Raw genomic sequence first — 141,746 nt, 5'->3', positions numbered from 1 at the left:
TTGTTCTCTTTATCGGTTTTTTTCTCTCATTTTTCTTCTCTTCCGGTTTACCTCTTTTTATGTTAGTCGTTTTTCTATTTTTCTCCTGTTTCTTTCTTTTCCACTTTCTTATTTCTTTTTACGTCCCGTTTTCTCTTCCATTATGTCACCCTTCGTGATTTTTTCGTCTTTCTTTTTTTTCAAGCCAGATTTTCCTCTTTTTTCTCTTGCGTTTTTCCTCAACTGGACATGAAATCGGACTTAAAATTGCGCGTGTACTTAAAATCAAAGTTAACATAGATCTGGTAATGGGCATGAAATTAGACATGAAATTGAACTAAAAGTAGGAATTGAAATTGGGTTTGAAATTGAACTCAAAACTAGACTTGAAATCAGTCCGCTAGGGTTCAAAGGTTCACCAACAGGACATGAAGAAAAAGTTGGGTTCGAATCCGGTTATAAAGAATTTCTATTATATAGCTTGAGTCGATTCGCGGATTCCCCAGCTTGGGTAAATAGGAACGATACACATACTTAACAACCGTTGCTTCAATAGCCCTCCCTTACTTTCCGGTAATTTTCCGCTCTTTTCCCTTCACATCTTCTTCACACTCTGTTTGGATACTATAAACACCTTTATTTCATTATTTTCTACTACCGACTCCTTCGATGCTTATCTGCGGTTAAAAAAATTACTTGAAATCAGTATTGAAATTTGGTATGAAATTAAAATGGAGGTTAGACTAGAAATTGAGCTTAAACTAGGCTTGAAACTAAATTTGAAATTCAATTTATAACTGGACTTGAAACAGGAACTATTCCTACTTTAAATTAATTACTTATCATATAAATAACGACAAATGAAATTGAAAAATTCTGGGTCAAATTTTTTTTTATAATAACTTTTAAAGAGAAGGTGGGGCACGTGCCCCATTGTACCTAGCGTGGGCACGCCAGTACTATTCTACAAAACCAAAATACAATTTAATAATTTTGCAGAAAGACATGCTGCCTAAAGCGGTGGACAATTCCTACGATTTTGGCCACGTTCACGAGTCCCTTTTCGGAAGTGCTATTAAAATCGGTGCATCGGTAATAAACTTTGATATAAATTTCGGAATGTTCCTTTCCAATAAAATTAACAGATTTCAGATCAATCCGCTTCACTATGGGGAAACTGTTGCTTCGAGAAGGGAGAGGTAAAAATAACGCTCGGCACGGGATCATTCCTGAACGTCAATACCGGCTCGACGTGCCTGGCGTCGGTACACGGACTGTATCCGCTCGTGGGATACAAACTGACACCGGCTGACAATGGTACCGAATTGGTGTACCTCATGGAGGGCGCATCGAACGACAACGGTTCCATCATCGAGTGGGCAATGAACATTGGCTTGTTCGCGGATCCCAGCGAGAGCTCCGGCATGGCACTGGCCGTTCCGGACTCCGACGGAGTTTCGTTCATACCAGCTTTCAGTGGTTTAGGGGTAAGTAAAAAAACCCTTAAATCTTTTTAAACTATGACAACAAACACAAAAACCATTTTCTTACACAGGCTTCTTTGATTGGACGAAAGAAACCTTATAAATGTTGCAAATCAAAATTTCATTGAAAAGTTTATTGTATTATGACAAAGTTTGCCAAATATCTAAAATCCAATTCACACCTTTTGCCACTACCTATTATATTTTTATTATTCTCTAGAATAGTTTGCGATGCTCTTTGAATAAATTTGGAAGGTTGATGATTCATGCATTTTCAATCGCACTTCATTCTAGTCACGAACTAACCTCGGTTCGTAACTAGAGCACTTAATTTTAAAACTACCAAATGCGTGCACGAACCAAAAACCAATTACGGCACACATCCTTTCACCCATATACCTACTGCCGTCTAAACTGGGTCTGCCTTCTAAACAATTCACTTTCGATTTATTTCAAAACAATCACTAACAAGCACCTCCATCCCGCTTGCAGCCACCGATCCGTGACGATACCGCCGGCACCGGGTTCATCGGCATCAAACCGTCCACCCGGAAGGAGCACCTGGTGCGGGCGATTCTCGAAAGTCTCACCTATCGGATTGCGCTGCTGTACACCTGCGCTCTCGGCGAAACGCACTTCACGTTCACCAGGATCAAGGTCGACGGCGGAGTCTCGCGGAACGATTTCATCTGCCAAACGCTGGCCGACCTGACGGGTCTGCCGGTCGAGCGCGGTGAGGTGACCGATTCGACCGCACTGGGAGCGATGTTTTTGGCCGGTTTGAACGTCGGCATCTGGCACAGCAAGCAAGAACTGATCAACATTCGCAGGATCGATAGGATATTCCAGCCAAACGGCGCCAACCGAAGCCAGTGCATGAGAAGCATGCGATCGTGGGAACGCGCCGTGCAGCGCTTCAAACGGTGGTACATCGCCGAAGAACTGAACAATCTAAACTAAGGTTTGTGATATTAATGGGTTCAATCAGTGGTTGTTATTGCAATAAAGGAAAAGGTTGTTTTAAAATCAAGTTCGCATTCATTCACAGTTATAGTGTTCGCTCTTCACCTTTCTATTGCTGTAACGAAGTCATCTTTTCGGAAGATGGTCGGCTGAGCTTTTCCTGTATCTTCGCTTTTTTTATTATCGTCATTTGGAATCAATTTGCCAATTACTTAATTAATAATGCATTAACTAATAGAGGTTTTTTGTTTTGAAATGATGGTTGGCTGAACAATTTTACGTGAGCATTCGTCAGTCAATAGTTTGAACGCGCCGAAGGCGGTTGTCGCGTAGCATTTTCTCGGCAGCTCGGTAACCGTGGTAAACCGTGGAAACCGTTAGGGGGCACTCTGCCACCGCACCGGAGCAAAGAGCAATGGAAACCGCGGTCAAGTATGTCGCCGCCTTGAATGTCGACCAGCGGCAGGTGAAATGCTTTGTTTACGCACTATTTCGTGAAACAACCCACATCGAGGTCGTAGGGTCATCGGTCGAACAGGTGGGTGCGAGTGGTTATGAGTGGTCTATGTGAATTTCGAAATGTGATTCTTTGGAAATTATTTCACAAACGAAGTTAATAATTAGAATAGCAGAAAACTGTTGTGTTTGTGAACGTTTTATGTCCATATGACTAGTGTGGTGCTGATCCTGTGATTACTTTTGAAATTACTATCAAACTTATATAATTTATTTGTGAATATAGTTGTAGTTTTTGGGAATTTTCTACTTTTGAGAGTGCTATTTCTTTAATAATACCAACATCATACACGATGGCTTGAAGGTTATTATTTATTAAGGAAAAAAATGCTTTTTATAATTTTATTTATGCAGTTCAGTAACTCATATATTCCACTAAATAATCATCTGGCCAAACATTTTCAGTTGGTTTTTGAATTCAAGAAATATAAAAACTATTCTACTATTTTGACAGACGTTTCGTTTCATAGGGAAAGGGGGCTAAAAACGGACACCTTAAGGTGTCATTGCAAATTGACTAGTTCTTTTCATCTTTGCAAGCAGCAAATGCTTGAACAGTGCTCGTGTTTGCTTTTATTCTTTGAAAATTGGAAACGTTTCGATCAACATGGCAAGTAAGAAGAAGGAAACGGATATTGCTACAGGAACATTAATACTATGTGTGTGTTCATTAAAATTCGTGGGTTAGCATCTTGGCACTGCAGAGGATCTGAGTGGAAGCTCTGTATCGGCGAGGCCCAATTTTAGCAGAATCGTGGAGCCTCCATCAAACTGGGAACAGGCTTTGCAGTGATGTTGGCCATGGAACATCAAGATAACCGGAGATATGAACACCTTGGTCGTCACCATAGCCTTCACTCCGACACGATCAATAACAGCCGTAGTTGCAATAACTTTGCAGCTTTTGCAACCCTAGAGATTAGACCTAACCATCTTGCGCTCGATACGTGGATGATATGTGTCGAAACGGAAGAAGAAACAGTTAGAGTTGCTCAAAACGTGTGCTTCATCTAGGCTTGGGAACGTAGTGGGACACATTCAGGGACACCTTTACTTTTAGAGCGGCGTGCAGGCCTGAATTGTTGTCTGGACAGCAGATTCCTACGAAGTGAAAGGTATTGTGGATTCGGAAACTTCACAGCTTGGAGAGGAACTCTGATATAAATATACAACGGTCGTGGAACGGCTGGGAGAGGCTGTTAGAGTCAATAGGATCGTAGCACTGACCCCGCACTGTCCTGTATTCTATTACAGCTCTGTCGTATAAAAACAGAAGGTCAAATTTCGATAACGGAATTAGCACCCAGCTTTAGCTTTTTTTGGAACGAAGTTTTTTAGAGCGGAACCTGAGCTGACTGAAGCTTGTAACGATGCGTTATTCATACTGAGTTAACTCTACAAGTTGAACTGGCCACAATGTATTCATCTAGGTAAGAGCGATAACAACTACTTGCACGCGACACTAAGCGGTTGGTATTAGGCTTGATAGGAACAGTGGTTTATTCTTGATTAGATAATCGAACGGTGCGAACGAACTCTCGTAACAAGAGCAACGCGACAAAGCGGATAGAAGAGATTTTAACACCAAAGACGAAATGGACTCTGTTGCCTGCAAGCAGTCCACACATGGGTGGAAGCTGGGAGAGATTGGTGAAATAGGCAAAGAAGATATAGTTCCAGATAGAACTTCCAAGGCTACACACAAACGAATTTCTCAGGAACAAATTGCTAAAGGTTTTCTGGACAAACTGACGCCACTGATTAGAGCTACGCTGAATCGAGCAGTGATGCCCGATCTACGAATTTAGGAACCTTCGGATCAAGTGCTCATATCTACGGATTTTTATAAAATTTACGGAAAAGATTGAAAGTGTCATTTAGTCTGATAGGAAGTGTATTAAAAAATGAAGATTTACTTTCATTCTGTCAACATTAATTAGCATTTTTTACTTTGTATTTGTATTTTGGTCGATTTATCTGACAATTTTTGTATTATCTACATGAATATGAAACTTAAATCTAGAACAAAACTGTTGCAGCATCCTAGACCTTGTCAGTCTTCTACTAAAAGCGCGTGAAGAAACGTCTCCAAAGTCAAATAGTTCTTCGACCAGCGTGAAGGTGCGGATGCATGACGTCAGTGGTTCATAGTTCATAGTCCGATAGAATCTGGTTGTCAGTAAATTCGATGAGCGAAACTGTCTACTTGAAGCACGAAAATGAATACGGGATAGCAGAGCCGGGGCATCTATTTCATGGTTAAGCAGCTTTGCCACAAAAGTTGCTTGTTGAATCCTTCAACGATTATTCTACATTTATTGATGTTCTACATGTTCTTTTCATACGATAATTAAGGGGACATGAACGACCAAAAATTTTGAAAAAAAATCATTATTTTTTTATTTCAGATTTTGTTTCTGCAGTCTTTATCGCTTATTTTGATACTAAATTTGTAATGATCCGATCACGGTAAGTGGCCGAAAAACGATCATACACATAAGCATTCCAGTGCGGCGTAGAATAACTTCTGCGAAATAAACCGCCGCTCCAGGAAAACCACGATTTTCAATCTTTATATACCTTTTTCTGTGTAGTTTCTGAAAAAAGGTACATAATAATACGATAGAAAAATGGCGAAAAGAGCATGAAAAGATAATAAAAATACGACAGAGAAATAACAATAAGACGACGAATACGAAAAAAGGCACCATAGAGATGACAATAACGCAACGAAAAAATACCGAACAAGCAACAATAATACGACAAATAGACAACGGTCAGATAACGAAAACACGACGAAAGAACGACTAAAAGACAGCAAATAAACGATAAAAGGATGACGAACAAGCAGTAAAAAGCCAGCGAAAAAATGTAACGAGGAGTGAAGACAATCAGGCTAAACGACGATGAAGAAAAGACGAAAGACAACAAAAATTAATTAAAAGACGCCAAAAAATGTAAAAAAGGCAAAACGATGAAAATACTATAACTAGATGTAGAAAAGGTCTTCTTTTCTTCAATTTCTTGCCTCCAAGCAGTCCCTACACATGGGTGGAAACTGGGAGAGATTGGTGAAATCGGTAAAGAAGATATTGTATACTAGATAAAACTTTCAAGGCTACCCACAGACGAAGCATGCACTTTGCTTTAGCCGTATTTACCTTTAACTCAATCTTTTCTGCTTCGCGCTCTAGTCTGGTGTATTGTTCAACCACCGCCACAGATGTTTTGCCGATAATATCCAAGTCATCGGTAAAGCAGTGGAATTGACCCCTCTCGAAGCACCAATTTCCCAGTTTGTTGATTTTATTGGAAAAGAACATTCCGAAATTCAAATCTTTGTTTATTACCGAAGCACCGATTTTGATAGCACTTTCAGAAAGTGACTCGTGAATGTAACAAAAATCGTCCACAGCCTTAGGTAGAAAGTCTTTCTACAAAAGTTTATTTAAATTTTATTTTTGCTATGTTTCTCTTTAAAAGTTATTATAAAATAGAGTAATTTCTGTGATCGAGAAGTTTTTTATTTAATTTGTAGCTATTTATGCAATAATTTATTAATTTATTGAAATAACAGTTCCGGTTTCAAGTCCAGTTATAAATTGAATTTCAAGTTTAGTTTCAAGCCTAGTTTAGGCTAAATTTCTAGATCAAATTATGTTCTAATTTCATGCCAAATTTCAACGCTTTCAAGTAATTTTTTAATGGCAGTTTTTATAAAACCGACGAATGGTACGGTAGAAGAAAGACGCGAGAGCCATTGAAGCAACGCTTGTTAAGTATGTGTACCTTTCCTTATTACCCAATCTGTGGAATCCGCGGATTTGAAACTATAATGGAAGTTAACTGGATTCGAACCCAACTTTTCCTTTTCCTTCAGGCCCTGTGAATCGCAGATATTAGTAAACCCTAGAACCACAGCGGACTTGACCTGCTTTCAAGTCCAATTTTAAGTTTCGATTTGAGCTCAATTCCAAATATAATTTTAACCGCAATTGCCTTCCTTATTGCCTTATTGGGGAAAACTGGGAATATCTGGTTTGGAAAAAAGAAAAACGAAAGAATCTCTATGGGTGAAACAATGGGAAGGAAAACTGGGCGTAAAAAAATTAAAACGATGACAAAACTAACTTAAAAAGAGGGAGACTTAACAAGAAAAGAAGTGTAACGGAAGTGAAGAAGAATGAGAGAAAAAAGAAATACGATAAAGAAACAAGAAAAAAGAGAAAAAAAATTAGGACAAACTGGACAGAATAGAAGAAACTCGAAACAAAAAAGGAAAAACGGAATAGCAAATAAAATACGCGAGCAAGGAAATTGAGAAACGAGAAAAGAAAAAGAGGAAAATAGGGAGAACGAAAACGGAATAAAACGAAGAACATAATGTGACAGAAAAGGAGGAAACAGGACATAATACTACATAGAACGGAGCGGATCAAACAATAGAAGAGTAAATGGGGCAAATAAACGTGACCGGAAAAGAAATAGAACGGCAATGTGAAGAAAAACGGAATGGAAAAGAGAAAAACAAGACGAATCAGGATCTGAAATGTCGGAGAAAATGGAAGAAAAAATGAAATACTAAACAAATAGAGGGAAGACGGGACAGAAAAAGAAAAGGAACGTGACAGAAAACGAGGGAAAACGAAAGAAAAAAGTGGAAGAATGAGACAAGAAAGGGGAAACGGAACAGAAAACAAATAAACCAAAAGAGAAAAAAAGAATCACGAGAAAGAAAAACGAAAAACGCAAAAGCGAAAAAAGGATATAATGAGAAGATACTCAAAATAAAATGCACAAAACCTGAATGTGTGGTGTACAAAACGAAGTGGTTTTATTCTAATCAAAATACTTACATATGTCAATACCAAAGTATATAATATGAAGGTTGTTCATTATGGAATGCACGTTAAACCAATTGTTATCAGATTGATCTCAATGTATAAAAAGAGAAAGATGAGACAAAATGGAAATGGGATGAGAAAATGGGATAGAAAAAGAAGGATGTAAAACTGTAAAGAAAAAGACAAAAACGCGTTTTAAAAGGAAAGGAAAACCTTAAGCAAAGGGCAAAAGGGGGCCAAAAACAGAGCAAACCAAACCGAAAAGAGGAATTAACGAAGAAGAAAAACACTTGAACAAGAAGCGGAAACATGGTACTGGAATAAAGCGACAAGGATCAGAAAAAATGTAAAATCTATGAGAGAGTAAGACGAAATATGTCAACCCTAGTTTCAAGGAAAATTTCATGACCAAATTCAGGTCCAATTTCAAGTTCAACTGCATGTCCGGTTAAGCTCAATATCAAATCTACTTAAACTTTATTTTAAAGTCAAATTTAAATTCTGATTTCAATTTCTAGTAAAATTTGAATTACAATTTCAAGTCCAGTTCAAATTCAATTTACGTCCAATTTCAGTTTACTTTCGAGCTTAATTTCAAATCAATTTTCAAATCCAATTTTAAGTCCAATTCTAAGTATAATTCAATCCTAGTTTCAACATAACCCAACAAAAATTTTTGTTTATTAGTAGTTGGTTTGTTTTTGTTGAGTAGCTGAAACCTATTGAACAAGCGCTTAATAGGCTGCCATACGATAAAAATATTCCTTGGGAAGCAAAATTTCAAGCCCAATTTCAAATAAAAACTTCAAATTCTTTTTAAGTCCGATTTCATATCTAACTCCAAGTAAAACGTCCAGTCCAAATTTCACCAAATTCGAGTCCAATCTCAAATCCAATTTCGAGTCCAATTTCAAATAAAGCTTCAAGCTCAAAATAATCCAAATTGAAATCTGATTTAATGCCCTATGTCAAGTCCGATTTCAAGTGCACTTTCAACGCTAATTTCTAGTTCAGTTCCAAGTCTATTGTTTTAGTGCAATTTCAACTTTGATTCTAAATCCAATTGCACCTGAAAGTCCGAAGTTTTTAGCGTAATCCGATGGTATTTTTGTGAATAACCGACAGTATCCTTGATAAATCCTTGATAAAGACTATAAAAACGTAGTCGATACGTCAGAAAAAGTATAAAATCTGTTCTGATTTAAAAATATTGAATTCCGCAGACGACAGAGCGTATCCAATCTATCAAGTGTGATGGTTTTTGAGTTCAAAAGCGGGGTTCTGTTTACGGAAGTGTTTTCACTGCATTCTTCTTACCAATCTAAACACAGGATGACGGAGCCTCATTACCTAGCATGTTGATATAGGTAACGAATCTACCTGAAAGTGTGTACGTACCTATGTTACTACCTATGATCGTATAAAACATCGCTGGAGCTGCAGTCAAGAACATTCACAAGTTAGATAGTGCTTCTACTAGGAACTTCGCCAGTATCAACACCAAAGTCAGTAATAATGGAAAACAAGCGTCAGAAATCGAGCTCGCTGTTACCCTCCAGCCGCTCTATTCAAAAGCGTAATCGAGCATCAGAATCGAAGAAATTTCACGCCACCGCTCAGTGTGTCGTTCAACAACAATCTCGCAACTCGGAACAGTATCAACAGGGTTTTCCGACATCGCGAGGAACACCGATAAACGTACAATTAAGACAACTTTTGGAAAAAGAAAATGAGGACCCCGTAAGCAGGAACGCGTGTCTCAAAATACGTATTGCGGAACTGCACGCCTATGCCGCCATGCTGAAGGATATGTCGGCACTGCCGTCGTCGATTAATTCTGCCCGCCCCTTGGGTGATGCTCCGGAGAATGGTTCATCCGTCGATTCGAACAAAAACAACTAGGATGCTCGTATCAATAAGGGCAATTTAAAAAATTAAATCTAAGAAATCGCTTCATAACTATAATAACATCATAATCAATAAATATTAAATTACATTTAATATTTGTTTCATTCGTTCATTTTTCAAGCTGTTGGTTGTCACTTTACTGATCACTCGCATTTGTTTTCTAGGTATTGAAGAAAATTTGAAATTTTTTGAATCAGTTTATGGTGCGTTCATTGTTTGATGGCATCTTGTTGCCGACATTTGTAATCGCTGTAATTTATTGACGCTGTTTTGGCGGTCTTTTGATGCCTCTTCGTCGCCTTTTTTGCATCTCCGGCTATATAGTATTTCAAATGACAAATAGCGTGAAAATCGATTTGGCCGTCTCTGAGAAACATACGATATTTGACACCTAGTCGAAACACATTTAAGCACAACTTTCAAACTAGTTTTCAAAACAAAAATAGGAAAAATGTCATTTTCTTTCAAGCGCCTATTCTAGTCGGGTAATTTTTTTGTTCTGGTGCAGGACATTTTGGAATTTGCTCTGCTTTTCTCTGCTTTTTTCCAGGATTTAAAATTTACGTGTGTCCTAAAAGTAGCAACATAATAAGCGTCTTGTCCTTCCTATTGGTACAATCCATATCTAAAATTTCACTAGGTTCTTTTAGCATTTTCTTCTAATACTGTAAACATGCGTTATCTGAATCACACAAATAATACTTGACTTCATCAAAGAAAATTAAGTTTTTGTGGTAAAATTAAAATTTGTTTTCATCAGCATTTTGGGGAAAAAGTAATCCAATAGTTAAATCGCAAAAAATGCACTGCAGTCCTTGTAGTCCAAAAAAGGCAGAAGTGAACAATAAATAGCCTGAGCCAACATTGTATCTAAAATCGCCTATCATTTTTGATTAACAATCAGATTACGTGCGGTATTAAATCGAAATCCATACAGTTAGACCAATAGAAGGAATCAAACAACAAAAATACATGTATTATAGTTCAAAAAACTTCACTTTTAGATTGAGCTCATCACAGCCACCGGCCTCGAGGAAATTGACCCCGTTAAACTTTGGGACAACGTTCTGGGCACCATTAAAGCAGCAATAGAAGGTGACAACCATCAATAAAATACCATTCGTTACTAAAAATGTATTTTATCCTATTACACAGAAGCCAACCTGACAGCAGCACAAATCGCCTTTCTAGCCATCAGCACGCATCGGAACTCGTTCACCTGCTGGAACCGGTCCACTGGAGGGGCGTACTATAATTTCATTACCGCACAGGACCTGCGGGCCGACCAGAAGGTCCAGGAATGCAACGATTCCTTTTTGTTCAAAGCATTCAAAGCGACCGCCAGTTTGCTACATTGCGTTACCAGAAGTCAACGCTATCTCGGGCAGAGCGTTTTTCGGGTTACCAACGAACATGTGACCATGCGGCTTGCCTGGATGCTTGAAAACAGCCCCGGGATCCAACAGGATCTGAAACACGGAAATGTACTGTATGGAACGATCGACGCATGGCTTCTCTATCGATTACGAAAGGTAAACGATTCCAGCCTGGATCTGGAGCATATAAGCGATATTACCAATTGTGCTGCCAGCGGTTTTTATGACCCATTTGCACGGCAATGGACACGGTGGGCTTCCATGCTGTATCCCATTGCGGTAATCAACGTTTCATGAATGTATCAACAATTATTGATATTCGTTATTTTCTTCTGCAGAAAAGCGTACGGCCGACTGTCGTAGACAACTCGTTTGACTTTGGATATGTCGATGCTTCAATATTCGGAAGCTCCATAAAGATCGGAACTTCGGTAAGTACACTTTGTCCATAAACATTTCATCCCTTTTCAGCGAATTTCTTGTAGATTTCAGATACATCAGCTGCTCTGTGGGGAACCTGTTGCTTCGACAAAACCGATTTATACCTGAAACTGGATACCACCACTGTGGTATCCATCCTAACAGATTCGACCTGTCTAGCATCGGAACGCGGATTTGCTCCATTAGTCGGATACAAGCATGTCAACGGAAGTCAGAGTGAATTGATGTATATTCTGGAAAAAACGTGCACCAGCTGCACGGCAGTAATGGACTGGGGCGAAAAGATTGGTCTGTTTGCGGACTGTCAGGAGGCATCAGGTCTGGCCAGTGCAGTTGCGGACTCAAACGGGTTATTTTTCGTATCAGAATTTAACGTTCTTGGACCGTGTGATATGACCGCCGGATCAAGTTTTATTGGCATTAAGAAAACAACCAAAAGAGAACACATGGTCCGATCAATGCTGGAAAGTATCGTCTATCGAGTCGCTCTGATATATGTGGACGTTCACAAGGAAATACAGTATCAGGGGATGGAGAGCATTTCGAAGATCAAAATCGATGGCTCGGTAGCTAAGGCTGATTTCATCTGTCAGATGTTGGCCAACATTACGAGCTTGCCCGTCGAACGGGGAGAGGCTACCGATGCTTCAGCGCTTGGAGCGATTCTACTGGCTGGGCTTGGTGCAAACGTTTGGAACAGTAAACAAGATTCGTTGATGGTTCGCAAGAAAGGGAAAATCTTTCTACCAAGCCCAAACAGCAAATTGAAACTTCTGCGGAACATGCGCTGCTGGGAGCAGCTAGTGGAGAAGTTTAAGTAATAATGTAAAATAAAACGTCCTACTAATTGCATAAAATTGTTTGTAAATATACGAGTTAAAGAAAAAGTTTTTCCGTTTTATGAATCGTCCGTGTTTGTAATTAGCAAATATGATAAAATTTACCTCATCTCAAATTTGTGTGTATCATAGTTTAAGACTATATTATTAATAAATCGTAAACTAATGATTTTGAGTGTAAAACACGTATCCCTACCTTTTTTTTCTTTTCGAGCTAATAAGCTGTTCTGCAGGGCAAAAAAATTTTCTCGATAGTCTCCCTTTTTGGAGATGTTTCCATAGTTGCCTACCGTTTTAGAGTAAATAAATCAAACAAAAACTATTTGGTATTGTTTCTTTACTTTGGATAAAACAAGGATATCGGTGCAAACAAAAATGCACCAACCCAATCCCCAGCTCATGTAATTATTCAAAAATTAAACGAAAAATAGAGTTGCGAAGAGTTTAGCTCAAAGCAAAACAAACAAATGAAATATCTACATAGATGAGAAATAGTTTCCACAGAGTTTAGGTCATAGCCATACACACTTAATGAAATTAGAGATGCAATTGTTTTTAATAATTAAATAATAAAAAATAACAAAGCAGAAAGAATATTGGGTCTTTGACCACATGGAGCCCTAGCAGCAGCTTGTCAAAGGGAACAACTCCTGGAGGTAGCCGGGTAAGAGCGATGCTGGCTTCGTCTGTCCATCCGGTGCCTCCAGAAGCTGAACAGCGTATGCAGGTTCGTTTGATGAAAGGCGTTTTCACTGAAGAACTAAAGAATATGCTATTAAGAGACCTCAATAGTCTCTTATACGATGATTAATTAAAAGAAAAATTTTCATGATTAAAGATTAAAGATTAAAGATGATTAAATTAGAGATACGGATCTCGCCTACAACTTGCAGGCTTCATCAGGGTCTGCTTTAGAACTGATGAAGCCTGCAAGTCGTAGGCGAAATGCGTATCTGTCGCGAATAAAATTAATAGTGGAATTTAATTGTGAAAAAGTTTTATTTCATTGTCATTGTCGAACGTACCATCTTTTTCCACTACTTTTCCATTTCAGATGATGATTTGATTATTTTGCCACACTTCTTCATTCTACGCTACACAATTGCTGAATATTTTGACGTTACATTTTAGGAAGGTAGCTGGTATAGGGGACCATTCCAAAAAATCTATCTCGAAAAGTAGCCAGCTAACTAGTTTTGTCTCTCAATCACTTGTACATCTGTAATTGTAACGAAAATTCTCAAGATGCAAGTAATAAAGCCCTTTTACTTCATTTGAATCCATCTAATCTACTCTCTTTGTCAATTCCCCGCCTGTTGTCAAACATGTGTTTGACAAACGACGTTCAATGAAGCACAGTCCAGCAGCCGAATTCCGAACGTAAAAGAAAAGAAATTTTTGAAGAGATTTTTAGACTTTTCTTATTTTGGAATTCCGGCAAAAAGCTTTAAGAGAATCTTTGACGTTTAAAAAAGGGAAAGAGATTTTTAATCTCTTCGAAATTTTTCGTGTAAGAGAATTAGAATCATTTTTTTACTTGCATTAAGTGTGTGTTAAATCTATTGTAAAACAATAAAAATTTATACTTAGAGTAATGAAGACAGCGATTTTATCACATTTTAATCGAGATTTTAATTCTAAAAGAAAATATTACCGCAGACAAATAGATGAGCCACTCTTGTTAATTTCATTGTCTATTCAAGAACTACTCATTTTTCAAAAAAGCATGTTTCGCGACATGGCCACACCGCGGCACTCGAGTTTTTAGTAAAAACCTTACGGTATAAAACCATACAAGTAAAAGCTACTCCGTAACTATTTAACTCCGTTAAATAGTAGCAATTTAATATTTGACAACAATAAACTAAGGATATAAAATAATTTTATTACCAAAATGATAAGTTTTTCACATAGTTACAATATTTATAGACAATGCTAAAGCGTTGCAGTATTATCGAATGAACATCGGAACGAAAATTGGTCCGGTTTTTCCGGGGAACTTTTTTAGTCCGACTTTATTCCGGTCCAATTTGGCTCTGCTCCGGTTCCGCACAAGGAACCCGGACTTCAATTTACGTTCCGATGTCGAACACTATTATCGATAGCATTGATAAATTGTGGTAATAACCTCATTAGATGGCGGTAATGAATCACTGATTTCAACATATATTACATAAAAAATAGACCATTTGAATGTTTGTACACAAAGTCTTCACAAAGTTATCAACTTTGTTGAATACAATACCCCTATAATTGATTGCGGTTGGTGTAATCTTATATACTGTTTAAAAATACGAGCGATTGTTTATTGAAATGTGTTTTTTAATATGTTACAATTTGTCTAATATACATTTTAACGATAACAGGCTTTCTTATAACATATATATTTCAGCATATTGAGAACATTTCAAAGCACCGAAAACGGATATTTAAAATATGTTCTACAACTTTGTGACGCCATACTAAAGTAAGCAACTTTGCATGCATTAAAAACAAAAACGAAACATACATTACCCTAATAGGTGGATACACAACTAGTTTTCAGAAAGATAGACTATTTTTAACTAATAAACCTCACCAAAGACAGTTCCGTAAAATCAGGTGTTTGCACGCTATGCACATGCATGGTTTAGATCCCCTGTGTGATGATTATATCTCCTTTTTGCATCAAAATGACAATAAAAGTATAATAAAATTATGGAAAATAATGGAGATATTACTCGGAGCATAAATTTGTATTGTTTTGTATAGATTTGATACATTTTCAATGTAAGTAAAAATTTTCTTCGGTTTCTCTGACCCGAAAAATGTCGAAGAGATTAAAAATCTCTTTTTCTTCTTTAAACGTCAAAGAGTTTTCTTAAGGCGTTTCACCGGAATTCCAAAATAAGAAAATTTAAAAAATCTCTTCGCAAGTTTTTTGTTTGAAATTTGACGGCAGTACAATATGTTATGAAACATTTTGGTTATTATAAATGAATTCAAAAGCTGTAAAAAAGTAAGTTGCATGATTTTTTCAACGTATATTAGGGAGAAGTTAAAGAAAAGCTCTCGAAGCCATCTAGCGGAGAATAGAAAAAACTACATTTTCTCTTTCCGCAGACATCATAATTTTCTTTCTCTTTAGTTCCTCGGAATACCGTGAAAAGAAAAGAGAATTATTGGAAGAGAAAGAGATTCTAAAAATTTCTTTTCTTAAAGAGATTTTTCGGAAATTTTCTTGAAGCACCGGAATTCGGCTGCAGAAGCTCCGGAATTATGGCGGAACATACCTTCATACTCACGTTTCTCGTCCCCTCTTTCAATAAGTGTATGTATTTTCATGGACATTAAACGTTTAATATTTTTTGAAACGGTGGTTCTACAATTGATAAAGAGACGGTAGGGGAAAGTAATAAAAAAAATTTTTTGGAATGAAGGGGAAAGACCGGAAAGGTGAGGGGGGGGAGGGGGTCGCTGTCGTTGTGACTCCTACTTTTGTCCAATGCTGGAAGGTGTATGGGCCGAACAAAGCTATAATCTAAGGTTATAACCTGATTTGAACCCGCCAGGGCATGTGGCTCGCTGGTACCCATGTACCTTTAAACCACAGAGGCGTTGGACAAAAGGAGACTGCACAACCCCCTTATTAAGGTAGCGACGTATCTGGTTGGGTTATTTTTAGACACAAATTGTGCCTCTTACTCCATCTACTGGAGAAACCACCGAACGACGACACTATGCAGGCCCTTGCGACTTACAAGGTACTGCACGTGACGCTGTTCGTCTGTCAGCGTGTTAGCCGGGATTCTCAGCGCGTGTTTTCGGGGAATGGCTCCGTTCCTATGAAATAGACCAACCTTGTGTGCTCGTGTCACTTCAGCAATTGTAGAACCATCGTTTCAAAAAATATTAATATACATGTTTGATCGCATTTCAAGGTCAAGACTAAAAATCAAGACATCAAACGATGCAGAGCAAGCGTGCTGGCCCTTGCTTGATAGCACTGGAACATGATACAGTCAACTTTCGTTCGTTGGGCTATTTTTAAGTGGGCTACGTTTTAATCGGGCTCCCGTTAATTCGGCTATAGCCCATCTAAAACGAAGTCAAACGTTATTTCTGACAGCGTATTTTTTCTTCCGAGGGGCTCTTGAATATATAGTTCATTTAAGTGTGGAAAATATTTTATATAGAAAATATTAAAATTAATTAAATGGAATACAATTGCATCACATCGTTTTCCGATCAATTATTATGAACTTGACTCTCACATTTTTAGCATCACGGTGAAACAGTTAAAAATGCCAATATATATTAACATTGTCGCATGAAATTCTACTATTTACTTGATAAATCATCTAGAAATAAATTTCAACAACTAAAAGATTAGTTTTCACTTTGATTCCGTATTTAATATAAGTGTATATTTGTATAAACCTTTCTGCGACGATTTCGACAAAAACAATCGATATATCCCTCGGTTTTGACGTCTCAGCCCAATTAACGAAAGTCTTTCACTAAATGGGCTAAGAGCACAGAGAACAGACTACAGGGATACCTCGATATAAGACAGCCTCGTTATAAAACAACCTCGATATAAGACAATTCGATATAAGACAATTTTTGTCTTATATCGAAACAAATCCCTTTGACATAGCTGGTAACGATACCAGAGCTGATTTTCCATACTGAAATCTGCGCCATGAAGATGTTTATTATTTCAAAATTACCCCAAAAGTAGTAAAAAACTAATAGTTCAAACAATATAAATAGTTCAAAAACAGTAAACACATAACACAGAGCAAAACTAGCGACCGCTAATGCATTTTTTTTTGGAACATCGAGGTATCCCTGTACCAGGTAATCGACAAAAAGTGTGTAAAAGGTTTTTATGTAATCTACGAGTAATCCTTCAATAGAGCACCCCTCGAGCAGTAAGTGGCAAACTAAATCTTGATGTCGCTGCCATCGCTGCTTTGTGCACGAAAGCACAAAGAAATATTGATAAAGGTGCATGGATATTTTTTGATGCGTTTGGCAAACTATTTTTGGAGGGCGCCACCGACAGATTTTACACACAAATAATCGATTACTTCCTTCGAGTCTGTTAATCTGTTCTCTGTGCTAAGAGCTTAGTGCAATTAGCGAAAGTTGACTCATACAGGCGTACCAAACGATGTGTATTTCGCAACAGAATACAAGCGTTCTTCTCTCAATCAATTAGTGTTGGTAAACGAAGGCTTCAACCTGTCCGCTCCCGAGCAGCATTTTGGGTTTTATCACACTCTTATGATGGTTTTTATGACCAAAATTGGTCAAGAAAACCACTATAAGACGGCAATAAAACACCCATTGCTACTTGGGCTGTCAATAGTCTATTACAGCAAAGATTCGTTAATTGGTGGTTCGTTAATTGGGTATTCGCTAATTGGGCTATGTGACAACTTGAATGTCAAAATTGTATGGAATTTTCGAGTTTAGAAATTTCTAACAACTGTCAGTCGGCCCAATTAGCGAATCAGCTGGCGTGTAGTCGTGGCCCAATTAACGAATTCAGGCTGTATCCAGCTTTTTACGCGCTATAATGGTGGCCGCTATAAATTGTGTTCGTAATATGCGAACAATCTTTTTGACAACTCTGCATACATCAAATCTGGCACTCTTCTCTTGCAACACTACCGTGCTCTTTCTTTCGTTTACGCCAAAGAAGGAGAGCAAAAATGTGCGAAATGTAAACAAAACTATTGCTCTCCTACTTTTGCGTAAACGAAAGAAAGAGCGACACACGACACTGATGTCGTACAGGAGAAGAGTGTCCAGTTTTGACACGGGAATGACACTTCCAATACCAACCTGTACAAAAAAACGTAGCCAACATAGAGCGGGCCCAAGCTGACAGCTTCATAGATGGGCTCAAGCTGGCAACCGAGTCGGATGTGTAAATTGTTAAATTTTCTTAGTTTTAGTTTGATTTTAGCCAAGGTTTTAGCATCACATAGCAAATGTTAGGCAGGCAATTGATGCGAAATACATGTAACTGTGAAAATGGTTAGTTAAATTCGTTTTGTGAGATCGCTTTGCGTTTGCCGCCTTTTTCATGTGAGCAACGAAAATGTGACGTCATATCAGCCCCCTGAGTTTTGATGTATGCAGAGTTGCCAAAAAGATTGTTCGCATACTACGAACACAATTTATAGCGTCCTCCATTATAGCGCGTAAAAAGCTGGATACGCAACTCCGTCCTATCATTTCGTCCCTAATTTTCGTAACTCGGGGCTCGGATACGAGATTGTCTGGTTTTCCCCGGAAAACGGGCTTCAATTTTGGGTCAACACCGCGTTTGACACTTGGCACGTCCAGTGCTAGGGTTCAATGAGGTTTAAAAAGGTATGGAAGAAGAAGACATTTGATTGTATTAGTGGCGAAAAATGAGAAAACGTCGTCAAAATACAAAAACAAACCGCGTCAGACAATGGGGTTTGTTTTTGGAGTTTGACGTCACGCTTCATAGTGATTGGTCGGTTTACAATTCCACCCACACCATGACGAAATTTCTTCATTGCACTGACACCAACACTTTACCAACATTGCCACACCTGTATATATCACATTGAACCGACATGACATCCCATCTCATCCCATTATGCATCTCATGATGTTAAATAGTAACACCATCTGGATCGTTATTTATCTTGGAACAGTAGAGAACACCCAGGTAACCAATAAGCATTAAAATAAGCAGTAAATCAGTCGTTTAGCATCCCTGGCGTTTTATACTGCAGGTTGTTGTTTATCAGCTTTTTGACTGCATAACTGTTGTAAATTGGCATGCACAATTCTATTTAAATTCTTCTTGTTGGTAACTAGCTGCAAATAAGCATTGTCAGCACTATAAGAGGGCTAGCAGTAAAGTAGCCGCATATTTTGCCATAATAGCATTTAAGTTGCCTTATTGGCTTGCTTTTAAATTGCATTGGAAATGCTTATTGGTTACCTGGGCAGGTTTGGCAGAGGTTTGGCACTAATAGCACAGACTAACAGACGTAACACTTCGAACAAATTTTCTAACAAAACATCGTTTCAATGACTCCCCTAAAACTTGGAAAAAACACTAGCATCACCTGGTGCAGTCTTCGCGCTACGCAAAGCAGCTTGCTATAAACTTAGCAATGCTATAAATTTACTTGTATATTATCTGACAACAGCGCCAGTGCAAGCGAGCGGCGTTCTCGCGCAGCGACTGTGGTTTGAGTCTTGGCTTAAGTGAACATTTGAAATGATCGTTTTTATTGGCGATGGAATGAGGCTTCAGTGTTATGTCTGTTAGTCTGTGCTAATAGGGTTACGAAGTCTGGAAATTACAAAAACCTGCCGCTCGGTCCTGCCATAAAAAAATACTGGAGGGAGGGGCGGGCGTGTGCAGGTCGCTGTGGCGTTCTGGAGCATCCGGTAATTATTAAAGGATTGATGGAATATTGAAGATAGCTAGTTTTAGAGAACAACTTACTTCTGGCGCTAGTGGACGATTTAATGTACATTACTACCAGAAGGAAAGTATTGTCACTGCAAAACTGGCTATTTAATGATTCACTGCTCAGGATTGCTAATAAATTTATCAGAAAATTTAATAAACCAGACAAAAAGTACAAATCCGGCTTAATTCATATGTCGGAAAACCGGCCTTTTGCCAGGTTGACCGGCCACCGGCTTTGCAAGTGAAAACCGGTCGGGCTGGCTAAAAACCGTCCAATTAGCAACCCTATTCACTAATACGTGTGACCGACACGAAAAAATAAAAACACACTAGGAGCGCAAGTGAATGCATAAAGCCATTTGTAAAAATTACTTTATTCTTTGTCTTTGCAATACACAAAGAGTTACCGGGTTATTTTCGATATTCATACAGATTTCCGGTGAAAAACTGAATTTTGCATTAATCTGTCTCCTGTGCCTTCGTACATCGCTCTGCTGTTTGACATAAGCGATCGCTCGCTTGTAAGCAAGTGGTCATTTGCTTGCAAGATCTTGTGAGTTAAAAAGAAACGCCCGTATCACGTCAGTTCGTCAGTGGTAGAACTGGAGAACACCAATGAAGGCAGTGTTGGATTGAAAAAAACCGAAAACATCGCTTTTTAATACGAATTTTTCCGGATTGACTGGCTGATACTGTATAAGTCTAGGGGCGTCTCACTAGATTTATATTAAATATATTCACTGCAAATACTGCAATCACTGCAAATATCGCTTTGCATCCACGGTTGCCGCCAATAAAAAAAAATTTGCAGCAAAAAAATCTCGCTTGCATTTTTGCAATGGATGCAAATGATGTAAAAAGCTAATGCAAAATTGCGAAGTGAGACACCCCTTCGTATAAGTAGTAATTTAATGTTCGATTAAAACAAAATGCCTTTCGACCAGGGCCAGGTCACCCCATTGTCACAAATGTCATTCCCGTACATTTTTCGTGTAGCCAACATCTCATCTAGCCCACAACAAACTTTGCCTCGGATGAAATGTGTTTGTGAGTAGTTCGCTCTAACTTCAGCCTCGGATAAATGTGTATTGGTAAGCACCCGAACAAAGTTTGTGTTTTGCTTTTTTTCTTTTTGTATCGGACGTGTAGGAAGCGTAAAAAGATGTTAGCCGCTTCTTTACTCTTCAGTTTCATATACGCCTGGGCCAGGTCAATTTATGGTTCGATAAGTAAATTAAATCATAGCCCCATACAAGAGTTACGCCCTTTACAAACAGCACCTAGCTGTCAAGCCGGCGGGCATTATTGAAAGATGCCCGCCACCAAGCCCGCCGCAATTTTTTGACATCGAAGTCAAAACTACGGTTGGTAGGCCTGGCTCTTTCTTTTTCCGGTCTTGAAGATGGTAAGTGCCGAACTGCTGAAAGTTTATTTGGAATCGTTTTAAAGTTAGAATTATGGTAAATATAGCCAAAAATCATGAGATTTATAGTGCAGTGAAACTTTAGAACGTTGTTTCAAATGAAGGTTCCTGAAAATAAGGAACCCTTATGTCGTAAAATCGAAATAAATTGTGTTGAAAGTGCTGCATGTGTATCGCTCAGCATCTTCGATCTGAGTTTGAAATTTGACGTTTACTAATGGAACAATGTTTTGTTCGTTTCCTGCCAATTCCAGGGTATCGATATCAATCACAAGTGGGACCGCAAGGTACGCCGTACCAAGCCGAAATCGCTAGATGTCTATTTGCGATTGCTGGTCAAGGTGAGTAAATTCTATTTTTTGTTTACGCTCGGAAACAAAATCTAGGTTATAGATTTTGTAAGGATTGTAAACATGAGCCTATATTTCCGGTTTTATTTTAGCTGTACCGATTCCTGTACCGGCGCACTCACAAAAAATTCAACAAGATCATTCTTCGTCGGCTGTTTATGAGCCGTACGAATCAGCCACCAATTTCTCTTTCTCGAGTGGCGAAGTTGTTGAAGCTGCGTGGCAAGGATGAAAATTCGATTGCCGTTGTAGTCGGCACTGTGACCAACGATGACCGCAAGCTGTACGTGCCGAAGATGAGCGTTTGTGCGCTTCGTGTGACGGAAAAGGCCCGCGAACGTATCCTGAAGTGGGGAGGTAAGATCTACACTTTCGATCAGCTCGCGCTCATTGCCCCGACCGGAAAGAACACCGTGCTAATGCAGGGAGAACGTACCGCCCGCGAGGCGTTCACTCACTTTGGCCGTGCTCCTGGTGTACCACACTCGAACACCCGCCCGTACGTCCAGTCCAAGGGCCGTAAGTACGAGAAGGCTCGTGGTCGTCGCAGCAGCTGTGGATTCAAGAACTAAGGCAAAATGGAAATCATTTAACAGTTGATAAAGGAAACGACATCCAATTCCTTCTATTATTTGTGTATTTAAGTGAAATAATAATACAGAAAAATTCCACGAACATCACGGTGTTGTGTTGTCATAAGTGACTGTACCAGTAGGTGATTAGCACTTGGTCCTGCGATTGTATGCCCATAATCTTTTTGATCTTGGCTACATCCTGGTTGGAGCTCATCTTGCGAATGCAGACCACTTTGCTAGAAGAGAAAGGAAGAAATGAAAGAAAGCCGTTTTTGGAATGCGAACTCAGGTTTCGATTCGACCGATTTAAGCTTACTTTTTCCACTCCTCGATCAGCGCTTGCAGGTGCTTGTCCAGAACAAGATCGGTGAAGAGTGTTTCATCGACAGCTTTTAGGATTTTCTGGAGCAACGTTGGTACTGCAATAGTCAAGTATGTAGGTACATTGGAAAAGTTATTCGACTAAATCGTATTTCTATACTTACATCTTGTCGGTAGGTCACCTTCCCATACGCAAACAACGACGGTATCACGATCTCGATCATCAATCAGGTCTATCCTCATTATTCCAGCCGACGGATTCGGTGCAATGGCATCCTGACTCAGGTTAATGATACGACACTCGTTTGCTGACTTGTACGATTCCGCATGTGACCGAGCCAGTTTGTGCAGTGGCTCCGGTAGAAACTTTTTCAGATTTCTCACCAAACAAACTCCCTTGATTGGAGGGGAACGAATAACAATTTGAATTCCCGTCAGCACACAGTAGCATACTTTAATGAAGTCTGCCTTCAGTGCCTGCCGAAACATTCGTAGTGAGTATTTGGCTTTGACTCGCTCATCCAAGCGGTCATGTTCATCTTCGGTTTTTCCAAATCCCATCCGGCGCATCAGATAACCTTCCTTGTCGGTCTGTACCATCGTGAAACCTTCCTCGGTGTCTCTTCCCAACCACGGTGGCACTGATGGACTGCCCAAAGTTATACTTTCCGTTAAATACCTTGCACCAGCCCACAGCACAAATGAAAAATGGGCGTGCAAATAAGCAAAGATCGATTCCTTTCCGGTCAAATCTACCAAGGAACGTGTAGTTGAATTATTTGCATAGCCTTGGGTTATTCGTTGCGCTCTTTGTGAACCCTGTGCTTTAATGTTTTCGTCATAAACCGTCCTGGCGTAATCCTGCAGCTCTTTTGCGATCTTGTTGAAACAATCTGCCAAAAACGGTTGAATATTCAGCAGAAACATTTTATCTTTCATCAAAATCACGATCGAAAACAGTTTACTGAATCCGCGGGATTCAGAATCGGCCAGCTGGAAGGAACAACTCAGCACGTGCCCTCGTTGAGCATCGCCAAAAAACACCAACCCGCAACCGTCGCTCGTACTGGTCGACGTCGACGCCGAGCTCACCTCGCTGCTAATGCTACGAAAGGCAGCTTTCTTAACCATTTCGATCGTCTCCGGAATGACCGGTACCTGACTGCTGACGAAGTTCGCATTACTGTCCGGATCGGTGCTCACCAGTCCGGTTGTGTTTCCGATCGAGTTGCATGCCGGGCAACCCTTCCGTTCGCTTTCGAAGTGAATGTCCAGCTGGTGTATGTTGGTCTCCCGCAGGGTTTGCGTGCAGAACAGCTGACCGGGACCTGCCAGGTGAAGAGAAAAACCGTTTCGCTAGGATTAGTATTCAACACAATTTAAATAGGTAGGTGCTTGTACCAAAGTCGCGGTTTTCAATTTATAACTTTCGGATTTCAATTGACGTTTATAGCGTTGCTATGGGAAACATCATGCGCTTTTTTTTGTTGTGTTTGCGCTATTTACATGCTTGATGAGCCTACTCTTTATTTTTACATTTTGCTATTTGAATGGATTCAAAACTAATATGTGAAGTTTGAACACATAGGCAAAATATAGGATATCAAAATCGAACCTTTCGGCTGGTCAAGCTTATCAGTATTTATCGAAAAAGATTTCCAAAAAAAATTGTTAACTTTACTGGAAAAACATTTACCTATACCGTGCCGTATCGAAATCCGTACACCTAAGAGCTAGATAATTTTAAATGGTCAATATAAAATTATGATATTATAATAAGCAATTCGTCACGTTTTCTTTTGACAGTATAATGCTCATTTTAACGTTATTTGGAATAACAGGAGGCTAAAATTAATCCTAGTTATAAAAAAACGAGATCAAAATGTGCAGCTCTTGATTCAAAATCCGTACACTTTTTTATGCCTGATTCAAAATCCGTACACTATGTTAAAAATCAATCAAAGTCCGCATAATTTTGAATCTAAATCCGTGTAAGCTTGATCGAAATGAGTTTAAAGTTTGTGGCTAAGTTGTTTTTCTTTATTTGACTAATTGCTTTATAAAATATGCTTTTCTCGATAATTGACGCATCGTATTTTAGTCCGGCTCATCTAAGAGTCGTTCACACGCACAGTAGGAACGCCAAATTATGGGTAATTGTTCATTTTCGGTCGGAAAGTTAAAATATCAGGTTTGGTACTGATTAAATATTGCCTCTATCCATCCCACTTGTAACAAAACCTCGTTTGTGTTAAATGTTCTTACATTCTTTTTCTTATGCCTCAGGAAATATTAGGCTTAGAAACAAACTTTTTTAACATTTTAGAGTAAATTAACTTCACTTATAAACAATATATAACATTTTTTTTATTTTTGTTGCAAATTATACGGAAAGCTGAAAAATTGCAGAAAAGACTCCGGTATTTCGAGAGTACCAATTCAATATAGTAGCTCTTATTGTAGTGACCGGAACTTAAACTATCTCGATACTTTTATTAAAGGATTATCCACCATGTATTATCGTAATTGCCATCTTCCAGTTTATCGACATAAATTTAGCTTTAGTTATTTCCATTTTTTTTTGGCAAAACATAGAATAGAGTTGGATCACTAAGGATACTGCACAGGTGTACGGATTTAGATTCAACTAGTAAAACTGCATCAAAATCCGTACAGTACTAATTATGATGAATAAATATTATTTCAATGCCATAATGAATGAAATTAAGCTGTAGAACGATAAACACCTTTAGTTCAAATTGATTTTCGGGATTTTAAATAGGAAAATCACTTCAAGTGCGCTTTACACTTCATTTCATAGGAAGTTATTTTCTTAGCAAATTGCTAACAACACATCCAATTTAGAGGGAAATCTTATAGGCATTAACGTTTTAATTTTTATTACTTGTATTTGATGGCCTACTACCTATATTTTGACATTGACGTAATGCTAATAAACCACGAGTCTAGGCCTATTATTAATATTTTGCATTTAGACTTTTTAATACATATAATCAAGCAAATTTTATTAGGTGTACGGATTTCGAAGCTGTACGGATTTCGATACCGCATGGTAATTCGCGTTAAGTTGATGGATTTATCAGTAGCGTATTTTTGATATGAAAGTTTTGCTGAAAATATTGAAAATTTGAGAAACACGCACGAACGAAAGTTTCTACCGTTCAAATAATTATTTTTTAATTATATCAAAAATGTATAAAATGGGGAAGGCAAACAAGAAAGCGATCAACATAGCTCTTTGCCAATTACCTAGCGCCTCCACGCGGCCATACCCTTACTTACTTTGGTGGCTTGCCGTCCTAAGACAAAGTCTGTTGAACAAAGTTTCTCCATGTAACTCGGTTGAGAGCTACCGCTCTCCAATTCCTCGGACACCGAGTACTCTCCGCCAGATCTCGCTCCACCTGGTCTAACCATCTCGCTCGGTGTGCTCCTGGTCGTTTTGTTCCTACCGGATTTGAGGCGACACCATCTTTGCAGGGTAGTTGTCCGGCATTCTTGCAACATGTCCTGCCCATTGTATCGGTCCAGCTTTAGCCACCTTCTGGATACCGGGTTCGCCATAGAGCTGTGCGAGTTCATGGTTCATCCTCCGCCTCCATACTCCGTTCTCCTGTACGCCACCGAAGATCGTTCTTAGCACTCGTCGTTCGAAAACTCCGAGCACTCGCAACCGGTCTAATAAGCGATTTGTACAGGGTGCACTTTGTAGGCGGACTTAGTCTGCTCGACCGCAATTGCTTGTGGAGCCCATAGTAAGCACGACTTCCGCTGATAATACGCCCCCGAATCTCACGGCTGATATCATTGTCCGCCGTTACCAGTTAGCCAAGGTAGACAAATTCATCGACTACCTCAAACTCATCGCCGTCGATCAATATAATATTGCCCAAGCGGCGTCGTTCGGCCTTGGTTCCGCTGGTCAGCATGTACTTTGTTTTAGACGTATTTACCTTCAACCCAATCTTTTCTGCTTCGCGCTTTAGTCTGGTGTACTGTTCAGCCACCGCCACAGATGTTCTGCCGATAATATCCATGTCATCGGCAAAGCAGACGAATTGACTAGATTTGTTGAATATCGTGCCCCGCGTGTTGATATCCGCTCGGTTCATAACCCCTTGTAGCGCTATGTTGAACAGCAGGCATGAAAGACCATCACCTTGACGAAGCCCTCTGTGTGATTCGAATGAACTTGACAATCCACCTGAAATCCGAACACAGCACTGTGTACCATACATCGTAGATTTAATCAGTTTGGTGAGCTTCCTGGGGAAGCTGTTCTCGTCCATGGTTTTCCATAGCTCTTTCCGGTCGATGGTATCATATGCTGCCCAGTAAACCATTTGGTTTGTATATCTCGATTGCAACTGAGGTATACGAAATCATATCTGAACGAAAAAGTTATATTTCACGCCATATAAGAGCATATATGTACCAAAGTGGAGGCGATATACGTGCGAAAATTTTGACAACTATTTGTAATTCTATTTTGCGCAGTTTTTATAACACGCAACTAAATACTCCTGAATATATGATATAGATATAATCAAATATTGCAATTGTCTATCCTGCTTTATAATTCACAGTCATGAATTGTATATGAAGACACGCACGACTGCAAAACAACTTATTGTTCACTTCGATTTGACATACTCTAATCATTATACAACTCCAATATGAAATTGACATGAAAACGATTTAATGTGAACTTTCTATTACGATTTTGTGTTATCTGGGTGCTTTGAAGTCAACGAATAAATGATGCGTGGGAAGTCTGTATTCACGGCCCTTTTGAAGGATTTGCCGTAGTGTAAATATTTGATCCGTTGTAGACCGACCTTGGACGAAGCCGACTTGATAAGTTCCCACAAATCTATTCCCAATTCGGCAATTGGGACAGCACTTTATAGACGGCATTGAGAACGATGATCGCTCGATAGTTCTCACAGTCCAACTTGTCGCCCTTTTTATAGATCGGACAGATAACCCCATCTTTCCACTCCTCCGGTAGCTGTTCCGTCTCTCAAATTCTAACAATTAGTCGGTGTAGACAAACGGCCAGCTTTTCTGTTCCCATTCTAATAAGCTCCGCTCCGATGCCATCTTTTCTAGCTGATTTGTTGTTCTTTAGCTGCATGACGGCCTCCTTAACTTCGCCTATCGTTGGGACTGGCACCTCTTTCCCGTTTATTGCACCATCGAAATCGCTCATCTTCTTCTGTTTGTGTCTTTCCACGTTCTGACGTGTGCCACTGCGCATCTTGGCCGCCCGCGCAGCGTTCTCCTCATCCATCACCCTCCTACATTCATCGTCAGATCAATCGTTCCGCTGATTCCGAGCCACATGCCCGATGGAGCTCTCCGCTGCACTGCGTTTTGATAGTGTTCCAACAGTCCTCGAGAGGGGCTTCGTCCAGCTCGTCCTCTTCCGGCAGTCCAGCTTCGAGTGAATGTGCGTAATTTGCGGCGACGTCTGGCTGCTTCAGCCGCGCGAGATCTAACCGAGGATGGCGTTGGTACCGAATGTTGTTCACAACGGAGAGTCTTGGGTGCATCTTAACCATCACTAGGTAATGGTCCGAGTCAACGTTAGCGCTTCGATGGAATCTGACGTCGATAATGTCTGAGAAGTGCCGACTGTCGATCAAAACGTGGTCGATCTGTGATTCTGTCTGATTTGGTGACCTCCAGGTGTACGTATGATGGATTCTGTGGAAAAAGGTACTACGTACGGCCATATTCTTGGAAGCGGCAAAGTCGATAAGTCTTAGGCCCATTTCATTGGTCCGCTGGTGTGCACTGAACCTTCCAATCACCGGTTTGTATTCCTCCGCCTAACCGACCTGAGCATTGAAATCCCCGATGACGATCTTGATATCATGTTTTGGGCAGCGGTCGTATTCACTCTCCAACTGCGCGTAGAATTCATCCTTGTCGTCATCGGTACTTCTGAGGTGAGGGCTCAAAACAATAAAGCGGCTGGGGCTGATCAGCTACCCGGCGAGCTGCTGAAATACGGCGGGAACGCACTGGCTAGAGCGCTGCACTGGGTCATTGTCAAGATTTGGGAGGAGGAGCTACTAACGGAGGAGTGGACGGAAGGCATCGTGTGTCCGATCTACAAAAAGGGCGACAAGTTGGATTGTTGCAATTACCGCGCAATCACACTGTTGAACGCCGCCTACAAGGTACTCTCCCAACTTTTATGTCGTCGACTATCACCATTTACAAAGGAGTTCGTGGGGCAATATCAAGCGGGATTCATGGGTGCCCGTGCCACCACGGACCAGATTTTCGCGCTTCGGCAAGTGTTGCAGAAATGTCGCGAATACAACGTGCCCACCATCATTTATTCATCGACTTCAAATCGGCGTACGACACGATCGATCGAGATCAGCTATGGCAGATTATGCACTACTACGGATTTCCGGATAAACTAACGCGATTGGTCAAGGCGACGATGGATCGAGTAATGTGTGTTGTTCGAGTATCAGGGGCAGTCTCGAGTCCCTTTGGATCTCGAAGAGGGTTACGGCAAGGTGATGGGCTTTCATGTTTGCTGTTTAACATCGCTTTGGAGGGTGTGATAAGAAGAGCGGGTATAGACACGAGTGGCACGATATTCACGAAGTCCGTCCAGCTTCTTGGTTTCGCTGACGACGTTGACATCATTACACGTACCTTTGAGAAGATGGCGGAAACGTACATCGGACTGAAAGCTGAAGCCAAACGGATAGGACTTATCATTAATGTATCGAAAACAAAATACATGAAAGGAAGAGGTTCTAAAGAAGTGAATGCTGACCTCCCTCCCCGGATTCATTTAGACGGTGATGAAATCGAGGTGGTAGAAGAGTTCGTGTATCTGGGCTCACCGGTTACCGCAGACAACGACACCAGCAGAGAAATGCAAAGACGCATTATGGCAGGAAATCGTGCCTACTTTGGACTCCGTAGGACGCTGCGATCGAACAAAACAAACAAAACAAGACGCTGATTAGACCGGTAGTCCTTTACGGCCATGAGACATGGACTATGCTCGTGGAGGACCAACGCGCCCTTAGTGTTTTCGAACGAAAGGTGTTGCGCACCATCTACGGCGGAGTGCAGATGGAAGACGGAACGTGGAGGAGGCGAATGAACCATGAATTGCATCAGCTGCTTAGGGAACCACCCATCGCTGCCACCGCAAAAATCGGTCGCCTGCGATGGGCTGGGCATGTCGTGAGGATGTCGGACGACTGCCCGGTTAAAAAAAATCTCAATAACGATCCGACTGGAACGAGACGGCGGGACGCGCAGCGAGCAAGATTGATCGATCAAGTGGAAGGCGATCTGCGGACCCTACGTAGACTACGTGGCTGGCGAATTGCGGCCATGGACCGAGTAGAATGGAGACGACTTCTTCGTACAGCAGAGGAAACCACGGCCTGGAGCTGATTAAGTAAGTAAGTAAGTAAGTAGGTGTGGGCTGCGCACGTTGATGATGCTTATATTGAAGAATCGGCCCTTGATTCTCAACCTGCACATTCGAGCGCGCTGCAGCGCTACGTCGTCTTCAATACGTCGGAGAGCACTCGAGTGCTCCCTTGGAAGTTGAGAGATCGGCAGTTTCACGTCCCGAGTATCCAATCCATAGTCCTTTTTCGTCGCGTGGGTCTATTCCGATTGTTCCAGTAAGAATTTATTTGTTCTTCGTTCCGTGCTTTAGTATTTTTGGTGGCGACGGCTTGCAAAGCCTGCTACACCAACCCCCTGTTTCGCTGGAGGGCCAACGAAGCTCGAAAGAGCCCTCCTTTCCTGTCAGTATACGACCTTGGCTTCCACCGGGGTTGGTTACCCGATCTCCACCAAAGTTGCTCGTATCCCGGCTGGTACCACGAGGAGGTAGGAATAGAAGTTGCTGAATAAGAGGCTATGAACCACTGTAGGGTCTATTTTATGCCGACGTCAGCCCGCAGCCATTCCCGCGTTGCCTGGGGTGACATTGCGCATCTCGTTTCGAGTGATTTTGGTTCGTTTCGACCACGTTAAACAAATGGGCTTCTCGAACGAAAATCACTCGAAACGAGATGCGCAATGTCACCCCTGATTTGCAATTTTGGGCAGACGGCTGAGTCACACGACCTTGATAATAGCAGGTAAGCCTAATATGTATGCTATTCTAATGAGTTTTTTCGTTTTAGCTCATCAAGCAACTCCTACTGTACAGTGTAAACTTTGGCCGTAACAAGTTTAAATAATGCGCATGGATATCATATGATTGGATGATTTAGATGCACTGATGGAAAGTCAAATGACGCAATTATATTTCATTCGAAGGATTACTGGTGAGATTGTTCTACTTTTGCTTATACATATTCTATTTCATTTCACTTTTTACGCTTGTGTATTTATATTATATTCATAAATTTGACTCATAGGTGTATTTCTTTTTGGTGCTACATATTCTATTTGAAATACTATATATTTTGCTAAATCGGATATTACTAGGTACAAGAACATCTATGAAGATTGCGTGTATTTTTACGCATCTTAAAATAGCTGTTCAACTAACGTACCCGTTTCTACAATCATAAGGAAATGCCCAGGTGTATGGTGTACTTATGGGCACATCATATCTGCTACCCTTAGTATGTACGGTAGTCTTTGCTATTATATGCTATGTCAGCGATTCGCGAACCCCCAGGGGTTCGCCAAAAGTTTTAGGGGGTTCGCGAAAAATTTGGCAGTAATGGCGGACAATTTGATTCGATGTGTAAGATGAGATGAGAGATGTCAAACCAGTGCCAGTGAGATACGAATTAGTTTGGAGTCATCGTTACATTCACCGGCAGAATTTCAGATGAAATATTGAGGATGATCGTTAAGCGGAGCCATGCGAAAGTCAACATTGAGGGGACGTCAGCCAGAGTGGCTAAGGTAGCCGCCCATCAACGATGTGGAACTAGAGAAAAATTCGCGCAGGGTACATTTTCAATTGTAACCATTGATAGTAACTAGTAAGTCGAATTGTAGAATTGTAATTGAATGGAATTGTACTTGTAATTTGTGAATTGTAAAATTGTAATTGAATCGAACTGTATTCTGAAACCCTTTGACAATGCAGAAATGATAGGACTCTGATTTGGCCGACATACTGTCCCAACTGCGATTTGATATAAAGAACCAGCTTGACTGCTCCGATAGTTTCAAGGCAGCATGTCTAACAGTCAACGTTGCTAATCGACACCAATATGTATCTCCAATTTCGAAATAGCTGTACAATTAGTTTAGCAGGGGGAAGTTCACCAAGTCTATAAATACATGGATCGGTGGTACCTTTGCGGGTCTTCGAAATGTTTGACGCTCAAATCAAAGCCTCCAAAGCCTCAAATCAAAGTGCCAAATACAAACAGGAACTTGGAAGCATAGATGAAAGTAGATCGGGCATGTCTTGAAAAGAGGAGCGAATGAATTTGATTGAGTTCTCTTGTGACAGCTCACTTGACGAAGAATTTGTATGAGATGTAAGCAGTTTCTTACATTTAAGTAAAAACCAGTACGCTCTTTCGTGCGAGGAAGCACAGAAATAGCGGCGACAATAAAAATAAATATGAAAATACCTGCTAGTTGGGTTTTTACGAAGTTTATCATAAAAAATGGTCAAACATTTGAATAGGGAGTTAGGGACGGACCAAATTTTTACCATCCAACAGAATTTCCAGCAATGTCAGGAGTACAACGTGCCCAGATATCACATTTTTATTGACTTCAAAGCAGCATACGATACAGTCGATCGAGACCTGCTATGGCAGATACACAAACATGGTTTTCCGCAACCATCGCGATTGATCAGAGCTACATGGGATTGTGTGATGCATTTCATGCGCATCTCGGGAGCACTTTCGAGTCCCTCCGAGATGCAGCGAAGGTTGAGTGAGGGAAGTGACGGCTTATCCTGTGTGCTTTTCAACATCACTCTTGATGGTGTGATCCAAAGAGCGGGCATGGAAATGAGAGGCATAATTTTCAGCAAAGGTAGTCCACTCCTAGGCTTCGCAGATGACTTTGATCGTCATAGCCAGGAACGTAGCGACGGCGGAGGCAATCTACGCCACCAGTAACAGAGGGACCCTACGTGCAAGATAGCTTGACCAAATCGAAAGCGGCTTGCGACGGCGAGACTAAGCGATCTCTGGATGATCACCAGAGCCAGAGCGAGACTCATAGGAAATTGGTGACGAGTGACCCAAAATCGAGTCGAATGAAGACGACTTCTGGAAATATTACGAGCCACCTCGGCTTTACACGCACGATGATGACATTTGTTTATTGTTTTTAAAGAAGGAATTCTTGATAACCTATTTTGACCAATGTTCTTCAACAAAATTTTACACATAAAGTCATATAAATTGGATTCTTCTCAGGGGGTAACATTTTTTTGTGAAATATCGTCAAGGGGTTCGTGGACAAAAAAGGTTGGGAACCGCTGGCTTTGCCATTAAATATGTATAAATCAAGGGCAAAAGATCGTAAAAACTCTTTCGGGTGAACAAGATGCGCAAGTTCCATAAGTAAACCAATCTCGTGAAGGACACATATTGGAGCCAGATATGTGAAGGGACGAGAAGGTAAATCTAGTCACAAACGAACGCGAGGCGACCAGGGAGGAGCAGTTCTTCGAAGGGTAGTTATAACAGCTTACCGGCGCCCAATTTCGAAGTGATCTGGCGAGAAATCGATCAGCTGAAGAGTGGTAGAGCCGCCGGAAAGGGCTTACACCCGACCGTATTCTACAAAAATGGTCAGAAACTACTAGCCAGCGGCACTTTGGAACAAGGAGAATTTACCGGAGGAGTGGATCTCTCCAAGCAGTAGAATCTCTCCAAGTAGTGACTGCAACATGTGGTTTATACGTCTACGTCGATATCCGTTTGTATTCTACCAAAAAGTCCGAAACACCTTTCGTTCAGATACGGCAAGGGACGAATGTCTTCCGTAAGCAAAGTTATCAATACAGGAGCACAGCCAATTTTAAACTGAACCAATTCGTTAACATCAAGGTGTGGTTTGTGTGGTTTGTCCCATCTACAGAAAGGACAATCGAATAGATTGCTGAAATTACCGCGGCCTTACGCTGGTCAACATCACCAATTCGCCGGCTGGTCAACATCACCAATTAGCTGGCACCATGAATAGAGGTTCCAACGTGCTAGATGGCTTGACCATCTTGGAGACGAGTAGGAATAAAATACGATTAAGAACAAATAAACGATTCATGGATAACGATTGGAAACTCCGTACCTAAAATGTCCAATCTCTGACTACTATCTCATCGTATGTAAGATTCGCACAAGGTTGTCAAACGCGTTGAAAGCTCGCGGCATACGGCATCCATACTCTTCGTGTGTTTGTAGACTTTAAAGCAGCGTACGATTCAGTTAAATTAACATGACTATCTGATGAATCTAGTCAGGTTGATTCGTGTGACGCTGGAGGAGTCAAAATCATGCGGGTAGACTGAGGTAAGGAGACGCAACAAACGGTGTCGGTACCGAGGCAGTTCTGGATAAGGAACGATGTGAAGTAGTTGTGGAATTGATATACAGCCTGAATTCGTTAATTGGGCCACGATTGCACTCCAGCTGATTCGCTAATTGGGCCGACTGACAGTTGTTAGAAATTTCTAAACTCGAAAATTCCATACAATTTTGACATTCAAGTTGTCATATAGCCCAATTAGCGAACACCCAATTAACGAACCGCCCAATTAACGAACCACCAATTAACGAAACTTTGCTGTACTTTCATACGCTCGTGTCATGTGACAACGATGTAAGCCACGAAATGAAACGACGAATTGCAGCCGCGCATCGGGCTTTCTACGGATTACGTAGCCAGCTGAAGTGCCGTAGTTTGCAAATTCGCATAAAACTGACGCTCTACAGACACTAATCTTTCCGGTGGTTCTTTACGGACATGAATCACGGACACTAAAGGAAGTTAATCAAGGAGTGCTTGGGGGGTTTGAGCGTAAAACCGAAGACCCCATTGTTACTGGAGTCTTCGGTAAAACTCTACGGCTGCCCAGGACCGACAGAACTGTAGTAGGTGAGGGCCATAATTCGTTCGGTTCAAGATCGACAACGGACTGTCGCCCCTAAAGTAAAGCACAAAAATATAAGAAACCTTTAGGCTTAAACCTCGGTGTTTAAGCAATTATCTGGCAGCATTGCCCCGCCGAGATTCGAACATGCGACGACTGGCTTGTTAGACCAGCACCTCCAAACTAACTGGGCGGGTACTAAAGTAAAGTATGCAATTTCAATAATACTTACCGTGAGCTTCACAAAAATGGCACAAAGCAATTATTGCATTCATTTTCTACCAAACACTTACAACTAAATATTCACACTGAAAAGCTAAAAGCAAATAAGCAAACTAAAAATTCAAAGTCGCAAATAATTGAGGAAAAATTGAACCGAAGTTTGATTACACAGTAATCATCTGCCGACAGTAACTAAACAGCTGACTGTTATTGACGTTTCTTTCCATCATTTTCTTTCTTCCCTTCCCATTAGTTATCTCAGTTTGTTTTGGTCACTGTCTTTGCTATTGTTCCAGTCCATTTGAGGGAGAGAAAGCTATAGTTTAATCTTTCAAATAAATAGTAAAAAACCATTATCTTGATATTTCATTTCTACTTCACTCGGAGTCGAGAAATGGATAAATCGGTAGACTTGCAGCACTACTATCTGGAGCTGTCCCCGGAGCCGGTGCGATTCGAAGCCGTCAGTCCGCTAACGAATGTTTTCTTCGATGATGCAAAACAGCAGGTTAGTTATCATTGACCAGAAAACCTGTGCTCCTCTAATGTGTAAACCCGCTACGCAGGTTTTTGCCGTCCGCTCCGGTGGAGCTACCGGGATTGTGGTGAAGAGCGCCAACGATACACAGAATATCTCGTTTTGCATGGAGGATCGTGGAACGATTCAATCGATCAAGTTCTCCGCCGACAATCAGGTGCTGGCCGTTCAGCGGAATGATACCACGGTTGAGTTTGTTCCGTTCAATGCGAACAACCAGCCGAACGTGCAGGAAATGTTGACTCACCAGGGAAAGAACGTTATCTACGGGTTTGTCTGGGTACAGGAGCGACAAGTCGCATTGATTTCCAAAGCAGGAGTGGAGATTTTCCAATTAAATTTCGAGAAACGTACCCTTAAATCGATTAAATCGTTGAACCTCACGGTTAATTGGTTCAGTTTTTGTCCAACGTCTAGCTTTGCTTTGTTGTCTTCGAATAATGGAACGATTCTGACTCCGGTAATTCTGAAGGCTTCCACTATCACTAAACTGCCCCGACTGGAATTGGGAGCTGGTGAGGGTTGCTTGGGACGGAACGTTACACTAGCTCAGTTGTACGGCACGAACGCGATTATGATTTTGAAAGAGCTGCGAAATCATCAGTTCGAGGTGGTGATTTACCTGCTAAATGGGCCTGGTTTAGCGCCGAGAGAGCGGCACATTTTACGGTTGGGACAGAATGGTCGCTTTGCGATGAATATTGTCGACGATGTGGTGGTGGTGCACCATCAGGCCACAGCCACGTCGATGCTGTTCGATGTTGCCCTGGGCGGAGCGGAAACGAAGGCATCGGGTGTCATCGTCCATCAGCCGATCATTCCTGCCAAGACGATTAAACCGTACACGCTTGAAGTGCCGAGCATGTCGTTGGACGGGAAAACTATCAACTGCGATCTTTGTGAGTTATTTGAAATTTTTTTCTTCGTATGATCTAGAAAGATTTGTTTTCAGACTCCCAGTACTGGGTTTTGTTTCAGCCAAATATTGTTATCGACGCAAAATTGGGCTGTCTGTGGCACGTTCTCGTTAAGCTCAACTCACTGTGCGCTATGATAACGGATCGTTTTCGCTTGGTAGAATTTCTGTTGCAAAGAACAGAAGGAAAACCGGTTCTGCTGAACGTTCTGAAGGAAATGATGACCGTCAACTATAGTGGAACCATGCTTCCGGTGATTGAAAGTATCTTCAACAAGCTTAACGGTCTTTATAAGGGCGTTCTGGATAGCGAACTTCAAAGTCAGATGGCTTTGATGGCACTTTCCACCAAAACACAACCGTCGAAATCGGCTCCAGCACCGCGTGTCATCATCGATCAATCCGACATCTACACCGGAGTGTTCTCCGCAATAACCGAAACCGAACAGTTGGGAAAAATTCTTCTGCTCTATCTTCATTCTTTGGCTCGCAACGGCATAACTGCCAATCCCGAACTGAGCAAGCAAATCGTAATCGACCTGGTCCGTAACAAACAGTTCGACACCCTTCAGCAGCTTCTCAAATACTCGGCCCTGAACGAATCTAAACCATTAGCTTGCTTTTTGCTTTCCCTATCCAACTCGGATCCATCCATCTCGCAGATGGCTCTAGATATGCTAGCTCGGCTGAATGCTAACGAAATCATCCTGGAAGTACTACTGGAGAAAGGTCAAGTTGTGGAGGCGCTGCGTATCGCGAAACAAATGCCCGGAGCGGATTCTCTTCCGGCCAGAAAGTACCTGGAAGCCGCCTTTAAAACCAAGGACCCACTGGTATTTCATTCAGTGTATAACTTTTTCCAGGCTAAAAACGTGAGACTGCGCGGATCGCCCGACTTTCTGAAACGTAAGTTTAAATCGTTCATTGTCCTTAAAGTGAAAGTTGTAATATTTTAAAATCGTTTTTCCCAACGTAGATGAGCAATGCACCGAATATGTGCAGCACTATCAGACGTTGATTAGCACGCAGTGCCTGTAAGTAAGTCTGTTTAATTCCATTCGTATACTAAGTGTGATATATATATTTAATGCTATTATATGCATCGTCTACGGGGGTCATACTTAATGTTTAAACCATTCTGGCATTCCTAACTGGCTAACCTTAACAGCAACGATAATTTATCAAACCCTAACCTCTTTTTTGCCGGCTCGAGATTAACTTTGAATTTCATGGTTGGCTTGGATTGGTAAATGTAATCAAGCAGGCGCTCCAAAGGAACTAATGGTCTGACTCGCCTATCAAATAACATGAAAAATTACGAGTATTCATTCGCTCTATTATTCGAAAACGACGGCAGGACGACGGGCTTATCATAAATCAAAACGCTCTCGAAAAGAGTTCTAGCTTCTACTGTATTTGCGCGTACTATAAACAATCAATATTGTCCACTAATTCCACGAATAATTATAAGTAAACATACCACTATATACTTTCAGTATAGAAGTTACAAATCTAATACGTATTACTCTGTCTGTGTAAAAACCTTAGCGAGGATATCGACTCCCGTCTAGAGTTAGGATATTAAGCTGTCACGTGTCACCAGCCCAGCCCAGTACGAACCGCCCGTTACTACTGTCAGGTTACTACTATTCATCCCAGCTGTTGGATTCTTGCTTAAACAACAGCTCGTACATAGCGGCCGGATTCGGTAGCTGCCCGGTGGAACTATTGCCGCTAGTACTTGCACCGCCTCCTCCGCCGCCGCCGCCGCCGCCACCGCCGGCACTAGCATTGACGGCGGCCGTAGCTGCAGCGTAAGCTGCTGCCTGCTGTTCGGCATGTAACTGCACCAGTGCTTGCTGGTGCTGCTCGAGTGCTATCATCGTCCCCGGCGGAGGTGTGCCGTGACCGAACGGGGATGGCCAACCGCTGGCAGCCGGCGACTTCGGAGGTAATGGCACCTTTCGGTGCATTCGGTTGTAGTGTTTGATGTAGTTGGAGTTGGCAATCGCTCCGCTACTGTCTGCGTCCGGAGCTCGGATGTATATTTTGATTTCCATTCGACAAAAAGGACATATAACCGAACCCTGCAGTTTGCCGTCCTGCATCGACACGTTGATGTTGATGTCCTGCAGCTCGATTTCCTTCGAGCCAATCTCACCGTGCGTAGTGAGCCAGGAAAGAATATTTTGCTGCAGCTTGGTTCGATAGATCTCCACCAGGGCTTCGCCCGACGGAACCGATCGCGATGGTGGTGTTTCATCTCCCCGGGAATCACTGCTGGTTGGATTGGGAGGAGTTGGTTTGGAAACTTTTACTACGGTTGTAACTTGGCGATCCAGCTTTCGCAGTAGTTTCGCCGTCAGGTCATCTATTCCGATTTGATTGACACGCTCTGAAAGCACCTTTATCAACCGGCGATGACCCATCGGAAGTTTATATTGTGTTGCAATATCGGCAAGGTCCGTTTCTCGCATAGCCGACAGTGAGAGCAGATTATCAAATCCCGTCGACTTCAGTGCTTCTTTCACTGGCAGGGGAATGTACCCGAGCGGCGAAAGAATTTCCCAGAACACTCTGGTGGCCATATCATCCTCGGCGGGCTGCAATCGAAATTTCTTTTAGCAAACAGATTTCAATCGCAAACATTTTCTTACTAACCGTATCGAATTTTATCTCCGACATGACTCACAGTTTTCAAAATCGATTGCAGCAAGAGAAATTTACTTCAACTTTATTTCCTGCAACGTTTCATGCTGTGGTAATTACTGCCTAATTACCGTCAATTGCAAAATCGGTATGGTTCGGCTAAATTACATTACCGTACGTTGAGTTTAGCTCCGGTGCTTGGTTGCCGTCGGACAAGTTATTTCATATATCACCTTCTTAGCTGTTTGTATTAAATAACTTGACAATTTAATATGAATTGTTTCAGATATCGTAGTTATTGCGGCGGTTATGAAAAATCCGCCTGCAGCGGCGGTGATAACGCGCTCAGGAGATAACCGCGAGCTAAACGCAATATTAAAATTTAGGTTTTATGGTTTGCAGTTCTATAAAATAACAGTTTTGTAGCATGGTTTTGATGAAAAACAATTGATTTAGCAAATTTTCATGCATCAAATTGCAGAAATCTGCTCTGCGGTGATCTTTTGATGGTTTGGTTCAACAGTCAAGATAATCGCGATGTGAGGATTTTTCTTGCAATCTGCAATATCAAACATTAATTTTTATCATTTTATATTACTAGAGAGCCTTAGAGAGTCGCCATCTTAAACCGAAAATTCCAATCGAACAGAATCTGTTGTCAAAAGTAAGTCCAATCGAACAGGAGACTTGTCAAAACACCGATTAGAGAGCCTTAAAAAGAGTAACGACTAGAGAGCCTGTTTATGATAGAGAGACGCCATCTCCAATCAAGAACATTTTTTGAGTAGATCTTTCTAAATTTTTAGCAGCTTTTTATGAATTATTAAAAATGAAAGCTTCAGAGGAAGGTTCCTTGAGGATGTTATTATTTTATGTAGCATCGAGAAACTCGAACTCTTCAATTTAAATCGCTGGTTCTCAAAAGAATTAGCAATAACAGACAACAGCAGCATAACTATTTACGGTACGACCATTGACTGTGGTAAAATTATCATGAAAAGGAATTACATATCCAGATTTTATAAAAGTTATTTATTCCAAATGTCTGTTGATCACAGAATAAGCTGTGCGTGCGGCAACACTGACATACGCAGCTGCTTTGTTGCTAGATTAGTTGTTTCAGATGGCGACTCTCTAAGGCTCTCTATATATTACTTTTCATCTATCACTGTAAAAAATCCACACGTTGCCATGAAGTGGATTCCACTTAGATCTGTGCTATAAGATACACTATATCAGATTCAAATGGAATACACTTGAAATTTAATCAACATGGCACACCAGCATTTCAAAAGGCAAAACACTAAGATCTCATGTGTCATCCATTTGGTAATCAAAAAGCAAAACATTGAGATTTCACGTGTCTAACATTTGATAATCAAAAGCCAAAACACGAAGATTTCACGTGTCATGCTTATGAATATTAATGGTTCTATTATTGGATTCTAAATGCTGTGTGTTGAATACGCAATGCATTATTTATAAAAATCAATGTATTTTCCATTTGGATTTTAAATTAAATTATATTTATTAATCAAATGCGAACGATTGATTTTTATGGTACCGTTCTGATTCATACTTAGAACAGTTTCAAACTTCGAACACCTAGAATAAAATGCTCGCTAGTATTGCTAATATGATTAAATATATGCATAATATATACCACCGAATAGAGGTCATCATTACGAACACGGTGGTATACAATAAACATGGTATTTTATCATATTAGTGATACTAGTGAGCATCTTATTCTAAGTGTTCGAAGTTTGAGACTATTCTAAGTTTGAATCAGAACGGTATTGCATGTAATATTTAAATGCATGATTGTGTGATAGGATGGTTTTTTTTCATATTGCATTTTTTTATTAAAACTTTTTTATTTATAGTTTTCCTTACAAAAGTTATTTTAGGTTATCTTATCTTTTAGGTAACACCGTGGATTTTTATCTCGGATAATGCAGCCTAATTTCACTTTTGTATTGTTATACATTCCAATTAAAATTTATCAAGCACCTTAACGACTAACTACCTAATTATACATAGTTATATATAAAATATTTAACAATTTGCCAGAATTATAAATGTGTGATACCTAATCTCTATAATGGGACTCCTTTTTATGTTGAATAGTACATTGCTTGCTAAATTGCTGTATACTAATTTGACGATAATAATCAGTTTGTGTTATAGGTAGTGAGTGCCCAGGAGAGGGAGTTCTATTTTATTATTGGTCGATGATGGTAATTTCAATCGGAGGAATAAATTCAGACGTGCAATGAGGATGGGCGGCGGCAGGACCGGTAGCAGTTAGGCTTTCGCCCATTGAGCGACCAGGTGTAAAGAACAGTACCGATCACTTGTGGAATGCTTTTTCGTTCTTGTTCAGTGATAGGATTAGAACTGAACTAACCAGTCGCACAGGCAAAACCTTCGGATTTAGAACCACCGGTTGACTGTTGACTGTGAGCTCTGTAATAGAAAAAATATATTTAGTAATTGATTAACAATAACTGACAAGTGCGCAGACTAACCCAATTGCTATATTGGCAGCGTTACCAAATCTAATCTAGCATCGTGTGCGATACGGTAATTTCACTTAAGTGAAGCAACTCCGGTGCAATCTAACTCCAGCAATGATTACTTAAGATTTAAGTTTTCCGTTATATGCACGGAAGAAACCCGCCGATGACTACTATTTTGTTTGAGGGTGTAGTTGAGGGATACCTTCTGAACCATTAGATCGACAACGTCTAGCACCAGATAGGACTGTAATGATCTGAAAAAAATATTTGAATTTTCAACTTCAAATATTGTTTTTATACAACTTACATCTACGGACCTCAGCGGCAATTCAAAGCTAAACGAATTAGCACCCTGCTGTCAAAACTGCTCAGTGGCATATGGCCGGTAGCGATCGCTACGCTTAGCTTTACCAACGACGAGTGGCTCGAGTGTGACGAGCGGAGGCTTGAAGTTAATGGATTGTTTCGCCTGTGGGTGGGTATTACTAGGTGAATCGGAATGGTTTATACCGTTATGGTGTGGCGAACTATACTCATGGTGACTCGTTCCAAGTCCTAAGAAAATTCGCAATCTATGAAAAGACCAGTATAAAATCGAAACTCTCTTGCGGCGTAATTGGCAGCTTCGACATCACTTCTTCGGTCGACAGTCCATTGTATTACCATGCATTCTCCTCGTTTACCATTATAGAATGTGATACTGGCACTCGTGGTGAAGTCCACATTGAGCATTCCGCAGAAAGTTGCCGTCTGAGGGAGGCTCGTCTTAAGTTCTAGCTTTGGAAGCTCTGTTATTACACTATCTTCATAGTACGAAGGCGGATGGCTCAGCCGGCGGTGCCGTATTTGCTTCCAGCGGCAGTTGGATTTAACACTCAGTGTGTGCGTGCTGTAACCATCAAGTGCTCTCCCTTCTCGATTGCAGTTCCGTGAAAAGAAACTGATATCAGCAATTTCGGTTGCAGCATTACCGTTTTTGGAAACTCAAAAACAACTCCCGTTGTTAATAGCCGTATATCGATTGCCTATAGCTCAAACGGCAGCGGATTGGTCAGTTTTATGGACTTAATTATAGTTTTAGTTAACAGAAACGGTCCCTGGTGGCTGGTGTATTTTGGCTATTACAATCTGTAATGATTCACATTGTAAATTTTCAGTTAGCCCATTTTAACGTATTTAAACTTACCTTTATTGGTCTCAAGTATGAGGGCAAGTCTTTCACCAACAGTTAACTGCAGAGCGGCAAATCGATTAAATTAGCTGAGGAAATCACGGTTCCACTCTCCATTACCAGCTGGAGCTCCCATGCACTGGGAAGCAAGGTTGTGCAACGCAGACTGCAACCGCATTTTTTTCTGATTATGCGCATCCAAATGTTTCTACATCGCCTGCTGTAGGAATCTTCCAAGCTTATTATTGGTTATTGTGGGTGAATTCTATGCTAAGTTATTTGTACAATAGATTTCGCAGCCAGCTGCTAGAGTGCTAGGTCTAGGCTGCGGTCTTATTTCTAGAAGGAGCAACGGAAATAGCAAGCCATAATATTATTCACATTAGTTGGTTGTTTTTCAGAATTATAAAATCATTCTTAGTTACTCTTTCAGTTCAAGCAGATGTGGTTTTCTCATTTTCTCATAAGGCTATGGGTGGGCCATGGAACACAGCTGAAGACCCAAGATATGTCAAATCTGCCTTGAAGACTTCAAACTAATATGGGAAAAATAGGAATCAAAAAACTTATGAGACTTATTCTGACTGGAAGTTTAAGGGGGACTTTTACTGGTATACGAGATGCTGTGGAAGTTCATGGAGCTCAAAGGCATTGACTACGCAAAAAAGGCATAAAATTTAACAAAAACACATCTTTTTTTCAAGTGGGTCCAAACTTTTGCATAGCAGTGTAGCAGCAAAACTGCAATTCTAAAGTAAATAATGCAGATAAAATATGAAGACGGTAAAGATGTTGGAGCTGACGTTAGCGAAATGGAGAATTTGTTCGAGAAACTCGCGATCACTGGTCAAGAGCTCGACAACGGAGAACGGAGAGGAGTTGCTACCGCCAGTCTGAGGGTTTCTCCGACAGTGGCTCATCAGTATTAGACGGGTTTGTTTTCTGGGAGACGTGATTGATAACCGTTAACGCGATTGGTCTCAAGACATACAAATGAAGTGCCTGGCAAAGGGTGAGAATGTGAATTCCATAACCTCTGTTCATTCACTAACTCCTCCTATCTCTACCTCCATGTGGTGCCGGCTGGGGTACGTAACCTCGGTTATCGTCAAGGGCATGGTGTGTTGCTATCTCTTTCTCATGTAGGAGTGAAGAGAGCAACTTTCAAATGGTCCTCGGTAAAGGGGAATTCCCAGCAAATTTTTTGGTTCCTGTCAAAATTAACATTTTGGTACCTATGCGTGGGACATCGAAAATGTATGAATTTGACAGCCACTTCATCCCGTAGGTTATCGTACGGTTGTTATACGAAATTCATCGCCGCCTTAGTGGTGCCAGACCCAGAATAAATATAAAGACTCCGCTAACGAACAGAGCGAGCTGGTCAGTTACTGTTAAGTGTACAACACTGCTATCTACTGCGACCGTTAAACTGGCAGCACTAAACACCAAACTGTCAATTATATTTGCTATTTCTTTCCTTCCAAATGTGGCCTCTAAAAGTAATAAACACGTCTTTCATTTGATTTTATATAAAACACTTTCTAGAGTTTTTTCCCCTCTGCGGCCCTTCCACAACTCTGTTAGTTACCGGCTGACCGTACAGAACAGCTTAAGTGATGGACTGAACATTTTGAAATACTCTCGAGTTTCAAATGTCAGACACCAACATAAACGGACCCCCCAGTTACCTTCGAGGTACGATGCTGGTCTAACAAGCAAGTCGTCATATGTTCGAATCTCGGCTAGGCGGTACTTGCTAGATAGTCAGTAGGATCGTTACACTGGCCCCGTAATTTTCCTACACTCGAACAGCCGGCTGTGAAGTCTGTCGATAAAGAAGAGTAATGTCTAATGATGGATGGTAAATGGCTGAATAATGCGCTCCAGAACCACCGAGAGGTTCCACAGCCTCTTATTCAGCAACTCCTATCTCGACCTCCTCGTGATACCATCCGGGATACGTTCCTTAGTGGAAATCGGACAACCGGTGGAAACTAGGGTCGTATGCGGACAGAGAAGGGGGCACTAATGCGAAAGCTGAAGTGTAAACTCTCCGCCTGCAGGACGGTTCTCTTGACTCCCAGGAACCAAAGCAGAGGGTCCAAAGCCCCTAAAGGAGATGGTTGTAATAGCTGTTATCTATGGCTATTACGTAAAAATTTGAATGGATAAACCCCTAATCCAAGGTGTGACGCGACCCGTGCCGAGGGATGAATGGTGGAGGGGGTTCTATAAATTCTCTCGCCGCAACGGAGCCTGTGGAGTACCAGGGCGCCCTCCACAGCAATTTGCCCTTGCTGCATCAAGCCGGTCACTGATGCAGTGGACGATTTCTTACCTTGCAAGCTCTCTCTGCCGAAAAACAAAGAAACGAATGAGGCGGAGAGGAGAGTAGTGGAGGAGCAGGACTTGAACGATGCGCTAGCAGAGGTTCAGTCCTGATCCTCGTCTATCCTCAACACGTCGACTCGTTGTGAGTCGACAAACGAATATGTGGCTCCAACTCTCTACTCACGGGTCGAGATTCACTCTGCCTGATCTTAGACTGTGTGCTGGAGGGTGGGCTGAAACAAAAGGAGAGCCGAACAGTTATGGCCAGTAGGATGGCTGTACAATCGCTCAAACAATCTATAAAAGAATATATAACGTCTAGTATCCACCCCTAGGTTACTCAAAAGTTGCTGAGTCTCAATAAGCGAGATCTCAGCAAGCTTACCGGTCTTGTGACAGGACATTTTCCGAGTAAATATCATTTTCGGAATCTCAGTTTCATACAAGATGTTATTTAACTTCGGAACACTTGCTCTGCTATCCATCGTGGAGCACAAATAGTACGCAGACTGCAGTATCTCAAAACGGGGAGATCTGATTGGCGTCGCCGATCAGGATACTAGGTTCATAAACCTAGTCATCCCTGATTGGCACATGTCTCGCTCCAGCTACCAGCCTGTCACTTCCTCAATAAGTGATAGGTAAGCTTGAAGCGTATAGTATAATAATAAAACGGGGCATACCACAAGAGTTCAAAATAATGGACGCAGTGGTAAGAGTACCCAACAGAGGAGAGAGAATGTCTAATGATGGTTGAGGCCACGGCTTTGCTTTAGACCAACCCCATCATACCCCCTGAGTTGTCTTCCCAGGTGTCTGATAGCAGATTTCTCTATTCGTAAAAAAAGTCCCTAAAAAGGGAGATCTAACTGAATGCGGTACCTGCCGTGACATCACGTTGCTCTGTATTACTATCAAAGTATTCTGTAAAGTAATTCTCAATCGAATCCAGGAGAAGATCGACGCTACTCTCCGGCGGCAGCAAGCTGGTCGATCATATGTGTAGACCATATCACAACGCTCCACATTATATTGGAGCAGATCAACAAATGTCAGGACTCTCTTCTGCTGGTGTTCGTTGACTTCGAATAAACATTTGATCGACACAACCACGAAAACATTTGGGGCGCATTTGGGGGCGCACTTAGGCGTAGAGAAGTTCCAGATAAGCTAGTCAAAATCATCGAAGCTCAGTACAAGGCGTTCTCGTGCAAGATTTTGCACAACGGCGTCTTATCCGACCCTTTAAAAGTTAATATTTTTTGAAACGGTAGTTCTTTTACAATTGACGAAGGGACGGTAGAAGAAAGTAATAAAGTTTTAGAGTGAAAGAGAAAGAGCGGGACTGGACTCCAGCGCCTCTATGGTTAAAAAAGCCTTGAGTTTATACCGTCTTTAGACATTACGCTTCTTTATCGACAGACTTCGCAGCCAGCTGTTAGTGTACAGGACAATTGCAGGGCCAGTTGCTACGATCCTATTGACTCTAACAACCTCTCCCAGCCGAGATTCGAACACACGACGACTGGCTTATTAGGCCAGCATCATACCTCGACCTCGAGGTCAGCTGGGAGGCTTAACCTATTGTTTTCAAAAGTAGCTAGTGAAATATTTAACAAAAAATGTTTTTGAATGTGTATTTTGAGTATTAAACTGAAAAATGGACAAAAAATGCAATGGTCCGAAAAAGTATTTTTTTAGTGCTGCTGGTGAAACGGACAATGTGTGGGAGTAAGATGGACAGATACATATTGTAAATCGTCCCAACTGAGAGCATAATATTATTTATGACTCTTAGCAAATTGAATACGTAAAATATGGCGGTGTGGCGTGCAAAAACTGAAGGGAACAGTATCGAAATTTGACCTTCTGTTTTTTATACGACAGACTTCGCAACCAGCTGTTAGAATACAGGACAGTGCGGGGTCAGTGCTACGATCCTATTGACTCTAACAGCCTCTCCCAGCCGAGATTCGAACATACGACGACTGGATTATTAGACCAGGGTCTTACCTCGAGGCCAACTGGGAGGGAATCAGGGGCTACCAATCGAAAATTATTTGGAAGTGGCAATATGAATAAGCATTCCAAAAGCTATTACATACCCAGCCGCTGCTAATTTGTTCGAAGTCCACGTTTGCCGGTTAAATTATCATTTATATGCTTGAGATATTACGAAGAAGCAAAATCAACAATTTTATTATAATACTAGCTGACCCGACAAACTTCGTATTGCCACAAAATAACCTGTGTTGTACAGAAATCATGAATCTTGGATGATCTTTGTCACAATCTCGAGTTTTGCAAGTTTCTGAGAAGTTCAACCTTAGATGATTCATTTTGGCAGTTGACTATGAAAGCATCCCAGGTAATTAATAAGCATCACCAATGCTATTTAAATGTAGGCCAATGAGCATTAAAGTAGCCTTAAATGCTAATTAAATGCTATTTCGGCAAAATATACAGCTACTTTACTGATAACCTTCTTATAGCGCTGACAATGCTAATTTACAGCTAATTAACGACACGAAGAATTTGAATACAATTTTAGATGCCAATTTACAACACCTATGCAGTCAAAAACATAATATACAACAACGTGCAGTATAAAATACCAGATACGCTGATTTGCTGCTTATGTTAACCCAGGTAACCAATAAGCATTAACATAAGCAGCAAATCAGCCGCTTATTGGCATATCTGGCATTTTATACTGCATGTTGTTGTATATTAGCTTTTTGACTGCATAGGTGTTCTAAATTGGCATCCAAAATTCTATTCAAATTCTTCGTGTCAGTAATCAGCTGCAAATGAGCATTGTCAGCACTATAAGAAGGTTAGCAGTAAAGTAGCCGTATATTTTGCCAAAATAGCATTTAAGTAGCATTTAATGTGACTTAAATGCTAATTGGACTGCATTTGAATAGCGTCGGAAATGCTTATTGGTTACCTGGGAATGCTTATTAGTTACCAGGATTGGGTAGTTTAATATACAAATTATACAGTAAAGTAGAAAACAACTCCCCTGTCCCCTCATTGCATAACCAGAAAGCGGATAGTAATATTCGCCATGATTGTACAACATTTCGACGAATATCATTTTGCGAAAAACGTAAAGTGGAATGTACCATTTCACGGAAAACTTTTTTGTGGAAAGTCCCATTTCGCGATCCTCTCCTTACTCGCTGTCGCTCGTTCCAGGAAACCCAGGTAGACCTAGGGAAACAAATAAACCTAGACAGTAGTGATTTCTGCGGGGAGTTGCCTCCCCCCAGTGGGCGGCGCTTCCGACAACGGGTCACCGGCAACACTCGCAGCCGTCTCGTCCTGAATGATCTAGTGTTACTATAGATAGCTTTTGTGGTCTTGTTATTGACTAATGTTTTATGGAAGAGTCTCGAATTTCTAGAGTTCGATTAGTTTTTGAGTTTCGCAAAAAAATCTGTTTTATTTGTATGAGAGTCCATATCCCCCTACCACAGGGGTGAGAGGTCTCTAACTATCATAAAATAAATTCAAGACTCCAAAATCTCCCACATGCCAAATTTGGTTCCATTTGCTCGATTAGTTCTCAAGTTATAAGGAAATTTGAATTTCATTTGTATGGGACCCCTTCGCTCCCCTCCTAAACAGGGGAGGGGTCTTAATTCATCATAGAAAAAATTTCTGCCCCCTAAAAGCCCCACATGCCAAATTTGGTTCCATTTGCTTGATTAGTACTCAAATTATAAAGAAATTTGTATTTCATTTGTATAGGAGCCCCCTCTTAAAAGGGGAAGGGGTCGTAATTCACCATAGAAAAAAATCTTGCCTCCAAAACCGCCTACATGTCAAATTTGGTTCCATTTGCTTGATTAGTTCTTGAGTTATGAGGAAATTTGTTTTTCATTTGCATAGGAGCCCCCCCTCCTAAAGTGGGGAGGGGTCCTAATTCATCATAGAAAATATTTTTGCCTCCAAAAACCTCCGCTTGCCAAATTTGGTTCCATTTGCTTGATTAGATTTCGAGTTATGAGGAAATTTGTATTTCATTTGTACAGGAGCCCCCCCTCCTAAAGTGGGGAGGGGTCCTAATTCATCATAGAAAAAATTCTTGCCTCAAAAAACACCCACATGCCAGATTTGGTTCCATCTGCTGGATTAGTTCTCGAGTTATGAGGAAAGTTGTATTTCATTTGTATAGGAGCCCCCCCTCTTAAGGTGGAGAGGGGTCCTAATTCACCATAGAAAATATTCTTGTCCTCGAAAACACCCACATGCCAAATTTTGTTTAATTTGCTTGATTAGTTCTCGAGTTATGAGGAAATTTGTATTTCATTTGTATAGGACCCCCCCTCCTAAAGTGGGGAGGGGTCCCAATTCATCATAGAAAAAATTTTTGTCTCCAAAAACACCCACATGCCAAATTTGGTTCCATTTGCTTAATTAGCTCTCGAGTTATGAGGAAATTTGTATTTTATTGGTACAGGAGCCCCCCCTCTTAAAGTGGGGATGGGTCCTAATTCACCATAAAAAATATTCTTGCCCTCGAAAACACCCACATGCCAAATTTTGTTCCATTTGCTTGATTAGATCTCGAGTTATAAGAAAATTTGTATTTCGTTTGTATAGGAGCCCCCCTCCCAAATTGGGGAGGGGTCCCAATTCATCATAGAAAAAAATTTTGTCTCCAAAAACATCCACGTGCCAAATTTGGTTCCATTTGCTTGATTAGTTCTCGAGTTATAAGGAAATTTGTATTTCATTTGTATAGGAGCCCCCCTCCTAAAGTGGGGAGGGGTCGCAATTCATCATAGAAAAAATTTTTGTCTCCAAAACCACCCACATGCCAAATTTGGTTCCATTTGCTTGATTAGTTCTCGAGTTATGAGGAAATTTGTATTTCATTTGTATGGAAGCCCCCCCTCTTAAAGGGGAGAGGAGTCCTAATTCCCCTTCTAAAGAGGGGAGGGGTCCCAATTTACCATAGAATAATTTCTTGTCACCAAACACACCCACATGCCAAATTTTGTTCTATTTGCTTGATTTGTTCTCGAGTTATGCAGAAATTTGTGTTTCATTTGTATGGGAGCCCCCCCTCTTAGTGGGGGGAGGGGTCTCTAACCATCACTAAAACCTTTCCTGGCCCCAAAAACCTCTACATGCAAATTTTCACGCCGATTGGTTCAGTAGTTTTTGATTCTATAAAGAACATCCCGACAGACAGACAGACAGACAGACAGAAATCCATTTTTATATAGTAGATGGTCACTGACCGCCTTACCCACACTAGCAGTTGTTATACATCATCAGCATCATTATACATTTTTTTAAAGCGTTCACAATTTTTCATATGCAAATAAAGTTACCTATTTTTTTCAATGCAGACGTTACTTGAAAAAGTATTAAAATGAAATACATCATGTTATAAGTAACATTTTAGAATTAAACCACACAAAAAGCTTAATTTCGATGGCAAAAAAGTTACATCCAAACGCAGAATCACTTCCAGTTTTCAGTTTTTCTGTACTTTATCAAAATTTCAAAGTTCTAAATGATGATGGGAACGTTCAGGCATCATGAGATAGCAAAATGGATGGATGCCCATCAAAACATTTACGAATTTTAATGCTTAACTGGTAGAATCAACCTGCTGTCCGTCTTACCCACCCTGTTCGTCTTACCCACAGTTCCCCTATAGAAACTTACTCAACTGCAATGTCGATGAAGCTTCGATGTTCTCGATTTTCGAGTTTTTATGCTAATAATGCTGATATCTACCTATTTGATTCACCCTTTGTGGCGTTTTGGAATGTCATGATAAAAATTTTGGTTGCATAAATTAAGGATTGATATTTTCATTCAAACATTAATTTACCCCACAAAATATTTTTCAGCAAGTATCCATGTCTATTAGGATAAAAATAACATGCAACAAATGTCGGCAAAATGGCAGTCTAGATTTTTGGATTCCGTTAACCGACATTAGGCCGTATGAATAAAACTACTATGCTTTTCCCGTTTAAATCGTATGGGAGCATTTACTCTCACTCTTTTATTCATGCGGCCTATTGTGATCTTAATTTCTAAAAAGGTAACGAGTCAACATGAAATAGAATATCTATCCAATATTGCTACATTGCTAATATTGCTACAAAGATTCTTTCGTTCAAATGCTTCATAATCAAATCTTTTAAATTTCACTTAAAACTTACGTATATGCAATGATCCGCATGACCGCATACCGCATAAAGATTATCACCTGCGTCCTATTGCCAATAATACTGGCGATTAAGATGATGGCAATCACACTGATACGCGACGTGCGTTTGCATCCGTTCCTCGTACGTTCCGTACTTGTCGTTAGCCACATCCAACCCGGGTAGTGGGGCCTCACTTTCTGTCATGTGGGTCGATATCTGTATTTAATTCGAAGCGGATAAATCTTCGGCCCGAGAATTGGTTACGTTCAACAGATAAAACAGTTCCATGTTGGAAATAGCACATATGCATCTATGGAGACCTGAAAATCGAAAGAGAAAGTTCTTGAAGATTTATTTCCAGTGGAAAACTGTTGTTCCAATCGGCCTTATGGAAGAGCCTAACTTGCCAATGAATAGAAAATAAATAAAGAGCAAAAATAAATAATTGCTTCTATACTGCAATTCAATATCGAAAATCGACCCAAAGTCGCACTTTCGACAACTTATTCACGTCTACGAAGCAAAATAATTAATAAACAAAACTTATTTTTTCTATGCGACTACTGAACTGCAAGCCCAAAAAATAGGTTGGATTGCTTATATGTAAGCGCGGCTAGAAAAAAATACCTACCGTGACTGATTCGGGAAATCCGGGTACTTCCTACATGTATTATTCACTAATTATTAATTCCCTATTATTCACCATTAATTATTCACTAATATATTCAGTTATAACGATTTATTGTTACAGCTACCGGCCGCTGTAACAAATTCTCGTTCACTGTACTGCTTTCAATCAACACCATCTTAAAACTGATATCGATGATGGCAGTATGGCATCGTCATGAGCCATACACGTTCAATTGAAGTGGTTCACACTTCAGTACCGTATGCACTTACATATAGCACAAATTCAAATGGTGAAACATTTCAATGTTGGGTGTTGCCCATATGGAAATCAATCTAACGACATTTGGCTTGCATGGCATATATGCCACATAGAATGTTAATGGCAAATCACTCGAAAATTACGTGGATTCCATTTGAAATGTGTATGGATGGACGAGTGATAGTGAAGTGGATACAGCCATTGATATTCAAGTGTGAATAGCATTTGAATCGAGCGTGCAGATTTTTAACAATGAAGTGTAAACGCATTTGTTTGTTTAGTGCCTTGCACATCGAAATCATATGCCAGTCACTTGAAATGTGCAAGTGCTAAATCATTCAAAAATGATGTGGATTCCATTTGAAATTTGTAGGGATTTACAAGTGAAATTGAAATGCTCACCGTTATTGACTTTCAAGTGTAGGTGGCATTTGGATCGACTGTGCTGTTTTTTTACAGTGTAAACAAATTTTGACAAATGGAGATTCGTTCCTCGTAAACCAGGAGTCTGTCAAGCGGCCTTTTTCGTCCCCATAACAATTTGGCAGAGATGCCAGAAATACGGAGTTTTTGTTACTGAACGTTGAATCTTGATACAGATGAACATCGTCGTCGTCGTCATCAGAGCCGGGGTGGCTCCGGCTCCGTAGCCTATTCTTTCCCGCATGAATGCGCCGCTGGATCTCCTTACTAGTGTTGTCTATCTATAGATGAATTCGTGTATTTGGGATAGGTGGTGACCACTACTTCTACTTTGTCGCCGTTGAAGGTTGCTGTCCGTGGGAGGCGCGCGTTTGTTTCTTTTGAGGCTCTTCCTTTCATGTATTTGCTCTTCGACGCATTTATTTTTAGCCCAATCCGCCTAGACTTCGCAAAGTTCCTGGCTGTATATCAAAGTCATCTACAAAGCCTAGGAGTTGGCTAGCCTTAGTAAAAATCGTGCCTCTTATTCCGATGCCAGCTCGTCGGGTCATTCCCTCAAGAGCGATTTGAACAGCATGCAGGATAAACCTCAATCCTCGCCACGCCTCTAAGGGACTCGAGAGTGTCCCAGAGCTCGATCTAATGCTATAGCTATAATAGCCCTGATCACTAGCGTCAGTTTATCCGGAAAACCGTGCTCGTGCATTGTCTACCATAGCTGGTTTTTTTATATTGTTTATGCAGGGAGAAAATCTTCATAGACAGCACCTTCAAGGTGCCAACATGCGCCTATCTACTAAAAACTCTCATGTTGTCCAATCCTGAACCCCTCCCGGAACTACCGTTAGGTTTTACTTCAGGAGGGAGGACGTGCCTAAACACTCCGACTTATCCATTACGTGCGTGGGTTCACACAACACCCTTGTCACTTCATACAGCCACTACCCTTCACCTAGGCCCTGGGCTACCCAATCAGCCCATTACTGATCCTAGCTAAGCTATGTCAGGCCCTGTCGTTGCAAACGTTCTAGCCGTTGCAACTCCGTTATCACGTCCGTTGCCGCCCTATCGACGGCATCCCGTGCGCGCTGTGCAGCGCGAGGGGCAAGACACTTTATAATATTATCATAATATTAATATATTAGGCCCTATTAAAACCCTATAAATGTATAAATAAATGTAACTTTATAGGGCTTTAGGTTATATTATGGGTGGGAAAGGTCAATATATTAAGGTTGGAAAAATATTTCCATAGGGAAAAGTAATATATTTTCAACAGTGTCTTGCCCCTCGGTGCAGCGCACATTCTCTGCACGATGTTGTTGGCGTTGGTGTATTTTCCGACGACCGCAAGCTTTGTGGAACTCCCGCTGTCACTTTGTACTCCTTCGCCCCATCCGCCGTGTCGTACACTAGCGTCCGGTTCTCGAAGTAACTTTTAAGCAACCTGCATAGATGATCCGGTACCATCATCCTATGCAGCGCTAACGCGGTTGCACCCCAGTTAGCGCTGTTAAAGGCGTTTTTGACATCGATTGTGACTATGGCACAATACCTGCCACCTCGTCTTTTCCGTCTCATAGGCTTCTCGGCCCTCTCCACCACGGACTTTATGGCGTCTACAGTGGACTTCCCCTTACGGAAGCCAAAATGCAAGCTTGCCAGCCCGACATCACTTTCCACCACAGGCGTCAGCCTGTTTACCCGCTCTAGCAATTTGCCTAGCGTGTCCAATAGGCAAATTAGCCTGTACGATGAGAAATCACCAGGAGGTTTCCCCGGCTTTGGCAGCAGTACCAATCTTTGGACTTTCCATTTGTCAGAAAGTTCCTCGCATACCTCAGTTCTGAAGCGTCTCTCTAAACATATCGGGATATGCTTGGATCGCCATTTTGAGTGCCTCATTTGGAATCCCGTCAGAACCGGGCGCTTTCTTCGTTTTTAAACCCCTGGCAATTACGATGAGTTCCTCATTCGTGACCGGAATGAGGACATCAATCGACTGACCGTACGGGGTCGGAGGTCACCAAACCAAGCTTTTGGGGGCAGGTTTCCAGCGGCGCGCATGCACCCGCCATCTTTTTCATCACCATCCCAGGGGTTCGAATACGCATCGCGGCATAGCTCCTAAAACAGGATTTCTTGCTACGCCTAACCTCCTTGTATCTGTGCTAGCCTTCTCGCTCTTCTCTGGCATTCGTCGTTCAGTCGTGTACCGTATAGCTTGGTGGTCGCTATGCGTGTACTCATCGGACACCCTCCAACCCATGCTGGCTAGCAACGTTGGGCTGCAGAAGGTGATATCGATAATCGATTGTTGTACCCCCCTGCAAACGGTACTGACGGATCCCACGTTTGCCAGATTTACGTCCAGCTTGGACAGAGCTTCTGGTAAGATTTGTCCCCTAGGGGTAGTGCGACAGCCCAAGCATTGAAGTCTCCTCCAATGGCAACGGTCTTGCGGCCCGTGAGCTCGTCGGTGAGCACGTCTAGTATCCGGTCAAACTGCTCCGGCGACCACCTAGGTGGAGCGTAGCAGCTACAGATGCAGACGCCATCGACCACACCAATCACAAGTCCCTCTTGGTCGGACGAAACCACCTCCTGAATGGGGTCCATCACAGCAATCGCTGCCATCCGACCCTTGTCGCATAGCCAATTAGCGGCGCCCCGGGGGACCCGGTAGGGGTCCGCGATAATGGCAATATCGCACCCCGCTTCGGCTGTCGTCTGCCAAAGCAGCTCCTGTGCCGTATCACAGTGGTTGAGGTTAATCTGTAACCCGCCGCATTATCGTTGCAAGGCCCTCCTATATGCCGCACACAGTAGGCCACCTGTGGCATGGTTATTTCCCGCTTCGGTTGTGCAGAGCAAGCACCTGGGGGGATTGCTACATCCCCTGGTGAAGTACCCGTCTTCGCCACACCGCCTGCACAGCTTATACCGATCGGGGGCCTTGCACTTGCCTGCCCGTTGGCCGAAGCCCATACACCTGATGAAACAGCGTTCAATACGCCGTTTGGACGCAAGTGTACAGACTGACCAGCCTATCTTAATTTTGCCAGAAGTCAACATTTTGTTGGCGATGGCCGCTGGCACGTTTAAGATTGCGGTTTGCATATCGCCATATACCTTTCGCAACCGGATGTCTGCGGGTGCCACATCAACATTTAGCTGATCCCGTAGGGCATCCTTCAAATCAACTGCCGTCGTAATCTCGTCGGGGTTTTTACACTCGACAAGAACACGCTGCGACAGCGCTTTGATGTGGCCCGCTTCGCCCAGGGACTGCTCAACCAGTTCGCTGTAGTTCGAGCTCTGGACCATTGGGTCCTTTTTGAGCTCGAAGAGCATATCCCCGGCCTGGGTTCGGCGGGTCTTCACCACGTTGGCCCCAAGCTCCTGCAGCTTGGGGTCCAGCCTAACCTTGCAAAATAGGTAAGCGTACGACAGTTTACCTGTCAGTTTCAGTACTAAGTCGTCGGACCCCTTATGGACCCGCCTTGGCTTTGGCTTTGCAGCCGCAGCCTCGCTCGGTTTCGGCTTAGGCTGTTTAGGCGATTAAAGGCCCAAACAGAATGCAGCGTTAACGCATCCGTCAGCGTCAATTTGACAGTATACCCATGGGAAAACTGTCAGAATAACGCTGACGGACGCGTTGACGCAGCATTCTGTTTGGGCCTTAACGCCTAACCACCTGCCAGTCATCTTCCCCGGTTCCGGATGGTGCTGCCGCGTGGTGGTCTCCGCGTGTTCGCTGGTAAAGGCGCGGTCCGAAGTCCGCTGCCTCTTGGCCACCAGCGTTGGTCCATGGTCAGGCGTAGCCGCTTTGCGCTTGGCAAGCGGCGTACGCGCATGATTAGACATGGCCACAGCCTTGTCTAATATGGCCTGAGCTTCGGCGATCTCGCATCGCTGCTGAAGCTCATGCCTCTCCACCGCGGCAGCTATGACCGCGAGTTGATGAACGAGTACAACTCGTCCACCAATCTTTTGGCTTCCTCCAGCTTGCTACTGGCTGGAGGGAGCCCAACTCCCACCTTCAGAGGGTGCACCACGTCCTCAGTTGACTTTTTCCTACCGCTGTCGCCCGCCTTCTTGGCTCAAGTAGAGTTTATTAATTATTAACGGTTTGTTTATTAATTAAAAGTCAACAGATTTTTTTTATCCTACTGACTACTTAAAAACTAATAGCAAGAGCTCTAAATCGGGTTTTCAACACGTTGCGGCTGACGTCAAAGTCGAAGTAGGACACAAAACGGTTGAAGTTCCGTTGTAAGCCGGTTATAGTACCGAAAGTACTGTAGTTATTTCTCCGATGCGGTATATCCCTTTAAGCACGGAGGGTTTTAGTTACGATATTTTTGGTTTTTGGATCAATATAAATTTTTTTTATCGCTCGAGATACCAAAACCAGTGTATTCTACACATTGCAATAAATGTTTACTAAATTTAGCAACCTACACAATTGTGTGGGTTCGGCCTTATTTTACACCATTGCACCATGGGCAAAAACGAGCCGAAAAAACGGATGCAATTAAAATATGGCCTGCAGGCTGATAAAATATAGGTTATCTTATGTAAAATTTTCCGGAGAATCGCATAGTGCCCACCGCTTTCCTGTTTGTCATCGGGAAGTGCCCCATTGTGCTCATTTTCCCCTATTTTTAACATTTTTTCCCCTCTTTTGGACTATACCAAACCAGGCTTTGAAAAAACAAAATATGAAAACCTAATTTTTTTGTGTAAAGAAGTCTACAGAATTGAATAGGGTTGACCCCGTTTAGTTTAGAGCGAGATCATCGCTTCGCGGCTCATAGACTTCAGTTTCTGAAGCAGCGGAACGGTCGCTACATAGCTATGGAAATACGCGCAACTTTTTGCAAGTTAAGTTTTTACTAACCTTAATACAACAGATATACCGGAACGTCCAGATTGGCTTAAAATCATTCAAATGTTGATCCAAGAATTTGTCTTAGAAAATCCCGTAGTTGAATACATCATTTGCCACACTTCTTTATTATTTTACAATTTATAAATGACCAGTTTTAGTTAGGTTCCGGTAGTACTCTAAACGGAAGTTCCGTACTGTGGAGTATGAACGAATGCTCTAAAGTATAATGTATCCAGCTTTTTACGCGCTATAATGGTGGCCGCTATAAATTGCGTTCGTAATATGCGAACAATCTTTTTGACAACTCTGCATACATCAAATCTGGCACTCTTCTCTTGCAACACTACCGTGCTCTTTCCTTCTTTACGTCAAAGAAGGAAAGCAAAGCTGTGCGAAATGTAAACAAAACTATTGCCTTCCTTCTTTTGCGTAAACGAAAGAAAGAGCAATACTGCCGTACAGGAGAAGAGTGCCCAGTTTTGATGTATGCAGAGTTGTCAAAAAGATTGTTCACATATTACGAACACAATTTATAGCGTCCGCCATTATAGCGCGTAAAAAGCTGGATTCATTCTTACTGACTCAAAATGAGATGGCAGCAGCAGATTTCGTTTTATTTCATCTGTTGCTTATGACGTGAAAAAATAATCCCACTGCGATCTGGCATATCTCTGGGAAAATGGATCCAAAATTTTATATTTTTTCATTGAAGGCCAATCTAAGGTGGTTCTTTGAAGACAAGTTGTATAAAAATCGATCAAAAAATAGTAAAGATAGAGCCAAAAGTGTGACGGCAAGTACACTAATTTTTGAAGTCCCGGCGTGAACGTAAAGGTAAAAGTAGGTATATAATAAGGCTTAACCTACACAATTGTGTAGGCATGAAAAAAAAATGTGCATAAGTAAGTTGTAAGAGTTATTTCCCGTAAATTTTTAATTACATCAATTAGAAATACTTAATACCAATAATTTTTTATCTAAGCAATTTCGAAATACGGATCCAATTAGAAAATACGACAGATAAAACTTTTTGCTGTTTTCACAAGATTTTGAAGACTAGACAATAATTAATCCAAACACAAAAGAAAACTTCTTTTCAGCTATTTTCTATTTTTTCTACGAGTTACGATGTATACACAAGAGATTGGTGCCATATATCTAAAAGTATGATGTTTAGAAAAGAAAGGAAAAAATTTTAAAAGTAGTCATGTCTCACCTACACAATTGTGTGGGCTCGGGCTTAAAGGGATATGCTAGAAGGAATTGTTCCGCGTTAAGCGAGATCGAGTCAAGATGTCGAGTCTTTCTAGAATCCAAGGACAGTCAATCCGGGATGTCAGAACATCTGATACGAAGACGGCTGTAGTTACGTCCCGACGTGTTTGCAGGGTGTCCAAGTTGATTAATCTGCAGCGCTGTTCGTAGCTTGGTAGCCGGAACGGATCATTCCATGGTAACCTACGGAGGGCAAAGCGGATGAACCTCCGTTGCACCGACTCTATCCGATTGACGCCGTTTTGGTAGTACGGGCTCCATACGGATGCGCAATACTCGAGGTTGGAGCGAACCAACGCACAGAAGAGTGATTTCAAACAATAAATATCGTTGAAGTTTTTGGCGATACGCATGATGAACCCCAGGTTGCTGCAGGCTTTGTCGACAACGAATGAAACATGCTGTTTGAAAGTCAATTTAGAGTCCAGCAGTACCCCAAGTTCCTTGACGCAATCTACACGGCGTAAGGGTACGCTTGATAATCCGTAATCGAATATTATAGGGTTCAGCTTTCTCGAGAACGTTCTCACTTCACATTTGTCGGGGTTTAGTACCAAGCGATTGTGTTTGCACCATCCAGTGAATATCAACAGTTGCTCCTGGAGTGCGAGAGTGTCCGATGAATCATAAACTTTCGAAAACAGTTTCAGGTCGTCGGCAAACACAAGCCGAGGACCTTTGAGCATTAAGTAGACGTCGTTGAAATAGATAAGAAAGACCAACGGTCCGAGATGGCTACCTTGTGGGACTCCAGAAAAAGCGGTGAAAGCCGGTGAGGTGAAGCCATTGACAGACACGTTGATAGGACGGTTCGTCAGATACGATTTGCGATTTGATGATTTAGCTTGTCGAAGGCGGCGGAGAGGTCAGTGTAGATAACGTCCGTCTGGGATCGGTCGTCAAAGCAGTCCGTTACGTACGTAGTGAGCGTTAGTAGGTTGGTAGACGTTGAGCGCATCGGCATGAATCCGTGTTGCTTATCAGCGATGTATTGCTGGACGAACGAGGAAATTGACACGATCACAACGAGCTCGAACAGTTTCGATAATGCACATAAGGCAGAGATACCTCTGTAGTTGTCTATGTTTCTTTTGTTCCCCTTCTTATGAACTGGAAACATGTAGGCGGATTTCCAAACAGTATCGTGTTTTTCGGCACGTGGCGGTCGATGATATAATTTAAAATATGCGAGGTGGCAGCATTTACGTTGTTCTCTTCCAAGGCTGCGTTGCAGTCGATACTGTTTAGTATACCTTGGATCGCATCAAAATCGTCACAGTTAAAATCGTAATGGACAGACAACGGTGAGTCGGTCGTTTTGCATGGTGTATGTTGATAAATCGGAATTAATAGCGGTGGATGATGGAGAACATCTTTAACAAGTGGAGCAGGCGCCAACATACATTTTGAAACTTGACTGCAAACACTAGCGAAGCAGAGATCCAAGCAGCGTCCGTTTTTATTGGTGATTTTGTTAATTTGCTGCACAGTGGCTGTACCATTATAGCAGTCGAACAACTCGGTGGTGATCGAGGGAGGAGTTACAGAACTGAAGTCGACGAACAGATAGCTGTTGCCGCGTTCACGCCAATTAATCTCGGGGAGGTTAAAATCTCCCAGAATTAGCAAATCATCAGAGGCGGAGGCTGCCGAAGAAATTGTGGAGACCGATGCCATATCAGCCTTAAGGAATACGGCGTCCCATACTCGATCCGGTGGGAAATAGACAGCGCACAGGTATAGAGAGCGATCGGATAAATTTATAGACACCCAAACTTGCTCAACAGGTAACCAGTCGTTGTGTTCTAAGACAGAGGCCTTGAGTTGGCGATGAACAGCTACTATTTTCGGCTGTTGTGCGCACTTCGGTCACAACGGAAGTTCTGACTCCAATAGTCCAATACCAATTGGATACTCGTCCTTTTTCGTTGCTGTTGTACGCCACCCCTCACCTGGAGACATTTTGCCAACACTCAGTGGCTTCCGTCGGTATACGATCTTATGTTCCACCGGGGTTGGTTACCCGAGCTCCACTAAGGTTGCTCGTGTCCCAGCACGTGGAGGTAGGGATAAGAGTTGCTGGATAAGAGGTTAAGGTACGCAAGGTTCCGATGGTACGCATCCGTTCCATCTGTTCACCACCGTCATGCCGAGCTTTTTATTATGCAAAAACTTCGTCTTGCTTTTTTATATAAATCAAATTTTTTACTTATAATTTATTTCAATAAATTTTTGAATATTGTAAATGTTCAGATACTTCAAAATATGTAGAAATATGTTTTAGTATTGCACACAATTCGGGCAACATTGTATGCAACAAACTTTAGCTGCAATACGAACAGTACGAAGTTCACAAACTCGTCACGAGCTGATGTGCTTAGTTCAATTTAGTTTAGTAGAGTAAAAATTTAGATTTTCAAAGTCGAATAAAGGGAGTGCTTGGTTGTTGAAACACTGAAATAAAGTAGGCGGGAGAGCTCTGCTGCACGCAATCCGATGGCTTCCGCTCGAGTACTGGAACGGTGCATCTTCTGCCAGATTGCCACCGGAAAAGATCCTGGGACAAGCATCCTGTTCCAAAACGAACGAATTTGTATTTTCAAAGACATTCGCCCGGCAGCGGACGTGCACCTGCTGGCCATTCCGGGCCACCACATCGAGGACGTCCGGTCGTTGTCGGCCAGCGATAGGTCACTGTGTAAGTGTTGTAAACTTCTGGTTGCAAAATGTAGATTTATGCTCGTTTTCTCTCAGTGGAAGAGTTCCGAGCGGAGCTGAGCAACGTCCTACGGGACCAGTTCCAAACCGATCCGGCCGGTGCCCTGTTCGGGTTCCATATTCCACCGTTCACCACGGTGAAACACCTGCACATGCACGCGATGACTCCGACCTCCAGTATGGGGTTCATATCGAGGATGATTTTCAAGCCCGGCTCGCGGTGGTTTAACACGGTTCGTATTTTGGAAGAGCAAATCCAGTAAGAGAACTTGACTGAAAGGGAAAATTAATACAATTTTTTTAGGACCAAGACGTGCTGGACAAGTACACCCCGTTGTTGGTGGATGATCAAACAAAACCAGAATCCTAGTGATGGGAGGATGGTCAAAAGGAATAATTTAGCAAAAAAGTTGTCACAAATTTTTAATCAAAGGAATTTGACTGTTTTTAAAGTATATTCCATAATAGGACGTTTAAATTTTGCCTAAAGAGGGGATGTAGATATCTTAATCAATCAATTTAAATGCAATAAAAAATATGCAGCTGTAGAAATTTTCGACTTTGTACGAAGTTAAGTGCAATATCATGACTGTCATCTGATTAACATCAACACTCCACCCAATTGAACATCATCAGAGACAAAAACATTTATTTGCCTATCGTGATCGCGGCTTCCTTACGGACCGACAGGTTGTCTAATGCTTACCCTAGACTTCTCGACGAATATACATAGATAACTGTTATGTAGTATTTGGAATTGTTATGCCTATTATAATAATTGCTACATTTTTTTTAATGGTTTGCTTTTGATAATAGTGCAAATTTGATAAATAATTTTAGTAGACTAATAGAAAGAAATGCTACACTTTTGTAAAAACATGTTTCGAATGATTTACAAGACCTTCGTTGCAAAAGCATTCAAACGGAAAGAACTTACCGTGCACACGTACGGAACTAGAGATGGCGGTCGGTTTTGCGATCATGCTAACGTGCAAAACCGACGAAACGAGAGTAGGTAGACGCAGTCGAAAGCTCATGAGAAAAGTAGACGAATAACCACACTTTCACAGCCCGATCCGGGGAGGTGCACTGACTTTCAAAACTTCCGGATCTTCGGTGCGCGTGGCGCGTCGCTGTTCTGCCGTTCCAAAATCAACACGACATTCGACGGTTTTGACCGGTTCCTTTTCGGTTATTACTTGATCGCAGCGGGGGCACCGCAGCTTGATCTCTGTCGTATTGTTCTGAACGTCCATCGACGAGGGTGAATCCACTGAAACGGTACAAAAACGACTGGCACATTCTCGGTGCAAAGCGTGCCCACAGTTGCCGAAGACCAGCACCGAATCCTTAGCCGAACTGTACAGTTTCAACCGACAGATGGTACACTTGACCGATTTCACGCAGAGGCCCTTCCGAGCGACGCGTCTGTCCCGGGCCAGTACGGTGTGCAAATCTTTCCCCAGAATACGGGACGTAGTTTCCAGTAGGACGGTTTCGTAGGCCGAATTCGATAGCATCCCGATGAGCACGTGCTTGATGTCACCGAAGTTGCCCGTTTTGGTACCGGAAGTCAGTACCAGCTGGACCAGCTTGGCCAGATCGACAAATTCGCTCGCTGAGGTGAGAATGTTCTTCGTTATCTGCGTGAGATCGCTACGTGAAAGGATGATTTTTAGCAGCGAAAACCACAGCTCTTCACGTTCCGCCTCCGACAGTAGGGAAGATGCGCGGCTGCAAAGGCCGCAAACCTAGCAGGGAAAATCCGATTTAAAAATTGTGAAGTCTATAATGGAGAAGGAGGTATTACCTGCAGAGCGCACATTTCCGCAGTACTTTCCGGTGCATCCTTCAGAGCTTCCACGGCACTGCTGAAAGCCGACTGATAGTCGCCTTGCTTTTCGTACAGGTAGATCAGCGCGCTACTCATGCCGTTGCTTTTGATGGTGTCGACAGCGAAATCCAGCCGGTAGGAATCGTTCGATTTCAAAAACTCGATCACCTGCTCCGGTTGGTACTGACAGAGCAGCTGCAGGTAGCGTTCGCAATCACGCGTCTCCAACTGAACCCCCTGCCGCAGCAGCTGTCGCAGGAATATGAACAGCCTCTCCGGAGAATGCTCCAGCAGCTGAAGAAGCTGATTAAGATGCTTCATAAACAGATCTGTGACGACCCTGGTCGTGTGCTCGGCGCTTATGACCAATAGACGTTCAAAATTTTGGATCAACAGAGGCAAAACTTGCCTCCGTTCGTCCTCGCAGTACTGAGCGATATAACCGAACAGCTCCGTGTGTCGGAATTCGTCCAACAGATAACAGTCGAAAATCTCCTCGTACCGTTGCAGCTGATCGAGAATGTGCTCCGTCACACGATAGCACCTACTCTGGCGCGAAATCTGCAACAGTTCCTCGTTCGAAATGTGACTAAGGCAGTTGGAGCGCAGCAGCTCGAGCCAGGTTTGCTCCTGCTCGGAATGTTCCCGTCTAGACATCACCGTACCGTCTCGTTCCTGGCACTGCCGCGTCAAATAGCTAACCACTCGCTCGAGCAGCAGATCGTTTTCCGGCAACTGTCGCGTGGCAATCTGCTGAGCGATAAAATTCAACAGACACCCGATTTGCGACCAGCTGGCATGCTCCGGCGTCAGTATTTCAATCAAAATGTTAATAATCCGCTGACGCTGTGACAGCCCAAGTTCACCATTGAATTCCTTCTCCTGAAACGCCAGCGATATCACGTTTAACGTTTCTCTCGTGTCAAAATCGAGCAGTGTTCGCAAATACGGATAGGGTAGCTCCGTTTCGGGGGCATTTTTGGAGTGGATCACAGTCAAGCATCGCAGCACCTCATGCTTGACTGTAGCAATCATTTCCGGGGCAATATCCCCGGTGGGATAACCCCGTCCGGCGAGGCAACTGGATATGTACACCAGCAGACAATTTCCGAGATGATGCGCGTCACATTCTCCGCTGTCGCTCCGCACCAGTGGAATCAAGTCCGTCAGTGAAACCGTATAATCTCCCAAAGCTTTCGTATTGAGATACATCTGTGCTCGGTAGAGTTTTTCCTTCCTGCAGATCGTCAGTACCTGATGCAGATCCAAACACTGCCAATCCAGCTTCAGTATTAAGCCCTCCAATCGGGTAATCCAACGTTTGCGCCAGAAAGTTTCGCACAGAACCTGTGCGACCGATGGAGCAATGGAATCCAGTTCGTCATTTTCAATGTGGCGTGCTACAATCGATAGGTAATGATCCGCTGTTGGCAAACGATCGTACAGTTCTTGCCATAGAAGATTTCTGAAAATAATAACAATATTAACCAGTCAACCTATCACTTACTGATAAGTTTTGATTCACCTTTCATTGATCTCGATCAAGCATGCCATCATTGCTTCCAGGCAAACTTCCGGCGTTTTTCGCGTAGCCGCTAAATACTCGTCAAACATACGTAGAATACGCTCCTTAGCGACGGCAAGCCGCCGATGGCGGCCCCTAGCCGCTCGATATCCGTCTATTGCCAGCTCAATGGCTTCATCCCAACGCTGCATCGATGTCAGATAGGATATCCGATCGCTCCAAGCTCGGGCACTGACACCGTGCAGGCTTTTGCCCGCCAGCAAATACAGCTGGCTACCGTGCGAGACTACCGTGTTGTAGCAAGCCGAGCCCCCTGCCAGCGCAAGCGCTGGACTAACGTTACCACCCGTAGCCAGCCCCTTAAACTGTGCCGAATTGTACATCAAACCCACGTTGGAAAGATCAATCGACTCCAGCTCCTTATTAGTTCGCACGTCCAATAAATGCAGCACTTCCGCCGTGTCCAAACAGGCAATGCTCTTCGGTCCCAACCAGTGGAGAGCAAGCAGCCGGTAACTAAGTTGAATATGTCTCAGGAAAATGAGTGAAATCCTTCCACTGGAATAACTTATCTGATGGAAGTAAAGATCCGTTCCACGGGCGGCAGCCAAAACCGGATCGATAGTTCGTGACGAATCGGCCGCTTGAATCAGAACCATCTGCCAGGCCAGCAGCGGTAAACAATCCGGATACCCAGCCATTGGATGGAATTTAACGACCTTCAATCTGGGACGAATCATTACAACGAAAAACTTGCTCAAAGTAGCCAGCGCAACCAGGGTGTAGTTCTTCAGCGGATGCTCCTCATCCCCGAGCAACAGCGGCTCAACGGTACAAACTTCTCCCCGGGCTCCACTAAACAGACAACGCGAATCACAGCCCCGGATTCCCAGCCGTCTGGTAAAGCTCAAACTCCACACCGAACCACCGGAATCCGAACACAATGCCAGCGCCGGCCGATTGGTCCACCGCAGGTGCAACACACCCGTGTTCGGGGTGATAACGTCGTTCAAAGTCCTAATCACATCACCGCTAAACGTATCAATCATCAGAATGCTTCCTCTGGCAAAGCCAGCCAGCAATCTCGAATTGTCCTCGTTGAAACCAAGCGCCGAAACAGCACCATGTGCAATACCATCCTGACAGCACCACTTCAATGTTTGCGTGCAATCAAACGCCAATATATGTCCATGGGACGTTCCAACAGCAATCATCTGTGAGACACAGCAGGATGTGGCTAACCCAGCATCCACCCGATCCACGGCTGACGTAACCTGAGCAGTTACACCCTGCAGAACTACATGCCGTAGAATCGATTCCAGTCGCATATAATCATCGCTCAGCGACGGAGTCGGTGTCGACCCGAGCTCGCCGACGGCCCGATCACTTGCGGTTGCCCCGGATATCGTCGATCCCCCATCCACAGCACACCTACCCAGCGCCGAGGCGCTGTCCAAATCACTATCGATCTCACTGAGAACACTTTCCAACGTTGGCAGCTGGTCCACAGCCGGGAGGGAATATTCTTCATCGTCAAGCTTAAATCAAAAAAAAGAAAAATGGTTTCGATTAATCCATCCGCCCAAAAACAAACATAAGTGATAACGCTCTGTCTCCACCTCTTCAATATCGAGCTGCAGTGATTCAGCCAGCAGGCTGTCGTTCGAAGAACCGTGCTCCGAATCGATGAGGGAGTGCAGCGACGGCGCCTTTAGGTGGTACATGGTGCTCACTGCTGGTATCCGGTTTGTGTGCCACCCTATCAGCGTGTCATTATGTAAAAAACCAGGCAAATTTCAACTAATTCCTGCACTTTTTTCAGCACCAGAACACGAAAACGGACACTCGGATAACTTTTTGCTACCACGTATTTTGATAATTTCTGCCTGTCACTTTCTTCTCTTTCCTCTTTTTTCGGGTTTTTCGGTAATCGCGAAACACTGAAAGAAAATTATTGGTTTTTCGTGCGGACGTGATGCTGAATTTTTATTCCTACTTGACCTTGAGAATGCCACAAAAATGCATATCACAGTTAATAGACCTTCCCATTTATGTGTGTGTTGGCAGAGCCGTATAGTGAGACATTGTGGCGCTCTTGGCGGAAACCCAATTTAGCGCCCTCTTATTTCCTAAATCAGTGTTCCTTCCAGGTTTAGCATTTTTTCATATCCGCCCGTTATCCAAACACAACTTCGCTGCATTTAAGAAATGAAAAAATTGACTAATTGCGGGTGGCGCTGAAAAAATACAAAAGATAATGCAATGGAACCAAATATTCTTAAATCCCACGTTTATTAAGCCTTCTACAAAATGTCCTGCCAGATGGCTTTATAGCGATTTACCAGAACCTTCGCGATGGCCGATTAAAAGATAAACGTTGGCATATTATTCAACTCTTTCGTGGCCTTGGCGATCAGCTCCTTCTCCGTTTTGGTGACAAAAATATTGGAGTAAATGCTCCGTTTGAGCTTCACCTAAGCATTTTTTTTATTGAGGATTGGGGAATGTTGGTAGAGTTGGTGATCGCCTGTACAATGTTTATCCACAGACAAACAGACATAACACTCGTTGGCTTAGTTGGGAATGTCTCCGTTTTGGTCAAAGTGGCGCTTTTGAGAAGCGGAATTCCCAATAAAACATACTTGCTACTTCGGGGGATACTCCTGTTGCTATTCGATATTTGGGAATGTCGATCATAGATGGTGCTAGTGTTAAGGCTAAATGTGAGCCCCGAACGAAACAACAGCAGCTTGAACACTATCTTCTCACTAGTCGTCAGCCACAGAAGGATCTTCTTTTGACGGCATCGCTTATTTTCTTGGTTGGGGACGTAAAGTACCTGGTACTCTACCAGTCGTTGCCGCCCAGCGTCAAGTAATGTTCGTTGCCCATTATGACCGCGACATCGTACTTCGCAGGAAAAATGTTTTTACCGGCACCGTCAGCCGTTCGCTGGGCGATTGCATGCTACTCAGACACAGCCACCATCGACTGACGCTTCCGCATAGCACTGTCCATTATGCTCCACTATTTCTTAACCGTTTAGCCGGTTGCTGCGACCTCCCGGCCAAGGCACGGAACGATGAGACCACCTTTCCCTCGGTCTTCATCTTAAGCTTCTGCTGCACGTTACGGTCGCACAGTATTGTCGGGAGGCCAGAACCATGTTTCCGTTCGTCAATTTCAATGACTGGACGTTTTTACCTTTCTCGAGGGGGAGGATGTTGTAATTGCCAGATCGACTCTATTCTGCGGTTACGAAGTGCATCATCTTGTTATTGCTAATACTGTACTGAAATGGAGGGTCTTTGTGGTGTCCCCAAGAGCTAGTGCCCTTGGCGGGGGCCAGTCTGGCCAACCACACACTACGGCACTGTGTGTTGGTGCTTCCTCAAAATAAGGCAAATATCATGTATATACACACGTTTTTCGTGTTCGCTAGTGTAAATGCTTGAGCTGTCAGAAAGCTCTTGTTGTCGCGAGCAACATTTACTTTGGCTAGAAATGGTCTTAGTCGGTGGTTTTGGTTGTTGCCCCAAAGTCTTTTTCCGACTAGGTCGTACTCCGAAATTGGATGTAATATTCACTCGTGCTGTTCACTTCACTATACTGCTATGTGGGAAACTGTTCCCAGGAAAACTTAACTTTATTGAAAAAAGTTACAATTGTCGTCTTAAAGCTACGCGTTGAATAATCGATGGATACTTATGTAAAGCATCCCAGAAAAATTGACTTATATACTATGTCCCTTTAGATACCAGACTTTTCTTCGAATATCCATAATTTTCATTTATTTTCCTTCTGGAGTCTAACGGGCGTTTATTCTAAGACACTATAATTGCTTGAATACTGCTCATTGCGTCCTAATGATAAAAAGAGAAAGAAATTCTAGATGCGACAAATGGGAGTGGCTTAATCTTTCATGCCCTAAATAAATAGTCTAATCAGTACATAATCCATGCGCGAGATGGTTTTTCAGATTCCTTTTCATATTCTGATTTTCCTACTCCCGATCAGATGGATCGTTCTGCTGGCATGTTTATTTGATTACATCGTTGGCGCGTCTAGCTAAGCAGCTTGTTTGCTCTACCTCTAGAAGCCATAATGCCTCCAGCTAAGTTATTTATTTTTATCATTCCGCTCTAGCAGCGACAGCTCTACAAGATGCTTACAAAATAAACAGTAAAACTCGATTTAACCTTCAAATAAGCGCATAACTCATAAAAAAGGGATACTTTTGCTTTTTGAAAAATAAATCTATAAATAATAATTTTTATTGCTGGCGAAGGAAAGGTTACAGCTTCCTGTTCCTATTCGGTGTTACGTTTCAATAATAAGCATAGTTCGTGAAAGACGTCATTGCTGCTCGCCGCAAGCCACACACACACTGCTCAACTTTCGCCAGGTGTACGAGAAGAATCTCTCCAAGCAGTGCCTGTAGCTCGTAATTCATAGGCTTCCGCCACTTTCCGCTTTCCATTTTTACTCCGCCAAAAATAGTCCGCAACACCTTTCATTCAAATACGTTCCAGTTGATCGCCGTCAAAAATCATTGTCCGTGGGAGCGAAACGTTACTTTCTCTGGAGCCTCTTCTTACCTCTTCTTTTTCATATTTGGTTTGCAACGCATTTATTTGTAACCCTATTTTATATTAGGGATCTCTGGTCGCCGGCGACAATAATACGAGTAAAGAACGACGCATTCAAGCTGGAAATCGAGCCTACTTTTTCCTCCGCAAGACGCTTCGATCAGGAGGAGCATACGCCGCCACACAAAGCTGACGATCTGCCTACTTGAGACAGTAACTTTGCTTACGGACGACATACGTGCATTAGCCGTATTTGAACGAAAGGTGTTGCGGACTATTTTTGGCTGAGTACAAACGGAAAGCGGAGAGTGGCGGAGGCGTATGAATGACGAGCTACAGGCATTGCTTGGAGAGATTCCCATCGTAAACCTGGCGAAAGTTGGGAGACTTGCGGCGGAAATGCGCAGCCCTATCTCTTTCTAGCAGTAACTCTTATCGGGTTCAACGAGACACTATCGTGCAGCACTTTGCACGACAACGCCTTATGCTGAGCCTAGACGAAATCGACTCTTCACCTTAGTGCATTTGGGATATTTTCCTGGTTTGGCCAGGCGAATGCTTTTTTCGAAATCAACAAACATCCTAATAGAGTCCTGGATTTCTTGATTTACAACGTATAACATGGAGAGCTGTGATATAATCTACACTGCATTCGTTTAAGAATAATCTTGTAGAATACTTTATGAAAGCTAACCGTAAGTACCCGACCAACCTTTCTTTGAGCAGCATCTTCACATTGGTCCCTACACCACTAAGACGACGCAATATTCCTCCGGCTCTCTTGTCCTGTTTACAAGAATTCCTAAGCTTGGCCTATCGTTGATGAGTTACTGTCTTAGCCGCTCCGGTTCTTCAACAGTTCTATTAGGCGGTAGTTGTGTGGCTCGGGCGGATGCGAGCGATGCGCTATCATATTTCAACGATTACAAGACAGTAGTCGAATGCGATATCGGGGCTATTTTTGCGTACGCCAAGCTCTTTTTTCCACTTTCGATTCCTGCAGATGCCGGTCTATTCGGTTTTCTGTTCGACTATCGTGAGAAACCTTGTGTGCTGGTGGTAGCTTCCTATAATCGCATTTTGTCACAAAGGTCTATACAAACAATTCTCCATTTTCAGTTGTTCAGCATTTGTTCAATGTGGCATTCCATTACGCGTTGTTTGCGCCAATCATCGTATTGAAGTCGTCTAAATACATTTAAATGAGCATTCAGGTTCGGGACTTTCTCGACTGCATTGTTCGGTATTAGCACTGTCGGGATCGGATTACAAAATTGGTATAAAAATAAGAAAAAAGTTTATAGAAAATGAAAGAATTGCAAAAAACATCAAGCTGTAAAAAATGCAAAAATTTTAGTTCACCCTCAATTTAAGAAATAACCATTTAGAAACAACATACTTAAATTGTACAACGTTTTTTTAATCAGTGTTTATCATTTCGAAAACTTTCAGTGCAGTGATGTGACATTTCGCTTTGCTCTTGTTTGGAACTTTTTTTTCTCGAATTACGTTTTTGACAGTCTTGTTCTTGTTCAGTGTAAAATTTGGTCTGACCTGGAGGAAGAGTTGAAAGTTTGTGGCAAAAGAGTTGGTTATTTTGATAAAATTGCTAATTTTTTGATCGTACTACCGTTGCAGAAAGGTATCGCAGGGTTTAAACTTGTGTGACAGTAGACCTTTCGATTAACAATGGGAAACTACATGTCGCTTTATTTAACCAATCCGGAAGGAACTCCTAAACCGCTCACGGAACCTAGCTTTGATCCTAATTTTGGTTTTCCGAATGGCCGTAAGCAAAGAGGTATGTTAAAATTAACGATTTGTTAGTAGCTGGCTTAACAGCTACATAACTGGAATTTGGTCACACATTCCAATTATTCCATTGTTTATGCTGAAAATTACATAACAAATAAAGGTTAGCCGAAAAAGCTGTCAATGTCAAAACAATGAGTAGATGCAAATACAATTATTTGCCATTCCTTATTTTTAGTTATGATTGCTACCGAGCAGGAGATGGAAGCTGCCAAAATTCCTTTAGAGGATCGTGATTATTGTGCCCATAAGCTGATTGCCCACAGAGCCTGTCGAGCGGACGTTTGGCCATGGGCATACAAATGTGCTCATGCAAAGCATGATTATTTGAACTGTGAATATGAGGAGTACTTGTTTCTGAGCGCTATGTTGTGAACTATTCATTTACCCTTTTCAATTTTAGCTACATTTATCGGATGAAGGAATATGAACGTGAGAAACGTTTGTTGCTTAGAAAACAGAGAATAGAGAAAAAGCGTGCTAAAGAGCTTCTTGCTTAATGAAACCATTCGTTCGAAGCAAAGCAGCAACTCTGTCTCCTGCAAGTCCTTATTAAATATGTTAATTTTAATGGCATCTTGTGGATGACCACTGAGAAGCATGCAGTTTGTGTTTCAGTCAGTTCTTCAAAACAAACGAGTAGATCGCAATAAATAATAAGAATCGGATGGGCTGTCAATACGGAAAATCCAAAAGCCAAATCTTAAAAAGTGCAAAGAACAATCAAAATTTATTCCATCTTTTTACTTCGCCCTCGAAAGCTGTCGCGTATGCTATCGTTGTGTCCTTCCCGATTCCGCGCAATCTCTATTGCCCAAAATTGGATGCGAACCACAAGAATCGCATTACCAGGTTGAAATTCCTCGCTGGCATCGGCTCGCAGCAGGGTCCCGTAGCTGTAGTCCTCCAATCGGTTGAACTTCTCCATGTACGTTCGCCACTTGGTTTTGCCCTCCGTACTTTTCAGTTCGTTTTCGTTCACTACCGCCACGTTCATGTCCGGAAACTGGCGCCGAAATTCGTCGTAAATTTCATTGTCGTACGGCGTTAGATGAAGCTGGCGGGGATCGACACTGCACAGCAGGTTAAAGTAAACCTCCGCATGCTCGACCGCCTTCATGGCCCACAGCTCCTCGACGGTACCGTCGTTGCCGAATTCCTCAGCTGGTCTCGATAGGACGTCCATAGTGGCTTCGCAGACAGATTTCACCGCTTGTGGTCAGTTGCTTTTACCAGGTAAAAATTACAAAAAATAGTATCGCACACGGTCGCAAAGGTTCAGTTTTGATAGTTTAATGATGACACAAGTGATGACACGATGACTCCTTCAATGATTGCAATTTTTATGGAGGAGACGGAAACTGCCAATCCGATAGAAGTTACTGCACACTGAAATAAAGTTTATACGGTTTATACTGATCTGGTTTATGATGTTTTAAGATTCTTGGTAAAATATCAGGAATTATATAAAAAGTTAAAACAGGTTTCTACAATATTAATATAACACGAATTACCTCAATATGTAAATCAAATTACCAAATAGACACTGTATATAATTGCGACGATTGCAAAATGACACAATTGCGAAAGTCCGTGCTCGGTCCGTGATAAAAATTGCATTCATTCCCCCTGTTCGAAATCTCACCTGCTTTTGACAGCCGCTGTCATCATTGTTTCGGAAAAAAAATGTTTTGATTTTACCGCATTGTTGTGTTGGTGCTGGCTGCCGGGAGATTTCGCTGCAGCCGCGGCCGCCGCAGTCGAAAAGAGCAGCTCTTCGTGTTCGGCGAAAGAAGACGACGTCGAGTTCGTTTACAGCAAAGTAAGCAAAGGCAAATCGGCAGTGGAGTGGACTAGTGGAAGTGGAGACGGCGAGCAAGCTGACTGAAAGAGAAGCAGGCAAGAGCAAAGGAAACGCCGTTCGTTTTAATGGCTGCCTGTGAAGTCGTGCTGAATCGTTGTGAAAAAGTGAAATAATTTGTGTAAAACTGTTTAGTGTTAAGTTATAAAGTCTGCAAAAGTTCAACGGTGAAGTGCGCGACCGATTGCGAGTGTTTTTAGTCGGAAAAGAGCTCCGTTGGAGGTAAAAAAGTTGATTCAAAGTTTTTGCTTTTTTTTTTCTTTGGTCTCCATTCACGGTCGATTGGATTTTGTTCTTGAGTTGCTGTTGCGGTGGTGAATGACGATGGTGAAAAATTGTTCGTGTGCAAATATCGACAAGAAGCAAACCTCGATAGCTAAAAGAAAATGTCAAAAGATCAACCACGGTTTCGAGAATTGCATCCATATTTGCAAATAATCCCATCCCAGTTTTGGGGGGCAGCAAAATGGAGCCTGGGATGCTGCTGACCGCGGTTGTACTGCGCTAGCAATGATGGGGAGTTGGCTCAAAATTTGCGTTGCCACTCTGGGTATGTAGCGCTAGCGCAGCAAGTTCCCCGGGACACACACAATGAGCGCTAGTCGGGAGCACTAGCATAGAAGACAAACCAGTCCACGGCAAATGGATCTCGTTCTGTGGAAGTTCTGTAATGTATTTATATGCTCACTCTTTTTTGAGTTTCATATTTTTCGAAAAAAAAAGCAAATCAATATTCACTTCGTTGTGAATGGCTGGTGAATATTTAATGAAATTCTTTCATTCATGAGAACAATTAATAACAAGCGAATACAATCAGCAACGAGTTGGCAGGATAGTACAGGAACTTTACTTAGTTGCACACGATTTGGAGATGGCTAAAAATCAACCAAAATGTTTATAGCACAATGGAACGGTTCGTTTGCGCTTTGTTGCAGTACAACTCATCATGATAACAGAGCGAATTGCATTTGATGTGGTTGTGCTGTCGGAAAAGGTATGTTGAACCTTTATTTGTTGTATGCTGCCTGCCATTCCGTGGAATCGCTTGCTCGCTGCGCTGGTGGTCGTATATCTAATGCGCGAAGGGCCTAGCAAAATGCATCTCGAGGTATTGTTGCGAGATTTGTCGAAAGAATTTTTCAATTGGAGTCGATATAACTTTCGATTTTGTCTATGCAAACTGTAGCATATAATTACAAACAATAATATTAGTTAAAATACAGTCCATTCTGCTGCCAGAATCAACTTCACATGTGTAAACTAAAAAAATATTTTGAGAATAATTTTTATTTCATGATGATGGAAGTACTGAACTCTATCCCAAAGCAAGACTTTGTTAAAGCATTTCCTAGAATGCTAATGCCTTAATATGTCAAAAAATCGTGCTCATAAAATCGAAAGACTAGCCTAAAAGGAAAAATTTGCTGCAAAAAAAAGCTCTGAATTGAGTTGCCTAATAAACTTTACAGTTTACAGTGAATTTCCTTTTAATCTACAAACTTAAATTGCTTATTTGGTGTACACTTGTACCAGTAACAAAAGCAGTTTTTAAACCCCAATCAAAGAAGGCTTCGGCTACAAACGGTACAAACAACAAACGACTGTTGACAATTGAGGCTTGTGTTTGTTTTCAAAATTTTATTTTAATGCATATCAAAATTATTTTTTATGTCCATGATGACAACTCTTTTACTTCTTGAGTTGTTACGATTATATACATTGGGTAGGGATATCGCAAAGCAAGACGCTGCATAAAAATTAACTGAGTTTACCTACTTCTTTTGGCAACCGTCAGAATGGTGTGGAAACATTTAGATAAATTTATATAAACTGACCGTCCAAGCTCTTTGAAACATCACAATTCGCTATTGCTCCAGATAGGACTTAATGTACTAATTCAGTGTACTAAAACGCAGAATTGCGTGTCAAAATTGCTTTCTGGAGAAGTTGTTGCCTCGATAACACTAACAGAATTCCCGAAATTCAAGATATCTGCTGTTGTTTTGAGTTACGACAAAGAACATTCGCCGTCTAGGAATGTTTACCCTAGCATCCTTCTAGCATTGAGCGTGGAAACAACGATTCAATGGATAATTGGTATTAGATTTGAGAGGATCTAACAAATCCATTATGAAAACTCCTTTCATAATGCCAATTCTTGAGAAGATATTGACCGATTAACATGGCTTAGCATTGTTTACTAACATTGATTGAACTAGCGTTTTCTTCCACGTAGAGTTAGATTAAAATGGATGCTGTGATCTGTTGACGAAAGCTACGCGTGGATGCAGTATGGGTTTATTGAAACGCGCGCAAAAACTCCTAACATTCTACCGTCGACTATTTTCGGTTCAGATTAATGGTGCAGTCCGATATTGTAAACTATCTCATCTAGTCGTTTATTTCGGTGAATAAGTAGTTACTTATATTTGTCCCTTGATCATCGTAATAGTAAATAGTAAATAAAATCCTAAGCATCACAGCAAATCGATATATACTGCCCGTTTACCGACACGAAAAGAGGAAATTTTCTATTCCGTTTTTTTTCCAATTTGGTTTGGCTATTCTCTTTTCCTGTACCGTTTTCTTAGTTTTCACTCTCACGTTTCTTCCGTTTTTCCTCTTTTTCCTTGTTTTCTGTCTCGTGTTTCATTGTTTCTCCATTTCCTGTCCCATTTTTTTCTATTTTCTGTCCTCTTTCATTATGTTCAACTGTGTTTTTGTTATTTTTTCTCGTTTTTCGTCTTTTCTCTCCTCTTTTCCTTTTTTAATTTCCAGTTTTAAACTTTTTCTACCTCTTTTTGTCTTCGTTCCTTCTCGTATTTCGTCTTCGTTTATTCAATTTTTCCTTATTTTAATGCCCCGTTTTTAGTCTTTTCTGTCATGTTTATTCTGTTTTTGGCTCCCTTTTCTCATCGTTTCTCCTTTTTTATCTCCCAACCTAAAGTCTTTTTTTTCTTCCTGTTTTTCTTGTTTTTTTTTTAAATTCCATTTTCCCATTTTTTGTCTGTTTCTCAAATTTCTTCTTTTATATCACGTTTGACCCCTTTTTTCCCGTCTTCCTAGAATTATTTTTCTCTTTCGCTATACTTTTCCCTTTTGATTTCTCTTTGTTGTTCCGTGTTCTGTTGACCTTTGCTTTTCTGTCCACTGTTTCCTCTTTTTCCATTTCTTTTTTCTTCTACTGTCACGTTTTTTGTCCTGAGTCCTGAGTTTCTCTTTTCATGACATTTTTTTTTTGTCATTTTCTGTCCCCCTCCGTGTGTTTGTTTTTTTTTGGTTTTCTAGTTAATTTTTTATTTTTATTTGTCACGTTTTCATGCTTCGTGCTTTATTCCGTTTTTTCTCCTGCTGCCATTTTTTTTCTTTTGCGTCTTTTTCTGGGTAGCAGCAGGAGACGGACTACCTCTCAATCCATCAGTAATATGTTAATATCGTTCAAGTGGCTTGCCGTCCTAAGACATAGCCTGTTGAACAAGGTTTCTCCCAGCTAACTGGAATCTTTGTCAAAGAGCTAATTTGTGTGAATAGTAGCTGTTCCTCTTCGGTGGAACAAGCAAAATGGACTGTAGGGCTTCTGTCGGAAGAAGCAAACAAGGCGACGGAATAAGGATTCCTGGTGGACACCTTGCTTTCACAGGATCACTACTTGCAGAGCACTAGGTTGCTTCTGCAGACTCGCTGGGATGGAAACACTTGCACTAGAGTCAGGACTATTACTGTTCTTCACCTTTGGACTACACTGCTAGTAAAACACTGGTACGGAATATAAACGCGGTATATTTCACTTAAAACTTAAAACTAACGTACAAGGAGCGCTGTCCTAACCTAAAGTGTACAAGTCGCACAAGCGATTTATTAAAATACATAATGTTGTACATAAGTAAATACCCCCACCACTTGCGTTCGATGTTCCACGGGAGTTCCATTAAATGGTGCAAATTCATATTGGAACAAAAACGGCTGCGCAGATAAAGTTCCAACTAGATCGTTGTCGACTAAGCGGGTGTTGTCGCGAGCAACACTTATTTTGGCTAGAGATGGTCTTAGCCGGTGGTTTTCGTTGTTGCTCCAAAGTCAATTTTCCGACTAGGTCGTACTTTGAAATTGGATGTGATATTCACTCGTGCTGATATTAACTAAATTCACTTCACTACTGTGGGAAACTGTTCCCAGGAAAACTTAACTTTATTGAAAAAAGTTACAATTGTCGTCTTAAAGCTACGCGTTGAATAATCGATGGATACTTATGTAAAGCATCCCAGAAAAATTTACTTATATACTATGTCCCTTTAGATACCAGACTTTTCTTCAAATATCTATAATTTTCATTTATTTTCCTTCTGGAGTCTAACGGGTGCTTATTCTAAAACACTATAATTGTTTGAACACTGCTCATTGCGCCCTAACGATAAAAAGAGAAAGAAATTCTAAATGCGACAAATGGGAGTGGTTTAATCTTTCATGCCCTAAGCAGGTAGTCTAATCAGTACATAATCCATGCGCGAGATGGTTTTTCAGATTCCTTTTCATATTCTGATTTTCCTACTCCCGATCAGATGGATCGTTTTGCTGGCGTGTTTATTTTTTTTTTTACATCGTTGGCGCGTCTAGCTAAGCAGCTTGTTTGCTCTACCTCTGGAAGCGATAATGCCTCCAGCTAAGTTATTTATTTTTATCATTCCGCTCTAGCAGCGACATTCCGGGGCCCGTAAATCATCCTAGATTTACTAATTAATTTGTTGTATTTTTGGATATAAATATGCTTCGGGTGCAGCCGGCAGATCGGCCTCTCTTGGTGCACTTTCAATATGTAGACTTATTTCATTTGTTTCATTCTTTTGGGCCATTCTTCTCATTGAATCTCGGTGGGACAAGAAGCTCGTTAGTGAATCCCAAAATGATGCTATAAGTTGCCAACCGAGACCGTATATATCATATAATATACGTCCGTGCATAAAAGTATCAATTACAAATTTAATTATCCTACCAATCATGTATATTCCAATAAATGTAGAAGTTATATTCCCCAGCCAAGTTGACCAGGACATCAACTTGCTCCAATATTTTTCGATGACGTTTTCAACTATCCTACTTGAAACAAGCGCATCGAAACGAAATCCTTGAACATCGGGTCGCTGACCAACTAGGATTTTGTGTAATACGTTAGACGCTATACGTCTGTCTCCCTGTTCATATATCATATTCCTCATTTTTTCAACACTGTCCGCATCATATACTCCACTTTGCATAAGATTTGGTAGCGGCGTGTAGGACCATGTAGTAAGAATATCCGTTGCAAGCTGTAACGGAGCGGTAGTCTCTCGTATACGACTATCTGTGGTATACCATCTACCACCGATTCGAAATTTGGCAGGGAGTAAAGGTGTGCAATCAATTTGCGTCCCTCTAATTTGCAGAATTCTGGTCACAGGTGATATAAACATTGATTTGTTATTATAATTTACTGGTATCTCTTGATAGCAGTTTTCTTCCGACCTGGGCATTACCTAAACTGGTTTACACTCCAAAATGTGTAAAACTTCACCTGCTACAACGGCCGTATATCCGGACCGCTTAATTATACTAGAAACAAATTCCGTAGGATTTAATCGTGCTAATGTTAATCTTGTTTCCATTAGCGTTTTATCGACTTTACATATTTCAGTCATAACTGTATTGTAAAGTTCAGTCATGCTCTGACCAATATAATGTTCGACGATTGTTATTTTTGAGTTGAAGTATGTAAACAAGTCAAAATTTCTACCTGATGTAGATCGTCTAATAAAGGGAGAGTTGAAGCCAACTACTTCTACTATTAATATTCGCGGGTGATCAGTTGTAAAACCAACATTACCACAAATTTTCGTTTGCTCCCTAGCACGAATAGAAAACAAATTCGACTTGGAGATTGTGCTGTAGATAACATTCGTCGCTTTACGACCTTCGTATTTATTTTCGTTTTTAGTTTTGTTTACTGTACCCTCGTAAATAACTTCGAACTCAGTTTCTTCGCATTTTTTATTAAAGTTTACGTCCCAGGTGATGTATCCGTCTTCTGAATCTAAACATCGTCCTTGGGAATAAAAGCAATTTATACCGTTTCTCAAATATACAGTATCGCTTTCGAAGTCAACTGTTGCTACATAATCTTGTAACGTTATCTCATACTCGTAAAAAACCAATGCGTTCTCCCACGTATATTCGGGTGTCCAATGCCTCCCGCCTACACAACTACTTCCAGAAACGGAACCCACAATGAGTTTCTCACCTCTAACTGTAGAGTTTCGTTTTAGTTCGCGAATCGTATGAGTGTCTGTAAGTGTCACTCTATTAAGTTGATGTGAAAGTCTACATTCTTCTGCAGTAAACTCTTTCACCATGTAAGCATAACCCCTCTCGAATTCAGATGTATGCGAATGCATACCACAATGCTTAATTCGGCGCTTCATTATCACCTTGCATTGGAATACATGTATTTCGCTTTTGACATTACGTTGCAAGACCTGTATTTGCACTTCTTCCGTCGTTAAATTGTTGGAAGGTGGAATACAAGATGCTACATCTAATAATGAATAACTCGTTAAGTTAACTTCAGGATTGCCGCAGTCATAAGCGATTAGCCCAGAACCTTCATAGGAAAACACGGATCCAAATGCCGCACATATAATGTAAATAAACATAAGTAAATTACCCCACGTCCAGGGTCTAATTATAGCCTTTCTCTTACGCTTTGGTTCGGGTTTTGAAATTTGAGCTGCAATTCTTTTGACTTCGTCAAGGTCAATACATTTTCTTTTCCCATATTCGTATGGTTTAAATATTTCGGTTGGCGTTCTTTTTACTACACCAACAAAGTTATGTTTATTGCCTGCACTTGACTTTACAGCATGCGGCTTCCTAAAACTTTGCTCTTCAAAATTTTGCTTTATTGTTTGTTTGAGTTCAACGCCCGAATCTTCTTCTTTTGCGGTACCTCCCTCTTCACTCGGAGGGTTTACATCTAGTACGGCTAACTTAACAACGGGTCTTTTTAATATTCCTGTCGTCGTTCTGATTGTGGCCGAGCGAACCTTTTGGTCTTTGCCCGGATGTACTTCTATTACCATTCCTTTTTGCCACTTTGCTTTATGATGATCATCGGCTATCATTACGATGTCACCAACACGTATATTGCGAATCTCTTCTGTCCATTTGGATCTCCTTGCGATTGAAGGAAGATACTCATGTAACCAACGATCCCAATAATTTTTTGCTAGTAGTTGAACGCGCTTCCACTGTTGTCTTGACGCTTCCGCTTTGGAGGTGTCATTCAGGGAAGGTTCTGATTCCCCGGCGCATCCAAATAAAAAGTGGTTTGGAGTGAGTGGTTCATCATCAGTGGCGTCAAGTGAAATGGCTGTTAGTGGCCTACAATTTATTATAAATTCAATTTCTGCCAACAGGTGTCTAAAGACGTGCTCAGGCATTGTTTCACTGGGCATTAAAGTCTTTATTTCGTACACCTGCCTCTCCCAGCATCCACCGTGGTGTGGAGAGGCTGGAGTATTAAAATGCCATTCAATTCCTTCAGTAGCCAACCGACGTTGAAGTTTTTTCAGCTCATTATCTGCTCCAACAAAATTAGTTCCGTTATCGCTATAAAGGTGCTTAATTCTACCTCGTCTAGCTTGGACTGTAGTGAGGCACAATAAAAATGCATCTGCACTTAAGTTCTGTGCTACTTCTATATAAACAGCTCTAGTTGTCATACATGTAAATAGAGCTCCCCATCTTTTCTCTGACCGTCTATTAACCGATACGTTATATGGACCAAAATAATCCACTCCCGTATGTGTAAACGGCTTTACGAATGGTTGTAATCTACACTCGGGCAATGGTGCCATTTTAGGCGCCTTTGCTCTCGCAGATTCATTCTTACAACGCTGGCAACGATTTTTAATTTTTCTCATACCGGCGTCAATGTGAATGATATGATATTTCTGTTGGACTGCTGCTATAGCAGCCTTCATTTTCTTATGCTTGAAACGCTCATGTTGGTGTTTCAGTATTAACTCAGATACATGATGTTTATCTGGTAAAATGTAGGGATATCGAGCCGCATAAGGAACAAATTTCGTATTTTTGTAACGTGTTTCTGATCTCATTATTCCGTTGTCTGCCACAAACGGCGTGAGAGTTCGAATCCTACTGCTTTTATCAACCGTTCCAGTAGTTTGCAATTCCACCATCTCATCAGGAAACGCATTCCATTGAGCGGTTCGAATCAAAAACTCTTCAGCTTGCTGCATATCAGAAGCGGTTATTATGCTATTAAAGGGTAAGTTTCGCCTTTTACTTTTAATAAATTGTGCGAACTTTTTAATTATGCAGAGTGCTCTTTTCAATCGATTCCAATCAGAGCACCAAGTAATACATAAAATATCGAACTGTGGCTTATCGATTTCCTTTAGCGTATACATGGGTCGTAATTCTTCATGACACGACTCTTTAATTGATATATCATTGAATTTCGTTGGCCATTCGGATTCCTTTAGTTTTAAAAAGGATGGGCCTTCTATAAATTTAGACTCTGATGAAATTACCTTTGTTCCTTCATCAGCAGGGTTTGATGCGGAATCTATATATCTCCATTGAGATTCCATTGTACTATCGAGAATCTCACTTACTCGATATTGCACAAACTGCTTATATTTTCTAACATCTGATTTTATCCAGCTCAAGACTGTTTTCGAATCAGTCCAAAAGATTGTTTTGTGGATAGTTAATCTTAACTCGCTTTGTACTGTGTTTAATAAACGAGTTCCCAAAACTGCTGCCTGCAGCTCTAGTCGCGGCACCGATATAATTTTCGTAGGCGCGACTCTAGCTTTGGCGGCGACTATAGTGACATCAGTTTGCAAATGTGACATAGTTCTCATATATATTACAGTTGCGTATGCCTTTAATGATGCGTCGCAAAATATATGAAGTTCTCTTCTAGATTCCTTTTGTTGAAAAGAGTAACATCTTGGAATACTCAAGTTCTCAAGTACCGATAGCTTTTTTATCCAGTTTTGCCAAGTTTTATTCAAATTGTCGGGAATTTTATCATCCCATTCAATACCAGTGCGCCACAAATCTTGCATTATTAATTTTGACTCTATCGTTATGTGAGATATGAGTCCTAATGGGTCATACACACTCATAATGAAAGACAAAACTTCTCTTTTCGTTGGTTCTAATGTGACTGCTTCAGGTATTTTTAATTTGTATTTAAATGTATCGGATTGTGTATTCCAATACATGCCCAATATTTTCTCGAAGTTTTGCTCTTCATCAAGAGAGACTTCTTTTATTGGCGATATTCTATCAGCCGGCAATTTGCTGAGTAGTTCTTTAGAATTTGAAACAAAGCCTCTTATTTTAAAGCTTGCCCCATCATGTATGCGAATTACATCTGAAACTATTCTTGTTGCATTAGTTATGTCATGGAAGCTATCTAGATAATCATCTACATAATGATTTCTGATAATTGCTTCTACTGCATCAGGACTTTCGCTTAAGAAGTTTTTCGCGTTTGTGTTCTTTACGAATTGCGCGCAAGCTGGCGAGCATGTCGCCCCAAATGTCATTACTTGCATCTCGTAAACGTCCAAACGAACCTTGGAACTTTCCCTAAAGAGGATTCGTTGGGCTTGCCGATCTTCTTTTATTATTCCAACTCGATGGAACATCTCTTGAATGTCGCCTGAAATCGCGAATGGTGCTTCTCTAAAGCGCATCTTGATTCCTAAGGCTGATTCAGTCATATCTGGTCCTGATAGCAATTGAGAATTGAGGGAAACGCCCTCCATTTTTGCAGCTGCGTCGAATACTAGTCTTGGTTTCGGCGGCTGCTTATTTTTGTTTATAGTCACGAAGTGAGGGAGATAAAATGTTTTTGGAGTACTTTTCATATACTCTTCAACTGTTAATTTACGCATATATCCCTTTTCGACATATTCTTTTATCTTGGCATTATACCAATCTCTTAGCGTTGGATCCTTATCCATCTTTCTTTCTTGTATTAGAAGACGTCCCAACGCAGTTTTAAAGCTGTTTGGAAATTTCACGTCTTCATTTTTCCATAACAGGCCAATCTCATAGCCCTGGTTAGTTTTTGTTAAGGTGTTTTCCATTATTTTAATGGCTTGCTCATCCGCTTTCGGAATCAGGTTGCTTTGTGGGACTTTTACCCCAAAGGCTTCTGTTGAGAAGTAATTCGACATCATTTCTCTAATTGACTTCTCTTCTTCAATAACTTCATCTATGGAGAACAAGTTTTTGGTGTTAGTATTAACTTCGCTACCACCAAAAATTGTCCATCCCAATTTCGTTTGTTTGGCAATGGGCTCATTATTTCCCCTCGAGCGTTCTGCTATTGCCTTAAATAAATAAGCATGAGGTAGCCCCAATCAGGGCTTCGGCCGATCCTTTTTTTCTACCGCAGTCACACCAACGCGCATTCAAGTTCACACCGTCCGTTTAGAGGTGGAATACGAACGCTATGCATAAAACAACTGGCAGTTTGCTCAGTCAAACGCCGAATGCACCCAACAGAATGAACGCTTTTTGACATTTTCGTTTCGATCAAGTTACCTTTACCGTTTGGAGCAGCGAATGACTGCAAAACAGTCAAATGACTGGCAATCACCACGCTAACGAAAAGCAACACAATCGTATGATTCAATACTACAAAAAAAACAACCACTACATGTGCATGGAAGAAGTCGGTCGGACTCCGTCCAATACAAACGAATACTTTGCTTGCGTCGGACCGACGTCCGGGTGACAAACTATTACTGTGAGCAGCCGATTTGGAGACAAAAAGAGAAACGAAAAAATACGTCACCGTATGCTTCCAGTCAGTTTGCAGTTTATATTCTCAAAACGCAAAGCAAAACAGGAGATTGACTGTTTGCTTTTGCTGAGATGCCGCATGAATTGTAAGACGGCAGCAGCGCAAGCGGCAGATTGACTGGATAAGAAAAAACAGTCAAATGATCGTTCAAAAAGCGGAGTTTGAATGCGGAAAGTTCGCATTCACGGCAGTCACATTCAACTTGCGATCCCTTTTCAAGCCCTGGCCCCAATAGTATGGTGGGTACCGCTTGCTCATATGATCGCATATTTACATCACGAAGGTAAGGATATCGTGATTTTAATTGTTTCATATCTATTGATTGAACAGGTAAATTCAGTTCATCAACTGTTCTCATGTTTTTAATGGTAAAGATTTGTCCATTATCGGCTTGGACCTTAATTTGTATTACCTGACTATTCCGTTCTTCCTGGACTTCTCCGTTGGTCCAGGCAAGCGTTAGCGGAACACATGAACCTGTTGCTTTAACATCATTTGCAACTTGTTCTTTGATCAAACTTACAGACGAACCTGTATCAAAGAAAGCGAATGTTTTATATTCGCAGTCTTCGCCGATTATTGTAATCGGCACTACTTGATAGTAGATAGTCTTGTTATTTTGCACAAGACAATTTACATTTTCAGGTTGTCTTCTTGACGTGTCTGAATTGTTGTTTCTTGTATTAAAGGGCGCGTGCAGCAATGGATGGTGCTTCAATGTGCAACCGTCAACACCACATGTTTTACCAATCTTGCAATCCTGCATTCTATGGTTGCTGTAATTACAACAAGAGAAACAAATTTTCCTTTCCCTTGTGAATTGCCTTCTTTTGTCAAGTGGCATCCTTTTAAAATTTAAGCAATCAGATAAACGATGATCGCCCTTGCAAGCAAAGCATCTGGACTGTTTATTACCGAGGAAATTCACCCGGTCTGGTCTTGTTCTTTCATAATTAACGCCTCTTTCCGCGATTAACATGTTCGCAAGAGTTTCTTGTGGTTTCAACCACTTATAAAAATTTTCTAATGTTGGAGCCGTATAGGGGTTTTTAGGAGTTGACATGAGTCTCTCCTCATTAAGGTGCATCAACCATTTTTGATGCAATGTTGTTGGTAATTTAAAGGCCAAGTCTTTAATCAGACGTTGGTCATTTAAATATTCCTCTCTATTTAAACTTTTCATAGTTATTACCAGGTTTCCAATCCCTGATATAAAATCGACTACCGTTTTAGGCATTTCTAATCGAGGAGCCTTTAACGAAAGTACCTCTCTTAATAAGCCATTATAGACCATTTCGGAACTGCCGAAATGCTCTTCTAATTTATTCAAAATTATTCCGACGTTGGCGGAATCCAACAGGAGTGCACTGACTAATTTCAATGCATTTCCTTTGAGACTTTTTTGCAGTCTATACAAATTTTCCAAATCGGAAAAATTACCTTTATTCGTGGTTTCGATAAAGGTTTGTTTAAATCTGGGCCAAAGATTATATGCCCCATCAAAATATGGCAAGTCAATCATCGACTGTTTCATCAAGAAATTGTCAGTTGATGAATGCTTCTCGACATTAATTTCTTTTATTTTGTTAATAATTTCGTTAAATGCCTCGACATGCGAGCTGTCGGGAGTTTCTAATCGAGAAATCTTCTTGTCCCTACTCGAGATCTCGTCGTAGAGTCTCTTGCATTTAAAACAAATCCACGGCTCCTTTTCGCCGGGAGTATGTTCTAATCCCGCGCATGACACGTGGAACCAGCGATCACATTCGTCGCAGGCTACCAACGTGCCGATGCTATCGGGTTTTTCACAAAGACGGCAATTGCCGTTTTTATTATTTACTAAAATTTTGTGCATTTTCACTCACCAGATGTTTTTCTTTGCCTTTGCCTGCGCCTGCTGTGTTTGTTGATTCTAGGGTTCACCGACCGTTCGTCGATGCGGTTGCCACCAGCTGATTGCCGATGCTGCTACGCTGCTGCTTCGGTTCACCGACCTTTTGCCACCGACTGGGTGCCGATGTGTTGGAATCACCGACCGCCTGTCGGTTGGAGTGTCACCGGCCTATTTGAGCGCCGATGTTTCGGATTACACTAGTCGCCTACTAGTGACTCAAGCTAGCCCACTAGACTTGAGCTTTTGGATAGCACCGACCTTCCGTCGGTTGGGTTGCACCGGCCTCCTTGTGTGCCGATGTTTTTTCGGATTGCACTAGCGCCTGCCAGTGACTCAAGCAGCTCACTGGACTTGAGATTTTGGATAGCACCGACGCCTGTCGGTAAATATCACCGGTCTCCTTGCTGACCGACGATTACAATGGCACTAGCGCCTGCTAGTGACTCAAGCAGCTCACTGAACTTGAGATTTTAGATAGCACCGACGCCTTCTGTCGGTTGGGTTGCACCGGCCTCCTTGTATGCCGGTGTTTTTTCGGTTTACACTAGCGCCTGCCAGTGACTCAAGCAGCTCACTGAACTTGAGATTTTGGATAACACCGACGCCTGTCGGTAAGTATCACCGGTCTCCTTGAGCGCCAATGATAGCGGGTGCTGCCCCAATCTGGTAGAAGTCGTCCCGTCTTTTGCCTGCTTGCTTGCAGCAGGTCTTTTGATTGCCCTTGCGCGGGCCAACAATTGCCACTTCTACCCTTGTGGTAGAAGTCGACTCAAAACAGTCAGCTTTCTGACTGAAATTGCGAGTATTATTTTCCTCGACTTAGTGCCTGTACGCTTGCGACAGGTCTTTTTTTTACTTTCTTACCCTAGCGCGGGTCAAGAATTGTCACTTCCACCGCCAGTGGCAGAAGTCGACACAAAAAATCAACCAAACAGTCTGGTTGGAAGCTTCCTGGTTTTATTCCGTGAGTTCGCCTTCCTTACTATCCTCTATGGATAGCCACCATTAAATGTTGTCGCGAGCAACACTTATTTTGGCTAGAGATGGTCTTAGCCGGTGGTTTTCGTTGTTGCTCCAAAGTCAATTTTCCGACTAGGTCGTACTTTGAAATTGGATGTGATATTCACTCGTGCTGATATTAACTAAATTCACTTCACTACTGTGGGAAACTGTTCCCAGGAAAACTTAACTTTATTGAAAAAAGTTACAATTGTCGTCTTAAAGCTACGCGTTGAATAATCGATGGATACTTATGTAAAGCATCCCAGAAAAATTTACTTATATACTATGTCCCTTTAGATACCAGACTTTTCTTCAAATATCTATAATTTTCATTTATTTTCCTTCTGGAGTCTAACGGGTGCTTATTCTAAAACACTATAATTGTTTGAACACTGCTCATTGCGCCCTAACGATAAAAAGAGAAAGAAATTCTAAATGCGACAAATGGGAGTGGTTTAATCTTTCATGCCCTAAGCAGGTAGTCTAATCAGTACATAATCCATGCGCGAGATGGTTTTTCAGATTCCTTTTCATATTCTGATTTTCCTACTCCCGATCAGATGGATCGTTTTGCTGGCGTGTTTATTTTTTTTTTTACATCGTTGGCGCGTCTAGCTAAGCAGCTTGTTTGCTCTACCTCTGGAAGCGATAATGCCTCCAGCTAAGTTATTTATTTTTATCATTCCGCTCTAGCAGCGACAGCGGGTGCAGTACAAATGTCGCATCGGTAAAGCAGAAGAAAGGCACGTTGGTTAAACAGGACAAATGTCGCTACGGTGGGTGTAAACAAATGTCGATAATGCAAAAGTATGGTTATCGATGTTGCAGAAACAAGATGAATGTCGATAATATTGCGATGATAAAACAGTTCAACTTCCAACTGGAACAGTAGCGATGATATGATTCTCCAGTGTATTTACTGACGCAAGCTTGACAAGAGAAGAAATTTCCGCAGCCATCCAGTGCGTCCCGCAATTGTTTAACCCACCTTTCCATCGACGACGCGACGGTCATATTAGCCGCCGCGAAGCTAAAATCCTCTCGTTCTTCTGGACCGGATGGTATTCCGTCTCTTCTGCTGAAACAGTGTATCAACGTGTTCAGTTTATCAATCAGTACAGGTGTCTTCCCAACAATATGGAAATCGACATACATGTTTCCTGTTCATAAAACGGGGAATAGGAGAAATGTGAATAACTATCGCGGCATCTCTGCGCCAAACTCAATTGTTGTGTATGCACCTGTATTTGCATTCTTTAAGCAATATGTCGTAGACGATCAACACGGCTTTATGCCCCAGCGGTCCACGACAATCAATCTTCTAACTCTTACGTCCGACGTGATAAAAAATTTTGACGACCGGTCGCAGACGGACGTTATTTACACGGACCTTTCCGCTGCTTTCGACAAATTGAACCATCGAATCGCCATCGCTAAACTGGACAAACTCGGAATCGGAGGCTCGTTGCTACGATGGTTTAATTCCTACCTCTCCGATCGCCACCTGGAAGTTAGCATCGACGGGTTCACCTCCAGACCTTTCACTGCTAACTGGAATTCCACAAGGTAGCCATCTCGGACCTTTGGTTTTCCTCATCTACTTCAACGATGTCAACTTCCTGCTTAAATGCCCGCGACTCTCTTTTGCCGACGACGCCGCGTTCCTGCAAGAGCAGCTACTGATTTTTGCAAAATGGTGCACAGTTAACCGCAAGCGACTAAATTCCGACAAATGTGAAATAATTATATTCTCAAGTAAATTGAACCCTCTCGTTTTCGACTACATGCTATCAGACGTGCCTCTACGCCGCGAAAACTGTGTCAAGGACTTGGGAATACTGCTTGACTCCAAGCTTGAGTTCAAACAGCACATCGCATATATTGTCGATAAGGCCTGCAGAAATCTGGGATTTATCACGCGGATCGCCAAGAACTTCAACGACATCTATTGCCTCAAAGCTCTCTACTGTGCTCTTGTGCGGTCCAACCTTGAGTACTGCGCCCTTCTGTGGAGTCCTTACTACCAAAATGGAGTTGATCGAATCGAGTCAATGCAGCGCCGATTCATACGTTTTGCACTTCGAAGATTGCCCTGGAACGACCCCTTTCAGCTGCCTTGTTATGAACAACGCTGCAGACTCGTCGATCTTGACCCGTTGAACACTCGTCGCAACGTGATCAGAGCAATGGCTGTCGCCGACATGCTGACCTCGGCCCATGTATACTCGCGAACCTCAACATATACGTCCAAAGTCGTGTTCTACGCAACGGTCCATTTCTGCGTGTACCGCATCGGCGAACCAACTATAGCACATTTAGCACAATCATCGATCTGCAACGCCATTTCAATCGATTTATACATAGCTTCGGCTTAAACGTCGGCCGCGAGGTACTGAAAACTCGTTTCCTGGTACTAGCACGAAGATTCTAGTTTAAGTGTATCAGTAGGACCAGTAGGCCTGTTGATATTTTTATACAAATAAACAAACAAATCTCGTTTACACTAACGAAAACATGGCTTCCTGCCAGCTAGTTGGCTTCTCCAGTTAACTTGTGTTGTTATGGGCTACAGCTCTTCCGTTCCACGGACACCAAGAACTCTCCGCCAGATCTCGCTCCACCTGGTCTAACCATCTTGCTCGCTGCGTTCCTGGGCGCCTTCTTCCTACCGGATCTGAGGTAAACACCATTTTTCCACGGTAGTTTCCTGGCATTCTTGCAGCATGTTCTGCCTATCGTATCTGCGTCTTGACAGGGTACACTTTGTACGGGGCCTTAATCTGCTCGACCGCAATTGCTTGTTGTGAAGCCCATAGTAAGCACGACTTCCGCTGACAAATACGTCTCCGAATCTTACGGCTGATGTCATTGCCGCCGTTACTAGTGAGCCAAGGTAGACAAATTGGTCAACTAGGGTTTATTTCTAATGCCCGTCGTAGTATGGCTTTACTATTCTAATTTTCATTATTTGTTGAATGGATTTAATGAATAGTCCAAAAGTTCTTGTGCTGATTTGACTAAAACACACTTATCTTCCGATCTGTGAACTTTGAAATCACTGAAAAGCGACTATTAAAGCATATTATTGAAATTACGCATGTGAGTTTATTTCTTAAATTCGTCGTACCATTTTAAAATCCGTCCATCAAAATTTTTCATCGACCGAACTGAAAATCACAACAATGTTTACGAAACTAATGCGCATGTATTTGTGTAGGACGGCATGACAAATGTTATTCAGCAAAATTTCTGCAGGTCAGGCAAGTTTTTCTGGCTGTAGAATAACGACAATGCCTTGCGTGAGTTATTTTCATTTATGAATGACGGAATTAAAACGATTAGTCAACATTTTCTTCTTCGTCGCACGAAAAAACGTAGGAAATTTGGCTGGTACTTCTTTAATGATAAAAAGCATTTAAATAGATCTCAGCTCACTTTGATTGATCGCCACCATGCAATTTAAATGGGCGGAAAGCCGAAGGAAGACAAATGAAGACATTTTTCCTTGATTCGTGAAGACTTTTCAAAAAATCACCTGGCATCCCTGCTCACGCACTGCACGGTGCAGACTCGCACACATTTTCTAACAATATATCTAGTTAAAGTTTTGCCGTACCTCGAAGCCAGCAAAATGCACATTTTTGTACCAAAAATCTTTGGGAATCATCTCCTTAACCCCACACTTTTTGCAGCAAAGATAACAAGCTGAAACTTCCAGGAAAGTTTTGTTTTAGTTTAACTGAAAACCCGCAGACATGTGTCCACCTTCCAGCGGCAAAGTTACTAGTTTGAGCTGACTTAAAATTAGTAAGATTTGTTATGTTTATACGGCTGTAATTTTGTTGTATGTAACATCTAAGCTTTGTGCAAAAACAGGTCGATTAGATTATTTCTCAATCTTTGTTTCTTTGGATTCAAAATGATACCTCAAACATAACTGTCCATCGATACTCGATAGAAGAGGGCGTTTTCGAAACGTTGGTAAGAAATAGGTTAAGAATCTTTAATATGTGTTCGTAAAACATGAAGAAATCTAACTTTAGTTTTCAGCAGCTCGCATAAGCCATTCTAAAGGATTAAAAACTTAGGCCAGAAATCACCCAAATAAGCTTGATATTCGAGTTTTGAGGGTCAGGGAAAAATATTTGAATCATCAGGGAAAGTCAGGAAATTTTATTTTTGGATTTGAGTCGACACCCTGATTAAGATACCTTGTATGTTCGAATCTTGGCTGGGAGAGTTTGTTAAAGTCCATAGAATCGAGTCTCTGACGCGGCGAGGGCGTTGCTAGCAACTTATCCTATATGATTTTCTACATCGCTCTTGAGGTGGTGATTTGCCACGTCGACGGCCATCTGCGCTAGACTGAAAGCGGCGGCTAGGAGATTTGGGGGTTTAAAATGAACGCGTCGAAGACCAAATACATGAATGACAAAAGCTCAAATGGATCTAGCGTTCGCTGGTAATCGTAATCGTTAACGGCCACGAACCAGAAGTGATGAGCTCGTGGGATCGTTGGTAGCTGCCATCGACATCGACATCGGTCTACGGTGCCCTTCGCAAAACGCTGCGATTAATAGGCATAAGCCACCGTACGAACCTGACAATGTACAAACCCTCTATTAGACCGATAGACCATGCTCACGGAGGACTTACGCGCCTCGACCTTTGGCGGAGTACAAGCTGAAAGCGAAGAGTAGCGGAGGGGCATGAGTCAAGCGCAAAGTCGGTAATGTACAGTGAACCACCGGTCAAGTCGTAAGGAAAAACGGTTTTAAAACAACCCCAAAGGCACCGGCACAGAGGGACTCAACGTGCGAGTAAGTAAAAAATTGCGACTTCAGAGACGCCTGGGAAACTAGTGACGAGGAACCCAAAATCAAGTTGAACGGAGCTTAACACAGCACGAACCACCCCAACACTAAACTGCTGAAGACGGCGAGAAGGTACGATCCTCGTCCAGCACCGTACAATTTCTTGTGCTCTAAACAGCTGCCTGTGAAATTTCAAGCTTGAAAGTGTAGAACAAATTTTCTTCTGGAGGGGGTTTGAACCCCTAAACCCCCCCTTCGCTACGCCAATGCTGCACAGCTCTTTCCGGTCAATCGTATCATATGCGGCTTTGAGTCAACGAACAAATGGTGCGTGGGAACTCTTTTTTACGGCCTTTTTGAAGGATCTGCCGCCGTAGTTAATACTCCGTGGCAGATCATCTTTTTCAAAGTTTTTTACTGGAAGTTGTTTCGTCTGAGTGTGTCTGCGTTTTGACAGATATTTGAAAAGCCAACAGTAACCGTTTACAAGGTGTAACGGGAAGCGGACTGTATCCAAATTGCAGGAACCAATAATCAACTTGGACTGAGAAAACTTCGAGCGTCGCACGTAATAAACCAAACACGGTTGCTGACAAAAGAGGAATAATGCTTTATTCGTATTTTCTTGCTAACGGTTTTTTTGTACATAGGTATTGGTAACTTTAACTATATCGCGTCAACTCATTTTCTCTCTATTCTCTTTCTACTCAGTATCGGCAAGCGCAATGGGGGGCGCTTGGATACTCAAACATCATCCCCCCCTGAGGCCACGGCCTCAAGTAGAAGGCAGAATACAAAGCTTATGTATAGGTCGTTGATACAAAGTTTGTCCCCTTTTCAAAGTCACTGTGCGAACTACTCCTTCAGCATCGGCGTGAACCTCGATGACCCTAGCCAATTCCCATTGAGTCGGTGGTGCGTTCTCATTTTCACCAAAACAAGCTGATCAATAAGAACATTGGGCTGCACGGTGCGCCACTTGCCGCGCGGCTGCAAGGTATTTAAATACTCGTCCTTCCATCGATTCCAAACCACCTCCGTCGTTTGCTGCACACGCGAATTCAGGCAGGCCTCGATTTGACATAAAACGGTGCACAATTCTTCGAAGGTCAATGCTGTATCGCGCAGTTCGGCGACCAAAAGACGTGTGGCGCTCTTCACAGCGGCCTCCCAAATGCCGCCCATATGCGGCGCAGATGGCGGTATAAATGTCCATTTGATTCCAAGGTTTGCAAGAAAACGGCTTGCCAGTTTGTCCTTAGTTTGTATTTGATGCAGTAACTCCTGTAGTGAGCGGTCCGCCCCAACGAAATTGGTACCGTTGTCTGACCAAATTTCATTCGGGTACCCTCGCCGAGATATAAAGCGCTTCAACATACGTTGACAAACATACGTATACCGCAATGTAACCCTTCATAACCTTCACTCCTCGTACGCACGTTGCCTTAATCTTCAGTGGGCCTGCGTAATCCACACCGACGTGCGAAAATGGCCTAGTTGCCAAGACTCGTGCTGGCGGAAGACTCCCCATCAATTGGGTAGCAGTTTTCCCCTTAATACGAACACATCTGGAACAACTGTGAATAATTCTGCGAATCACTGTCTGACAACCAACGACCCAATACTGTTGATTGACTACCGCGGTTAGAAGTGATGGTCCTGCATGGAAGTTACGCAAATGCAACTCACGCACCAAAAGTTCCGTTGCTCGATGGTTTTGCGGCAGAATCACCGGATGTTTAACACTGTAAGGTTGAGACGAATTCTGTAATCTTCCACCCACGCGCATCGTACCACTGTCGTCCAAAAACGGATGGAGAGCTGAAAGCGTATGCTTAGCTCGCAAAGCTTCACCCTTCCTCAATTGTTCAAGTTCAGGTTGGAATGTGTCGTGCTGGACAGCTCGTGCCAGCTGTAACGTTGCTTGGTTGAGTTCACTCGGAGTAAGTTCTCCTATTCTGCGAGAATTGCTTTTATCAATATTGTACAAAAACCGGTTCACGAAAGCTAGACTCCGAATAACAAGCATGAAACTAGAACGTCTGTTCAGCAGTTGAAGTTCGGTGTCGTAATTCTGCCGTGTCGAAATCACTGAAACGTGGATAATTTTCTGTTGTCGCATTTCCAAACATTGTTCATCACAAGATTGCACTCGAGATAATCTCCATGTAGACTGATCATATTTCAACCATGGTGGGCCTTGAAACCACAAATCGAATCCAACAAAATCGGCCGGCAGCATGCCGCGACTTACGCAATCAGCAGGGTTGTCCTCACTGGCGACGTGATTCCACTGTTGACGTGGCAGATGTTCCAAAATTGCTGCCGTACGGTTCGCGACGAACGTTTTCCACTTCCTAGGATGCGAAGACAGCCACTGCAAAACGATGGTGGAGTCTGTCCACGCCCATTGTTCAATTTCCAAATGAGACCAAACCTCGGTAATAATTGCCATTAGTTCAGCTAGCAAAGCCGCTCCGCTGAGCTCCAAACGAGGAATAGAGACTTGCTTGATTGGAGCCACCCTTGATTTGGCTGCAACCAACACCACACTGATGTTACCATGAGCGTCGACAGATCGAGCATATACCACTGCAGCATACGCTTGCTCAGAAGCGTCACAAAATCCATGAAGTTGAATTTTCCCTTGATAGTGCAGTATAAACCGTGGAATTCGTATATCTTCTATACGATGCAAACCGTTTTTGATTTCGATCCACTCGTATTCTATAGCTGGGGGTACTTGATCGTCCCACCCAACATCGAAAAGCCACAAATGCTGATAAAGTATTTTAATTTTAACAATCACCGGAGCTAGCCATCCAAAAGGGTCAAACAATTTAGAAGAGTCAGACAACATTTTTCGTTTAGTATTAATATTGTCCACGGGAAAACAGACCTTGAATCCCAAGTCGTCATCTGCTGGATACCATAAAATACCGAGAGCTTTCACTGAATCTACCTGCTCTGAAATCTTGATCGCTACTGGAGTCGATTCCCCTGACACGAGTGCTTCCTTGTTGGACGACCACTTACGCAAGTCAAAACCCGCTGAAGATAATATTTCTGTCACTTGCTCCTTTAGCTGTTTGGCTTCTGCTTCGTTATCGGCTCCCGAAACGAAATCGTCAACGTAAAAATCCGTTGTAACTCGTTCAACTGCTTTCGGATAAACCTCCTTGTAGGATTCCGCTGCCTCTCTCATCGCTTGTATTGCCAAAAATGGTGCCGTCTTTGTTCCATAAGTAACAGTGCATAAACGATAATGCTTTACCTCTCCAAAGGCATTGATCCACAAAATCCGTAGGTAATCACGATCAGCTTCGTGTACCCAGATCTGACGATACATTTTTGCCACATCGCCGCAGAAACCTATACGATGTGAACGGAATCTAAGAGATACTGACCACAAATCCTCATTGTTGTTTGGGCCCGCTAGCAACCGGTCGTTTAGCGATACTCCTGAGGATGTTGGACAGGAGGCATCGAGAACGACGCGCAATTTCGTCGTAGAGCTATCCTTTTTGATAACGGCATGATGCGGAGATAGTAACAATCCGCTGGATCCCTTCCAATCTGATCAGCTGGTACTTCCTCCTTATGATTCAGCTCCAAATATTCTCGCATGAAGACCTCATATTCCTGCTTGAACTCCGGTTGGGAATCGAATCGCTTTTGTATAGATCTGAGCCGCCTCCTAGCAGCTGTCAAAGATTCCCCAAGTGGCGACTTTGAATCGTCGAATGGCAATCGAACAATAAAGCGCCCATTTTCGTCACGAGACAAGGTAGACTTGAAGTGTTCAAGTACCTTCATTTCCGTAGGAGTCATCGGCGGTTTGCGGCGAAGCTCCTCTTGTTCCCAGAAAAGTCGCAATGTATTATTCAAATCTACATCAACCAATAATCAACTTGGACTGAGAAAACTTCGAGCGTCGCACGGAATAAACCAAACACGGTTGCTGACAAAAGAGGAATAATGCTTTATTCGTATTTTCTTGCTAACGGTTTCTTTTGTACATAGGTATTGGTAACTTTAACTATATCGCGTCAACTCATTTTCTCTCTATTCTCTTTCTACTCAGTATCGGCAAGCGCAACGGGGGGCGCTTGGATACTCAAACACAGGGTCTTTGTTTAGTAAAGTGGAGGAGCATCTGTTGTAAATCTCTAAACTCTCCGTTACATCCATCTTCGTTGTTTATTACTTTTGCGTTGTCAATGGTTAGTGGATGGTTGTCGTTGAAGATTAGCTTAGCCACTTAGCCGCTAGCTTTTGTTACCTCTGCGCTCTGCCAAGTGTTCTTTAGTACGTGTTTCCAGATTTCTTCTAGTCTGGCCGATGTAAACCTTTTCGCAAAGTGGGCAGCTAATTTCATAAATCCCGGATTTTCTATGTTCTTCAATCGGGTCTTTAGTTGATCCCAATCCCAAGTTTTGCGATGGTAGTTTCGGTTGGTGAGACAAGGTCAATTCCAAATTTCCTCATTTTTCGACGGAGAAGGCGTGTCATGTCTTCGTTGTATTCTACTGCCACTCACTTAGCTCTAAGCTCTGGTGTTATTGGTGTTAGTGCTGTAAGTGATTTTTTGTATGCGTCTTTTCTTTTCTTGGAAATAATGTTCTGGATTGTCCTTTCCTTGTATCCGTTCAGTTTTGCAATTTCCAAAATGTATGTCAATTCTTTTTGTTTCCATAGCTCACTTAAGGTGAAATAAGCCGTCATCGATTCTGTCAATTTCAAAAGCAGTTTTTTTTGTTTGAAACAAAAATTCTTATCATGAAAATATATTGGTTGTGTTCAGATTGGCAAGAAAAATGCAGTATTTACATTTTAAAAACAGAGTCCCTTTTTTGAGCCCAAAAACTGCTTCCAAAATTGGGCACTCCGACGAAATGTTAATGACTGCTAATTTTCCGTTAACGGTAATGTTTCCATTCGTTGTATTTTATTTTTATTATGTGTCCATGTCCGCCGGTCCGGCAGAACAAAGGGATGAAATCAGAGATCTCCACTGCTGACGGTTACCCGCCATGGCTTTTACCTGTCGCCAGGACAGGTTCTCGTCTACAGCCCGGATGTCATTGGCTAAGCTCCGTCGCCATGAGCCTCTGGGTCTGGATCATTGGATATCCAATTATCAGGCCACCAGGCACGAATAATGTATCGCAGGCACCGGTTAATGAATACCTGCCGTTTTTGCGTTGTCTACGCTGAGACGCACCACGTTTCGCAGGCATACAGCAGTACGGATTTAACGTTTGAATTAAAGATTCGGGTTTTCGTACGTAGAGTGATCTGGTTTGAGCGCCAAATGTTTCGCAGACCTGCAAAGGCACCCTGGCCTTCCTGATCCGTGTGGCTATATCAGTCTTGGTACCACCATCGGGCGTTGTTTGGCTACCAAGATATTGAAAGGCGGCTACCTGCTCAACTTGTTGTCCCGCTACTGTGGTGTTGGTGGCATTGTCAGTGTTCACTACCATAGACTTAGTTTTCGCTACATTGACTGTGAGACCTGCTGCTTGGGAGCTCTCGGAGAGGTCATCTAACTTGCTCTGCATATCGTTTCGGCGTTGTGCGATCAAGACAATGTCGTCGGCTAGGTCGAGGTCATTTAGCTGCTCCATCGTTAGAGGATTCCAAGGCAATCCTCGATTTGGTCTACTGTCAATTGCTCCAACTAATATCTCATCCATAACGATGAGAAATAGAAGCGGTGATAAAATGCAGCCCTGTCTCACGCCAGCAGTAACCCTTATGGGGTCGGACAAGACGCCGTCGTGCAAAACCTTGCACGAGAACGCCTCGTACTGAGCCTCGATGAGATGGACTAGCTTATCTGGAACTCCTCTACGCCTAAGTGCGCCCCAGATGTTTTCGTGATTGAGTCGGTCGAACGCCTTTTCGAAGTCAACGAACACCAGCAGAAGAGGGTCCTGGAATTCGTTGATCTGCTCCAATATAATGCGGAGCGTTGTGATATGGTCTACACATGATCGGCCAGCACGGAATCCAGCTTGCTGCCGCCGGAGAGTAGCGTCGATCTTCTCCTGGATCCGGTTGAGGATTACCTTACAGTGTACTTTGAGAGCAATACAGAGCAACGTGATGCCACGCCAGTTACCGCATTCCGTTAGGTCGCCTTTCTTAGGGACTTTGACCAATATGCCCTGCATCCAGTCCACCGGAAAAGTTGCGGTTTCCCAAATATTGTTGAAAAGCTGATGCATCATCTGAGCTGACAAAGATGGGTCAGCTTTGAGCATTTCGGCTGAAATACGATCTATCCCTGGCGCTCGCCAAATATGGGCGCTAAAAATCTGAGTACCAAGCAACCTAGAACGCGCAAAATGAAAGACTGTCAGTACTCAAATCGCACAAAAAAGTCTCGAATAGGGGTAGAAGGTAGAAAACCGCAGATGATTATTGATCTCTTTGCAGCTGAATTCAGAGGTGTTTTTTCGGCCCTTTTTAACCTATAACAATTGAATCTGCTGCTGAATCTGTACCCTTTCTTGGTCATTCGCTGTCCCAAATCGAGTTAGATGATAATATGATTCAATATGTCCTTGACTAGAGGCACGTTTCCGAATTTTTGGAAATCTTCGTTTTTGTTTCCCGTCTATAAAAAGGGGATAAAATGCACATTGAAAATTATTGTGGTATATCTGCCCTGAGCTCGGTTGGTAAACTTTTTGAGCTTGCTGTATTGGATCGCATTTTTGGATTTTGCCAACAGTATGTTGTTGAGGACCAGCACGGATTTAAGCCAAAGCGCTCTACTGTGATCAACCTTTTATCGTTTACTTCTTATATAACAGATAGCTATAATCATTCTGAGCAAACTGATGCAGTTTATTTTGACCTAACAGCAGCGTTGGATAGCATTAACCACGAGATTGCCATAGCCAAACTGGAAAAGCTAGGATTCGGCGGCAGAGTTATCAGTTGGTTGCGTTCGTATCTCACTGGCCGTCGGCTAGCAGTGAAAATTGGTGATAATTATTCTGATGAATTTTTTGCTCCATCTGGGTTTCCCCAAGGCAGCCACCTAGGACCGTTGATATTCATTCTATACATAAATGATGTGAATTTTAAGCTCAAACTTTCCCGTTTGTCTCGTTCTATCGTATCAGCTCTATCGCCGTCGCCATGCTTGCTTCAGCAACAGTTAGACAGCTATGCAGACGGGTGTTGCACAAACCGTATGCAAGTTAATCCGAGTAAATGTGCCCCTATCACTCTTAAGAAAAAAATCAGAGGGGTTGTGTACAAGACACGACCGCATATAGGTGACGCAGGACTACGTAAGTCTCTTTGTAGTGATAGTAGCATGTATTCATGCTTGTAATCATTCGATTCTTCATGTATACATGCTATATGCAACATATATACATACTACATGCGTTGTATATAACATTTATCAAAGTAGTAACATTGCATACGTTCAATTCTCAAAAGATTGTGCATTTGAAAACAATTTAACAAAATCAAGAACACAAACTATTGCTTTCCTGCTACCATACTGAAATTAAAGATTGTTTTTATTACCCATGGTTCCCCACGTTGAAGCAATTTTACCAATTGAATCCCATTTTATCAACAGCACATCTTTTCAATACACTTCTAATGAAACGGGAAGCCTGCGTATTCGCGGGAAACTAACAGTCATTGACTTTTCGTCGGAAAGCCCAATTTCGGAAGAAGTTTTTCGGCCCAAAAGCGGGATTGTGTTCATAAAAATGTATATACTACATTCTTCTTACCAATCTGAACACAGCGAATATATTTTCATAAACCGAATTCAAACAAAAAAACTGCTTTTGAAATTGGCAGAATCGATGATGACTAATTTCACCTTCATACAGAGTCGTATTATAACCGAACACTACAGCTAGCACATTTTTCCAACACAGATATCAAATTCGCCGAGGTTTAATCGTCTCGCAGTAAAGAATTTGCGATCTGTTGGGACAATGAACTTGCGTCATTTTTTATGGCACACTTCCCTAACACAGACATCAAATTAGACTTGGTTTAATCGCGTTCGTCAGAAATCTGTTGGCACGAGGGGGCTTTGTCACTCTTTCTGGCGTACTTCCCAAGCAAGGACATCAAAATGGTCTAGGTTTAACCGCGGTGTTAAGAAATCTTGTTGAAATGAGGAAATTTGGTCACTTGTTTTGGCTTACTTCCCAAGCACAGATATAAAATTGGTATAGGTTTAGATCATCGCAAAGAATCTTCCAACCAATCACGAAGCGAGAATTCTGGTAAAACATAGGTTCATTATTTTCAATTTTTCATAGGTTCAACATCAAGAATCCATAATTTTCTTCATTTGGGTCAATTCTTAGAAGATTTTCCGATCGATTGGTGTAAGAATATTGAAAATCGATAGGAAAACCGCTGAGCTATTAGCGCTCAAAACCTTTCATTTTTCGTGACGCTCGCATTTTTCGATTTTTTGGAATGACACCCTATCTCAAAACTTGCCGTAAGACGTAGTCCTACGTCAAAAAAAGAACCTATCTCTTTCGACTACAAGCTCTTGGGCACTGGTACTGGAAGAACTAACTGCATCAAAGATCTAGGCGTGCTGTGCCCAAAAAAAGACAAGCGTTGGTCTCCAACTTCAAGCAACCGTGGTGGACCCCTCAGCTCCGAAACCTTCGTAACAACCTACGTAAAATGCGCAACCAATATTTCTTTACTAAAAGCGAATCTGATAGAGCTAAACTTCGGGAGCGTGAGGATGAGTATAAAGCTGTCCTTACCGCAACATATGACAACTATTTGCAAAGGATTCAGTCTGCTATTAAACAGGACCCCTCCTGTTTCTGGAATTTTGTTAAGAAACGCAAAACTGGCAACAATATTCCTCCGTCGGTCAACTTCGAAGGAACAACTTCTCATTCGAGCTCAGAATCAGCTAATCTTTTCGCTACGTTTTTCGAGGGCGTATTTGGTAAAGCATCACCCGTCCAGCGACACAACTGCTTCGAGCATATACCGTTCCGTGATATTAATCTACCACTAGTGCAGTTTTCTATAGACGAGGTTCGGAAAGCTCTTAAAGATCTCGATTCAACGAAAGGACCCGGAACAGACAGTCTACCACCAGTATTTTTAAAAAACTGCGCCGTTTCGCTTGCATCGCCGATTACCGCTATTTTTAACCGCTCAATCAGTAGTGGATCGTTCCCAATTGCATGGAAAATGGCGTCCATCGTGCCGATCCATAAGTCCGGAAGTTACAAATCGGTCACCAATTACCGTGGCATATCCATACTTTGCAGCCTCAGCAAGGTATTCGAAAAACTACTCCATACAACTATATACAGATCAGTCGCACCGATCATCTCTAACAGCCAGCATGGATTTATGAAGCATCGTTCGACAACATCAAATCTTATGTGCTACGTCACGGCGATTTCACGTGAGCTAGAAGCTAAGCGGCAAGTGGATACTATCTATTTTGATTTTGCGAAAGCTTTTGATACTGTACCACGCAATCTCATTATTGAAAAACTGAACTACATCGGATTTCCCTCATGGTTTACCGAATGGCTTTACTCATACCTATCCGATCGCAAAGCATTCGTTACAGTAAACTCCGTGCGCTCCAGAACATTTGACATATCGTCTGGTGTCCCTCAAGGCAGTGTGCTTGGCCCGCTCATCTTTATAATTTATATTAATGACCTGGTCGAGCTGCTGTCATCATCGAAATTATCGTTTGCCGACGATCTAAAAATCTTTCGGGTGATTGGTGCCCCTGCCGATTGTGTCGCATTACAGGAGGATATTAATCGTCTGCTAGTCTGGTGCAAGGTTAGTCAAAAGAGGTTTTCTGATGTTCAAATTTGTTTTTCACCCCCGCTGGGTTACCCTTGACGATCACCGAAATTTTCAAAGCGGAATCGGTTGAATGTATAAACAACGCCGATGGTTGCTAACCAATCGTTCCGCGCACTTCTGTTCTACAAACTGTGAAAACTAGATCACCTATTTCAACTCACCTTGGTCTGGTGCAGTGACAACGGCATGCGTGTTAACAGCAATAAGTGTAAAGTAATATCATACAGTCGCCGTAACACCGTTTTTCTTCATCAATACAGCATGGGACCGGATTGTCTGGAACGTGTTAACTCTATTCTCGACCTAGGCGTTACTATTGACTCTAAATTGAGGTTCGACGAGCATATAAGTAGAGTCACTGCTAAAGCATACACCGTGCTTGGTTTTATGCGACGCCATGCGTCTGGATTCACTGACGTTTATTGCCTCAAGACGCTATATTGCTCTCTCGTACGCAGCATTTTGGAGTATGCTTCCCCGGTTTGGGCTCCTGCACACGTAACACAGATCCTTGCGATTGAGCGGATTCAGAAGAAATTTGTGCGATTCGCCTTGCGTCAGCTACCGTGGAATGATCCAGTCAATCTTCCCAGTTACATAGACCGTTGTCAACTGATTAGCCTGGATACACTCGCAGTCCGGCGCGTCAAACAGCAGCGTCTATTTATATTCGACCTAATAACAGGCAATGTGGATTGCCCGGAACTCCTGTACCAGATACCGTGGAATGCACCTCCTCGTCGGCTTCGCAATCCACCGTTATTGGCCATCCAATTCCACAGAACAAATTATGGTGTGAATAATTGTTTTAATGTCTGCTTGCGTTCCTTCAACGATGTTTGTAATGTGTTCGATTTTACTCTGTCTAGAAATGTGTTTAGTAGTAGAATCCGAGGCTTAAGTTAGTTATTAAGTAAACAATCTGTACGACGTAGTCGAAGATGGTGAAATAAATTAAATTAAATTATCCAGCAGCATATTTCATATGTAATCGGGAAAGCCTCTAGAAATCAAGGTTTCATGTTCCGGTTCGCTAAGGATTTCAGTAACATCTATTGTCTAGAGTCTTTATACTGTTCACTGGTGTGTTCATCTTTCGAGTATTGCTGCCAAATTTGGAATCCACATTACCAAAATGGAGTTGATCGTATCGAGGCTGTACAGCGGAGGTTTGTGCGCTTTGCTCTTCGACACCTTCCCTGGAGGGATCCATTCCGGTTGTCCGTGATATTCTTGTGTCTGACGTCCTCACTGCTAGAACAGAGTGCCCAGCATTGCTCAACAGTATTCGCCTACAGATACAACTAAGAACCCTGAGAAGTTAAGGATTTCTACAACTTCCCGCACGGCGGACGAATCACGGCATGTACGGTAATATCGTTGGGTTTCTTTGGTCAATTTGTCCAGAGAAGTGTTCAAGCATAATCCCCCGAACAATATGCCAAAAATCAGTTCTAATGTTAATTGCGCAATTAAGAAATTACGGTGGGCGCCTGCGCAGTACAATTCCGAATTGAGTTATTCGGGGGATTGCTTTATAACTGTTTTGGTTTGCACCATGCAGGCTTTTCCGTCCTGCCGGAAATTTAAAGAGCACAGACAGCACAATAGAAATGGGCCTAAAATAGTCGCAGCAACTTCATCATTCCTGGCGACTATAAAACTCAAATTGAATAGCGTTTTATTAAAACAAAAATGCACTCAGATATTCTGTAAATGTTATTCTACCAATTGGTATAAAATCTTGTCTCGAATAAATATAGCTTCAACGTATTTCCTGAATATTGGTCAGGTTACCGCCTAATGAGCCGAATATACCTACAAGAACCCTACGTCAGGTGATTACCCATGCACTAACCGCGAATCAGCAACCGCAATGAAATCCTGAACTGCATCACGCAAAAGGATTCTTCAGCCACACCAGCAAACTTGAGGCTATTTTAAGTACCCAAAAAATAAGTCATGACATCCAAGTGTGTGAAGTCCCGAGAAAACTACGCGAAATCCGATGTCGTGCCATTTACCTACTTGACTGACGGTTTTGTTTTCCAATTCAGGATGACAAAATTGTAAAATAACATGAAATGATCTCGAAAAAAAAAGGTTTCATTTTTTTTGTGCTAAACGTAATATTAGACAGCAATTTAAATTGCAAAATAAATTGAATGTCTTTGCAAAAATGACGATTTCCCAGCGGCTGCAGAAAATTCCGGGAATTGTTTTTCTTCCCCCTACTGGAGAACCATCCAGATAATGTGCAAACATCACATTTTCTAAGTTTCGCAGTGTGCTGCTGTTACTCGAGCCCCGTTCGTCTGTTACTAACTCGGAGCTGGTATCGGACACAAAGCCAAAAGCTTTGCTATCCCCAGAACAGAAAAAAGCCACGCACTGCAAATGGTAATATAATTTTCCGAAAAAAAAAAGTTCCACCTAGCATTATTATATTGCAGTCTGGCTTATTTGATTCGCTTCGCCCGCAACTTATTGTATCACTACCTATTTATATGTATATAAATATTAAATATGCAAACACAGCCATCATCGTCATCGTCATCACCTGTCGTCGGACTCGGAATCGGTTTCGATCTGTGTTGTGTGCTGCAGTTGTGAGGTGTTTTTTGTCGTCATTTGTCTACCGCCGGTCAACCGTTGCCCTGGCTGAGGTCTTGTTTGCGCCCACTGCACGAATGAAAATCCTAACTGATGAATTATAATATATACAAACCTCCGGCAGGAATGCATCTGTTGTCCTTTCGGTCGATGATAATCCCAGCTCTAGTTCTGGTAAAATGTGGAAATGCGCATGGATGAAATATTTCACATATGTATAGCGCGCTGGATGGAACAGCAATCGTCATACAGCACAGCACTTCTCGTCACTTGTACATAGAAGGAGAGCAAAGTAAACCAATTCAGTCGGATTCGATTGCAGACCTCCTCCCACGATTGCAGTCGTTCCATTCCCGAGCGGGCGGTGGGTGTTTGGGAGGTTCATTTTGATGCTCAACATTGAATGGCATTTTAAATTATGTTCTGTCTTTCTCTGTTTCAGATATTTGTAAAATAATTAAAATGATTAATGCGGTGAAATAATCGATAATCCTATGCAATGGATAGTTCCGGCAGTAATCATCCCCCGGGTCCTCTGGGTGGAGAAGGCAAACCGGATGTCGATGGTGACGTGGGACCTCCACCGACGGGAATACCTCCGATGCATCCCGGAGCAGCAACACCTTCCCCTGGCGGTCATTACGCTCAACACTACGGTTACGGTGCCCCACCCACAATGATGGATCACCATCATACAAAGGACCCTTACTATCATCATGCTGCCGCAGCAGCAGCCGCTGCCTCACGCCATTACGATCCGTACACGATGCATGCGCCCTACCATTCGTATCAGCATTCCTACCACCATCAACCGCCCTACGGTGGCCACGCTGCCTATCATCATCAGACAGCCGCTGCCGGTGGGTACCCGCCGGTAAGTAGCCACCACTCTCTCATGCCACCAACTGCTGGTTATCCTGCATATCCCAATGGTAACCAAAATGCGACGACAGTTCCTCCTCCGGCTGCTTCAATTTCTCTACCGTCAGGATTCCAAAAGTCCCCGGAAAAACATTCACCTCCATCTTCCGTCGAGCCGAAGACTGTTTCTATTCGAGACGATAAAAATATGCTGATTGGTCCCGGCTCCGCCGGGCAGGATTCCACCGATAGTGCTTCAGGGATTCCTCCGAAACGGAAAATAGAAATTCTAGATAATGTGCTAATAAAAAAGTCCAAACAGGAATTGGAAGCCGAAAAGCGGGACATCTTTTCCCCTCCTAGTTTGGGTTCCTTGGAACCGGCGGTGCCGCCGGTTACAGTCGCTTCTTCTCCCGTCGTCACGGCTTGCAGCAGTGCCAGCACTGCCAACGATGCCAGTAAATCTTCCTTTCAAATATCGAATCTGCTTGACGATAAACCATCAAAGGCAGAACCTGCTCCGCAGGTCAAAAGGTCTACCCCGCCACACACATCGCCGCCGCCTCCACCACCACCACCAGCTCTGCCACCGGCGATGCCGATAGTTGAACCTCCAGAGGAGGCCCCCAAAGAAGAGCCTAATAATCCACCAGTGACAGAGGAACAACCACCCTCTCCTCCTGCTGTGAAACCTGAACAGGAACCACTTCCAGCATCAGCATCGGTAGAGACGGCCCCTTCCGAAAAGAAAGAAGTCGAAGAAAAAGATCCTTTAGCATTACCGCCAAAACCAGCGGACGCGGAAGAACCGACGGCAGCCACCTCGGGCGGCGCCGCCGCCACCGCCAGCGGTTCGCAGCAGATGGACTTTGATATTTCCGAAAAGCTAAAAGAGATGGGTGAAATCAGCGTTAAACCGGTTTCGAAAACTGATGCCAGCAGCGCCAGTAGGGCCAAGGAGCTAGAATGTACCGAGGAGATTTCCTTGGAAATCACGAAAAAAGATGCGGCAATGCGAAAGGTGTCCAACCTGCGGAAAAACATCAAAGAAGTGATGGACGATAATCAGCTGGACGCTTCCACGTTGGCTGCCCAGCGGCAGGAGTTGGAACGGTTGGCTCGCGTTCAGGAGCAGCAGCGAATCATTCGGGAAGTACAGCGGCAGCTGGCCCTGGAGCGGCAAACCAACAAGACCGAACAGAAGGTGATGCAGTTCCTGCAGGGTCATGCTTCGATTTTGAAAACGCAACAACCGGGCACTTCCACACCGGTGCGGGTGGGTTACGTTAAGAATCCGTTTGAAACACGTGGCAGACCGCCGAAGGCGCGTCCGATTCAGACCAACCTGACACCGTCGGTCAGTATTGCGCCGGTGAAGGCTTCCGCTGGCAGCGCTGGGAGCGCTTCACTGGCGGCACAGATCCCGTCGATACCGGTGCGAGCCTTTGATGATATGATCGACTCGGAGGAGGATTACGATGATGAGGATGATGAGGAGGAGGATAGTGAGGCGGAGATTTTGCCGCCCCCGGAGAAGAAGGAAGTGGTGACAATCGATTCGTCGTCGGATGATGATTGTATTGTGTTGTCCGACGATGAGGAAGAACCGGAGGATGATTCGGACGATGATCCGCAGAACAGTGGACTGCATGTGAATGATTCGTACAATGTTCCGGATGAACAGGGTCGGGTGGTGATCAATGTGGGGCACGCTGAAGGTGAGGAGGACATATTTCTTGCTCCGCAAATTGCACGGATTATTAAACCGCATCAGATTGGGGGTGTGCGCTTTTTGTTTGATAATATTATTGAGTCGATCGAGCGGTACGACACTTCGACCGGGTTCGGTTGCATTCTGGCCCATTCGATGGGTCTTGGGAAAACGCTGCAGTTGGTCTGCTTCTGTGATATATTTTTAAGACACACGAGCTCCAAGACGGTGCTGATCATTATGCCTATCAATACGCTGCAGAATTGGCTGAATGAGTTCAATACTTGGTTGCCGGAGGATCCGGAAGCGAGCGCGCTGAAAAATCATGGCGAAGTACGAGCGAGGAACTTTAAAATTTTTATTTTGAATGATAGTCATAAGACGCTCAAGTCCCGCGCGAAGGTTGTTCTGGAGTGGGCTAAAAGCGGGGGCGTTTTGCTGATCGGTTACGAGATGTATCGGCTGCTGAGCCAGAAGAAGATGACTAAGAAGAAAAAGAAGAAGAAGGGTGAACCGGCGGTCGCCGAGGAAGAGAAAGAATCTACCGAAGAGCAGAAGAATATGTTTGATGAAATCCACGAGGCGTTGGTTAAACCTGGGCCGGATTTGGTCGTCTGTGATGAAGGTCATCGGATTAAAAACTCGCACGCAAGCATTTCGGTAGCACTCAAACAGATCAAGTCCAAACGACGCATTGTTCTGACCGGTTATCCGCTGCAGAATAACCTTCTGGAGTACTGGTGCATGGTGGACTTTGTTCGGCCAAATTATCTCGGAACAAAGACTGAATTTAGCAACATGTTTGAACGCCCGATCCAGAATGGGCAGTGCATCGATTCCACTCCGCAGGATATCAAACTTATGCGCTATAGGGCTCATGTTTTACACTCGCTGCTGCTGGGTTTCGTACAACGACGGTCCCATTCCGTTCTGCAGACAAGCCTGCCGCAAAAAGAGGAGTACGTTTTGCTAATCCGAATGACCGAGTTTCAACGCAAACTGTATACGGTTTTCATGAATGAAGTCGTACGCACGAAGGCCGTTCCGAACCCGTTGAAAGCGTTTGCCGTCTGTTGCAAGATTTGGAACCATCCGGATGTTTTGTATAATTTCCTAAAGCAAAGTGAACGTGATTTGGATTTGGAAATAGAGGAAGCTGAAGCGACACCCGTAAAGAAACCACCCGTTGTTTTGGGTTCTCCTCCCGAGCCAGTAAAAACACCCGCTCTTCCTGCTCCTGCTCCTGCCCCTGCTCCTACACCAGCTCCCGAGAAAAAGAAGGAAGAAAAAGAAAAGAAAAAACCCGGTAAGAAACCTTCGGCTCCAAAACCCCCCAAGCCATTGGCTTTGAAAAAAGATGGAACCCCCCGGAAGCCTAGAACTACCAAAAAGGAGCTTGCAATGAAAAGTCAAGCCATCGGAAAGGACGGCAAAATGGTACCAGCTGCTACGGTCAGTCCTAGCACTTCGCAAAAAGATCCACCAGCATCGGAGACGACAGCACCGGTCGCTCCAGCTGCAGAACCGACAATTAAAACTGAACTAGACCCCAATGCAGTAAAACAAGAATACCCAAACTATCCCCAACAACAACAGCAACAGCAGCAGCAGCCTAACATGTACCCAGGTTATCAAAATCAACAAGGAGGTTATCAACAGAACCCTTCGACTGGCCCACCACCGGCGCCATACAATTATAATCAAGGAACGATGAATCAGGATCCGAACAATTTCAACTACGGAAACCAGTATGCATCCGGTGATCCATATCAAAACTATGGCAACAACTACTACGGCCGCAACGATTACAACTACAATCAAGGTTACGGCTATGGTTACGATCAGAACTATCAAAATAACTACTCATCAAACAACTATCAAAACTCGAACTATTGGGGCAATAACAACTATTACCAACAGCAACCAAACAACTCCTACAATGGAAATTACTATGGAAACACCAACCAGTATGGCTATCCCGATCAGCAGCAGCAGCAGCAGCAGCAATCCCAGCAGCCGATGGATCAACAATACAATCAGTACGGAACACCGCCTGCTGCGCAGCAGCAACAGCAACAACAGCAGCAACCTCCACCGCCAATGGGACAAGAGCAAAAGTGGGATCCAAACCAGCAGCTGGCTCCGGTTCCTCCGGTCGATCCAATGTACCAACTGCCACCACAAACGGCTGAACCCGTTCCAAATATCCCTGTCGATCCGGCAGTCACGCAGCAGCAAGCGAACGCCCAGTTCGCCGATCAACCATCGTTGGAAGATCTCAAGGAACCGGTCGTCAAACCGGACCTGATGGATGTGAAGGAGGAAAAACCAACCGAGATAGTCGACATGGATACCAAACTCATTACGAAGGTCGAGGAAATTAAGGAGGAATTTAAGACCGAGGTTAAGAGTGAGATTAAAACGGAACCGCTCGAGGTAGAGGATAAAAATGTCAAAATGGAAATCAAAATGGAAAATGTTAAAACGGAAGCGGACGTAAAGTCCGAAACTGCGGATGAGCAGCAGCAGGACGTTGCTAAAACTGTTTCGGATGAAGCTGACGGTAAGAAAGCGGACGGTGATAAGGTAGCAGCAATCGAGCCGAAATCGGAAGGTGATGAAGCTAAACTAAAGGACGAACCGGCAAAGGTCGAAGACGAAGGCAAAGGAAAGGAAACGAAAGATGGTGTTAAAGAGGCCGGCACTAAAACGGCAAACGGGAAAGATAAGGACAGCAAAGATAAGGATGAAATCCCGTACGAGTGGGCGTTCGAGTTGATGAAGGGTTACGTGCCGGATCTGATGGAAAGCTCGCCGAAGATGGAGATCTTTTTCCACATTCTGGTGGAAAGTATCAAACTCGGCGATCGCATGTTGGTCTTCAGCCAGAGTTTGCTGACGCTAAATCTGATCGAACGGTTTCTGCAGAAGCACAAGATTCCCGGAACGGAAAACTACTGGGCGAAGAACTCCAGTTACTACCGTAAGTAGGCCCGTGAATCAACTTAGCTAGTAATTTTTACAAGTTTTTGTCTCAATTTTATAGGCTTGGATGGTTCGACGGCAGCGCAGGAACGCGAGAAGCTCATCAACGAGTTCAACTCCAATCCGAACATTCACCTTTTCCTGGTATCGACCCGGGCGGGTTCACTCGGCATCAATTTGGTCGGTGCCAATCGAGTGGTGGTTTTCGATGCCAGTTGGAACCCGTGCCATGACACGCAAGCCGTCTGCCGGGTGTACCGTTACGGGCAGAAGAAGCCGTGCTTTGTGTATCGACTTGTGATGGATAATTGCTTGGAGAAAAAGATCTACGATCGGCAGATCAACAAGCAGGGTATGAGCGATCGCATCGTGGATGAGTGCAATCCGGATGCCCATTTGTCGATGAAGGAGGTCACTAGTTTGTGCTATGACGACGGGGAAGAGAGTGAGGTGAAGGACTTCAGTGACGAAAAGGACAAGTTTATAGACGTTGTGATGCAAAGTATGCTGGAGATTTATTCCAAGCAGCTTACGAAGGCTCCGTTTGCTCACGAGAGTTTGCTAATCGATAGAAAGGAGAAGAAACTTTCCTCCGCCGAGAAACGACAGGCTCAACGAGGCTATGAGCTGGAGAAGCAAGCGGCTACCAAGCCAAGCTATTCGTACACTTCGATGGGAACGACCTATCGGGCCATTAGAACCCCCGATGGGTCAATCATTCATCGACCGGTAGCTTCGGTGAGTTGGTGCCTAGTATTGGGAGGGTAATTGCTAATTGATCGTTTACTATTTTGCTACTAGGTGCGTCCCATGCAGGCTGGTGATTCCGGTAAGAATGCGATTGGTGGCAATCGACCGACGAGGTGGATTCCGGCTGAAGTCTGGCAGCGGCAGGGCATGACTGCTCAAGAAATGACACTTCCAATAGGTTAGTTCTTCTATAATTCACTATTGATTTTTAATTTAACCGGGGGTTTCTCCTATAGATGTGGTCATTCCAACAAGTTCAGCGGACAAGTCGAACATTGTGCTGAAGGCAGGCCAGAAAGTGATGGTGCTAAAATCTCCGAAGGGTATTTACATGCAGTTGGAAACAGGTAAAATAATTGCCATCCGGACGGCTTTCAAGGTTGGCCAAAACAAGGACGGTGCGGCAAAGGGTGTGGGTCCTCTGGCTTCGGCAACTGCTGCCGGGCGCAGAGCAAGTGCGACTTCAACCGCTACGAAAGTTTCCTCTGGACTAGCGTCGAAAGTTGGTCTGGGAGATTGCTCGGAAGGAAATTCACTGAGCATTCCTTCCAATTCTGACGATGAAGAGAAATCCGATTCTAGTATTGTTCCTTTGGATCCAGACAGCGAGCGGGAATCGATGAACGTTGACGACTACCCCGAGAAAGGTGAAATCGTCGACTGTGACATGAAGAGTGACGAGCTGGAGGAAGGCGAGATCCGTGATGGAATGGTAGGCTGCAGAAGAAAGAAAATTCCGCTTGCTAGCGTTGCGTCCTTTTCTAATGCTGCTTCCGCGGGTGGTATTGCCGATCGTGGCAGCAAATTTCCTATGATTCAATCGGCTTATTCACTTGCACCTCAGAAACAAAGTTCCACTAAAAACTTTCAGCAGTCTGGTAATCATATTCCAGTTCCTAGCCAACTTCAGCCACCGGCAACAGTTACAATAGATGATGAAATCCCACCCCTTCGTGAGAAGGTAGTTTATAAGCCGAATTTGGTTGAGAGAAAATCCAAAGTTTCACAATCGTCGCTGAAAAACTACAGGCACAAAGCTGGAAAAACACCAGACGGCGGCTCTGCCGCAACAAAACTGCCTGCTGATGCCGAGTGTGCTTCCAACCACCGTTCTACGGCACCACCTAATCCAGGCAGTGCAGTTCATGCTGCTGCCCCTGCAGTGGAGCCCCAGCAGACCGTAAATGTTCCTCCACCAGCACAAATACCAGTAACAGCTGCCACTGATACGCATCATTATCCAGGAGCAGGCCGGCAGATTCCGCCCCATCAACTTCCGCAGCAGAATCAACAACAACAACAGCAGCAACAACAGCAACAACAACAACAGTATCAGCAATCTTCCACATATTCTTCGTCACATCATCAACAATCAAATTACGGTGTGCCAAATGCCGCGCCTGTCCCTACTGGCAAGAATCCGATACTCCATCAGCCGCAACATATGCATTCATCATCGTACGGAACATCGCACAAACATCAGCCGCAACCGGTTCCTTCCACACATACTCAACAACAATCGTCGTGGAATCCCTACACAGGGACCTCAAGTTCCGCCTCCTACTACGGCTCGCAAACGCATGCCCCGCCCCCTCCTCCGCCATCCCAGTATGAATCAAGTCTCAACTTCCTGGAGAAAACGACCTCCGCCCTAATCAACAATCAGAATCAGAACGAATTCCAGACTTGTTTAAGCAACATAACGCGTTCCCCGACTCCCACCGACAACTTCATGGAGTACCAGCCGAAGGCAGCTTCGGCTGCCTCGGGGGGTAAGAAATCCGCTGCCAAAAAGCCTCCCAAGCAGCCGAAAAACGACTACCAGGCGGCGAAGAAAGCACTCAGCAAACGCAACAATCCATCGCCCTACCATCCGGTATCGTCATCCTCCGCATCCTCGTCACCTTCACCGTCGCCGGCCGTGGTAATGAACCACAGCCAGAACAGCAACAGCAGTTCACTGAGCGGTTCAGCCACGCCGGTGTCCTCGCAGCAGCAGCAGCACGCAATGCCGACCGCAACTGCCAACAGCACCGGAGCATACTCCGGTTACCCGCCGCCCCAGGTGTCCACCGCAACCACCGGCGGCGGTTACTACGATCAGTATTCGCAATCGCAACTGTATCCGCAGCAAACTCCACCGCAGCATCCACAGACTTCGATCGCGGCGGCTGCCGCTACCGCACCCGCACCGGCAGGAATGTACGGCGGTACGACGATGCCACCACAGCAGCAGCAGCAACACCAGCAGCAGCAGCAGCAGCATCAGCATCAGCACCAACCGTACGGAGGAGGAGCAGCTCCTGTGTCTTCCTCCTACAATGGTAAGTGGAAAAAATTTCTATTTGATTTTCTTAAGAATAATATCTGGTGTATGGCATGGCATGGTACAGAATTTGCTTTCTAGCTTTCTTAATTAGATGATAGATTTGATTTAGTTATATTTGTTAGCCGCTCCGCTTCAATATTGATTTGTCGCCAAGAAATTTGGGCTATTTATCAAGTTCTTTGTATCCAGCGATCCGCCCAACTGAAGCTTGAAAAGAAAGGCCACATATTTTTAAACATCAACCAAGGGCTCTCATTGAATATGGTCTTAAATATCAGAATTGGCTTGCGGAGTTGTCTTACACAACATTGTATATTTGCACACATAAAGAACGAAGCCAACCCATTGTCGTTTCATTCCCACTTTTTATTTTCTAAAAATTAACTTTTCAATCCTCGACCATCTCAAGTGGTTCCGGCTTGCTCAACAGGCTTAACACTCAACTCAAGGGCCAAGTGGCCGCTTCTTACATAGCATCAGTAGCATAGAACATAGAACAACGCAGTGCGATGTTCTAGTAGGTGCAACTATTCCAATTATATTTCTTCCGTTGACAAATTTCATTCCCAACTTCCAAACAACTGCAAAAGTTTCTAATCCGTTAATTTACTACCAGAACGTGCGTGGACTTCACACTAAAAATGACGATTTGCACCTTACTGAACCTGAATTTAACTGTTCGCAAACACCGGCCGTGAAACAAAACGTTTGAGACTAAAGCAGACTATATATTTATTTGAACGATACAAACGCGACCTTCTTCATCAACTTTTGTACATGTTATGTTTTCTCTTGAGAACAATCAAAGCAAAAAAGAAAAATTACTTGAACCCATCTGTGATTTGAGGTATAGAAAGGCACATGAACATCATCCCGGCCCTTGAGGCAGGTGCCTCAACCGCATGGAAGTGATAGGTACAAGCTTGTGAACTGATCTTTTTTACTTGGTCTGTTCTCGCCGAAGTATTCCAGTACGCGCAATATTATACTGGTCTGATGTGTTTTGTTTTTCACCGCGGCGGACTCCCATGTTGCAGGTGGTATATTCTCGTTTTCTAACAAGAACCAGTTGACCCACCGTCAAATTCTGCTGGAAATTTTGCCATTTATCCCTCGGTTAAAGCGTCATATTCGTTCCTGCAACGAGTCCATATATTATTATTATTATTATTAATCAACGGGCTCGATTTGGCCTCAATGATTGTCAGGTTAACATAAAAATAATCAAGTCGAATTAAGTGAGTAAAATTCTATCAAACGTATACAAACAGATCTTAAAATAACTGTATCTTCTTCGAGGTTTACCACTCCCGAAAAAAGCGAGTGAATCTGTCCTGTAGTATCCGTCGTGGCAAATGAAAGTCGAATAACGACGATACTTGATTAAAGGCACGCTGCAGATCGCCGATAGCGCCGTTCATACTGTAGTCAGTGCGACGAGGTGGCAATCTCAACATTGCATTGTTCCGCAACGCTCGTGGTTGCACATTTATGTTAATCTGTCCCAGCAGCGCGGGGCAGTCAGTTCTCCCTTGTAAGCTATCCGCGATAAACGGTGCTCTGAAGCTAGCCCGACGAACACGGAGAGGTTCGATCAGTTGACAGCGGCTTTCATGGCTAGGAAGACGGAACGGGTTTCTCCATGGCAATTTTCGCAAAGCGAATCTAAGAAATCGACGCTGAACGGACTCGATTCTTTCAGCGCTGTTGTTGTAGTTAGTATTCCAGAACTGACCGCATCAGCGAACAGTATAGCGATTTGAGGCAGTATATGTCAGAAAAATTTTTCGCGATCCTAAAGATAAAGCCTAACGAACTTGAGGCCTTAGCGACGACATACGAGATAAGATGTTTGTACGTTAACTGCGAATCTAAGATAACGCCCAAGTCTTTAATATGCGAAACACGTTCAATTACTGTGCCCTCGAGCGTATAACGAAACAGGATCGGATCTTTCTTACGGGTAAAATGTGATCGCTGAGCACTTCTCCGGGTTCACTATCATACAGTTCACGTCACACCAAGTGGCAAAGGCCTCGAGTTGATTTTGAAGAAAGTGACGGTCGTCAGTCGACCGGATCCGGATGTACATTTCAAGATCATCTGCGTACGAGAGTCGTGGGTCCTTAATGACCAAATTAACGTCGTAGAAATAAAGCAGAAAAATCAGAGGACCTAGATGGCTTCCTTGAGGTATCGGATAGCTATCGGATCGACAATCTCCAACGGCAACCACCAGCTGTCGATCGGTGAGATACGAGCGAAACCATTGCAAAAGGTTACCGTTAACACCCAGTCTATGTAGTTTTGCAATTGTGATGGCGTGGTTTATCTTGTCAAAGGCTGCCGACAGGTCGGTGTACAAAATATCTGTTTGAGCTCGTTGTGTCATACCCTCCGTAATGTATGATGTAAGACACAGCAGATTAGTAGTGGTCGAACGCTGAAACGTGAAGCCATGTTGATCAACACTTAGATATTGCTTACAGTGGGAAAGCAGAGGTTCCATGACCACCAGCTCGAATAGTTTCGAGACTGCGCTCAACGATGTGATGCTTCGATAGTTGTCCACATCTCGTTTACTTCCTTTTTTGTGTGCAGGGAACATATGTGCAAATTTCCAACGCGACGGGAAAATCCCACTGGAAATGGACATTTGAAATAAACGAAGCAACGGTGTCAGCAAGCGTGTCTCTTCAGGATTACGGAAGGTACTCCATCGGGTCCAGGATTGAAGGACAACTTGAGCATGGTCGCCGCCTTCGAAATCATCTCGACATTGATGTCGATGGCACCCAGCGTTTGACCATATATTGGAACGTTGTTGGCTGCTAGGGCAACACGGTCCGCGCTCAATACCTCATTGGTGAAAACACTTGCAAACTTCTTGGAAAAGAAACGGCATGTATCGTGAGGAGTGGAAGCAATTTCCCCGTTGTATTCCATTAATGATGGGAGCCCGGACTCTGCGTTGCTCGTTTACGTAATTCCAGAAAGACTGCGGGTGATGCTTCAATGTTAAATCGTTGAATACTGCGTTGATACCGCGAGAAGCATTGGCGACTGACTTGCCTGTATAAATTGTTTATCCTCGTATAGTGGAGTTTTAGTGAAAGCGGACGAAATTTCGTGAATTGTCTTAACGATGCTCGTTTGTATGACTTCAGCCTGCGTAGCTCATTCGTGTGCCTAGAGGGATGAGATGTACTGCGGAGATTACTTTTCGGTACATGTCGATCAATAGCATACATCAGGACATGAGTGAAGGTCTGCGCAGCGGCTTCGACGTCGTCGGGATCTAGTGTGTTTGCCCAGTCAATACTAGACAACAAATCATCGATGCTTTGTTGATCAGCTTTACGGAAATTATATGCGATAGCAGCTGGACATTCATTGAAGTCCTGAAGGAGTTTATCTTCTATACAGACGATCAGAGGAGGATGGTGTGGAACTCTCTTGATTAACAGACATGGAGCCGCTGAGACGAATGGGCCCTTGTCCTGTGAGCTCACGAAGCAGAGGGAACGGTTGTTCTCGTTGACGACATGAGGAACTTGATGAAGCACTGTAGCACTATAGTTGTCAAGAAGATCAATTGCACCGGCATGGATCGTAGAGTTTTCAGAATCAGGGTAGAGGAAACCGCTATGGACAGGTTTCCACGAGATATCTGGCAAATTGAAGTCGCCCAAAATAACTGTCTCATCGAGCGGCGCAGCGTCCCTCATAACTGAGTAAACTGACTGGCAGTGAGCGTCGATTAGATCGTTGTCCCGGACACGATCAGGTGGGATGTATATGGCGCACAAAAAGAGGAAGCGATCACTCAGCTTGATGGCCATCCAAACCTGTTCTACGCAGTTCCATGAGTCCTTCTCAATTGCTCTTGCTTTCAATCCACGTCGAACAGCTATCAGAACACCACCGCCAGTGGATTTGCGGCTGTTGTTGGGGTTCCGATCACAACGGAAAACTACGTAATCGGATCTAAAGACTTGCCTGAAAATCCTCTGAGAGTTAAGCCACATTTCGCAAATGACAATGATATCATAGCAGCAATCCGACTAGTCGGTAGTCTAGAATATCGGAGTTCATTCCAACGGCGTTTTGATAGAAGACTAGGACGTCTTGTTTGCGACTTGGGGCCGGAGTGCCGTTTTCCTCAATCATTACGAATGTGTCGGAACAATGCTGTCCATAAGCGGAGCTGGAGAAGCCCCCGCCGCCGTCGTTAGGCTGCGTTATCCTCGCGTCAGTAGAAGGCCGGGCTGAGACGGAGCTGTCTACGCTGACTTAAACGTTGCCCGCAGGGCTGTGAATTGGACTGACATCAGACAGCGAATGAACTGATTATCGAGTATACTTGCCAGAGGAAGCAAGTTGGAAGACTCCTGATCCACATCTAGCCACAGTTCCGGGACGACTTAACTGAATACTGGCGGGAAACGGCAGGACTGGGTTAGAGGAACCAGGAGCTTCCAAAATGCAATCTGATGAGCGTCCCGGAGATGAACAAGAGTAACTCGGGCGGTGAAACGAGTGTTTAGCAAGTCGGCATCTTTTGTTAACAAAGGAATCACTTTGGGATCATCACAATGCAGACTGACCTTGACTAGTTCGGACACAGCCTCAGTTTTCACACTGGGGTGGATACGAGACAAGTATAGCCAGAATAAATCAACCGGAGGTGAGACAGTACGTATGGTATGTGACGTAGTAGCTTTGGTACCGGCTTGAAGTGGTAAGTTCGCCTTCAAGCCTTCCTCGCGGCGATTCAGTGAGGTGGTTCAGTGAGAGCGGTTCGAGGGGTTATTGGCGTAGATTCAGCGACGGTGGAAAGCTTCACCAATTGTTCGCAATTCGCTTTGATCGCCTGTTTCAGCTCACTCAACTCTTCAGCATGCTTGTCATGAATCGATGAGATGGCTGAGCTTACCGATGACATTGTCTCCTTGAAACGTACCATTCTCATGAGTTTCACGCACTCGTCGCATAGCCAAAATAAATTTGGTCGTTCGTGTAAACATTTTAAAAACAACGTATTCATTTTAACGCATTTGGCGTGCACAATATGATTGCAGAAACCCCTTTCATGATTGTGTACCCCTTTCCGAGGGTACACTGTTCTTTCTTTTCGTAAAATGAAAAAAGCGTTTCTACTATCACCGACCAGACGGGTTGGCGTGTCCAATCCGAATCGATTATCATTTATTAAAACTTAATCTACAAGGTTATTCCTTACTCGCTAACAGTGTTCTTCTCCCTAAGGATACTCCTCCTCGAGGTAGTTCCGTCCTACTCTGCCTAGCGGCAGAGTTCACGCTGTCCGTTGAGCCTCCCTCTCGGGCATACAATTTTGGCCCTCGCATGGGGACTTTGTTTGTCAACAAATGACATATTCGCTCCGAGCATATAGCCTCGCTGAGCGGCCTACCCTTTCATGTCAATTCGCCACTGCTTAAGTCATGTGGCTTTAGCACCTCGAACAGTCTCGCGCTTTTTTGTTTACCTAGTCGGCAAAATTGCAACAGCGCAATTGTTTTGGAAACTGTTCGCTGGCGCAGGTTAAGAATCATGCGCGTTCGTTCACCTAGAATGTGGTGCGAACGCGACATTTTAATGTAGGTAATTCACGCTACCGGCGCCGTCGCTCGATCGAGTCACTGACCGGCGCAGGTGATCAAATTGGATGTTAAGTTCCACTTCAAGACGCGTATTCGCTGTTTCCACAGCTCTACGGTTAACACCGATGATACCAATGTCGTCCGCAAATGCTAGGAGCATATGAGATTTCGTGAAGATGGTGCCGATTCTCTACATGCCTGCCCTTCGAATAGCACCTTCCAATACAATGTTGAAAAGCAAATTTGATAGCCCGTCATCTTGCTTCAAACCATCTAATGTCACAAAAGAGGCCGATGTTTCTCCCGCTATCCTAATGCTTGATTGGAACCATTAACAATAGAACGTTTTAGCCTTATCAGTTTTGTTGGAAAACCATGTTCGAACATAATTTGCCACAGCTCATTGCGTTTAACTGAACTGTACGTCGCCTTTAAGTCTATAAACAAATGGTGAGTCTGCAAGTTGAATTCCCGGATGAATTTCTGTTGAGCTCTCCATCTTGTTCACCATTCAACAATGTATCGAAATGTTGTTCCCAACGCCTGCTTCATCCATTGCTTGGCCATTTCGCTGCCCATCAAACTAGATTTGGTGGAGTATATTTGCAAATTTCCAATTGCTGTTTAATTCAATATGATACGTAACAAAGAAAAGGTAAAGAAGAATGCTTTTTTCGGTTATCCAGCAGCAAAACTATTGTAAACATCTCTGAAAGTTTGCCCCAATAATGCCACCGTATTTAGTTAAATAGAGAGAAAATATCGTCCTGTATCGTAAACGAATAACTTGAACCGCAATTAACGTATTATCAGTATGAGAAAAGTTTAATTACACTTCCAGGTGGACAAAACAGGATTTTAGAAATGCTGTACAGCCGTCGTTATATTGAACTCTGTGCGTTCCGGAATTCTTCACATATTGCCTGGTGTACCTCAAGGCAGCGTGCTTGGCCCGCTCATCTTTATGACTTACATTGATGATTTGGTTGAGTTGCTTTAATCACCAAAACTGGTTTTTGGTTTTGGCTTCGATCTAAACGGTTTTCGTATGTTTTTCGTTTTGCTATGCATCATTAAAGTTAACTATTAAATTATCTGCAGCTAACATAATGTTACATTTATTTATAAGTTTGGTGCACGCTTTTTCCGCTTTTCACGTATCTTTTTATTACTAACATTTAGTTGTAAACTTAGTCGTACGTTGTATATAGATTTTCGCTGAGATGTTTCACCGAAAAATAAACACAAACAAATTTCCCTCTGTGTCCAGGTGCATCGTATGCATCCTCCGCTAACAACCACACGTCATCAGCCGTGAATCGTTCTAACTATTATCAGCCGCCATCTTCGGCTGCTTCGTCAACGGTTACGACGATGAACTCATCGACCGTACCGACCGATTCATCCAATTACTATCATCAACAATCATCAACCGGTCCGTCACAGCCTCCTCCACAACAACAACAACAACAACAACAACAACAGCAGCAGCAGCCGGCTCATCAGCAGCAGCCTGCGCCAGCTCCGACTCAGCACCAGGTGAGAAGTCATTCCCGCGGATCGTCATCCCACAACTACGTTTCTTCTGCGCCCGCTGCAGCTCACAATCAGCAGCAAGCGCAAAGTTACATGACGACTCCAGCCATGGCCAACCCGGTTGAAGCAGCTTCCACCTACCAACAGCTGCAGTCAAGCTCGGCTGGGGCTCCCTCCTTCACTCCGTACTCCTCCTACACAACGACCGCCACGAGCAGTGCTCCTTGTGCGACCCAAACCGTCAGTTCCAATGGTTCGGCTTTCCATAGGCCCGAAAGTGCAACAATTCCTGGTCTTCCGGCAGCCGTGGCTGGCGCTAATCCCGCCTCGGGCAGTCCCGGAGCGGGCGGTTACGAAACTCCTCCTACCTACATCCCGGAAAGCGGAGCCAATCCGTACCAATATCCTTACCAGGCCGCTTCCCAGTATCAAACGCAAGGCTACTACCCGCCACCGGCGTACCCGTACTATCCGACAACCGCGGCGGCTCCCTACCCGGCAACCGATCCCCAGTACCATTCGTATCCACCTCCTCCGCCACCTTCCAACTACAACTATCCACCCTACCCTAGTCAGCCGGGTGTTGGTCAATGGCAGTAAGCGATCGGGTGGGTGAGCTGTGCTCTCTAATTTTCGATTAAAAGGATTAATGAAAATTGTGCTTCCGATGTATATTTTTTTCCTGAGGAAAGTTTCTACTTTATGTTCCTTTTTGGCTTGACTTGAAAATTGCTTTTATATTAATATGGAAGACATTTTTCGTGCCTAGAATTGTGTAAACTAGTATTCGTGCTCTCTGTTTCTATAGTGTACTCAAAATATAGGCTTTTATTTTTACTTTACTTTTTGTTTTTGTAGATAGACCACACGTTCCTAATAAAATTTCGAAGATATTTAGTTTCACTTTGTCTTTGGAGCAAACTGCTGGAAGATTGCACAGAATGATGAAATTCTTTAGCAACTTGATAAAAAAAAATTAGATTTTAATATATGAGCAAGATAAAACCATACCATGATCATTAGAAACAATATTACTAGAAGTGAACGAAAATTCAGCACAGCTGCTGGCAACGTTTTTGCTGTGCCCGTTTGAAGTAGTATTTTCGCGCTGCGAAATTTAAAACCCCTTCAAATGATTAATCCTAATTAAATGTTCTGGCCTGTTCTGCCATGTGTTAAGATATGCTTAGAGAAAATAGGATTGGTCTCGGTTACGTTGAAAGTCATTCTTTAAACAACTTCTATGTCCTTGTTCTTTGAATAGATCAAGAGTGACAATCCAGTTTGTTGATTGGCTGACTAATGAATCGCCCGCCGTCGAGTTTGTTTCAACTGAAGAAACTTCTATTATTTTTCTGTTTTTTTTTCGTTCACTAAAATATTTGCGCCAATCAAGTTGACGAACGCATTAAAGTACCCATCCAAACAGTGCAATGACTTTTTGTTGAATCTGAGTTGTCTATGTAAATTTTATTTACTCTACTGTTTTAGGTTTTTAGATATTTAAAAAGAAAGAAAGAAAGATGGAAGCAACAGTAGCTGTGCTTCTTGCTAGTGCTGAAAGCATGGCACAATAAATCAATAAACAACAGTATCACGTGAATAATAAAACAAATATGGACAAAGAAAAATTGTCGACTGCATTGAAACTAAACGAAATATATTGCAACTAAAGAAAAATCTTGTGGCAGTGCTTTTCAACGTAGTAGAACAATTAAAATTTATTCCTAACAGAATACAAAAGAGCAGAAAAACCACACGCGCAGTGACGGATCGTCATCCTAGCAAGTAGTAGAACCGCAGTGAGTGTTTTAATCGAAAAATACAAACGTTTTATCTAAAAAAAATACCTACTTCATAATGTTAGACAGCATGCAAGCGTAGCGATTAGCAATTATCAATAATTTATTAGCCACATTACACATACAATAGAAGTTAGAACTAAACCTTTCCGAACTGCTGAACTGCTCAGCCGCGAGGAAGCAGAAGCATTTAAAGAGTAAAGAAAAAATCATCGTTTTAAGGCATACATAATGCTAAATGTGACAACATGCAAACACAAGCGACTTTACACAACCATTTATCCCAATTGACGTTTAGAATATCAAATAAAGAAATTACCACTGCTAACTATTACTATTACTTACCTTACATTACCAAATCGAACCACACAATAAAACAGCTGTCTGTTAAAAGAAAAGAGCTAAAACGATGAAAAACTACCACATTTACTAACGCAGAACATTTTTGTAATTCGTCTATCGTTTTCCATTGTTTCTACTTTTTTTTGTTAGACAATGTTTAGGGATTGTTTCTAAAAGTTTACCGCAGAAACGCATAGAGCGATTAAATTATTGTTTTCCATGATAGGAGCATAATCCTTTGTAATTGTAATTATCACGGAAGCGCACCGTCTAGTAGGTATCATTGCTATGCTGCGTTGAATGTCGTGTTGTACAATGGCAACCGATTGAAGCTGGAATGTGGTTAGTTGGTTTGATGGTGGGTTAGGAAAAGCGTGTACTAGCTGAGCTGAGGACGTCGTCGTCGTCGGCGTCGTGATTCGCACGCGCACGCGCGCGCGCCCCCGGATGTGTATGTGTAGAGAAACGTGGTATGATTATTTTAATCAGTACAGTATATAAATTAGCCGATATCGACTACAATAAAACATTAACACGATAATAGAGTAAAAATGTATTACAAAGTATTTCAAAGAATTATGGTAATTTGGTGTTTGTGGAATTTTTTTGCCGTAGATGACCGCCTTCTGCAGCCGGGGGAAATTAAAACTGCTTTTGGTAAAATTGTAAAAATTATAATTTATTGTGTTCATTTACAACAATCTGGGATCTGGAATCAGGAAACAACCTGTTTGAGAAGCTCATCTGCGACCAGATTTTGCCTGTAAATGAAGAAAGAAACGTAAGCTTTAGTAATCGGGAATGTCTCAAACAACCATTTTGGTTTTATTGCACTCTTATTGCAGTATTTATGACAATTTTTTGTCGCCAGAACCGTCATAAGGGTGCAATAAAACTTGTATTGTTAGTTGGCACTAGCGTGCTCAGACATAAACAAAAGGGTGGGCATCCGACCTTTCAGAAGTCTATTATAACGTATCACAAAAATACCGATCGATTAGGTTGAAAACTCCGGACTTTAAGATGTAGTTGGATTTAAAATATTATGCAAAAAAGTAGACTAGAAATTAGGCTTGGAACCTTCGTTCGTTCGATCAGTGCCGTTGTTAGGTACACCAAGACCAAGTCTACAACGATGCTTGACAGGTCCAGCGTTAAACACGATTCGAAGACCGGAATTGTTGATAAAAGTTGGAGAGGAAGTCGTATACATTGCAGCTGTGCCAGAATTGCCTGTTCAATCACGGACGACGAGCTTGTCGGATACATAAAGCGTATGATTTTGAGGTTCTGCCGTCATCCACTTCTTCACTCTAATAGAGGTCCTCCACTTCATGTGAGTTGTTTCGGATAGTTCCAGTAACGCATTCCTCGATGAGATTCCTCGATCGGATCTGACGTTGGTGGAGAACGATATGGCTACGTCGCTTGGTGTAAGCGGAATTCCTCGTCCCTTGTGCCTACGATGGACTGATGATTCGTCACGAATAGAAAAAGGCTCGCAGCAGATTACCATCGAAATTGCTGGGACTGGACAGAGTCAACGACACCAATTAGTCAATATAAGGACTGTTGACACGCTTACTGTAGCTACCGAGAGGACCGAGAGCGAAACCGAAAGTTTCTCATTTAAAGAGGGCAATAAGAAGTTTTTCTGCGCGTCAGTTTTTCTCTTCATGTTTAGTCTGTTTCTCCTTGTGTGGATTTATTTCTCATTACTGACAGCAGTTCTGCTCATTGTGTTGAAAAAAAAGTTGCACTTTTTGCACAATGAGTGAGGAATTAACAAGCCTGCCCACAATTGTGTGTGACCCATGATTGTGGACTGACTGTATTAATATTTTTTTGAAACGCCCGAAAACCCGCGATGAGAATCGCGGCTAACACGCTGACAGACGAGCAGCGTCACACGCAGTACCTTGTAAGTCGCAAGGGTGCATAGTGTCGTCATCCCGCCAGTAAACAAAAAGTTAGATTGAGCTTCTCGGTCGGTGGTTCTACAGTGGATGGAGGAAGAGGCACGATCTGTGTCTAAAATAACCCAACCCAAGTCGCTATCTTAATAACGGGGTTGCAGAGTCTCCTTTTGTCCAGCGCCTCTATGGTTCAAAGGTACAAGTACCAGCGAACCACATGCCCTGGCTGGTGTTGTGGGTTCGAATCCGGTTATAATCTCAGATTATAGCTTGGTTCGACCCATGCACCTTCCAACATTGGACAAAAGGTAAGAGTCACAACGACAACTTGTTAAGCGTAGCTACCTATAACCCCCCCCCCCCTCACTTTTCCACTCTTTCTCCTCCATTTTCAAAAAAACTTCATTACTTTCCCCTACCGTCCCTTTATCAATTGTAGAACCACCGTTTCAAAAAAATATTAATTCTTCAATACCGAAAGCGTTGCAGTCGTGCCAACGACGGGGACTTTTCCCTGCTTTTTTCCCTTGTTGGGACCTTGGACCACTGCTTCCCCTGCTTACGGAAGAGGAGCAACGAGGTCTTCGGTAACTTTTTGAATAAAAAATTGATGCATATATTGAAGGGGTCGTCCACTATTTAAGCGTTACTTAAACAACAATTTTAGTAATAACTTTTTGAGTAAACTTTTTTTCACCTTTTTGGTCTCAAAATATTAAAGATAAACCAATTTCAAGTATTTTTTCTGAAGATATCAAACTTCTACCTTTTACCCATTTCCAGCAACAGACCTTTGTTTATAAACGACCCCTCAAATCATATTTCTTCTTGTAACATGTTTATTTCAACAGACAGCTCAATGTAATGTGCTAGAAAATATTTTGCACATAAAAGAGGAATATTTTTGCTGAAGACTGTTTTGCTTTATATGCATTAAAATTAAGATATAACTAATTTTAGGTTAAAAACCGTCTGACGGAAAATCCGAATATCTTAGCCATCTGCAAGTATCTGCAATTAGTTTGCATACCAATTTGTAAGCAATTGTTATGTTAAGTTATCTGCCCAAATGTGTATTTCAGAGAATACCTGGGAATATTGCGGATTTTCTTCATACATTTTATAACTTAATAAATATGCGTCCTAGCGTCAAACAGTCTTAACAGAAAATATGTATTTCAACATACTGAATAACCTTGTAGAACATTTGAAAGCAATAAAATAATCGTGTGCAAAGTTATTGAGTGTAACTGATTTTTAAGTGCTCTTTTTTAACACATCCTTTTATTTCGCAACCAGTAAGAGATAGATAGTTACTTTATTCTGCAAAGCTGCTTATTTTAGTATGTTCTGCAACTTTTGGAGAAAAAAACTTTTTTTTTCAAATTATTTAAGAAAACAAAAGTTTATATCACCCTAACAGGTGAATTCATGGTCACCCTAATACTGCAGGAAGATGCGCTATATTTTATTATTTTACTTCTCCGAAGACACCACCCTTGAAAATATACACATTTTTCATCAGACGGTTTTTAACCTAAAATCAGTTATATCTTATTAATTAATGCAGAAAAAATAAAATAGTCTTCGGCAAAAATATTCCTCTTTTATGTGCAAAATGTTGTCTAGAACGTCACATTGAGCTGTCTATTGAAATAAACATGTTACAAGAAGAAATGTGATTTGAGGGGTCGTTTATAAACAAAGGTCTATTGCTGAAAATGGGTAAAAGGTAGAAGTTTGATATCGTCAGAAAAAATACTTATGATTGGTTTATCTTTAATATTTTGAAACCAAAAAGGCGAAAAACAATTTACTCAAAAAGTTATTATTTAAAAGATCCATTTTTAGAAGACCACATTGAACTGAGACATGCCGTTTAACCGCAAATATATTTGTCCCAAAATTTTAATTTCTGGCCCATAGTGGAGTGGCAGACTGGTTCGAGACGAGAATGATCTGATAAAAAGGACCAGGTGGAATTCCCAGATAGTTATCTCATGACCGTGCGATGTTTAGAATGGTTGGAACGTAGAATGAATCGTGACCTGGACTTGAAGGAGAACCGTTAGGCTTGCTCTCGCCGTTTATCATCCACGCCAAAGTTTTGATACCGAACCTGTGGTGAGAAGGTACAGGATGAGACGAGCAAGTTAGCGACGAAGTTTATACAAAGTGGCTGTGCTGCTATTGTATTGTATTGTATAGTGGTGCTATTTCAGTGATGCCACCCAAGGAATGTTCCAAGATTCTGAAGTGTACGTATTCGTAGACACCAGCGAGGTAGCGAATGGAACTCCACAGTGCAGTTTAATTGCTGCTAAATCAAAGGTCGTTCTGGTAAGACCATGGTCCGTTTCTAGATTGGAGCTGCAGGCATGTGTACTGGGCACAAGACGGGTAAAATACTTCCTAGAGCAACATGAAATTCCTGTATCAAAAGTTCTCGACTGGATCTATTCCAGAACCGCACTAGCTTGGATTTGATTTGATCCACAGAACTACCGGCAGCTTAGGTGAGGTCCTGGAATCGACAACGTCAGCTCAATAGCGGTGGGTCTCGACAAAATCGAATCTCACGGACAGAGCGAAAACTAAATGAGGAAGCGGCCCATACTTCAACCAGAATAGCAGCTGGTTTACAGGACCCAGCTTTTTACAACTTCCAAAAGAAGAATGGCCAACGGTCAAAGAACCAGTGACCGCCACTACAGGGTTAATTCGTGTTTCGGGGCGTGCTTCACAGGGCTTTCAAATCAGCTTTCGAGTGAATTTTCTCTTGAAATAGACTGCAACGCGCTACAACCTACGCTTTGCGGTTCCTGCACAATACGTCCAAGTCAAGATATTCAGAAGATTTGCAGCAGGAAAAACTTCAAGCAGCGCACAATGGGCAAAAACGAGCTCGTAATCCCAAGAATTAGAAGCCGCTGGCTTGGAATCTTACAAGATACCTATTCCTATGTAAAAAAAATGCAGGAAATCGATTGGCGATGGTTTTGTCCTGCGCAGACTTCGGAAAGTGGTCCATTTTGCCCTATTATCCCCGAAAATCATGATAAAAGCTTATTAAATAACTAAAATAATTAAATATAAACTTATTTGCCTACAGCAAAATAAACAAATAGCTTCCAAATGTTGTCAAAAAATTAGAAGAATCAAATTCCATCCATTCCATACTGTGCGAAATGCAAGAATAGTCCGTTTTGCCCAATTCACCCCCATATACATAGGTAAACTAACTAAAGCGATTAAAATTAGATCAAAGTCAAAAACAGTCTTCAGAAAAAATGTGTATTTTATCATACTGAATAACTTTGGAGAACAGTCGAAAGCAATAAATAAATTGGATGCAAAGTTATTCCGCAGAATTGATTTTTAAGTGTACTTTTTAAGCAAATCATTATATCTCGCAACTGGTAAAAGATATATAGTTACTATATTCAGCAAAGTTGCTCATTTTAGTGTGTTCTACAATTTTTCTGAAGAAAAAAATTTTTTTTGGACGGATTAAAAAAACAAAGTTTGCATCTCCCTGGTAGATGAATATAAGATCACCCTAGTAGTTTAAAACGATGCACTGTATTTTACTGATAAACTTCTCTAAAGACACCATCGTTGAAAAATTACGAATTTTTTACGCAATAGCAAATAAACAAGGTTTTGTAGATCTAGGAGAGAATCAGACAAAACGGACCGATTGTGAATTCATCACGGTACTAAATCGATGACATTCAACTCTCTTGACGTCTTTCGAAAGTACTGGTGCTATTCGAGTTTATTCCCTTGTCTTTGAATTAGTTTTAATCGCTTTAATTACGTTTTACTATGTATTTAAGGGTGAATTGGGCAAAATGGACTATTCTTGCACATTCTCGCACAGTATGGAATGAATGGGATTTGTTTCTTCTGATGTTTTGACAACGTTTAAAAGCTATCTGAGGTCATTTCACTGGCGGCAAATAAGTTTTTAAGCTGTTTAAGTAGCTTTTATCATGAGTTTTGGGGATAATAGGGCAAAATGGATCACTTCTCGAAGTCAGCGCAGGATGAAACCATTACCAATCGATTTCCTGCATTTTTTTACATAGGAATAGGTATCTTGTAAGATTTCAAACCAGCGGCTTCTAATTCTAGGGATTACGAGCTCGTTATTGCCCATTGTGCAGCGGAAGAAGTCATCTTTAAGCGAGTGTAACGGGAGATCTATCCGGATGCAGTTGCGGCATTGTTGGAAAAAGCTTCGAATATACCAGGGCAAGGGACCATCGGGCAGAACCGTTTCATTTACCATTTAATGCCAATGTTGGATGATGAGCGCGGTAGGATCGAGACCGCGAAAAGTTACGCTTACGAAGCGCGATATCTTTTAATCCTGAGAAGACACCGTGTTTCGGAACTCTTGGTAAATCGCCACAATCGCAACTATCGCCGTGGAAATGCAAAAACAGTAGTAGTCGCTTGGTAATTAAAAAGGTCTTACGTGATTGCATTTACCGTAAGCTTAGTCAAGTTCGACCAACAATCCCACCGATAGCGCCTCTTCCAGTAGCACGCCTGGCACATCATGAACGACCCTTCACTTACAGTTGGCTCGATTATTTTCGACCACTACTGGAAGGTAAAATTGGGGAGATCCAACGTCAAGCGCTGGATCGCGCTTTTCACTTGCCTGACGGTACGAGCCGTCTATCTGGAAGTCGCTTAGACGATATCAACAAAGTCATGCGTTCGTCGTTTTGTGGGTCGGTGGGGACCAGATTTCAAGGGAGCTGAGAGAATAATGCAGGACTAGGTAAACCAGGGACTATTATCAACTTTCACTAGTGCCGACACAAAGTGGAATTTCATTCCGACTTTCACCACACATGGGCGGGGCCTGGGAACGCGTGGTACACTCAGTCAAAACGGCTATGGATGATGCATATGCCGAAGGGAAACTAGATTATGAGGGACTGCAACACTGGTCGTGGAGGTTGAATATATGATAAATTCAAGGCCTCTGACGTATCTAAATCTTGACTCGGAAGAGGCAGAAGTGTTCACATCAAACCACTTCCTGGTGCTGAGCACGAACGGGGTAAAAAGACCTGACGAAGAATGGAAGATGGTAGCCCTAGAACAATTAATTTCATGGCGAGAACCTGAATTTTAATTATTTTAAGCTTTTTAATGAGGATGGCAAATAAGTAAGTGAGAATTAGGTACACAAATACAATACCTTCGGATCGCACGGCGAACCCTTCTTCATGAATTTGAACAGCGACTCCACGAGATTAGCCGGAGTTGATTCCTGGCACTGTTCCAGCTCCCTCACCAAGCAGTTCTGTAGTTTGTTGAAATCTCTGTTAACACGAACAAGGAAATGTGTTGTAACGTACAAACTTCGTCACGCGTTTTAACTAAAATATCATTCACGGCGATACTTACTCGCACTGCTTCGGTCCAATGACCAGCTTTGGAACCGTCGTTGTCGTCATGTCAACGTCCGTCAGATAACCAGAGAAAGTTTCGTTAACACACCGAATCAGGTCATCTTTTTGCTCCAAGAAACATTCCGGACCCTTCTCCGCAATGAACACTGAAATAATTCGATTTTCAGTCAGTCAAAACTGATTTAAGTTCGTTACCAAGTTTAAAAATATCTTACACGCAATCTGGTCACCATCCTTATGGCAGACAAAGTTCAGCAAATTTTTGAACACATCCACTCCGTGACCCTTGTGCCGTTCCTCCTCATCGTCCAGACAGGGATCGATCGTGTTGGAAAACGTATTCACGCACTCCAGCAGGGTGTTTCGCTTGCGGCAGTACTTGTTGAACACCGTATCCAGATCGCCCGTCGGTTTGGCTTCTTCGACTTCCCGCCGGAACTGGTCGACATCGACCAGACCCTTAACGCAGTTGGCCAGATCTTTGGCACCCTGTTTGACCTGCTCGTAGGATGCCTCCGTACCACCCGCCCGGACACATTTATCCTTCAGTGCCTTTTCGATTTCGTCGAAGTCCGGAATCGATAGGTTCTGCAGGTTGGCGGGCAAATGCTGACGTAAGCTTTCCACGTCGATTTGGTTCGGTTCGTCACCCAAGATGAATAGGGGAGCTAAAATGGGCAATATCATGGTTGAATTGTGCGTAACTATACGATAGAGAAGAAAAAGAAACCTACTTACCTACGATTGCAACGATGAACAGCGACAGAAACTTGGTGGACATCATGCTGTGGAAATTTAAAGATGATAAAGATTATGAGCTTTTCGATTGTTTGTCATTTTCACGCATTTAAGAGTTTTAATGTAAATCCAAAGAAAGTGACACTATCCCGGTGTATTAACAAAATTCTATACTTTAAAATCCTAATAAATGTGCGTCAAAGTTATAAAATATTCGATCCCTTTAGTTTCGCGACGAATTTCTGCGTTGATTCATTAAAATTAAACAATTGTTCATTTCGAAGGTCCTAATGCACGCGGTAATCGGTTCCTGATAACCAAATGATGTGCGGTGGTAAGTGGTTTGTAGCAAGCCAGTTGAACGGAGAGTACGTTGAGATGCGCGGAAGATCAGGAGAGACAGAAGTGTCGTTGAATCAACATTACCATTGATCAGTTTTGCTATGAAAATTGCTTGCTGCCATTTTCGACGACGCTCGAGTGTATCGATTCCGAGTAGACGGCAGCGATCTGGATACGGTGGCAGGTTAATGGGGTCACGCCAGGGAAGCTCATGTAATGCAAGTTGGATAAACCTTTTTTGAATACGCTCAATCCGCGAATTCCAGGTCAACTGATGTAGAAACCAAACTAAATTGCAGTTTTCCAGTATTGGACGAACTAGAGCGTAATAGAGAGCTTTCAGGCAATGTGGATCTTTGAAATCGCGGGAGATTTTGGAGATAAAACCAAGCTGACGTGTGGCTCTTGATATCAATGCGGCATGATGTAAGTGAAAAGTGAGCTTTGCATCAAGGAGAACCCCGAGATCACTTACACGGTCGACTCTCCTCAGTTGCAATCCGTCGACGTGATAATCAAACAAAACTGGCTTTAAAATGCGGTGAAACGTCATGACCTTGTCACTTGGCAATACTGATCACGAGCCAATTTCTTCGACAACAACCAACGAAATCATTTAGCATGCCCTGCACACGGAGGAAATCATCTATGGTTCAAACTACCAGATACAATTTACGGTCGTCGGCATACACCGATTTGCAGTCAGATGCGAGTAACAAGGTCACGTCGTTGAAAAACAGCATGAATAACAAAGGTCCCATGTTGCTTCCCTGCGAAACTCCTGAATTATTAGTTCACGCAAGCAAACAGTGCTCCACGCAGGTGAGCTATGGCGCTTCACAGTAGGTAGATTTAAATTCAGCCATTCCACAACAATATTGCAGAAGCACGCAGTCATGTCATCAACATCAATGAAATCACGCGGGAACTCCCAATCAAAGTTCGACAAGTGATTTGTCAAAGCATCAAAGTCTATCTTTCGATAGTTTAACGATCTCGTTTCGTTATCCACACATACACGAGCAGCGCTGTTACAATTGGCAGTTGCAAGAGTTATTGAACGAGGCGGGTGGTGAGGATCGACAGGAAGTAGCGGGGCGATGCTACCCTCAACTAACAACCATCGATGATCAGAGGAACAAAACACTAAGTCCAGCGTACGTCCAAGGTGTTTTTTTTTGGAAATTTGCTTCGCGTAAATTGAAAAAATCCATGCCGTCTATCAAAGTCGCGCCAGCTGCGGGAGGATGAATAGCAAACAAGTCGTGGTTGATTAAAATCTCCATAAACCAACAAAACATCTTTATCACCACATTTTCTGTGAAGCTCGCCAACAGAACAGATATGTTCTTCAATTACGTCGATGATCTGGTTGCGATCGGGAGGTATATATACACCACACAGTAGCACGGTCGTACCTCTAACACTAGCCTTCACACAAATTTGCTCCAGATTTTTTCCACTCACTGTTTCGATGACTGAGCTGGGATGACACTGCGCTACAGCAACCAACACACCACCAAAGCTGGATTTATTGCTATTGCAGGGATTACGGTCGCAACGGAATACAGTGAACGGTGACCCAAATAGTTGCAGGGAGTTGATTCGGTCGTCCAGGCCAGTTTCAGTCAAAATGATGATGTCTAGATTAGGGTCATTCAGTGTGGGAGGAGCAAAACTGGCAGAAAAATACTCGCCTCTGGTGGAAACCGAAAGGTTCTCGACTGACGGTATACGTTTTTTGACTGGTAAATAAATTCGCGAAACATCAATCCAGCTGGCCATAAAGAGGGATCCAATGCTACCGCTTTCAATGCAGGATCAAGACCAACTTTGTATGATACGAATGACAGCGTAGTGACATCTTTGTCTTTCGGAACAAGTCGAACAAGCTTATGCTTATGCCTTGAAAGTTTTCATACCAGTCTACTTCTTTGACTGCTGGATAGAGGATTGTGAAAGCCTCTTTCTTTTGCCGACGATCTAAAAAAATTTCGAATGATTGCTAATTCTGCCGATTGGTCGCATTACATGAAGATATTAATAGTTTGCTAGTCTGGTGCAGTGATAACGTAGAGTCGTAAAGCAGTATTGTTAAGTCGCTCAACGTCATTGTTCTCCATCAATACAATAAAGGACCGAATGGTCTGGAACGTAAAAATTCTATCCCAGATCTAGGCGTTACTATCGACTCGTAATTGAAGTTAAAGCACATAAGTAAGTCACTGCTAAAGCGTACACATTGCTTGATTTCATACGACATCATACGCATACGTCTGGATTTACTGACGTTTATTGCCTCAGCACGTTGTATTGTTCTCTCGTATGCAGAATTTTAGAGTGTGCTTCTCTGTTTGGGCTCCTTTTCATATAACGCATTAGTTTCATAAGCCATCACCCCGTATCAACCCAAACCCTTGCCGAGTCCAGAAGGAACTCGAGAGTTGCTCCGAAATCCGTACGAAACACCTCGCGTCAGTTTGTCCGGAAAGCCGTGTTCGTGGATTGTCTATCTTAATTGGGCTCGATCGACTGTATCGTATGCTGCTTTGAAGTCAATAAAGGCATGATGTGTGGGCTCCCAATAAAGGCGTTGTTGCTAGCTTTTCTCGGCCATGTTTATAAAGCTGTGCTGGTCCTATCCTAGAGAAAGCAGCTATTGATTTATTTGCATTGTTCCCGGTTTTCTCATAAACCTTGCTGTGCCGTCATGTCTGTTTGTAACAAGAAAGACAGCGTTGTCACGGTGTGGTGATTTGCTTTGAAAGGAATCCTTCAAAAATCTCTTCCATATTTATGCCATTTACTGAGGAAATTTGGATTTTTTTCTCACCAACTAATTCCAATTGATCACCAAACAACTTTTTTTGAAAATGAAACCTTCTAAATGAACGAATTCCGAATTTACTAGCGTCACAACAAAACTGTAAACTTTTGTACAACAGCGGAATCATCAGGAGGAGAAGTTGTAGTTTTCGGCCACACACAAATTGGTAATTCACTTTGAAAAATTCGATCATCAAAAAGTGTATTTGGACTTTGATTCGCTGTGGATGGGAAATTTCTTACGACAATAGTTCATCTGGTGGCTGCTGATATGACCAGCGCATTTAATAGCAACGTTAGGTTTTCTCGACACTGGAAAATACCTACAAGTAATTTGTCTGTACAAATTTTAACCGATCCATAAGCCTGTGACGAGCTCTAGCTGAAACATCAATCAATTTCGCAATATGCAATCTGAATGTTATATTATGATTTTGTCTGTCGGCTAAAAAATAATCAGATTTTTTTTTCACTTTCATTTTAAGTTTACAAAAAGTCACTACCCTTACTTTTTTTCAACCTGTGGATATTCTCAAAACTTAAGCTATTTTACAGCCATTGTTGGACGACGAACTGGCCAGCTAGAAGGCGGCACACTATTATATAAATAAGAAATTATCCAATTCCTTCCGTCATTCAGTTTAAGCAACCAAATTATGGGCATACCTTTGCACTCTCTTCAAACTTTTGCACAAATATTTAACGATTCACACTTAAAAAACAATTCACCCGAACAATTTACACTTCAGTCAATATTAAAATGCACTTACTTTCACCGTTATCAGTTATCACCAGGAGCAGCTGAAACGAATAACTTTAACGAGAGACTGGACTGATTGTTTCTTGAACTGTATTCCGTGCGAGCGCTTCTTGCCACACTGCTACGCGATCCGCCTGTGGAGAAGAATTGTACCGGCCAATGTTCTTAATCGCGTTTTATATATAATGTCCGTTGGGAGCTTAATCCTGCCACCACTACACTGCACTAGGGAAATAGTACAGTTCATAAATAAAAAGTGAATAAATTGTATAGTTGCCTGATCGATATTCCTTTGTTGATAATTACCCTCTGTGAAGTCAAATGAAAAAATAAATTGGTCGTGTCATTGATAACAAGCTATTCGAATCGTGATCGGTTCCTAGCCAGTGTGTTATACATACGGGTGATCTGTGGCTGTTGGCCGAACATAAACGGCGAAACGATGCGATTTGCACCGGTCAACCTCGGATGACCCTAGCACGTTGTTCCCGAGCGAGCCCCTGACTTATCATCACTGTTACGATATGATGCTGTTTGTTGCTCTCGTGTAAGGATAGAACGCGGGCCGGAAATCTCGAATCATGTGGCCGTCCCGTTGTTCGTTTGGTTCTTCCCGGCTTTCGTCGTCGTCGTCGTATATGGGACAAGAGCACCCATAAAAAGAAATTGAGTAAAACGATAGCATATACAAAGCGACCGCATCGATTGTAACTATGCTGGAGAATGCTGCATTGAATGTACGAGAGGTACGACGATCGTAAAAGGAAAGTTCACTTGCACTCGTGGGCTATCACGGTCCCCGGTGAAGGGGCTCCATATTCTGTACTGAATTCATTGACTATAGATCAGACACGGGTCAGCTAGCCTGGTTAGTAGCATTCAGTCAGTTGATAGAGTGTGGTATACCATTTGCGATGTTATTCGATTAAGACATTTAGTCTTGCATCAATTAACACGATCGGCTAATGTGTAATTGGCTAGGTAATGCTAGCCAATTATTTTAACTATCTACCAACGCAACGGTTTGTTCGTTCCTTTTCGTTTCATGCAGCTTCCGATCTGCACGGAAATTATTTCTAAATTCATCAAACAAAAAATAACCCAGTGATTATTTAACTTGTATTACCTTATAATTTTTCTGATATAACTTTTATAATTTGCAAAAACATAGCTCAACCCGCCAATGTTCTCTTCTCCTCTGTTGGGTACTCTTACCGTCCATTATTTTGAACTATTGTGGTATGCCCCGTTTTATTATTTTACTATATGCTTCCAGGTTACCTATCACTTATTGTGGAAGTGACAAGCTGGTAGCTGGAGCGAGACATGTGCCAATCAGGGATGACTAGGTTTATGAACCTAGCACCCTAATCGGCGACGCCAACCAGATCTCCCCTTTTTGAGATACTGCAGTCTGCGTACTATTTGTGCTCCACGATTGCAGAGCAAGTGTTCCGAGGTTAAATATCATCTTGTACGAAACTGAGATTCCGAAGATGATATTTACTCGGACAATGTCCTGTCACAAGACCGGTAAGCTTGTTGAGATCTCTCTTATTGAGACTCAGCAACTGTTGAGTAACCCAGGGATGGATACTCGACGTTATATATTTTTAGATTGTTTGAGCGATTGTACAGCCATCCTACTGACCATAACTGTTCGGCTCTCCTTTTGTTCCAGCCCACCCTCCAGCACACAGTCAGAGATCAGCCAGAGTGAATCTCGACCCGTGAGTAGAGAGTTGGAGCCACATCTTCGTTTGTCGACTCACAACGAGTCGGCATGTCGAGGATAGACGAGGATCAGGATTGATCCTCAGCTAGCGCATCGTTCAAGTCCTGTTCCTCCCCTACTCTCCTCTCCACCTCATACGTTTCTTTGTTTTTCGGCAGAGAGAGCTTGCACAGTAAGAAATCGTCTACTGCATCGGTGACCGGCTTGATGCAGCAAGGGCAAATTGCTGTGGAGGGCGCCCTGGTACTCCACAGTCTGCGTTGCGGCGAGAGAATTTATAGAACCCCCTCCACCATTCATCCCCCGGCACGGGTCGCGTCACACCTTGGATTAGGGGATAACAGCTATTCAACCATCTCCTTTAGGGGCTTTGGTCCCTCTGCTTTGGTTCCTGGGAGTCAAGAGAACCGTCCTGCAGGCGGAGAGTTTACACTTCAGCTTTCGCATGAGTGCCCCTTCTCTGTCCGCATACAACCCTAGTTTCCACCGGTTGTACGATTTCCACTAAGGAACGTATCCCGGATGGTACCACGAGAAGGTAGAGATAGGAGTTGCTGAATAAGAGGCTGTGGAACCTCATGGTGGTTCTGGAGCGCGTTATTCAACCATTTACCATCCAACCCGCCAATATTGGTGGAGTTTGAAATACGTCACGTCCTTAGGCGGGTGTTGCGGAGTTTTTTTACCCAGTCCGCTGTGATTCAAAGGTTCACCAATATCTGCGAATCGCAGGGCCGGAGGAAAAGTCAGTTTCGAATCCGGTTTATAATTGACTTCCGTTCTTGGTTCGTGGTTAAATCCGCGCATCCCCCAGCTTGGGTAAAGAAGAACGTTAAACAAACTTAATGACCGTTGTTTCAATTACCCTTCCTTATCTAATTTTCCGTTCTTTCCCTTTCACGTCACAGCAAAGGACGACACTGCTAACGCCATCTCGTATCTCAAGGGAGTTACTACTGCTTATAAGTGTTAGTGATCGCGACCGTCCGAAAGTATGTATGCGCGTGATGTTGATGTACGATGTCATACAATGATGTCAGTGTGGTTGTGATGCTAGAGTGATGGCACATATACAACCTGAAAGTTACCACCGTCATCCGTAGAGGGCGTACTGACCCTGTCCATCGAGATTCGACAGAGTGTCAGAGGGGTGCTTAAATCCCGATTTGAAGTAGTAGAGGTGGGGAGCAACGTACCGTTTGTTTGTGTTAGCAGCGCAAATAATGTAAACAGCAGGAGTGACGTCAATCTCGCCCAATTCTTCTACGGGCATAAAGAAAGCATAAACATTGCGCCGTACAACGATGACACTAACACATCTATACCACAGATAAACAGACGAGACACTCACGATAATTCCATCGTCCAATCAAAAACCACTCATTTTTCAAAAAAGCACACCCAAAACTCGGGGAGACTATTTTGTTGTTTTTGAGCAATAATCTATTACTTTTTTCGTCTTATGACCGTACATTAGACGAAAATAGTAACAACCAAAAAGTAACAAGAAAAATGACAACTACATCTATGTATGCGTCTCAGCAAAGAACCACACATTCGAAAACTGCGCTATATGTGTTAGTTAGAGATAAGTTCTTGTGGCTGTATGGATGTGATATTCGCTAGTTACTCTATTCTTCACTTACTAATTTCGGCGCTAGCGTATGAGTACACTAGCACCAGAATCGAGCAGTTGTGATTTTAGTAACCTGTTCCCAATTTCCAAACCACTCTTCATGGATCCATTCGCAGACCGGCGTCACTTTTGTCCGTTCGCATCTTGATAGGGTATAATAACCAAAACCGTTTTTGTACTTGAGTTGATTTCTCTTATAAGAGAAAAGTTGATTGTTGATTGTTAATTGATTATACGAAATGCCCAAAAATTTATATTTACATCATCAACAATATTGTTTTATCATATTGTTGAGCTGTATGTTTAACGTATTTGCGATACTTTTATTATATAACAATATTCGTTTGCTAAAAATATTGACATTAATTATCGAACTCGGAAAATGTTTTATAAATTAAAGTGTATTTTATATTGACTTTATTCTGTTTCAGATCGAATATATATAAAAATATGTATAAGTTACAAAAAAATTATATGCAAGGGTTCATAATATGAAAAGGGTCCATAACTTGTAGACGAACCCCATAGTTGAAACCGGTTATATATTTGTCATGGCCTGAGCTGCTAGTATAGTTTAACTTTTGAAAATCGACTTTCGATTGTATACCAATTCATTTTTTGAGAGCGGATTAATGAAAATAAGCTCTACAGTTTTTGTTCTCTAAGCAAAAGAAATTCTAGAATTCAATGGACGGTAGGAATAAAAGAGTTTGCTTTGCTTCTTCCATAAAGTTTACACAATAAAAACAAAGCAAACAAAGCTTAATAAACAATTTTTCGTTCACTCAACTTCAACTTTAGCTGTAAAAATATACTGCAATTCAGTAAACAACTATGGGTTTCAAAATATCCGATAATGGATAATTGCCTAGTTGCTTTTTGTCCAGAAATTCTGGCCGCGCAGTTTCACTTTTTCGTATTGGAATACGCAAACAAAGTTTACCAATACGCCTACACTTTACAGATGCAAACCAGGGAGCTGGCAGCCAGCCATGTTTTGCAGCTAACATCGAACATATTGAAAAGATGCGTTTAGACTGGACAATTTTTTGGCAACATGTCGAATGAAACAAGTGGAATGCGACATGTTGCTCAATGTTGTTTCTGTCGCCACTTGAACATTTGTGATACGTTGCCATGCATCTCATGGAAACTTCGAAGAACAGTTTGGAACAAGTTGCCAATCTAAACGCACCTTAAGTGTTTTAAAATGTGGTTCACGTTACTCTTTGTTATGTCCGATCTGATACTCCTGCCAGTACGGGTACCAAATGGTTGCTTAGATAGTTTGATGATTGCACAAATTGTAATTGTGTCATCATCTTTACAACAGCAAACAACAAACAGTACCGGATGATAGTTTTCAGTCGCATTCGAATAAGGCCCGCGGTTGCTGTCATTTGTTGTAGAAAGGAATAGGGCTGCTAGTCCCCCGATGCAAACGGTAACGGTAAGCAAATTCAACATACAACGCACATTTACAATCAATGTTTTTGTATTGAGTGCTATCCAACAGTCATGCTATGAATGCAAATCAATGCGCAGGCGCAAATAACAGATAGTTAGACTGTATAACGTATACAATATGCATTAGTGTATGTTATTATTCAGCCGACGACGAACGCTATTACTCTTTAAGTAACAAAGTTGTTAGCAAAAGAAGAATTTGTCGTTATTCCTTTTAAAGTAATAGTTTCAAGTTTTGGGTGCATGTTTCGCAACATGGTCACACCGCGGCGCGCGGGTGTTGCTTTGAGTTTTCAGTATAAAACCATTTAAATGTACAAAACCCTACAGCATAAAACCCTGCAAATGCAGGCTACTCCGCAACATGCATAACAGAGGGTGCTAGTGTGCAAGCAAAATATGCAGGACGATGATTTTTAAAGGATTTTCTTCTAAGTGTCATGTCAGTTCGTCAGTGTCTATACTTTTTAGCATATTACGAACACAAACGTGCCGCGTTTGCCGTACCTTAGTAATATAGTGTACATAGCTTAAATCCTACGTTTATTAAACCTTTACAGAAATGATTCAATGCTCTGCCGGACGGCTTTACGGCAGTTGTCCAACACGTCCACCATGGCCGATGAAAAGACGGATGTGGTCATGTTCTTTAACCTTTTCTCGGCTTTGGCGATCAGCTGCTTCTACTTTTTGGCCTTCCTTTGAAGTTCAATTGGTCAATTGGTCGCTTCACCTTGTGGACATGAGGACGCAGCCAACGACACGGAAATCCCTCGGCCGACCTAGCATCTTTGTGAATGTTGATAATGACAGTTTACGCAGTTTGATACGTTTCCATCAACGACAACCATCTCAATAAAATAAAGCAGTTCCCCGAATAAGACGGTGGGTGGTGATATATGCCCACGGCGATTTCTTAGTTGTCCATAAACCTATAAAGTCGATTTTTGGTACTTTGTTAGCATCTGGTATAACCTAGTCAACTACCAAAAACTTTGTTGGTTAATGGACAGCTGAGATATCGCGTTGGGCGTACAGCACCACCCGTCGCCTTATTCGGGGGATTCCTGTGATAAAAGGTCTAGACTTCTCAATTACCTTGTTGAGGGTGTTGTGTGGATTCAGGCGAAAAGTGGCGGTGAACGGTGATATCAAGCGAATGTTTCACCAGTTTTTCATTCGGCAACCAGATAGAACATATCGGACGTTTATCTTTCGTAGTAATCCGTCCGAAGCCATCCAGGTTTATTTACTGGACATGGGCAGCCTCGGATTCGCTTGCTCGTCAACCGGCGATCACCAAAAAGCATTAGGTTGATGACTACCTGGACAGCTTCGATTCGATAGGCCGTCGAATTTGCAACCAAAGCACAGCACAGGGGGCTTCACCATCAGAAATTCGTTATCGAATTCCCAAGAAGTTCTTCGGCGGGTCGGAGAATCAGCTGCGGTGTCCGCCAAGACGCTGGCGCTATCCTTCTCGACTGGAGATACGACCGAACGAGTCCTTGGGATGGTTTGGGAACCCGGGAAAGACAAGTTAACCTTCGCGGTCAATTTGAATATGACAACCACTCCGACCACCAAGCGGAACATTCTTAGATGTGTAATACGCTTTTTCAATGCGCTGGATTTTATCTCGCACGTCTCCGTACACATCTTAAATCCACGTAAACTGATCATTCTAGAAGCGTAGCGAAATCAGCTGCAATCGGATGAGTAAGACTCCGACAGAATTCTAGAAAGCTTGCTGAAGAAGATTGCTCTACTAAAAGGACTCGATCAGGTCCGCATAGACAGAGCGTTTTCCCCTGGATTGTCATCAATCGAGTTGTCAATTTTCCTTGGTGCTAGTCTTGAGTTGAGAGAAGAATCTGACCGAAATGAAATGGGAATTGGGAGCAACTAGTGCGGAGTATTAAAAGCGCGCTCAACAGCCTGTCCAGCTCACGGAATCCAGACGACTAGACGTTATCGATGACTCTCGTAGAAGCGGAGTAGATCGGGAACTCATGACCTGTGTCGTTCGTTTCGGTGCAGTCTAGCGATCCAGAGGCACTCACTCCTAGCTACATTATACTTCTGAGCTCTAATGGAGTGGTCCAACCGCCGAAGACGTTAACAGAAACCGATCGAGCTGCGAGAACCAATTGGGATTTGGTGAGGCACCTGATCAGCCAGTTTTGGACGAGTTGGATTCGGGAGTACTTACCCATAATCGCGCACTGTTCGAAATGGAATCCCTTTCTCTTTCTCTGTCTCTCTCAGGGGTCCGGCCAAAAGACCACGCCCTCCTTTGCGTGATTCTTCTTGATGAAAGTGGCAACTTCCGGCAAGCACTTCGAACTGCATATGACCCCCGTTCATTGCACTCCCCAAAGTAAAGAACAGTAGCATTTTTTTTTCGTTGATCGTTAACCACAGAAGGTCTTTTTTCGATAACGTCGTTTCCGTTCAGCGTTAACTAGGTCTCGTAATCCATTATGACCACGACGACGCACTTCACCGGAAAGAGTTTGCTACCAGAGCCTGTAGCTGCTCTCTCTCTATGGGTGACTGCCCGCTGCTCGGGCACGGACGGACTCAACTAGCGCTTCCGCATAAAAATGTCCATTTTGGTTAGGTACTTCTTCACCGTTTGGTCGGTTTCTCCGACCTACCGGCCTAAGGTGCTGAACGACGAGGCCACTTTGCTCTCGGCTCAGCTCGAAGAGGAAGTTCAGCTTCTACTGCACTTTACGGTCGCGCAGTACCATTGGGAGGCGCGAGACAGGCTTCCGTTCGACACTCTCGCCTTTGTCTCTAAGGAAGAGCATGTTGTAAATGTCAGTTATATCCAGAAGACACGAAGTGCCTCACGATGTTCAACTTCTTCCCTCCGGGTTGGAGCTGGCCGTATGAACAAAGTATCGAGCGTAGTTGCTGGACTGTTTTCGCCAGAACC

The 141,746-nt window shown here is 42.6% G+C and overlaps 12 protein-coding genes across 15 annotated transcripts in view; 7 read left to right on the top strand and 5 right to left on the bottom strand.

The window, feature by feature from the left end:
* The window catches only part of LOC128737372 (putative glycerol kinase 5), an 8,940-nt gene extending 6,506 nt beyond the window's left edge, over window positions 1-2,434 (top strand). Inside the window, exons 5-7 of the mRNA XM_053831997.1 lie at window positions 979-1,071; window positions 1,125-1,466; window positions 1,956-2,434. Of these exons, the coding sequence (XP_053687972.1) occupies window positions 979-1,071; window positions 1,125-1,466; window positions 1,956-2,423 (903 nt within the window). The 3' untranslated portion in view covers window positions 2,424-2,434. The remainder of the gene's footprint in view (window positions 1-978; window positions 1,072-1,124; window positions 1,467-1,955) is intronic.
* Window positions 2,435-2,841: 407 nt separating this feature from the next.
* On the top strand, window positions 2,842-12,332 carry LOC128736834 (putative glycerol kinase 5). Its single transcript, XM_053831328.1, has 5 exons — window positions 2,842-2,964; window positions 10,699-10,789; window positions 10,850-11,349; window positions 11,409-11,501; window positions 11,556-12,332. Exons 1-5 carry the CDS (start codon window positions 2,842-2,844, stop codon window positions 12,330-12,332), a joined length of 1,584 nt encoding a protein of 527 aa, XP_053687303.1.
* Window positions 12,333-21,189: 8,857 nt separating this feature from the next.
* On the top strand, window positions 21,190-22,254 carry LOC128733478 (60S ribosomal protein L18). Of its 2 annotated transcripts, none has more exons than XM_053827086.1 (3): window positions 21,190-21,211; window positions 21,484-21,570; window positions 21,672-22,254. In XM_053827086.1, the coding sequence occupies exons 1-3, from the start codon at window positions 21,209-21,211 to the stop codon at window positions 22,149-22,151; spliced, it is 570 nt and encodes a 189-aa protein (XP_053683061.1). In that variant the 5' UTR covers window positions 21,190-21,208; the 3' UTR covers window positions 22,152-22,254. The 2 variants fall into 2 exon arrangements, with proteins under 2 accessions (XP_053683061.1, XP_053683062.1); XM_053827087.1 differs by lacking the exon at window positions 21,190-21,211 and adding an exon at window positions 21,248-21,266.
* LOC128733477 (folliculin) lies at window positions 21,808-34,930 on the bottom strand. Its single transcript, XM_053827085.1, has 4 exons — window positions 34,817-34,930; window positions 22,640-23,803; window positions 22,471-22,573; window positions 21,808-22,390 (listed from the first exon to the last, which is right to left on the bottom strand). The coding sequence occupies exons 1-4, from the start codon at window positions 34,857-34,859 to the stop codon at window positions 22,273-22,275; spliced, it is 1,428 nt and encodes a 475-aa protein (XP_053683060.1). The 5' UTR covers window positions 34,860-34,930; the 3' UTR covers window positions 21,808-22,272.
* A 208-nt stretch (window positions 34,931-35,138) lies between these two features.
* On the top strand, window positions 35,139-37,330 carry LOC128737031 (regulator of MON1-CCZ1 complex). Its single transcript, XM_053831578.1, has 4 exons — window positions 35,139-35,314; window positions 35,373-36,243; window positions 36,297-37,166; window positions 37,237-37,330. Exons 1-4 carry the CDS (start codon window positions 35,201-35,203, stop codon window positions 37,296-37,298), a joined length of 1,917 nt encoding a protein of 638 aa, XP_053687553.1. The 5' UTR covers window positions 35,139-35,200; the 3' UTR covers window positions 37,299-37,330.
* Window positions 37,331-37,666: 336 nt separating this feature from the next.
* LOC128737613 (uncharacterized) lies at window positions 37,667-39,123 on the bottom strand. Its single transcript, XM_053832289.1, has 2 exons — window positions 38,922-39,123; window positions 37,667-38,863 (listed from the first exon to the last, which is right to left on the bottom strand). Exons 1-2 carry the CDS (start codon window positions 38,943-38,945, stop codon window positions 37,907-37,909), a joined length of 981 nt encoding a protein of 326 aa, XP_053688264.1. The 5' UTR covers window positions 38,946-39,123; the 3' UTR covers window positions 37,667-37,906.
* Window positions 39,124-60,982: 21,859 nt separating this feature from the next.
* Window positions 60,983-61,838, top strand: LOC128737725 (adenosine 5'-monophosphoramidase HINT3-like). The gene is made up of 3 exons (XM_053832424.1): window positions 60,983-61,297; window positions 61,354-61,550; window positions 61,622-61,838. Exons 1-3 carry the CDS (start codon window positions 61,096-61,098, stop codon window positions 61,685-61,687), a joined length of 465 nt encoding a protein of 154 aa, XP_053688399.1. The 5' UTR covers window positions 60,983-61,095; the 3' UTR covers window positions 61,688-61,838.
* Window positions 61,839-61,975: 137 nt separating this feature from the next.
* On the bottom strand, window positions 61,976-66,525 carry LOC128733668 (vacuolar protein sorting-associated protein 8 homolog). Its single transcript, XM_053827414.1, has 4 exons — window positions 66,296-66,525; window positions 64,677-66,214; window positions 63,128-64,616; window positions 61,976-63,068 (listed from the first exon to the last, which is right to left on the bottom strand). The coding sequence occupies exons 1-4, from the start codon at window positions 66,398-66,400 to the stop codon at window positions 62,382-62,384; spliced, it is 3,819 nt and encodes a 1,272-aa protein (XP_053683389.1). The 5' UTR covers window positions 66,401-66,525; the 3' UTR covers window positions 61,976-62,381.
* A 4,282-nt stretch (window positions 66,526-70,807) lies between these two features.
* Window positions 70,808-71,758, top strand: LOC128737380 (NADH dehydrogenase [ubiquinone] 1 beta subcomplex subunit 7). Of its 2 annotated transcripts, XM_053832007.1 has the most exons (4): window positions 70,809-70,837; window positions 70,904-71,066; window positions 71,256-71,424; window positions 71,481-71,758. In XM_053832007.1, exons 2-4 carry the CDS (start codon window positions 70,955-70,957, stop codon window positions 71,575-71,577), a joined length of 378 nt encoding a protein of 125 aa, XP_053687982.1. In that variant the 5' UTR covers window positions 70,809-70,837; window positions 70,904-70,954; the 3' UTR covers window positions 71,578-71,758. The 2 variants fall into 2 exon arrangements, with proteins under 2 accessions (XP_053687981.1, XP_053687982.1); XM_053832006.1 differs by having other exon boundaries at window positions 70,808-71,066.
* Window positions 71,759-71,807: 49 nt separating this feature from the next.
* LOC128737712 (protein PBDC1) lies at window positions 71,808-72,354 on the bottom strand. The gene has a single exon (XM_053832407.1). The coding sequence runs from the start codon at window positions 72,261-72,263 to the stop codon at window positions 71,808-71,810; it is 456 nt and encodes a 151-aa protein (XP_053688382.1). The 5' UTR covers window positions 72,264-72,354.
* A 504-nt stretch (window positions 72,355-72,858) lies between these two features.
* On the top strand, window positions 72,859-122,577 carry LOC128736833 (uncharacterized). Its single transcript, XM_053831327.1, has 6 exons — window positions 72,859-73,160; window positions 104,450-109,562; window positions 109,626-110,302; window positions 110,366-110,492; window positions 110,551-112,638; window positions 119,538-122,577. The coding sequence occupies exons 2-6, from the start codon at window positions 104,507-104,509 to the stop codon at window positions 120,401-120,403; spliced, it is 8,814 nt and encodes a 2,937-aa protein (XP_053687302.1). The 5' UTR covers window positions 72,859-73,160; window positions 104,450-104,506; the 3' UTR covers window positions 120,404-122,577.
* Window positions 122,578-122,590: 13 nt separating this feature from the next.
* On the bottom strand, window positions 122,591-134,149 carry LOC128738332 (27 kDa glycoprotein-like). 2 transcript variants are annotated; one of them, XM_053833381.1, is made up of 6 exons: window positions 133,975-134,149; window positions 130,037-130,083; window positions 129,514-129,966; window positions 129,294-129,444; window positions 129,085-129,208; window positions 122,591-122,708 (listed from the first exon to the last, which is right to left on the bottom strand). In XM_053833381.1, exons 2-6 carry the CDS (start codon window positions 130,080-130,082, stop codon window positions 122,688-122,690), a joined length of 795 nt encoding a protein of 264 aa, XP_053689356.1. In that variant the 5' UTR covers window position 130,083; window positions 133,975-134,149; the 3' UTR covers window positions 122,591-122,687. The 2 variants fall into 2 exon arrangements, with proteins under 2 accessions (XP_053689356.1, XP_053689357.1); XM_053833382.1 differs by lacking the exon at window positions 133,975-134,149 and adding an exon at window positions 133,871-133,947.
* Between the last annotated feature and the right edge of the window lie 7,597 nt (window positions 134,150-141,746).

Source organism: Sabethes cyaneus, chromosome 2, assembly GCF_943734655.1.
Source record: "Sabethes cyaneus chromosome 2, idSabCyanKW18_F2, whole genome shotgun sequence".
In the NCBI taxonomy this organism is placed as follows: Eukaryota; Metazoa; Arthropoda; class Insecta; order Diptera; family Culicidae; genus Sabethes; species Sabethes cyaneus.
The sequence above is the reverse complement of the archived record's forward strand: the minus strand, read 5'-3'. Positions and strand labels throughout refer to the sequence as shown.

Excerpts from the sequence above, each read along its gene's own strand:
- LOC128736834 (XM_053831328.1), top strand. The coding sequence starts at position 2,842 with ATGGAAACCGCGGTCAAGTATGTCGCCGCCTTGAATGTCGACCAGCGG. Across the intron at positions 2,965-10,698 it reads TAGGGTCATCGGTCGAACAG|ATTGAGCTCATCACAGCCAC; the intron begins GTGGGTGCGAGT and ends CTTCACTTTTAG. Across the intron at positions 11,502-11,555 it reads CCATAAAGATCGGAACTTCG|ATTTCAGATACATCAGCTGC; the intron begins GTAAGTACACTT and ends AATTTCTTGTAG.
- LOC128733478 (XM_053827086.1), top strand. Across the intron at positions 21,571-21,671 it reads ATTTGCGATTGCTGGTCAAG|CTGTACCGATTCCTGTACCG; the intron begins GTGAGTAAATTC and ends GTTTTATTTTAG.
- LOC128733477 (XM_053827085.1), bottom strand. The coding sequence starts at position 34,859 with ATGAATGCAATAATTGCTTTGTGCCATTTTTGTGAAGCTCACG. Across the intron at positions 23,804-34,816 it reads CCATTTTTGTGAAGCTCACG|GTCCCGGTCAGCTGTTCTGC; the intron begins GTAAGTATTATT and ends TTCACCTGGCAG. Across the intron at positions 22,391-22,470 it reads CTGATCGAGGAGTGGAAAAA|CAAAGTGGTCTGCATTCGCA; the intron begins GTAAGCTTAAAT and ends TTTCTCTTCTAG.
- LOC128737031 (XM_053831578.1), top strand. The coding sequence starts at position 35,201 with ATGGATAAATCGGTAGACTTGCAGCACTACTATCTGGAGCTGTCCCCG. Across the intron at positions 36,244-36,296 it reads AACTATCAACTGCGATCTTT|ACTCCCAGTACTGGGTTTTG; the intron begins GTGAGTTATTTG and ends ATTTGTTTTCAG. Across the intron at positions 37,167-37,236 it reads ATCGCCCGACTTTCTGAAAC|ATGAGCAATGCACCGAATAT; the intron begins GTAAGTTTAAAT and ends TTCCCAACGTAG.
- LOC128737613 (XM_053832289.1), bottom strand. The coding sequence starts at position 38,945 with ATGTCGGAGATAAAATTCGATACG. Across the intron at positions 38,864-38,921 it reads CGGAGATAAAATTCGATACG|CCCGCCGAGGATGATATGGC; the intron begins GTTAGTAAGAAA and ends TTTCGATTGCAG.
- LOC128737725 (XM_053832424.1), top strand. The coding sequence starts at position 61,096 with ATGGCTTCCGCTCGAGTACTGGAACGGTGCATCTTCTGCCAGATTGCC. Across the intron at positions 61,298-61,353 it reads GGCCAGCGATAGGTCACTGT|TGGAAGAGTTCCGAGCGGAG; the intron begins GTAAGTGTTGTA and ends GTTTTCTCTCAG. Across the intron at positions 61,551-61,621 it reads GCTCGCGGTGGTTTAACACG|GACCAAGACGTGCTGGACAA; the intron begins GTTCGTATTTTG and ends CAATTTTTTTAG.
- LOC128733668 (XM_053827414.1), bottom strand. The coding sequence starts at position 66,400 with ATGTACCACCTAAAGGCGCCGTCGCTGCACTCCCTCATCGATTCGGAG. Across the intron at positions 64,617-64,676 it reads TTGATCGAGATCAATGAAAG|AAATCTTCTATGGCAAGAAC; the intron begins GTGAATCAAAAC and ends TATTATTTTCAG. Across the intron at positions 63,069-63,127 it reads CGGAAATGTGCGCTCTGCAG|GTTTGCGGCCTTTGCAGCCG; the intron begins GTAATACCTCCT and ends TTTCCCTGCTAG.
- LOC128737380 (XM_053832006.1), top strand. The coding sequence starts at position 70,955 with ATGGGAAACTACATGTCGCTTTATTTAACCAATCCGGAAGGAACTCCT. Across the intron at positions 71,067-71,255 it reads GAATGGCCGTAAGCAAAGAG|TTATGATTGCTACCGAGCAG; the intron begins GTATGTTAAAAT and ends CCTTATTTTTAG. Across the intron at positions 71,425-71,480 it reads TTGAACTGTGAATATGAGGA|CTACATTTATCGGATGAAGG; the intron begins GTACTTGTTTCT and ends TTTCAATTTTAG.
- LOC128737712 (XM_053832407.1), bottom strand. The coding sequence starts at position 72,263 with ATGGACGTCCTATCGAGACCAGCTGAGGAATTCGGCAACGACGGTACC.
- LOC128736833 (XM_053831327.1), top strand. The coding sequence starts at position 104,507 with ATGGATAGTTCCGGCAGTAATCATCCCCCGGGTCCTCTGGGTGGAGAA. Across the intron at positions 110,303-110,365 it reads TTCATCGACCGGTAGCTTCG|GTGCGTCCCATGCAGGCTGG; the intron begins GTGAGTTGGTGC and ends TTTTGCTACTAG. Across the intron at positions 110,493-110,550 it reads AGAAATGACACTTCCAATAG|ATGTGGTCATTCCAACAAGT; the intron begins GTTAGTTCTTCT and ends TTTCTCCTATAG.
- LOC128738332 (XM_053833381.1), bottom strand. The coding sequence starts at position 130,082 with ATGATGTCCACCAAGTTTCTGTCGCTGTTCATCGTTGCAATCGTAG. Across the intron at positions 129,445-129,513 it reads GGATGGTGACCAGATTGCGT|TGTTCATTGCGGAGAAGGGT; the intron begins GTAAGATATTTT and ends GAATTATTTCAG. Across the intron at positions 129,209-129,293 it reads ATTGGACCGAAGCAGTGCGA|AGATTTCAACAAACTACAGA; the intron begins GTAAGTATCGCC and ends TCGTGTTAACAG.